This window comes from Eubalaena glacialis, chromosome 14 (genome assembly GCF_028564815.1).
Source record: "Eubalaena glacialis isolate mEubGla1 chromosome 14, mEubGla1.1.hap2.+ XY, whole genome shotgun sequence".
NCBI classification, from domain to species: Eukaryota; Metazoa; Chordata; class Mammalia; order Artiodactyla; family Balaenidae; genus Eubalaena; species Eubalaena glacialis.
In genome coordinates this window covers 36,844,675-36,988,853 of record NC_083729.1, presented here as the reverse complement: position 1 = coordinate 36,988,853, position 144,179 = coordinate 36,844,675, and the positions used below count along the sequence as shown (strand labels likewise).

Genomic DNA, 144,179 nt, shown 5'->3' with positions numbered 1-144,179 from the left:
AAAAGCCAAATAACTCACCCAGAAGCCCCCTGCAGCCAGTGGTGGGCCGGGTCCGGACACAGGAGCTGGACCCCCGAGCCCCCGTTCTGGCCCTGCCTCACCGCACCAGCTCATTGTCACAGGCAGAGGAGCATCTCAGAGCTAAGGCAACAGGTGTTTCTGCCTCCCTCCCACTTCGATTATTTGGGTTAGAGGAAGGAAGGAGCCACTGACATATCTAAGAGTCTGTATTTGCTTCAGACACCTTAATCCCAGAACTGAATTGCACTGCTTGATTTTGCCCGCATAATTACTGTTTTTTAACACGAAGTATATCAAATAACCATTTAAGCACCCATGTAACAGAGAAGTTTGTGTGGGTGTCTATACTCACTTTTATTTCTTCTTGAACATCAGGATTGCGGAAATTTAAATCAGGTTGCTCTTTCATAAACTGATGAAAATAGCATTGGTTTCGTACTTCATCAAAGTGCCAACCGGAGTTTCCATATACACTTAACTAGCAAACAGAAAATAGCAAATCAGTTGCTTAGCACGGTTCCTATGATGGTATCGCCCACAAAGGAATGATCATTGCCATCCCGGCCCCTTGAGGACTGAGTGCACAAATCCCCAGAATTTTTTTTCTAGCGAGAGCACTAGGTAAATTAATTCCCAAAAATGCCATCCCCTGGCCTAATGCCCCACAAGTGTGGTTGTGATGTGTGTGTACAGTAGAAGCTGTTCCCAACAACCACAACATGGAACCAGTGCTCTCAAAGGCAGGACAAAGGCCAACTTAAGGAGCAGACATTTCTAATATATTTTCTTGAATCTTCTATCCAGGCTCTGGAATCCTGTTTGTGAAGAAAAGCAAATGGTGGCCAATTTGGGAGAAAGACATATTGTATTGGTCTTGGAGCTTGAATCCAGATAGAGCAAGTGTTTAAACTGTATCCTCAGAAAAGTATTAGAATCATTCAAATTAAAACTCTACTAGTCCTCGGGAATAAAAGAAATCTAGCAACTTCAAGTGTTGGTTCCCAGCCGCGTTTGACATGGGTGCTGCTTTCCTCCTTCTAGAAATGCTCATGTCCGTGGCACTTTCAGAAGGAGGAACCTGTGTGAGGGTTCCTCAGGGCTCTGTCTTGAGCCATTTGTTCATTTCACACTAAAGAGAACATCTGGACAGCATTTACAAACTGAGGGATTTTGCATAATATTTTCTTTTTAGTTGGAAGACCTAGTCACTCTGGGTCCACATTTCCATGGCAACAACTGGCCCAAGCTAAGTAGTAGCTGATGCCTTTTGAGGAAACATACTCTCGCCAGCTCACCTCATGGCCCACCTGGATACAAACCAGGATAAGATTTTTACAGTATATATCAGTATACAGAAAGATCAGTATACAAAATACAAAAAAAAAAAAACCTCCACAAATCTATTTCAAAGGGACAAGCAATCCAACAAAAAACTGGGGAAAGAAACCATTAAACAGGTGTTCCACAGAAGTGGAAGCTCAAGTGAATAAATGGATGAAAAGGTGTTCAACATCATTAGTATTTAGGCAACTACTACATTAATAACTAGTAATTAGATAAATAATCATCAGCAATTAGAGAAATATAAAATTAAGACCTCAATGTAATTAGATAATAATCATTAGCAATTAGAGAAATGTAAAATTAAGACCAATTTATGTTCACTCGGTAAAAATTAGACTAGATCCAGTCCTTAGCCCTTTCATTTATTAGTTGTGAACCAGGGCAATGTGCTTAACGTTTCTCTGCCTTGGTCTATTCATCTGCAAAACAGGAATTAAAGCCTAACTCATAAGATTATAGGGTGAATTAAATAAATTAATGAATATAAAACACTTAGCACAGAGCCTGGCACACAGTAAGCATCTAGCAAATGTTTGCTAATGTCATCATCACTTTAAAAGGTGGTGGATCAGGGAAAAGAAAAATTAGGGAGGTGAAAGTGCCAGGACTTGCTAAAGGCCTGTTCACCAGGCTGCACATTAGTGCCATTCATGGAACCTGGGATACGGGAGGTTGGAGGAGAAGATCACACAGTCAGCTTTGACACGTGTCCTTTGAGTGCCCTTGGGTCATCTAAAAGTTGATGCCCAGGAGTCAGCCTCTTTAAATGTTTATGGAGGTCAAGAAGGAGGCCCTGGAGTGGGGACAGATGATCCAGAGGAAAAGGCTCCGCAGAAAGCAGGAGAGAAGGCGAACTAGAGTGGGCAGAGGGACTGTCCTGGGACAAGAGTAGAGTTGCCAGATAAAACATAAGACATCCAATTAAATCTGAATTTCAGATAAACAACAAATACTTTTTTAGTGTAAGTATGTCCCATGCAATATTTTACACTAAAAAATTATGCACTGTTTATCTAAATCTCAGATTTCATTGGGCTTCCTGGATTTTCATTTGTAAGTCTGGTAACCCCAGACAGGAGAGACATGGTCTCTGCTGCAAAAGAGGTGACTAGGAAGAGGGTGGGAATGAGGGCAGGTGTGATGGCTTCTGTTCTTTCTTTAAAGTAGAGTTTGCTGCCGAGAGTGATAAGACGGGGAGAAGGCAAGAGGCGGGAGGGTATGTTGATCAGTTGGATTTAGTAAAATTCCCCCAAAAGAGTGGATGGATCAGTTCAGGTGGGGACAGTGAATGTGTCCAGAGGCTTAGATACCGAGGTTCAGGTAAAGAGAAAATGGATGGTTGGGTTTATTTATGGCTAGTGTTTTGTTCGACAGCGGAGTCAAAAAGCCAGAAAGGCAAAGGGGTCTGAAGAGTAGCAAGACAGTTACTGAACAAATAGGACATGGAGTCTAAGCTGGACAGAGTGGGAAGTAAAGGAAGGAGACGTTAATAGAGAGCATAGGTTTTAATTTGCTGAAATACATCAGCTCTACAATAAAATGAAAAATCCAAATCCAAAATCAAATGATTAGGAGGCTTGGGACTTTATTTCTATTTCTTTGGGAAACTTGTTCCCCTTCCCATAAACTATACCCATCATTTTTTTTTTTTTTTTTTAAACAGGGCTTTGTAAATAACCAGTTTAATCACTAAAGAGCTGCCCATTTTCCCTCTGTAAATCAAGCACGTTGGTACTTACCCAGTTGTTGGGCGGTATGGTTTTGCCATTTTCACGGGTACAGTCATGCCAGATATAATAATCAGTATATTTCCCTGTCCGGTTCCGACTCCATTGAAACCAAGCATGTTTATCACTGGTGTGGTTTGGTATGAAATCGATGATTAATTTTAAACCTAATGAATGAAAACATTTCAAATGTTAGGACAAGATTATATTAGAATAATATAACAGTGAAGGAAAAAATGCTTTAAGTTAGCATTTGGAGAAATGCTTTTCTTAACCCATCCCACCCCTCTTCCATTCAATTTACCTTTATCATGTATGGCTGCAACCAGATTCTCAAAATTTTTCATTGTTCCGAAAATGGGATCGATTTCTCGGAAATCTTCAATACCATGTCGGAAATCTTTAAGGGATGATTTATAAAATGAAGTAATCCAAACAGTTTTTATATTTAAAGTTGTGATGTAATCTAGCTTATCTTGAATACCTGAAGGAAAAAGTCAAAGCCATGAAAAATAAATAAATAAAGTTTGGGGTTTTTTTTAGTTGAAGGATTAAAAATAAAAGGAATAGGTCTAAGATGGAAATATTTGTATTGAGACAGAAGTATTTGGAATTTTGCTGAATATGAGTGAAATTCAAATAGCAAGGTCTAGTTCTACAAACAACAGCAAATTAATCTTCTAGCAATAACCTTTGACCTTTAACATCGATGCATAACATATAAAAAAATCTGTCTGTGGCTTGTTCATATTTTATACTTAAAACCAAGACTACACTATTGTTAATTTATTCTACACATGGTTTTTGAGCACCTAATCCAGGCCAGATGCTGGGCTAAGTGCTAAGGTACGAAGAAGAATAATACATGGCCCCTGATGGTCAAGTGGTCTGTGCTGCACTGTCCAGTGTATAGCCACTTGCCATGTGGCTATCAGGCACTTGCAGTGTGACTAGTCTGAATTGAGATATGCTGTAAATGTAAAACACACGCTGGACTTGGAAGACCCAGTATGAAGAGAAAGAATGTAAAATAGCTCATTTATATTTTTATATTGATTATATGTTGAAATGATACAGTGGATATGTTGGAGTATACAAAGTATATTATTAAAATTAATTTCACTCATTTCTCTTTTACTTTTTTAATGTGGCTTCTAGAAAACTGACAATTACCTATGTGATCCACATTCTATTTCCTTCAGATATCGCTGAAGCCAAGAATTTATACAGAAGAGAATTCTAGACTTGGCTGAGAAGAGATATGGGAATGAAACTGTACTTGGGACCTCGTAGGATAATTAGCAGATAGTGGGGTGGGGGGGTGCTTCTAGTTCAGAGTCCTAAGTGCAGAGCCAGAGTTGACATTAGTATTCAGTCTCCAGTAACTTTCTGTGGGACCCTATGTGGCTTCCTACAATCAGCCTGTCCGAGGTCATGGAGACCAAAGCACAAAGTCCCCTGACTCCTGGCCTTGGGGCTCTTCCCCTGTAACAGGCTGCTTATCTTTGTCCTCATTGTACCTCAGTCCCCCTACGTGCGTGGCTGTGAGACCACACAGAGTGTCAAAAGGCAACAAAAGAATTTTAAGGCAGATTTAAGTCAGAATTTTGATTTATATCAAAAACCAGCACAAAGGAACAGGATGATAAAAACAAAGAGGCTGAACAGACACAAAGTAAACAAGGGATCTCCCAGGCCCACATTCCAGGGGACAGAAGGCAGTAAACTGAACTGAAACCTGGAACATTTTCTTCAAGTAATAACAACAAAACCCCCTCAACCTCAAGGAAAAATACCTATTAATTATAGGAAGCAGCCAGTCCTTCAAGGAAAAGTTACCGGAAATGGCAAATGTGAGAGGTGATTAGAAGTTGCCCTTTGCAGGAGAATTTAGAAAGAGATTACAGAGGGAGGGCCAGGAAGTGGGGAGTGTATTTTTGGGTTTAGGGTTTGGGGCTCTATTCCATCAAAACATCACTTTGCAAAGCATTTCCTTTGTAAGAAGCAGGTGCTAGGACCATGCCGGGGGCTGGGGGTTGGAAGGAAACTCACCCAGATATGTTACAAGGCAGTATCAGAGGTGCTGCTCCGTCCAAAGCACCACAAGAGCTCTGGGGAGGGGAGCACACCCGCTGATCGGGAGGTTAAATACAGATTAATGAAGGAAGTGGGTTTGAACTGCATCTTGAAGGACAGAAAATATTTCAATTAGCTAAGATGCAGAATGATTTTAAAAAGAGAAAAATTATATGAGTGTGAAAAAGAAAAGCCTTTTATTAGTTATCAGGAAAGTTGGAGATTTCAAGAGTGCATTTATAACATTTTAAAGTTTGATTAAGCTCATTTCCACTTCCCATACTCTATTAAATCATTCCGTTTTGTCTTCTTCAAGCCAAATATCATTATCAAAAATTACCTTATTAGTTTATTTGTTCCTTATTGTTGCCCTTAACTAGGGTGACCATATCAGCCAATCTGCCTGGGACAGTTCCTGTGTATGGCTTGTGTCCTTGTTTACGCAATAAATAATAAGGACATTCCACACATAACACACTAGGAGATCATTAGCATAACTTTAAATTTTTTTTACTTTTTTTATTAATATGGATATTGTTTTTAAATAATCCTTAATTCAAGTAATGACCAACCCACTCTATGCCTTTTCTTCTTTCCTTCATTTCTCAGAATTTAAGCTTTAGAGACTCAGCCTACACATTTTAAAGACATCACTTAATCTTTTTCTAAAATATTATTTATGCTTTGTCCACTAATCAGAAACTCTCCACCAGATTGCCAAACCAGCCACTGTGCACACTGGAAAAGGAATTCTAAACAGTCACTCTGAGATAACCAACTCTAAAGTGCACAGAAGCAGGACACATTTCAGGAGGAAACTTGCCCTCGTAAGAAGTTAGAATGGATGACCAACTACGCAAAGGTTCCCAGCAGGCAATAAACTAAACAGCTCTTTGGGGCTCAAAGGGCTCCAGCAAGTAACCTTTCATCATATGGGAAGAACCGTTGGGTTCTGCTGAGGGGCTTTTTAAACATCATAAACAAGGAGAAACGTGGCGTGACCAGTCATACTGGATGGAATGTGCTTACCGCACAACCCAGGCATAATGCGCTTCAAGAACTGAAAGAGGCCCCTACAACCTCATCTCGGACACGCCCCCGACTCTCAAGGCACGCACCTTTTAGATCTCCGTTCCCATCCTTGTCGCTGTCTTTGAAAGACCTCGGGTAGATCCGGTACATGGGCCCCGCCTGCCACCAGTCCAGGCACTTCGGAGAGATGGCAATGATGGCTATGGTGGCCGCAATGAGCACGAGCACAGAAGCCACGGTGAGCCAGAAGAGGACCTCCCGGGGCACCCGGTAGCGGGCCTGGCGCGAGAAGCGGAACAGCACCTCCTTGGGCATCCCCGCGTACGGCCGGACATCCTTCCACTCGGGCTCCGCAGGGCCAAAGATGTCCACGGCGTTGTGCTGTGGGCCGTCCTCTGGGCTGCCTGGCTCCGGGTCCGTCTCCAGGATGTCTTCATTTTGTACAAACCCGTTGTTTGTCTGGCCTCCCTTCATACTCATTCCAATGGAATCTCTCTTGCCTTTATCCTCAGCCATGTTTCACAATTTTATCCGTGCGGAGTGCCTTCCTGCAGTAACAAAAGTGGGAAGGGAACTCGCTGAAATGCTTGGTCGTGTTAATGAGCTTTGAGTGGTTTATAAATGAACTTGGCTGGACTTTGTCCAGCCAAGGAAGAAAGGGTAAAGGTAAAGGGAGTTTTAAAAAATTCTCTTTACACCTGTGAGGCTGACGTAGCTATAGTCACTACACTGAGGGATTCAGATCTGGACTGGGACATGGGCATAGAGGAGGGGAAATGGGAAGAGGACACAGGGTTCCATTGCAATTTAAGGTGTTACTTGATTGAGTACACAGATGTTCAAAGCAGCATTATTCACAACAGTCAAAAGGTGGAAACAAGCCAAGTGTCTATCCATGGATGAATGGACAAACAAAATGTGCCATATGCCTTAAAAAGGAATGAAATTCTGACCACATGCTACAACATGGATGAACCTTGAAGACATTATGCTAAGTGAAGGAAGCCAGACACAAAAGGATAGATATTGTCTGAGTCCACTTATATGAAGTACTTAGACAAATTCATAGAGACAGAGAGCAGAACTGTGGTTACCAGGAGTTGGAAGGAGGGGGGTCATGGGGAGTTCTTGTTTAATGAATATAAAGTTTCCATTTCGGCTGATGAAAAGTTCTGGAGGTGGCTGCACACCAATGTAAATGTACTTAATGCCACTGAATTGTACACTTACAGATTCTTAAAGTGGTAAATTTTATATTATGTATATTTTACCACAATAAAAAAATAGCTTACATTTCTTTTTTCTTTTTAGCTAGCTCTGAGAAAAAGAAACAAACACCAAATTTTGCAAGGGGAAACAGGCTTTTCTTTATTTTTTGTTTTGAAGGTCTCTTCTCCTCCTATAAATGCAAGAGGAAGAGGATTTGGAGGCAGGGAACAACAAAACCTTTGTTACTAAAGCTATTTTATTTTATCTCAATTCAAGCCAACCTGATAAATACCTATTTGTATGCTCAGTTTGACCCCAGGTGCCTTCAGTCGTTTTTCCTATTTTCAGAAGAGGAAATGGCTGTCCATTCTTGGAAGCACTTTTCAAAGTGGGAGTGGCAGAATGGGGAATTCCATGTCTAGCAAGTTCAAGTGCCTTATTATAGGTAAACAGTTCTTAATGCAAGCATTAAGAGTTGTTGAATCATTGACAAGTATAAAATACAAATTTGCAACCCTGAGGAAACTGCATTAAAGTTAGGTGTGCTTTCCTAGAAGATTATAAAACCTTAAAAGAATGCAATGATTCATGGCTTCCATTTAATCAGTGGCACATATAATAAACAGCTCTATGACTCATTTGATCAAATAAGAATTTTTTTTCTTTTAAATGAGGAAAGTTATATGAATTCCTAATATTATTGTTATTTTGTAGAGTTACTTAGAAGCAGTAATTGGTACAGAGGAATGAACTATTTGATTTTCACTAAGTTATTTTTAAAAATGAGTAAATCCCAATATCTAGCTCGTTGAATGCATCCAATAACTGGCATCTCTCATCATTATTAATTAGGCATGTTGTATATTTTTTTTAAATTAAAGGAATTTAACTTTTATGTCTTCAAATTGCTTCATCACGCAAACACATAATGGTAATTTTCACAACAGGCGCTAATTGAAATGCAGTTACTATTTGGGGATAAAAAACAATATGCAAAAATACCCCTAGTTTTACAATAATTTTAAATTATAAAAATAACTTAATTATAAGTACTTAAGTTCTAAGTATTCAATCATACAAATGCAAAGAAAACTCTGCATCATAACAATACAATTTCATGACAGAAATGTCCCATTTTGACCTCTCCACATTTTATTTAAAATAACAATAACAGGGGCTTCCCTGATGGCGCAGTAGTTAAGAATCCACCTGCCAATGCAGGGGACATGTGTTCGAGCCCTGGTCCGGGAAGATCCCACATGCCGTGGAGCAACTAAGCCCGTGAGCCACAACTACTGAGCCTGCGCTCTAGAGCCCACGAGCCACAACTACTAAGCCCATGTGCCACAACTACTGAAGCCCGCTCCCCTAGAGCCCGTGCTCCGCAACAAGAGAAGCCACCGCAATGAGGAGCCCGTGCACCGCGACGAAGAGCACCCCCTGCTCACCACAACTAGAGAAAGCCCGTGCATAGCAATGAAGACCCAACGTAACCAAAAATAAATAAATAAATAAATTTATAAATAAAATAAAATAACAATAACAACAATAATACCTCAAACTTCTAGAATATGCAAACTAGAATCTTTTAAAAAACAATCTGGAATAATTATCCGGTCTCTGGTGGGAGGATTATTTAAACAATAAAAGCAATTACAAAAGGAGACTGAATTGACTGAATAAAATTTTTGAATTTTTTATATCACAAAGCATACTAATTGAAGAGCTTCTGACAAACTGGGAAATGCATTGGTAATAAATATGCCAAAGAACTTATGTTTTTAACATTAAAGATATGTATATATTGTTAGACATATTTTTACATGTATGAAATTTCATAATATCAATTTTAAAATATCAGTAGGAAACTTGAAAAAAAGAATGTAAACATATTTAACACAAATCAACTCACTAACGTTACAGAAATAAATAAGCATTTTCAATCACATTGGCAAAGAATTTCTAAAAGATAATAGTACTGACAAGGATCCAGTGTAAATTGACATAATAATTCTGGAAAGTAATCTGGCAATGTGTATCATGAGTTTTAACATTTTCAGAGGCTAAAAATAAATAAATGGGGCTAGCTCTACTGGATTTTAAAATAAAAACTCCAGAAAAATGAAGAGTTGTTACTAAAGAAGGATAAGTCAAAAGATCAATTGAACAGACTGGAGTCATCAAAAATGGACCCCTACTCCCTATACAGAAGTGAATTTAGAATATGAAAAGTGAGGAAGTCAGTGAGGAAAAGAAAGATTATTTAGTAAGTGATGTTGGACAATTGGATAAGGAGAGGAAGTATAATATGATCAGAATCATGTGGGAAAAAATAGCACACACATTTGTGCGTGCATGTTGAATTTCAGCTAGTGGTTGCCTGGAGGCTGAGAATAAGAGAATGAGGATGAGAATCCTTGGACTTAACGCTTTTCTTGTACTTATACTTGGATTTAAACTTTACCCTGAGTTATTTGTCCTTAGCATATATGACTTTCATAATAAAAAGAGGGGAGAAAATGTTCATATCCTTTAACTCAGCAATTCCACTTCTAAAACTCTATCTTAAGGAAATAATTCAGGACAGGGGCAAAAGTTTATGAATAATAGGCTTATTAATTACAGTGTTATTTATTACAACAAATATTGGAAGCAACCAAAATGTTCAATGACACAAGACTAGCTAAATAAATTATTGTACATCCATGTTATAGAATATTAGTCATTGAGCATATTTTCAAAGATTTTTAATGACATGGAAGAAATCCCACATTATTGCATTGAGTGGGGAAAATGCAGGATATAAAGTAGTTGTCCTAATTATGTAAAAAAAATTTTTTTCATGTAGATTTGTAAAGTCCTATTAGAAAAAGTGTTTACAGTGTTTATCTCTGGGTTCTAAGATCATGGGTGATACCCATTTTGTTCTTTAAACTTTTTCCGATTTTTCTAATTTTTCTGTAATGAATATGTATTACTCTTCCATTAGAAAAAAAGTAAGTTAGGAAACCCTGAGTTTGGAGTCTACCTAGAACTTCCAGTCAGGTGCTAGAGTTCAGTTTAAGGTGACTCCTCCTAACATCAGCCATCCAAAATTCATAAACATCCCATACTCAAGATTTAAACTAAAGAGAGAGAAAAAAAAAAAGCAAACTTCAAAAAGCAGAAAGAAAACGTGGATTCAATGAACAAGTATGGAAACACTGGAGAGAAGAGGAAGTTGGCGGGAAGTTGGCGGCAATTTGGAAAAGATAGCCACAAAGTTAAGAATTCCCAGCAAATACAAAGTATCAGTATTACTTACTTTCAAGGTGACTTAGAAGGAAATATTGATTGTAGAAAGCCAAAAACACTGACTGTTAAAACTTCTAAACATGAATAAGGAACAAGAACACTAAGGAAGCTTTAAGAGCTAACTCTGATAATCAAAACAAAGAATCAGAGATAATGAAGATAATCTCTCTCAGTAAATTCAAATCCCAGGTGAGTTACACAATCACAATAATAAAGCAAAGAAGAATGAACTATCTAGAAAACAGATAACAGAACAATGGAGGATATCACAGGACCCAGAAACATCCTGCAATTAAACAGAAACAAACATATAGAAAGCAGTAATCAATGAAAAAAATGTATTTTTATATTATATATATGTATTTTAAAATATATATGTACTAAGATTCATTAAATGAATTTTAAAGCCATTCACTCCTAAAGACTTCCACTCAGCAGCAAACCCACCAAAATAACTTGCAGTATATAACCTGTCAGATTAGTAAACATTTAAAATAGAAAGATTTTCCATATTGCATTTACCTGTTTATAGCCTCTGTGATCTAAGGGTAGGATCTGCTGCATAGTCATCTTTAAGTTCCCAGCATCCAGTTCAGTGCCTGGTAGATTATTAAATGAATAAAAGTAGTTACTTAAAGATAGATAGATCTAACCCTATGCTGAAGAAAAAGGGGGGGATGAAAAAAGGGGGGAGGAGGGGGAGGAGAAGGAAGAGGTGGAGGGGGGAGGGGGTAAAAGAGAAAAGTGGAAAGTACATTCTGCACAAAAATGTAGATTTTTATCACTTAGCCAAATGTTCTTACCTTGATACAGTTTCGTGAGTGAAATTTTAAGTCAGAGGAAGTGAGATTCAAGCTTGCCTCCACTACTTGCTCTCTGTTTGATCTTGGACAAAATTTTCTCTGAGCCTCTGTTACCTCAGCTGTAAAACAGTTTTAAGTAGAAGGAAACACTAAAATAGATTTGTCCCAGCTAGAGAAGGAAGTTCAATTTATATAACCATTGAAATCAAAGGAAAATATCTAAACATGTTTTTGCTGGAAGTTAAACTATTTTAAAACATTTTTATAACAAAGTATAACAAAACAAATAGCAAAAGAAATGTTAACAGAACTTGAAAATGTGACAGATGTCAGGACAAAACCTTACTATTTCTACATATAAAGAATGAATGCAAATATTTAAAATCAATAGCTAAATTACATTCAATAAGAGATTAAAAAGGATTGCAAATTATATATAAGAAATTAACATCACACAAAAGTTCCTGAATAAAAGTACCTTTCTGATGGAATTAAAGAAATCTAAATTAAAACATTAAGGTACATGACAGATTAATTGTATTAGTAGCTAATTAATGGCATCCCTGTATCCCTTAATGGCCTTTTGCCCCATCATTCCTTAGTCCCTTGACACACGGAGTCTGGACTTAGACGTATGGCTTGCTTTGGCCAATGGCACAAAAAGAAACTTGACACAGAAAGAGGCTTTAAAAAGTGCTCCTCTTCTAGACCACTGCCACTACCGGGAGATTAGGCCCAGGCTGGTCTGCTGCAGGATGTGGGAGATATGGGAAGGACTCTGGAACCTTCCCATCGAGGGTCCTCTAGATTAGCCAGTCCCCAGGCAGCCAGCCATTTGACCACAGATGCTTGAGTGAGCCCAGCCGGGATCAGTGTTCAAACTGGCCTATGAACAACTATAGAGTCATGAAAATTAGTAAATGGCTGGGTTACTTTTTGGCTTTGACCTTTAAAAAACAGACTGATTGAGGGATAATTGACATACAATAAACTGCACTCTAAAGTATACGATTTGATGTTCTAACACGTGTATATACCCATGAAACCATCACCACAATCAAAATAATGAACATGTCCATCACCTGCAAAAGTGTCCTCTTGCCCCTTCGTAGTCCCTCCCTCCTACCCCTCCCTGCACCTCACCCTCACCCGCCACAGCCTATGCCTGTCCCTAGGCAACCACTGATCTGCTTTCTATCACTATAGATTAGTTTGCATTTTCTGGATTTTTATATAAACGGAATCATCCATACAGTATGTAATTTTTGTCTGGTTTCTTTTACTCAGCATAATTATTTGGACATTTATCCATCTTGTGTGTATCAATATTTCATTCATTTTTATTAACTAACACTTTAGAGGAAGCTGTGGTTTTACAGAAAAATTGAACAGAAACTACAGAGAGTTTCCATATACCCCCCTCTTCTCTTCTACGTCTGCAGTTTCCCTTATTATTAGCATCTTGCATTAGCGTGGTACATTTGATGTACAACTGATGAACCAATATTGATACATTATTAACTATAGTCCCTGGTTTACATTAAGGTTCACTCTTTGCCTTGTACGGTTCTAAGGGTTTTGACAAATGCACAGTCATGTATCCACCTTTATAGTTTCATAATGGAATTGTTTCACTTTCTCAAAAATACCCTGTGCTTCACATATTCATCCCTCCATCCCCCTGAACCCCTGGCAACCACTGATCTTTTTACTGTCTCTATAGCTTTGCCTTTTCCAGAATGTCATATAGTTGGAATAATACAGTATAAGCCTTTTCAGACTGGCTTCTTTCATTTAGTAATATGCATTTAAGTTTCCCTTATGTCTTTTTGTGGCTTAATAGATCTTTTCAGTGCCAAATAATATTCCATTGTCTGGATGTACCAGAGTTTATCCATTTACCTACTAAAAGACATCTTAGGGATGCGCGCGCAGCACCTTCCGCCCGAGCGGAAGTTTTCGCAGGGCAACTGAGAAGGTGAGTCCCAGTTCCCCTGGAGGGTCCGAGAGTCTGGCTGCAAATATGTGCCTCCCCACTACGCTCACCAAATCTAGAGGACACAGTTAAGATGGAGTTTCCAGCCCAGTGAGTCTGAGGGCCAGACCGTGACCCCATAAAGCATGATCTCCTGTCCAGACTGTGGCAAAGGTGTTGAAGCAACTTTCAAATTCTGCCCCTACTGCGGAAAACCTTTGCCTACAGAGGAGCATGAGGGGTCCCAGACCTTTGTCAAGCCGTCTATGTCATCCTCCCAAGCCCTCCAGCAGATCTCATCAGCTCTCCCTTTAAAAGTCAATACTGAGGACTTCCCTGATGGCACAGTGGTTAAGAATCCACCTGCCAATGCAGGGGACACAGGTTCGATCCCTGGTCCGGGAAGTTCCCACGTGCCGCGGAGCAACTAAGCCCATGCGCCACAACTACTAAGCCTGCGCTCTAGAGCCCACAAGCCACAACTACTGAGCCCATGTGCCACAACTACTGAAGCCTGTGTGCCTAGAGCCCGTGCTCCGCAACAAGAGAAGCCACCGCAATGAGAAGCCCATGCACCACAATGAGGAATAGCCCCCACTCGCCTCAACTAGAGAAAGCCCGCGCGCAGCAAAGAAGACCCAACGCAGCCAAAAATAAATAAATAAATAAATAAATATATTAAAAAAAAAAAAAAAGACATCTTAGTTGCTTCCAAGTTTTGGCAATTATAAGGCTACTGTAAATCATCATGTGCAGGTTTTTGTGTGGACATAAGTATTCAACTCCTTTTGGTAAATACCAAGGAGTGTGATGGCTGGATTTTGTGGTAAGACTCCATTTTGCTTTGCAAGACACTGCCAGACTGTCTTCTATTTTGGAAGGCTGTACCATTTTGCATTCCCACCAGCAATGAATGAGAGTTCCGTGTTGCTCCACATCCTTGCTAATGTTTAGAGTTGTCGGTGTTTTGGATATAAGCCATTCTAATATGAGTATAGTGGTATCCCAGTGTTTAGTTAATTCCTTTCTATCATGGAGTAGTATTCCACTCTATGAATATACACCATTGTTGATAACTGAACATGTATTTTTTTTCCAGTCTTGTACTGTTATAAATAAAACTGCTGTGAACAATCATGTACAAATTTTTGTAATGATATAGTTTTCTTTTCTCTTGGGTAAACACCTAGGAGCAGACGGCTGGATCATATGGAAGGTGTACATTGTGTATGTTTAACCTTGTAAGAAACTGCCAAACTATTTCAGAAAGTGCTTGCACCATCTTACGTTACATTCAGCAGCGTCTGAGGTTCTAGTTCTTTCACATCCTTGCCAGCACTTGCTATGTTCAGTCTGTTTAATTTTCGTGATTCTAGTATGTAAGTAGTGGTATTTCATTGCAGTTTTAATTTGCACATCCCTTTTGAATAATGATGTTGAGTATCTTTTCTGTGCTTTTTTGCCATCCATTATCTTTCTGGTGAAGTTGATGCTGGCTAGGGGGTCAGCTAGGGGGTCTCAGTTCTCTCCCCATGGGTCTCTTCCATGCTGTCTCTCCACATTGGCTACTTTGGGCTTCCTCATAGCATTCTGGCATGGTCCCAAATGTGAGTGTCCCAGATGAAGAGAGAAAGCAAGGCGGAAACTGTATCCTTTTTGTGACCTAGCCTCAGAAGTCACATAGCATCTTTTTGACTGTACTTGATGTACCAAGGCCAGAGTCCATGTGAGAAGTTACAGGGCAAAGGACATACAGGGAAGCCATTAATTGGGCTTTTAATGCAATTAATCTATCATGTACCTTCACAATACTTTTTTTTTAAATAAATTTATTTATTTTATTTTTTTATTTTTGGCTGCATTGGGTCTTCGTTGCTGCGTGCGGGCTTTCTCTAGTTGCGGTGAGCGGGGGCTACTCTTTGTTGCGGTGCAAAGGCTTCTTATTGTGGTGGCTTCTCTTGTTGTGGAACACGGGCTGTAGGCACGCAGGCTTCAGTAGTTGTGGCTTGTGGGCTCTAGAGCGCAGGCTCAGTAGTTGTGGCACACAGGCTTAGTTGCTCCACAGCATGTGGGATCTTCCCGGACGAGGGCTCGAACCCATGTCCCCTGCATTGGCAGGCAGATTCTTAACCACTGCGCCACCAGGGAAGTCCCCACTCATTGTTTTGTTTTGTTTTGGTTTGGTTTTTGAAAGTGGCCATCCTCATGAGTGTGAAGCTGTACATCACTGTGGTTTTGATTTGCATTTCCCTGATGATGAGTGACATTGAGCATCTTTTATGTGCTTGTTAGCCATTTGCATATCATCTTTGGAGAAATGTCTATTCAAGTCCTTTGCTCATTTTAAAAATCAGGTTATTTGATTATTTGCTGTTGAGTTGTAACAGTGTTTCGTTTTGTTTGTTTATTTATGGCTGTGTTGCGTCTTCGTTGCTGCGCGCAGGCTTCCTCTAGTTGTGGCGAGCAGGGGCTATTCTTCATTGTGGTGCACAGGCTTCTCATTGCAGTGGCTTCTCTTGTTGCAGGGCATGGGCTCTAGGCACACGGGCTTCAGTAGTTGCGGCACATGGGCTCAATAGTTGTGGCTCGTGGGCTCTAGAGAGCAGGCTCAGTAGTTGAAGCACACGGGCTTAGTTGCTCCGTGGCATGTGGGATCTTCCCAGACCAGGGATTGAACCCGTGTTCCCTGCATTGGCAGGCGGATTCTTAACCACTGCGCCACCAGGAAAGTCCCTGTAACAGTGTTTTGATTTGTATTTCCAACAGGTACTTACAGCACCAGGTGCAGCCCTGAGCTGGATGCTTCAGCCTGATGAGAGGCAAGTGTTTCTGTGTATCTCAGACCCAAGTTTGTGATAATCACAGCATGGGGATTTCTGTGGCTATTGTCAACCCAGAGCCACTGTTATTAATAGTAACACCTAAACACTGTGCCTTCCTGGTGGCCTGTCCTCCATACATTACAAAAAAAACCAACACACACAAACAAAAAAGCATAATTAGGTCCCTCTGTGACATCATTGGACAACAATGTAATTGAATCCACAGTGTAATAGGCTGATTTATAGAGGGTTTTAACCTTGGGGTGTCTCAATTCTTTACTGCTTAAAGACTTTGTTCTCCAAAACAGTCCAGAATCACAAAAGAAACAGTAACATATAATATCTGGTCTTCAACAAAGTTCTATTGAAAAAGATCACCCAACAGCTAAATGCTAAGTTACGTATCCCGTGACAAATATGTCAAATTCAGATACACTGAGTTGTTCTGGAAAACTTGTAATTATTAGCATTGATAGACATTGTACTGTCACGAATAGTCTCACTGAAAATTCAAAGAGCATGAATCACATGTTATTTTTAAAATGCTACAGTCATCTGAGAACACTGCATGCTAGAACTTCATTGGGACACAAACATTATTCTCTGCAATCTACAGCTGCAGAAATGTGGTTCTTGGCTGTTGAGTGAAGTCCTCAATTCCCAGGCCGACCCAGTATTCCTGGGGGAGGCTTTATGATCCCCTGGCCTTTAATGGACGGTCTCTCAGCAAGGCCTGACTCAAAGCCCGGAAATGTTCAAAATGGTTTGGGTGCTGGGTCAGGGTCTTTGAGAACATACATCAGAGGAACAAGTGTCAATATACGTAGAAAAAACACTAAACATGTCATACTTTTGGGAAATTGCTTTACCCACATTGAGCCATGCACATAAAACCATTGTGAATGCATCTCTAGTTTTTTTTTATTTTTCATAAATTTATTTAGTTAGTTAGTTATTTTTGGCTGTGTTGGGTCTTCATTGCTGCACGCGGGCTTTCTCTAGTTGCGGCAAGTGGGGGCTACTCTTCGTTGCAGTGTGCGGGTTTCTCATTGTGGTGGCTTCTCTTCGTTGCAGAGCACGGGCTCTAGGTGCGCGGACTCAGTAGTTGTGGCTCGCGGGCTCTAGAGCACAGGCTCAGTAGTTGTGGCTCGCGGGCTCTAGAGAGCAGGCTCAGTAGTTGTGGCGCACGAGCTTAGTTGCTCCATGGCATGTGGGATCTTCCCGGACCAGGGCTCGAACCTGTGTCCCCTGCATTGGCAGGCGGATTCTTAACCACTGCGTCACCAGGGAAGTCCATGAATGCATCTCTTTAAAATGAAGCCCACTTACACTGCACAATCTGTCAGACCATTAATCTTCTCTCAACACTCATACTGCAACTTGAAAGCTGTCAGTGGTTTCTCATTATAAAGAGAACAAACTCCAAATATCTTAGCCGAGAAGTCTAAGCTACAATCTACACACATACTACATTTCTAGTCTTATTTCTCTCTTTATTTCTCCAAATCAGGCCTTCTGCTCACTGTCCCCTCACTGGAGACTAGGAAGACCTAGTTCAGGACATTTGTTCCTGCCTCTCTTATAGGCCCTGCTCCATCCGCCTTTCCCCTACCACCAATATCACTCCAGTGGACACTGATCTAGCCTTCCCAAAATTCCTGTCTGTGTTATTCACTTGTATATCCATCCTTATAATGACAGTTACTTTAATATATGACTTTTTTGCATTTTCCCACCCTAAACGACTGAGAGTTTTACTTCTTACCAAAGTGAATAGTCCAAGGTTTGGCCCATGGTCAACATTCAGAATTTTGTTGAGGGAAGGACTTTGGAGATCAACTCCAGCAAAGCTTCTCAAACTTTAATCTGCATACAAATCGCCTAGAGATCTTGTGAAAATGCAGATTCTGATTCAATAGATTTTGGGTGAAGCCTAAGAGTCTGCATTTCTAACCACCTCCCAGGTGATGCCAGTGGTGGGGTGCCTGGATCACACTTGCATGAGGTTGCAATGGTGCATATAAATGAATGAAGCAGGCAGGGTGGGACGCAATGGAAAGTGGTGGGGATGCTACTGTCTAGCACAGAGAACTACATTCAATACCCTATGATTAACCATAATGGAAAAGAATATTTAAAAAAGAATGTGTATATATGTGTGGAACTGAATCACTTTGCTGTACAGCAGTAATTAACACAACACTGTAAATCAACTATACTTCAATTAAAAAAATAACTAAAATAAAGTGGTAGGGATGGGGGATGGTGGCAAATCAGGAGACTAATGCCCCGCCTGAGGGACAGCAGCCACTTAGCTCCAACAACAATGAAGAACTAAGATTGACAGATCTACTTTTCATAGAGAAGCTGGAAATCTGTATTAATATGTAAAATTTCCCAAATTTCATATGTGGGCAATTTCTTCAAATCCATGTCTGAGAAGATCTATACCACACACCCTTAATCTCTTTAAAGTACCCCCTGTGTGACTAAATAATACTTTGTCTTCGCTCTTTCTGAAGTTTTAGCTTTCTCTCTACACCAGGCTTTATCTATAGACCAGAGTAATTTAAACTGAAAAAAAACAATTTTTTAAAAAATAAATTTATTTATTTTTGGCTGCATTGGGTCTTCGTTGTTGGGTCTTCATAGCCATGTGCGGGTTTTCTCTAGTTGTGGCGAGCAGGGGCTTCTTTTCGTTTTGGTGTGCGGGCTTCTCATTGGAGTGGCTTCTCTTGTTTCAGAGCTTGGGCTCTAAGCACGCGGGCTTCAGTAGTTGTGGCACGTGGGCTCAGTAGTTGTGGCTCACGGGCTCTAGAGCTCAGGCTCAGTAGTTGTGGCGCAGGGGCTTAGTTGCTCTGCGGCATGTGGGATCTTCCCAGACCACGGTTCGAACCCGTGTCCCCTGCCTTGGCAGGCGGATTCTTAACCCCTGTGCCACCAGGGAAGTCCTGAAAAAAATAATCTGTGTCCTAAACAATAAATATTCCATCAGCTAGTTTGTGTGTAATTAGAACAATGATGCCCAAACTTTGGGATTTTATAGGCAAGGAAAATTAAAAAAAAAAAAAATTGGAAATCAAAATATGGTACCAGCATTTTATTTTGCTCAATAAAGATATTAACAAATAATCTAGGATTCAGGCCAAGACGGTGGAGTAGGAAGACCCTGAGCTCACCTCCTCCCACGTAAATTTGGCACACCAAAGTCACAACTATTTGCAGAGCAACTATGGCTGAGAACAACACGAAGAATAGCAGAAAAGATCTACAACTAAAGATCTAAAGAAAGAACCAAAATGAGATAGGTAGGAGAGGCAGAGATGCGATGTAGTCAAGACCCATACCCCAGGGTAGGCAACCCATAAACGGGAGGATAATTACAATTGTACAGGTTCTCTCCAAGGAGCAAGGGGTCTGAGTCCCACATTGGGCTCCCCAGCCTGGGGGTCCTGCACCAGGAAGACGAGCCCCCAGAATTTTTGGCTTTGAAGGCCAGCAGGGATTACTTTTGGGAGAGCCAGAGGGCTGTGGGAAATAGAGTCTCCACTCTTAAAGGGCACACACGAAACCTCACATGCTCAAGGACTCAGGGCAGAAGTAGTAATTTGAAAGGAGCCTGGGTTGGACCCACTTGTGGATCTTGGAGAGCCTCCTGGAGAGGCAGGAGACAACTGGGACTCACCCTGGGGACATAGATGCTGGCAGCAGCCATTTCTGGGATCTCATCCCAACATGAGGACACTGTACTGGCAAGTGCCATTTTGGAATCCTCCCTCTAGCTGATTAGCGCTGGGACCTGGTCTCGCCCACCAGCCATTTGGCACTAGTACTGGGACACCCCAGGCCAGGCATCTAGCTGGGTGGCGACACGGCCATACCCACCAGCAAGTTGGCTGCTGAGAGCCCCCTGAATCTGCAGTCTCCCTGAGACCTGGCCTTGCCCTCCAGAGGGCCCAGGACCTGTCCCCACTCACCAGTGGGCCAGCACTAGCTCTGGGACCAGCCTCACCCACCAGCGGGGTGACATGAGCCCTGGGGCCACAGTGGCCCCATAGCCAGCCATGTCAAGACCTGGCCCACCTACCCAGCAGGCCAATACCAGCTCCAGGACACCATGGATCCCACAGCCAGCATTGTCAGGAACCAGCCTCACCCACCAGCAGGCTGACACTAGCTCTAGGACCCCCGACCCTGCAGCCAGCCAACCTGGGACCCAGCTTGCCAACCAGTGAGCCAGCACTAGCCCCAGCACCCCCGTCCCTCCCACGAGCTCTGTAGCCAGCTGCCTTATGACATGGCCCTGCTCCACCAGTGGGCTGGCACCAAGACCAGGACTCCCTTGGCCATGCAGCCAGTCATGCCAGGACCCAATCCTGCCCACCAGAGCCTGGCAGCCTCTGCACTAGGCAGGGCCTGACAACCAAGCAGACCAGAGGCCAACCACACCTACCAGCACACCCACAGTACCCTCTGACACAACAGAAGGACTCAAGCAGCTCACATAGAGGGAACTCCTAGAGCATATAGTTCTGGTGACCACAAGGGAGTGTGCTGAGCCCCACAGGATGTTTCCTACATAAGGCCACTTCTCCAAGACTGGAAAATGTAACCAACCTACCAAATACATAGAAATAAAAACAGTGAATTAGGCAAAATGAGGCAACAGAGGAATATACTACCAAACATTTAGAAAAGAGTTAACACCTATTTTTCTCAAACTATTCCAAAGCAGAGGAAGGAATGCTTCTGAAATCATTCTATGAGGCCAGCATCATCCTGATACCAAAACAAGGTAAAGATATCACACACAAACACAAATTACAGGCTAATATCACTGGTGAATGTAGATGTAAAAATCCTCATCAAAATGAATTCAATAGTGTATTAAAAAGATCATACACCATGATCAAGTGGGATTTATTCCAAGGATGCAAAAATGGTTCAGTATTCACAAATCAAACGATACATCACATTAACAAAATGAAGAATAAAAATCATATGATCATCTCAATAGGTACAGAAAAAGTTTTTGAAAAAACTCAAGATCCATTTATGATAAAAACTCTCAACAAAGTGGGTATAGAGGAAATGTACCTCAACATAATAAAGACCATATATGACAAGCTCATAGTGAACATCATACTCAACAGTGAAAAACTGAAAGCATTTGCTCTAAGATCAGGAACAAGACAAGGATGCCCACTCTTGCCACTTTTTATTCAACATAGTATTGGAAGTCCTAGCCATAGCAATCAGATAAGAAAAAGAAATAAAAGGAATCCAAATTGGAAGGGGAGAAGTAAAATGGTCATTGCACATGACACAGAAAATCCTAAAGATGCCACAAAAAAACTACTAGAACTCATCAATAAATTCAGTAAAGTGCTCTCCTCTCTTCTTGTGGGTGGAGTTACAATTTCATGGTAACTTACCTTCACTAGCATGGTGAAATGGGAAAGTCTGGGGCCATATAGACATGGGTTTGAATCCCAGATCAGCCGGTTCTAAGCTTTGTGGTCTTGGGTAATTCATTCAGCCTCTTTAGATGGATCTCAGCTTTTTCATCGGCTACACTTACTTCATAGTGTTGTTATGAAGATTAAATAAAATACACATAAATTTTAAATTTTAATTAAATTTAAACGATTTAAATTTAATTAAATAGCATATACAAATTACCTACCAGTGGCAATAGGCTCCTCCTGTAAAGGTTGGTTAGATTCCTCCCCAGCAAAGAGCTTTGCAGAGCAAGGCCTATGTCACTGATAAAAGTTGCTACTGTTAACATTATAATTATAATAATAACAATTACTATCAAGTATTAAGTATCAGGACAATGGGGTCTACTCACTACATTTACAGAACTAAAGGGAACCTCTTAAATTATTCTTCACAAAACAAGAATGATCTGTTTAAAGGTAATTCCTCCATCCTCAGTTATCCCAAGAGGCAACTGGAAAGTTCTCTCACTAAATAAGAAATAAGTATTAGTTTTAATAAATATTAGTTCTAAAATATTAGTACTAAAACTAATAAATATTAGTTCTCTTTCATAGTAAAAACTGACAAGAAGCAGCAGATCATAATATCTACCATCATATACTTCTTGCTTCTATTTCCTCTATTTCCACTTTAAAAATATATTTGTTTAATTTGAATAAGACCATGAGGACAAGGACTCAGTTCTTCCAAGTTCTACTTAATGATAGTACTTTTACTCGAATCATAATTGATCATTTGTTAATCCTTAATTAGTAACTCAGCTTTAAATCGGGGGAAATGATCTCAGTATAGGGAGCACCACAAGTTGTATAGGTTCTAGTCACTGATGTTAGTCATGTCCTTATCTACTCCTTATAACCAAGAATGAAAAATTGTGGAACTAAATCTTAAAGAAGTGAATTTGATTTGTTGGACTATTTTAACAAGAGTAGTAGTCATCTGTGGTTACTTGCTAAATACAAAAAAGTATCATCTTATAGAAGGGGAAACAAAATAGAAGTAAAACCTACTCTCTGAAATTTACACTTGTAACTAAGGCAAACTTTACCGAGCAAAGTCATAATCGAATACATGAAATATTTTGTAAGCTATCTTGGACAAATATCTTCATATTTTCTAGGAATGAGAGATTTTTGTACACAGTTAATCACACAGAGTCACAGAATATGCATACCCTGATTTTCTGATATGGAGTCTTCCTAATGAACACTTTATTATTGTAGGGGAGGAAAAATATCTTTCTCCTCTACCCTTTTAAGTTCTCGACTGAGACCCCTATAACAAAAGACATATTAACAAGAAAAAAGCATACAAATTCATATAATGTAAGTTTTATCATGAGAATGAGGGAATGAGAACCCAAAGAAACGGGTTTTTATGCTAAGTTTGCTGAAGAATGGAAAGATATAAAGATATAATAGGACAAAGGGTATGAGGTAAGTGTAGGAAACTGGAGAAACTTAGCAAAGCTAATATTTATTCAGAGTCCTCTCTGTGTCCCTTTGTCTTCAGAGATAAAGATGCTCCTTTCCTCCTGTTATGGGGAGGGCATAAATCTCTCACAAGAGGGTTTTATGACCTGCTTCAGGGACGGTCAGAACATATTTCCTGCATGTGCCATTTCTCAAATTCCTTCAGCTTAAAATGTTCAATATGCCAAGGTGCCATATTTTGGGGTAACATGTCCTGAACCCCATCGTTACCATTATTAGTTCTCTTCATAGAAGTACCTATGTTATTTGAGTCTACGAACCCTTTGTCACAACAAGTAGTGGATTTGCTTTGGGGGGTGTTTATAATTTCCAACCAGGGTCAGCAAACTTTGTCGCAGGTCAAATCCAGTCCAATACATGTTTCTGTAAATGAAGTTTTATTTGAATACATCCACTTGTGCTTGTTTATATCTGTGGCTGCTTGCTACAATAGAAGAGTTGAGAGACAGAGACCATTTGGTCCTCAAAGCCTAAAATATTTACTCTCTGGCCCTTTACAGACAAAGTTTGTCAACCTGGACCTACAGAATAAAGAGCAATAACTAAATATGTTAAGGGATTATTATTTTTAAAAAGTTATCACTCTGGGCTTCCCTGGTGGCACAGTGGTTAAGTATCCGCCTGCCAATGCAGGGGACACAGGTTCAAGCCCTGGTCTGGGAAGATCCCACATGCCACGGAGCAACTAAGCCCGTGAGCCACAACTACTGAGCTCTAGAGACTGCGCCACAACTACTGAGCATGTGTGCCACAACTACTGAAGCCCGCACTCCTAGAGCCTGTGCTCTGCAACGAGAAGCCACCACAATGAGAAGCCCGCGCACTGCAACAAGGAGTAGCCCCTGTTCGCCACAACTAGAGAAAGCCTGCGCGCAGCAACAAAGACCCAACGCAGCCAAAAATAAAAAAATAAAATAAATTAAAAAAGAAAAAGTTATCACTCCAAAAGCCTCTAAGGATGCAACCCTAAGCCTATATACCTTTGTACCAGAAAGGCGATAGTCTTGCTTTAAAAAGTAGAATTCTACTTTCCTAAGCTTGAGGAAACACCAAAATGAAAGTCATAATTAAAATGGAGGCACTCTACTCCTTATACGTAGTAAATGAAATTGTTTTTGGTTTGGGGAATGTTGCATTAGTGAGGATGCCATGCAAAAGAGAGAGTTCTAAAAGGTTACAAAACTGTGGCTCTTGAGGAAATCAACTATGGGCATCTTCTATAGCTGGATTTCAATAAAAATTTTAATTACTTACAAAATTTTAACGTTATGTTTTATTAGTAAGTCTTCCTGATTGTTGGGAGAGGGTAGCAGATGGGATTATATAATAAAGTGGACTTGATCAATTTATATCCATCAACATCATATAATTCAGTCCATTTAAATAGATTACTTAGCAAAGCTACCTGATCATCCAACCCCATCAGCCCAGCAGCTGCTCAAGAAAACCATTAAGTAATTACTCAAATAAAAAATACATTCATATATACAGATTACTAAATAAATACATAAATAGTAAATCCCTGGTGTTACTTACCCTAAGCAGGTTACATAGAGGAGCACATGTGAAAAGTAACTCGGTATAAAATTTGGACTATTCTTCTCTTGTGAATTTTATCTCAAGTTCATATCTTTGGAAATATGTTAAAATGAAAATTATTAAATATAAAACAGATCTGAAAGAATATTATAGCAAATACCCATAAACCCAAATTTACATTAACACATTTTTATTCTTTTTATTATTTTTTTCTTTTAGTCAGATTCATGACATATAAAATACATACTTAACCACTTCTAGGTGTATGATTGGATGAGTTTTGACAAATGTCTAGAGTTATGTAACCACCACCACAATCATGGTATAGAACAGTTCCATAGCCCCCAAAAGTTCCCTCATGTCCCTCCCACCAGCCCCTGGCAACAACTCATCTGCTGTCACTAAATTTTGCCTTTTCTCAAATTGCAGATAAATGAAATCATAGAGTATGATGTTTTTTGTGTCTGCCTTCTTTCACTTAACATAATGCTTCTGAGATTCACCCATGTTGTTGCATGAATTAGTAGTTTGTTCCTTTTATTGCTAATTAGCATTCATTGTATGGATGCGGTTTACCCTTTCACCAATGATGAACTTTTGAGGTGTTTCCAGTTTGGGACTATAATAAAGCTTTTATGAACATTCATGTAGATTTTTGTGTGGACATGTTTTCATTTCTCTTGGGTATATACTGAGGACTGGAATTGCTGGGTCATAAGGTTAGTATAATATTTAAGTTTATAAGAAATTGCCAAACTGTCTTCTGAAGTGGTTGGACTTTTACCTACCCATGAGCAATATGTGAGCGTTCCACTTACTCCACATTCTCGCTGACTTTTGGCAATGCCAGTCTTTGTAACTATAGTCATTCTAGTGAGTTGTAGCGGTATTACAATTTGCACTTCCTTAATGACTAGTAACTTGCAGCATTGGTGCTTATGTGCTATTTGTATGTTTTCCTTGGTAAAATACTCAGTTTTTCAATATTTACGTATTTAAAAAATATATCTATTATAAACACCACTCCTTAATCAGAGATGTTTTGCCTAAGGCTTGCCTTTCCATTTTCTTAACAGTGTCTCTCTCTGGAAGAGTGGAAGTTATTCTTAACTGAGCTTTGCCTAACCCAAGTTCCTCCAATGTTTTCATCTAGAAATTTTAGTTTTAGTTCTTACAGTTAAGTCTGTGATTCAAGTTAATTTTTGTGTGACATAAGGGGATAAAAGTTGATTTAAAAAAATATATAGCTATGTGTTTATTCCAGAACTATTTGTGGAAGAGACTTTCCTTTCTCCAAATTACTGTCAGCTTTGTGAAAAATCAAGTGACCATATAGGTGTTACATACAGTGTCTATTTTTGGACTCTATTGTGTTCCACAGATTATATATATATATACACACATATATATGTATATATGTATATTTATATATATACACTGATTCCAAAAGCACATTATCTTAATTACTGTAGCTTTATAGTAATTCTTGCAATCAGGCATTATAAATCCTCCAATTTAATCCTTTATCAAAGTTGTTTTGACTATTCGAGATCCAATTGCATTTATATATAAATTTTAGAATCAGCTTGTTAAATTCTACCAAAAAAATGGCTAAGCATTTTGATTAGGGTTTCATTTAATCTATAAATCAATTTGGCTTTAATTGACATCTTAACCATATTAAAACTTACATCCAAGAATGTGGTATCTCTCCATTTATTTAGGTCTTCTCTCAAAATGGTTTGTAGTTTTCCACGTTCAGGTCTTGCACATACTTCATGAAATTTATCTCCAAGTATTTCATGGTTTTTGATGCTATGGCATTATTTTTTCATTTCAATTTTCAATTGTTTGTTCCTAGTATATAGAGAAATATATTTTGGAACATTGACATTGTATCCTGTGACCTTGCTAAGCTTGAGTTGTAGTATCTTACTTATAGCTTATCATTTTCTACTTACACAATCATGTCATCTGCAAATACAGTTTTATGTATCTTCCTTTCCAATTTGTATGTTTTGTTTTTGTTTTTGTTTGTTTTTTTTTAGTCTTGTTGCACTGGCTAAAACCTCCAGTCAGTATTGAATACAAGTGGTGAGATCAGACATTCTTGCCTTGTTTGGTGTATTAGAGGGAAAGTATTCATTCAGTCTTTTACCGTTAACTATGGTATTAGGTTTAGGTATTACATAGTTACCCTCTATCAGGCTGAGCAAGTTCCCTTTTATTTGTAGGTTGCTGAGAATTTCTTTTTTTTTTTTTTTGCTGAGAATTTCTACCAGGAATGGGTCTTGAGTTTTGTCAAATGCTTTTTCTGAATGTAATGAGATATGGTTTTTCTTTTTTCACTCCCAGTGTGGAATTACACTGATTAACTTTCAAATGTTTCCTCTACGGTATCAATTTCATGGGCATAAAATATTTCATAATATTCCTTTTTTTTTTAATGTCTGTAGGACCCATGCTGGTATCTCCCCTTTCGTTTCCTTTTTTAAAAAATTGTATTGTAGTTGATTTCCCCTTTCATTTCTGATATTGATAATTTCTGTTTTTGTTTTTTTCCTGATCAGTCTGGTTAGAAGTTTATCAATTTCATCGATATTTTCAAAGAGCCAGCTTCTGATTTTTCTTGTTTCCTATTTCACTGATTTCTGTTCTTATTCTTATTTCTTCTTTTCTTGTACGTGTAGTTACTTAATTTGGAAAGTAAAAGTTAATTAGCTGGAGACGCTACATTCTTTCTAATACGTGTTTCAAGCTATAAATTTCCCTCTAAATACTGTCTTAGCTGTAGCCCACAAATTTTGATATGTTGTGATTTTCATTTTCATTCTAGCCAAGATATTTTCTAATTTCCCTTACAATTTATTCTTAGGCATATTGATTATTTAAGTGTGCTGTTCTTATTTTTCTTTTATTGATGTCTAGGTTAATTACATTGTGGTCAGAAAATATACGTCTTGTATCATTTCAATGCCCCTTAAGTTTAGTGAGGCTTGTAAGAAGCAGGTGTACCTCTTCCTTGCTCACTTTCCTCTTCTGCTGGTTGGATACAGATAGCAAGGCCCTGGGTGATGATATAGCCACAAGATGGAAAAAGTCTTAGACTTGAATCACTACATGGAAGAAAGAAGCCACTTACCTGGAACACTCAACTTGGTCTATACATGAGCAAGAAATAACCTATTTTTTGAACCATTACAGGTTTGGTTCTGTTTGTTATATCAGTTTAGCTTACCCTGATTAAAATGCTGCCTATTTTTTGAAGGCTCCCCTCTACCTCCCACTTCCCTGAGTTTTTCACAAAACACATAATCTATATTTCAGTTCATACTATCTAAAGCATACCCATCATATCTACTCAATATTTTCATGTCTTCCATTAACAAACAAAACCTTCACATAAATAAAATATATAGGAAGTTTACTGCACCAGCCAAGTTTCTTTTTTTAAAATAAATTTTTATTGAAGTATAGCATGTACACAGAACTGTGTGCCAAGAAATATACTACCTATATATACATTATATATAATTCATATATCTGCAGAAATGTATAAAGCTGTCTACAATTGGGGCATTTTCTTCCATTCCAATATCTTCTTTCTTACTTGCTATTTTTGGAGCCCTAGTAATCAAAAAAGTCAAGAAAAACAAGTGAAAAAAAAGGCAGCCAGAGTGTATCACAGAGAGGCTCTTCCAAGAAGTCTGAACTCAAGGCTAGAAAGCCAAAGCTGGTCCTTTACAATCACCTATAAGCTCCTCAGTTCCTCTGCCACACTCCTACAGTGCTACCTTTTCCCATTTTTTTTTAATGGAAAGAGGATATAATATAGGTAGGGAAGAATGTAAAGAGAGAAGCTACATCATCTCCTTTCCTAGAATAAATACCAGGCTCCAGCGCTGTTGCTGGCCCTTGTGGCATCTTTGATAAATTAAAAAAAAAACTCTCTAAAAAGGACTCTTTTCTCAAGTCACCTTACTTCCCACCTGACAGATATTTGTTGTAATATAACTATATTAATTTTATTCGTAAGAACGCCTTCCTGCCACTTGCTAGAAAGTTGTATAGAAGAGCCCCCAATGTCTGTGATGTGAATAGCACCTTCTGGACATGGCACTGTTCTTTTCTGTCCAGTCCACATGCTGCACTTGGCCTCAGGCTGTAGGCCAAGTTGTAGCTTTCTTTTTTTTTTTTTAATGCATCAGGGTTATTTTTTTAAATACTTTTTAAATTGAAGAATCATATACATACAGAATTAAAAGGGAGATGTACCTAAAAGAAGTAAAACAACAACAAAACAAAAACAAGAACCACAAGTTTACACAGGAAGAAATGTAACAAGTTCAGAATCTCAAAAACACATAAATGATACAAGAAACACCATAAGCAAAAATAAACACCTAAATTTGCATGGGCCTACAGGAATAGGGTCAAAGTGAAAATTCCAAATAAGTTGAATTATACACAAGTGATAGGGCCAATAAGAACTCGATTTCCTATTTTATGCTAATGGAAAACAAGGAAAGGATACTGAAAATCTGGAGTATTTCTGGGTGGCCCACTGTAGTTATACAGAAGTGTGGAGTGGGTGTTGGCCACAATATCAGAAAGGGTAAATGTCATTCCAAGTTTTGGAAGAGGTAAAAAATGGCGACAACTTCTAGGGCCAGGAAAGGCCCTAGAATAGATCCTTATTTATAATGATAATGTTTTTTAAGCCTTTTGGAAGAGAACATTGTTCACTACGTATCAACAGGTTTGACTTAACTTCATGAACTTTTGGGGGCAGTTACTTGACTAACATTTGGGAAGTGCAGGACTTCAGCAAGGAATGTAAGATCCTATGATATTCTTATAGACAAACTTGGAGAGAAACGGGCTGATAGATGAATCAGTAAATTGCTGAAATTCTTACCTAATGGGTGCTGATTAATAGATTGGGCAATTTGTATCACATCAAAGAGCAGTTTCTCAGGCCACTGTCCTCAGACTTGTTTCATTCAATACTGTTTACCTATCAAACTTTGGAGTGACCAAAAAGAATAAGACAGCATATATATCTTAGATGAATCCAAAAACATTTCAAAAGGTTAATAAATCTAACACAAGAAAACTTAGAATAAATGAAGGTCCTGCAAAGCAGGTTAAACAAAACACCAACTGCACAAGTGTAGGATGGGGAAAGACTATTAACAGCAGTAAAAATAATTAACCTCAGAGACTGAAACAGTTTCATGTGGGTGTCAGAAAAGCTAGTTCAGTATTTGAGTGTTAAATAGAAGAACAGAAGAGCATTAACTAGAACAAAAGACAACAGTTCTACTACCTATAAATGTTCAGTTCTGGGTTGTATACTTTAAGATACAGAAAACTAGGGCTTCCCTGGTGGTGCAGTGGTTGAGAATCTGCCTGCCAATGCAGGGGACACGGCTTCGCGCCCTGGTCTGGGAAGATCCCACATGCCGCGGAGCAACTAGGCCCGTGAGCCACAGCTACTGAGCCTGCGCGTCTGGAGCCTGTGCTCCGCAACAAGAGAGGTTGCGACAGTGAGAGGCCTGCGCACCGCGATGAAGAGTGGCCCCCACTCGCCGCAACTAGAGAAAGCCCTCGCACAGAAACGAAGACCCAACACAGCCAAAAATAAATTAATTAATTAAAAGTAAAAAAAAAAAAAAAAAAGATACAGAAAACTAGAGCCTTTGCAGAATTGGGGTTTGAATGCTAAAGACAATTGAAGCCACAATGTATCAGTGAAATAACTGGTGACAGAAAAGAGAAGATACTGGGAGTCATCATAATAGCCGTGGTTAAACGCTTGGCCCCAAGGGGTTCTTAAGACAAATGATAGGAAGAAACAGAACCAACCAGCACAGGCAGAGCTGCCCCAAAATGGAGGTAGATTCTGGTCCCCAGAGAATCGGATCAGAGGCCCATCTGGTATTCAGGGATTTTCCAACTTTGAGATTTCATAAATATGTATTTAAAGATCTGTCCAGTTATAAAATTACTCTCTTTGAAGAATACACAAATGACAATTCTTCAGAACTACTATGTTAAAACTTTTGAGGATGTAAAACTACAAAACATTCAGAGTTTGCTTTATGGGCCACAATTTCTCTCTCAAATTGACAAACATTTGTGAGTGTGTTGCTTTCTGATGTGAAATTTTCCCAAGTGTTAAAGCAGCCAGCATTGACGTGTAAACTTTTGATTGTGAAAGACATTTGACTAGCGTACTGTATACGCTGTTACACTATAATAGGGAACATTGTCTTAACTGCCAGATTCACGTGTGTCCCTACCTGAAAAAGCCAAGAGCCCTAAAAAATATTATGTAAATATACAAACATGGGTTCTTAGAAAGGAATTGCTTCCTTTTCAAAGATAATTTTACATAGCCAATCTTCCAGGTGTATTTAACTTATGGCTTCATTTATATAATTTAGGTTACCCATAACTATTTGAAAATATGTGGCATGAACCTAATTCTAACTGATTTCAACTTGTCTTAGTTAAAGGTATGTCTTGGTACACTACACAAAAGCTCTAGGCATAACTACTGCATAGCTGAGATTCCCTTAAGACCATTTCAACATTCATTCTCAGAGATCACATAAAACATGAATAAATCCATGTAATACATGAAAGAAATTTGCTGTTCCACATAACTATATCCTAGAATCATCAGGGATTTAAAAAGGAAACTTTTTCATGATTTGCCTTAAAAGAAATTATTTACTGTTTGTCAACATTTTTTCTATATTACCTCCTAGAATATTTACATCAATTTTCTTCGGAAAAGCAAGAATTAACCTTGGCATACCATTTTGCATAAGGACCAAACCTGTTCTTTTTGTTCTTATACTTTTTCGTACCTTTCAATCTCAGAGTGGAAATAAAATCTCTCAGAAAGGAAATGTACATAGTTACTGTTCAGTCAATTACTACTCCCTGATTATACCAAGAAGGTATGAATTAAAAATATATTGGAAGAAAAATAGTTCATTCATAACACAATAAGAAATATAAAATAAGTAAATTAGCAAATGGAATTGTAATAAAAGGTACAAAAGGGGAGCTTACCTAGATGATGTATTGTTGTCCAAAAGGACTCTCTTTTGGCCACTGGAAAAAGCATCTATGAGAAAATACTTGAGCCAATTCCTTGCCTGATCAAGAAATTCACTACCTTCTATATTCCTAAAGGCAGGTCTTTGAAGTCATCAAAATTAAGCTAAAAAGTGTCTAATTTAGGGGGGTTATTAAGATTTTTATTCATGTAGAATAAGCCACTTACAAACCTATTTCCCTTTACATTAACTATAAACACTGGTACCTCATATTTCAGATGAGATCTGGGCGTCATAAAATCAGAGTCACAAGATGCTCTTACATAAACATTTAGAAATCCAGTAACTTCTGATTTAAATGGTGCTTTTAGAAGGGAAACAATAATGACATTTATTAAAGCCTGCCTTTAACCATGAAAGTCCCTGGAATAAAAGCAAAAGTACTGCCAAGAAGCCACAGGTATTTAACACGTGGACAGAGAAAAATACGATTTTGAAGGGTGCAGTGACCTTCTCTGCCTCCATTAATGAATGGGCTGTAAGATTAAAGGTTAATAGCAGTATAAATACTATAATTACATAATGTTGGGTTCGTTTGTCTTTCATGTTTACAAAAAACCTTTTTGTTCCTGTACTTTTAAGGCCTTGTAAGGTCTGCCAGCCACTGCCTTTCTTGTCACCAGAGTTCTCAGCGGGTTTACAAGTGGATGTGCCCAAGACTGCCATCTGGTGGAAATGATAGAAATCGAAATGGTTTTTGTAAGTGATTAAGTCAGTTGTCTACTAAGAAGGTATGAATTAAAAATATATTGGAAGAACTTTTTTTTTTTTTTTTTAGATTCCATATATATCTGTCAGCATACGGTATTTGTTTCTCTCCTTCTGACTTACTTCACTCTGTATGACAGTGGCATGGACATATATACACTACCAAATGTAAAATAGCTAGCTAGTGGGAAGCAGCTGCTTAGCACAGGGAGATAAGCTTGGTTCTGTGTGTCCACCTAGAGGGGTGGGACAGGTAGGGTGGGAGGGAGATGCAAGAGGGAGGAGATATGGGGATGTATGTATATGTATAGCTGATTCACTTTGTTATACAGCAGAAACTAACACACCATTGTAAAGCAATTCTACTCCAATAAAAATGTTTAAAAATATATATATATATGGGAATAAAAATAGTTCATTCATAACAGAATAAGAAATATAAGATAAGGAATTAACTTAAGAAATGTGTAGAATATATGGAGAAAATGATAAAACTTTACTGGGGGCATTAAGAAACACTTGTATAAATAGAAAGACGTAGCATTTTCCTGGAATGGAACTCATCTCTGCTAAAGACCCCCAAATTAATCTATCCATATAACAACTCAAAATTAACAGGATTTTTATTTGGCAGGGAAATCTTGGCCAAATTATTCAAAAGTTCATCTGGAAGAATAAACATTCAATTTTTGTTTAAGTAGATTAATAAGGGAGCACTATCCCTACCAGATAAAATGTAAAATAAAACTATGATAATTAAGATGACATACTGATACACAGTACAAAATAATGACACAGAATGTCCATAAAAATACAAGTATATACAAGAATATATAGTAAAAGGGCACTTTCAAATAAGTAAAATAAAAAAGACTGGCTTATGGCCATCATCAAAAAATCTTCAAACAATAAATGCTGGAGAGGGTGTGGAGAAAAGGGAACCCTCCAGCACTGTTGGTGGGAATGTAAATTGATACAGCCACTATGGAGAACAGTATGGAGGTTCCTTAAACAACTAAAAATAGAACTACCACACAACCCAGCAATCCCACTACTGGGCATATACCCTGAGAAAACCATAATTCAAAGAGTCATGTACCACAATGTTCACTGCAGCTCTATTTACAATAGCCAGGACATGGAAGCAACCTAAGTGTCCATCGACAGATGAATGGATAAAGATGTGGCACATATATACAATGGAATATTACTCATCCATGAAAAGAAACGAAATTGAGTTATTTGTAGTGAGGTGGATGGACCTAGAGACTGTCATACAGAGTGAAGGAAGTCAGAAACAGAAAAACAAATACCGTACGCTAACACATATATGTGGAATCTAAAAAAAAAAAAAAAAAGGTTCTGAAGAACCTAGGGGAAGGACAGGAATAAAGACACAGACATAGAGAATGGACTTGAGGACATGTGGAGGGGGAAGGGTAAGCTGGGACGAAGTGAGAGAGTGGCATGGACATATATACACTACCAAATGTAAAATAGCTAGTGGTAAGCAGCCACACAGCACAGGGAGATCAGCTCGGAGCTTTGTGTCCACCTAGAGGGATGGGATAGGGAGGGTGGGAGGGAGATGCAAGAGGGAGGAGATATGGGGATATATGTGTATGTATAGCTGATTCACTTTGTTATACAGCAGGAATTAACACACCATTGTAAAGGAATTATACTCCAAAAAAATAAAATACTTCTTTAAAAAAAAAAAAAAGTCATGAGGATGTAATGTACAGGAGGGTGATTATAGTTAATAATACTGTATTGCCTATTTGAAAGTTGCAAAGAGTAAATTTTAAAAGTCCTTATCGTTAGAAAAAATTGTAACTATATATGCAGACATGTTAACTAGAGTTATTTTGGTGATCACTTTGCAATATATACAAATATTGAATCATTATGTTGTACACCTGAAACTAATATAATGTTATATGTCAATCATACCTCAATAAAAAAACTGTAAAAACTAAAAAAAAAAAAAAAAAGAGAGAGAAACAATGGGAAAACAAACAAAAAAGATTGGTTTATGTATTAGCTACTGAGGGAATAATGGAAAATATTACATTAGAGTTTTGCACTATAGTAATACTCCAAGTAAGTTCTATTTGTATTATATATTTATATATATATAAAACTTATATTTATTTATAATAAAAAGGTCAAAATCGTAAAAGAAAATATATGTAAATACTTACTCAGAATGTGAAAAGGCTGTCTAAGTATACAACTGAAGGTTCAAACTGTTAAAGAAAATGATAAAATTCTAAAACTATTGAATGTAAAAATCAAGAGACACTTCTCAAAATTCATCAAATTGAACACCTAAGATCTTTGCAGTTTACTTCATGTAAATTTTCCTTCAATTTTTTTAAAAAAAGTAAAACAAAAAATACATCCCACTCTATTCTTAAAACAGCATATGGAGAATAAAAGATAATTATTTTTGACCAAGGAGAACTATCCAGTACTCTTCAGATGACAGCATCTTAGCTCTCTCTAGTGACTCTCCAATCATAGTGATTAGAAAGCCTTTATTCTGCCTATAGGAAAAGCTGGCATAGAAACAAAAAGTTATTGTGTAAGAAAAAGCACAGACACAGAGTAGCATGATATAAGATTTTCTGGGGAAAAATCCTGTCATTGAACTTGTAGCTTTTCAGCAATTAGGAGGTTTCAGTATCAGTTAGATGTGTTTTGTTTGGTCCCATCCATGCCTTGACATCCTTATTTAAACAAACACACAAACAAACAAACAGTATTGAAAGGTAACTGGTGAACCCAGTAAAATAATTTGTGACATATGTAACAGAATAATGGCTAATTTCCTAAATACATAAAGAGCTCTCACAAATCAATAAAAAAGTGATCAATGTGTTAATAGAAAATAAGCAACTTATGTGAACAAGCTTTGATAAGAGACATACAATTACCAAAATGAGAAAAAAATTCAATCTCACTAGTAATGAAATAATTGAGAATTAAATCAAGAAAATCACAAATAACAATATTTTACCCACAAGATTGGCAATGTGCAATACTGGCAAGAAAGCAGAAAACATGAGCATTATTGTTGTATACTGTTGGGATTATAAATTGGTGCCTGCTTCCTGGAAGGCAACCCAGAACCACTGAATTCGTTTAGTTTCTGTATTTTATTTTTTAATTCAAAATTTTATTAAAAATTCAAACATACAGAAAATTACATAAAAGAATGTAAGACACCCTTACTTACTACTCAGATTTAACAGATGTTAACATTTTTATAACTTTATTTTTGAGGGAGGAGAAAATAAAACTCTCACACTTTCAGTGCTTCTGAAGAAGTAACTACTGTCCTAAATTAATGTGTATTTTTCCCATGCATGTTTTATACATATTATGTGTCTATAAATTATGTATCATACTCCATCAACTTTAAAATTTCATTATTTTACGCAGCAGTCCTTTATGTATAACTAAGAAAAAATGCTGCCAATTAAACCATGAAACAATCCTTTAATAACACTCAGGATTATTTTATACTTATTGTAACAGAGGTTTTTAAGACTTAGACTTTGACAAAACCTAATTATGAAATTAAAATATGAACAGTTATGACAAGTTGGTGCAACTATGCCATGACAGCTGCCTAGCCAATGGCAATTGTAAGATGCCATTGACTTAAGACACTTCTCAATTTCAAAGATACTAAAATATTAAAAAAATAAAGTTCACTTAGAAATATACTTTGGAGATTTAAGCTTTTCCATAAATGACATCCTTTTGGAACTTGATATTTCCCTCAGCATTATGTTTTCAAACTATAAAAAGATGGCTCACCGCCTAAGGAAGCAAAGTCAGTAGCAGCTAGCCGCTTCTAGAGCACAGGATTCTCTTCTTATACCAGCCTTCCCCCCATTTCTCTAAGTGCTGCAGAAAAAAAAAAATTGATCTATGCTAAAGAGGACTAGTAGGGAGAGTTATTCCTCCGTGGTAATGTCTGCCTTTAAACAGGAAAACTGTCTAGAGACAGTCACTTCAAAGGCCCAGGAATTAACATATTTATCAGTTGGGGCTAAGGTGATACAAGTGAGGCACTTGCCTTGGAGACAAAATATAAGGGGTGCCTAAATTCGGTAATCAAGATAAATATTTTAATGCCAACAGTTAAAAGAATCAAAATGAACGCAAAAACCATGACGCATGAAATATCAAAAAATTTAAAGCGACAATTACTACTTAATTTTCCTTTTGCCTTAAGCTCCAACAGAACATGCCAGGGCACTCTTACTGGTCCAATCTTATAGGGGAAGGAAGGAGGTCAGAGTGATGGATGTGATTACCAGGCTACAGTTTAAAATGTAAATATGCGGGACTTCCCTGGTGGTGCAGTGGTTAACAATCCACCTGCCAATGCAGGGTACATGGGTTCGATCCCTGGTCTGGGAAGATCCCGCATGCCGTGGAGCAACTAAGCCCATGTGCCACAACTACTGAGCCCAAGGGCCACAACTACCGAAGCCCGTGTGCCTAGAGCCCGTGCTCCACAAGCGAAGCCACCACAATGAGAAGCCCCCGCTCACCACAACTAGAGAAAGCCCGTGCGCAGCAATGAAGACTCAATGCAGCCAAAAATAAATAAATAAAATGTAAATATGCAACAGGAACACACAAAGTAATTTTCATAGGTAAGGTGAACAGTTTTCAGTATTAGATCTCCAAAACGGATGCAGGCTACTAAGAATTAGAGAATGTAGATTATTGATTGTATTTTTATTAAAAGTAACTAGGTTTATATAAGATGAAGACAATGCATGCCTGCCAGGTATCAGCATTTATGAGGCTACAATAATTAAAATGGTATCATATTTGCATAGGATTAGACAAAAAGACAACAGAACTGAACTTAGAAACTAGAAATGGATCATATACATATGGGAAATTGGTATTGGACAGGGCTGGCATGGTGTTGGCACAACTAACCTGTTTGCAAAAAAAAAATAAAAGGATTCTTTATTTCATACCATATACAACAGTAAGTTCAGGATGAAATAAAAATCTAAATATATGTGCTTGGGAGGTGGGAAGACGACTCTAAAACTCCTGAAAGAAAACAGAGAATACAGAACTTGAGATGACAATGACTTCTTAAGACAATAACACAAACCATAAAGAAAAAGATGGATAAATAACAAAAAACTCCATACACAAAGTAAAAGAATAAAGACTGGGTTTTGCAAAACATGTAACAAAGGACTAGTATCCTCACTACATAAAAAAACCTACAAATAAATGAGAAAAACACAACTCCAAAGAAAAATGGGTAAAAGCCATGTGCATTCAATTCAAAGAGGAAACTCAAGTGGCCAACACATACAGGAAAAGATGTCTCCCTCACATGTAATTGTAAATGCAAATTAGATATTATTTCACATTCAACTGCCTGGCAAATTTAAAGCCTGACAATATTTGCTGAGTGTTACTGAGGATAGGGAGGGACAGAGGAACAGAAATTTTCATACATTTCTAGTGAAAGTATGTTAGTACACCTTTGGTATAATGCATTTGCAATATTAACTTGAAGATATGCACACTCTATATCCCAGTAATTTGATTTCTAGGCAAATACTAGAGAAACACTAGTACACGTGCTCAAGGGACATATGCCAGGATGCCCACTGCATTCGTTTTTTAAATAGTAAAAAGTTGCAAATAATCTAAATCTCTCTCAATGTGGGAATGGATAAATACATTGTGGTGCGGTCACACAAAGGAATACTACACCAGTTTATTTATTTTTTGAACCATTAGCTTGTTTTATGGAAGAGGGGGATGTAGAGGTACTAATGTGAGCAGATAAATTCAAATCTGACGCTGGGAATAACACCCTTTCCTCCCCCACAATACTCCCTGAAAAATCAAAGCTAACCAAACGTGGTATGTGGCTGTGTAGCTCACTCTTGCTCCAACCCAACACCCCCTTCCCCAACTTTATAAATATAGTTGAATAACAATACTTGGGTAGATCACCAAATCAAAGCCTGTAAATATTGTTCACAGCTCAAACACTGTTCTTACCGAGTTTCCTTTCTTGTAAAAGAGTAATGTCTAGTTTCCTCTGCCTAAGTCACGTATACACTCTCTGAGCCTACTGATTTTCAAACTTTTCAAAGAACCTTTATTCAAATGAAATCTTAGATGGAATCCCAACAAATAACAGAAAAAAAGCAGAACCACTCTGGAGAACCGGTACCCTAGAACTTCCTCTAGTAATCATAACATTTTAGGGAGAGTTTAAACTACATGAAAATTCTCAAGACTATTAGCTTATTTTTGACTATACATGATTTAAAAATGTGAACTCTTCATGAAAAGCTTTGTAGATTCCAAAAGAAACTATAACAATTAAATCCACTGACTTTCTATTCAGGAGTATTCTTCAATAGCATCAAAGTGCTACAATAATTATAACCAGTCTTATCTAAGACTAATTTTTTTTAAATAAATAAATAAGGGAGAAGATATCATTGCCAGGAAAGCCAGCAAGAAGCGAGATTCAGTAGTTATGCTGCCTGAAAAGCAACTTACTCTGTATTAGTAGCTACACTGTTTTACTTCCAATTACAACGTAACATACATAAGTCACCAGAACAATGGGCAAAAATAAACACTTGCTTAGCATTTTCATTAAGGTTTATAGAATAATCCCCAAAGTTGAATAGAAAATAAAAATCTCTTACACAGCAATTGAGCATAAAAAAATGACAATGCATGGGAATTTCCTGGCAGTCCAGTGGTTAGGACTTGGTGCTTTCACTGCCGTGGGCCCAGGTTCAATCCCTGGTCAGGGAACTGAGCTCTCCTAAACCACATGGTGTGGCCAAAAAAAAAACAAAAACAAAAAGACAATGCAAATTGTTATAATGTGCACCTAATAATTTATTTGCAAAAGCAAGTAACTCTCAGGATTGCTTTGAAATAACTTAAATTCTAGTCTTAATGATTCCATTAGCTTTTGACTATCTTACAGATTTTACGCACATTGTGCATTGTTTTAATATATGAAAATCGCATGGTATTTTTTCAATAATACTATTTAGCTACCCAAAACAGAATGTGTCCTAAAATCTTTATCAAATGCTTTCCCTTATCAAACCAGACTAATTTCAAAATACAAATAAAGGTAATTCGGAAGAAGAAATATAAATACGAGATGTCATTTAAAAATGCAATCTAAATTCAGGAGAAGGATAAGATTTGGCTAGCAAAAGGAAATCAGTGGACATCTTCAGGTTAACTTCAATGACTGAAGCTGAATAAAAACTCAGTTTAACTCAAGCAACATAAATTGCTTGACAGACCATGAAAAGACAAGACCCGACTGAATCCTACACATCTGAGAATAAACCTGGCTTAGGGAGAAAAGAGAGCTGCAGTCATTCTTGGCTATCCAAACACACTTACAACCAAAAAGTCAAGTAATAAGTATCTTAAGTAAATATTATAATTACCAACTGGGCGAGAAATTTGTAACAGAAATTGAGTGCTTTTTCTTTTTTGGCCACCCTAACCAGGGATCAAACCCATGCCCCCTGAAGTGGAAGTGCAGAGTCCTAACCACTGGACCCCCAGGGAATTCCCAAGAGTGCTTTTAAAAAAAAACATTTCCATGGTAACTTTCCCCAACCTTGTTGAATGTTCAGAAAATTTTAAAATCTAACAACAAAAAAAATTCAGCATAAAACCCTGATCCACTTAATCACCATTAAAAAAGAAAAGTCCTGTCTTTATCTGGCCCACCTGAAATGACATCTCAGTCATGGTAAAATGATTTTATTTAAAATATGAATTTAAAAATTCAATATTGAAGTGAGACCTCAAAGAAATAACATAAATCTACAATAATTGAAGACCTCTTAAAAGATTTAAATAATTCAAATATATGCCATACAAAACTCAAACTCTACTGTTAAACAATCTTAAGTCATGAGTTTTCCAAGTTGAAACCCATCACAGGAATTTTCTGGGAGAAAAAAAAACAACACAATATTAAAGCCTCCACCTTGTTTATCTTGCTAAGTATCAGTGTAACAGTAAACATATAAACACCACCTCTCTCCCCCAAGTAAATTTTATGTCAGATCTGTATGTCTTAAGATTCACTTACTATGACACTAATATTTGGAATAAATGACACTGTCAAGTTGTCCAAAAGGATGAGGCAGCAACTCTGAAAGTCTGGGGGTCCCAGAGAACCTTTCAAGGAGGTCCAAGAAATCAAAACTATTTTCTTAATAATACTAATACTTATTCTTTTTCAAAGTACTGACATTTGCACTGACTGTGCAAAAGAAATGGTGGACAAAACTATAGGCACCCCAGCATGAACCAAAAAAGTAGCATCAAACTAGTCAATTTCAGTTAACAATGTTCTTTAGCAGTAAAAATTTCATTACACCTCTACCCTTTAGTACACATCTTTTTAATATCCTATATGATGAAATGAGAAGTACTGGCTATATAGCATGCTGTAGTGTGATGGCTGCCTCTTATGTGATTATTTGAGATGTGTGCTGAACTAGTAGCCACTTTTCATGAAAAATGTTTTTACTTGAAAGAATGACTCACAGACTATGGTTGTTCAGCAGACATTTTCTCTGAAATGAATGAAGAAAGCCCTGTCACTTAAGGAAAACAACTGACAATATTTGTTGCCAATGATAAAATTTCCCCTTTCAAATGAAAGTTAGAATTTTGAAAAATCTGTATCCATCACTGTGAGCTTGACAGCTTTCTAATACTTAAAAGATTTTTCTGATGAGATCAGTTATATTAACATTATAAACACAGCATAATAAGATGTCAATGTTCTAAAGAACCGCATAATTCAATGAACCAGTATTTTCCAAATGACCAATGCATGATATTATAAAATCATGCAAAAGTCAAAGATCTACTATCCACACTGCAAGATAGATCAAATGGATTTTAATGTAACAGAGAACAAAACTGATGGATAAAGTTTCAGATTTCACACTGCAACTAACCTTCAAGAAACTACCCATTCCGAAGTTTTGATAATGTATCAAAGAGGAATATCCACAATTATCTGAAGCTTTTAAAATACTCTCTTCCAATACATATTTGTGTGAGGCCAGATTTCTTCATATACTTCGAACACAGTGCCACATTGCAACAAATTGAATGCAGAAGCAGATAGGAGAATCTAGTACAACATTAAAGGATTTACAAAAATGAAAACCAGTGCTACTTTTCACACTAAATTGTTTGCAAAATAATTATTTTCATAAAACAATGCTATTTATGTTAACAGGTAATGGTTTTATTTTTAATGAATTAAAATAGTATGTAAAATTTCTTGGTTTTAACTTCTAATACAATAAATATCAACAGATATAACCCGCAAAAGCAAAAGTTCTTTGGGATCTTGAATTTTTAGAAATATAAATGGGTCCTGATACCAAAATGGTTGAGAACAGCTAGACTAGGGAATTCAGATTAATAAGTGTTGAATATGGGTTTTTCTTTTGCTAACTCACACATTATTTATATTTCCAGGACCACCAAACCCCCTAAAAAAGATTTCTTTAAGTAGTATAAAAAATGTTTTTGGAGTGGATAAGGGGTTACTTAGTACTGTCCTTTAGAGTTTGGTTAATTCTTCCTTGGAATTATAATTCACCTACATGGTTTTGTATGAAATTTTTCATAATAGATATTCTAACTATATAAAATGTTTAAAATAACATTCAAAACTGGACTTTTATTTTTAAATATCATATGAAATAGTAATATGTCACACTGTTTTTATCAATTCTTTATTTAGGTAACAAGTTGGTTATGTTCACTGCATTGTATGAAACATCACAATATCATACTGGAAAGGTACTATCAGTACAGGGTTGGATCAGAGTGGACAGTTTGAACAACAAACCATTTTGCATTCTTCATTCCCTAGCTTTTAACAACCCCCCAAACCCAGTCAAGGGACAAACAGCTTTTAACATTATCATGTAAAGCACTTCAACTTACAAGGCTAAAATCTAAAGAATAAATAAAATATGTTGTGGCAATAATTCCTTTTTAGACCCAAAAATCAGGTGCACAATAAATCAAATGATCAAGAAAGCTGTATTCAAATGTGTGGCTCTCCAGAAACAGCTTCAGGAAAATGTTACAGAAAATACCATGAATTCCATTTCACACAGGACCAGATGATGACTCATTTTAACTACACACAAGGGCAATTACATCCTGCTGAAACACAATTTAAACAGATAGAAAACGTTTACAAAGCATCCACAACATGTAAACCATGTACAAATGGATACATTCATTGCTTCTCCTACCCCAATAGCTTCTTTTAGATAAATATTTCACTCTTCATGTTCAGCATTAACTGGATACATGCAAAACTCAAAAGAATTCAAGGATTCAAGGTTATTGTAAAAATAGAATTAAACTAATAATCTTCAAGTACCTTATGTGACAGCCACTCCGTACCGTGCCCAATGTTATAAAATGAAAGGTTACTGAACCCATGAAAATATCTCTGTAATATTTCCTTAGATCTAAAATAGATAATTTTAAATGTATTTATAGTCATTTCAGTGTGATATTCTGAGCTTTTAAAATAACGTAAACAATTAAAAATTATACCAAATTACACAAAACTTGTTGTATCTTAAAAGCTGAAAAATTAAAACTATAGAAACCCACATGTAAAACAAAAATCACAATTTACATTATAAAGGCAAATCTCATTTAAAAAAATTTGCAGCAGTGAGGTGTCAAAGCAAATTATAAATAGCCATAAATTAATCCATTTGGTTTCAAGAGATTTTTCTAGTGAGAGTTGAAGGATGTAGTAGGTACATGCATAAAATTTGTAAAGGTTTATAATATTATTGCCAAATACACTTTATCTTGAAGCAGGCAACATTACAATTTGGACATTATTGGAGAACCCAGTTTGGTAATACAGGTAAAATTGGAAAAAAATTAAATAACAATTAATAATAAATATAAATCCTATAGTAAATTGCTCAAATGAAATTTTAAGTCACAGAGCTGCAAAAGGCTTCCAACTTGGTGAACTGAAAAAAGGAACATCTCATACAATTCTTTACTCTTACATGCTTATATGTTGTGTGTCTTGTTTAAAAAAAAAAAAAAAACACATAATGTATCTTCAGAGTACAGCTAACTATATTCCCATGCACCTCAGGCATATTCGTTATTTGTGGTGAAATAACTCCATTGGTTTCTAGGGTCAAAAGTTCAATATAGATGTAACCAGTATGCCTGAGGTTGGTAAAAAATACTGTAGTACAGGCAATGCGACAAGTGGCAATTACCAGAAAACACAAATATGAACAAATGATGGGAAATGCTAATGATTTTCTGCTCATATCACAAAACGCTGGGAATCCACAAGAATATTTTTTCCCTTGTACTGAAGAAAATTGTGATTAAAAGTTTTTTTCCCCCAATTTTCAGAATCAAAAGCATTTTAGAAGGCTTATAAGGCTACCATGGGTCTTCTAGATCTCCAGCACCCTACAGGAAGAGAAAAGGAAGAATATTATTATTATTTACCTACACCACTTCCAGGTTGGATTGAATTTCAAAAGAAAACAAAATTAGATGAACAAGTTACCTTCCTTTCTTTGTTTGAAAAGGTAATTTTTACATAGAGGTGTGTGTACTGTATATTGTGTGCATACACACATGGATCTATCTAACACAGACAGATAACTGGTTGGGTTTTTTCTCCCCTTTCCACCAAATGCCTTCCTCTTTCTCAAACCACTTAAAAATATTCTGGCATTGGAAAAATAGATCAAAACATCAGCTACATCCGAAGATTCCAAAGTTTCAACTTATGGTACCTTAAGCAACTTTAGACACATGATAAATATAAAACATGAAAAAGATAAGTTAAAATGTTCTACATATACAAAATAATTGTTTTTAAAAATACTTTCCCATGTGACTGAGTCATCTGTATTTTAAAAATTCATTTTAACAGAAGACAAACTCATATGTGCCACTATTTAAAATATCTTATAATTCTTGCATTTATATCTGATGAATACTTATAGCAAAACTCACAGTCTTACAATCTTTAAAAAGCTCATCACAGCAATTTTCTGACATGTCTACATGTGTCCATACTGTCCAAAGATTAATATTTTGTATCACAAAAAGGGGATAAGAACCAGAATAGATTTACTTTGAGTAAGCAAGACTTCTCAAAAATTTTTTCCTTTTAATTAATGAAAACCGCACCAAGCCAAAGTTTTCTAAATTTTATATACATACAAATGAAATTCGAATGAGTATTTTTCCAATATACCAAACCTGGTTGTTTTCAAAAAATTAATTTAAAAATAAGTACAACATGCATAGGTTATTCCACATCACATGCTTTATTTGGACTTAAACACTTATAATTTCATTCTAAACACTTGGTTGACATACATTTTGATGTATGTAGTTAGGCTATACAGAATATACAAACCAAAGCTGTATGAATAATACATAGGTTTTTCAAAAATTATGTTTCATAAAGAATACAGAGAAAGGAAAAATAACCACACATCCAGTACCTCAGAACTACTAAAAAATAAAACTACAGAGATGTAAAATATAAACAAGTCAAAGAACACACAAATTATCATCCTTGAAAAAAGAAATTACAGGCCAGCATCTGCCATTCTTTGAAGAACTAAAATTACTAAAGAAAACATAAATTTATTACAAAGCTAACTATGAGTGTACTAATACGTGAAGCAGTATAATTCTACATTAACAAGTTCTTCCACAACATAAAGTAATCTTGCTAATTGGTAATCTCTAATCCTATCGAGTATGAATTTAACTACTGACTTTAATAACTGGTAGCCTCATTTCTGGCATACAATATGAAATGACATATAATTTTATTAAACTCAAAGTACTCTAAATAGCCAATTTTAAACTATCTGATAAAGATGTATGCAAAGGCCTTCTTAAAAAACAAGGCTATATGACTATAATAAAACTAGTTTACCAAGATTCAAATAACAAAACGGTTATATAAATGCATACATTATACTTCCTAAGTAAAAACCATCAAATCAAAGATCACAAAAATATTACCACAAAGTAAAGTCATAATTTTTCACCACTCATCTTTGTCCCTGCATCTTCAGTACAGCTGTCTAATTCAGCAAGATCACTTTTTGATTCAGTATGGCTTTCCTGCATTGTCACTGGGTTTCCAGCATCACTGTTCGAAGAAGTAGCTGTAGCAGCTTGTTCAGCAGGGTTTTCTTCTCCCTCTACTTTAGCTAGCCTGTAACTAGTCAGCATCTCCTCCAGAAGTTGTCGGTAGTTTCCCCTATGATTAATTCTCATTTGCCTGAGAGCTTCCACCAATTTCCCCTGTGATCCACTTTCCTCTGCTTCATCGGAGGCCTTTTTTTAAGATTCAAGACCCCAGTGTCAGTAGACAAACTAGGATATCACATGTACTTCATAACATATCACAGCAAAACACTCATTTCTTTACCATGAGTAATATAGTCTAAGCACGAGAACATTTCGTTAAATAAGTATCAAGTGTTACTTGTGTCAATTAACAAAATTTCCAATTGAAATATCTCAAGTTATTTTTAACAAATGATCATGAACTAGTTTATGTTTTATTTCACATCCATATTTGAAGCTTAATCTGAAATTTACTTGGCTACTAAAATTCAACAGCAACACAAGCACCTCCTAAAACTGACTTAATTAAAAAAACAATAATTGGCTGTAATTATTTAGTACAAAAGGAAATTAGTGTTTAAAGCAATAGGAAAGGACAGAAAAGCAAGCCATTAGAGTCTTCATTTCTGCTAAATGACAGGAAGGAGAGGAGATACAAAATGTAAAATTATATAAATTTAAACTAGATTTTGCGGGAATTGTAAAGCTTCTGTGGATAAAATTTCTATTTACTTTTTGTCTTTAAATATTTTACTAAAAACATCTCTAGATTAAAAATAGACAATCATTTTATTCATTATAATAAGATATGAATAGTAAACTACTCAATTCTTTTATATTTTATTGAATTTTGTAAAACCTACAGGTTTCTACAATAGTAGCTACTTAATCTTGTTTACAGAACAAGCTCTAATATCCAAGCTGATCATACTGATATGCTGACAGACTAAAAGCAAGTCAGCCTTGTAGCATGTGACTCCTGATGTGATGCGTTAGGGAGTACAAAGTTACGTCCTGCGTTCTTGCCAAAAATGTTTAACATGACTCTAATAAAGCTAATTCCCAACTTACAGGAAAACAGGGAATAAAGAATCACGTGAAAGGGCACCACAAGGAAACAATCATATGATCCAAAATGTAGGACATCCTATAAAAAGCTGGCTTAGACTCTTCATATTCAGTGTTAATGGGAAAAAAAAATTGGGAGCTTCATTAAAGGCTTGCTTAATGTGCTTGATTGGTAACAACTGGACTAGACCATGTAACAATTATAACAGTCATTCTATGGACAACTGGGAAAATTTGGACTCGATATTAGATAATATTAAATTTATTATCAATTTTCTTAGGTATAATAATAATGTTATGGTTATGTATACAGAAAAATGTCCTCATTCTCAAGAGCTGCATGCCAAAATATTTACAGCTAGAATATTATATCTGCAATTTGCTGTCAAAGGTTCAGTCAAAAAAAAAAAAAAAGTCATGTATGTATACATAGAGAGAGAGAAAGCAAGTATGATAAAATGTTAAAACTTGAGTCTAGGTAGAAGGTGTACAGGTATTCACTTTATTATTTCAATTTTTCTTTATGTTTGGAAGTTTTCATCATAAAATGTTGGGAAAATAAAATACAAAAAGGTTACTGATATAGATGATCTGACACAAACTCTTAACCATCTTTGGAGGCTGTTACTCTATAATTCTTCAACAAAGATAATACTACTATAACCACATAATAAATGGCAATGTTTATTAGAAAAATCAGAGCACTTGAATTTTTTTTTTAAATCGCCCCTGTGGCAAAAAGCAAGAGATGATATTGTGTACAACATATGTTTTATATGTAGGTATATGTGTGTTCTGTCCATATTTTTTAGGATATTATTATGTAAAATGTCTGGGAAGAAAGGAAATACATCAATATAAAAATGATAATAATGGGTAGTGAAGTTTCAGAAGCTTTATTTTTCCTTGAATTCTCCAATTTTCTACATCAAGCATATTAACTATCAAAATAACTTTTTTTAATTTGCACAATTTATTGTGCGGAGAGAACATAATAAAGTGTGCTCTCTGTTAAGATTTTTCTCTTTTTTCCCCCCTTACCTTTCCTTCTGTACTAAATAAATGTTATTTCCCTAAATAAAGTTTCTCATTTGAATCCACTCAGGAAAGGTTAAGATGGAACAATGACATAAATGCTTGCTAGTCGTAAACCTTATCAGTCTTTAATAAGGTCTGCCAAAAGGAAATTTTCTATTTGAGGGTATATCACAAAGAACTTTTAATGGAGGGCATAAGACTCCTCTCTGCCCTCCAAATAAAAACCCCTCAAACCAACAACTCCCTTTGACAACTCCCTAGGACACAAACAAAATCTGCTTCAAGTGGACAGTTACACATAGAGAGCTCAACCTTGGTTTCACATCAGAATCACCTGTAGAATTTTAAAAATTATACAGATGCCAAAGCTCCATCCCATGATATTCATATTCAGTGGGTTGGGGTGATTTTCTTAAAGCCTGATAGGTGATTCTGATATACGGCAAAGGTTGAGAACCACTGATAAACTGTCTTACTTCTTTGAGCTTATTGATAAGGTCGGATCAAAGGTTGTTATATTTGGATGTATCTCACTCTCCATCTGACACATTTATTATTACAGTAATGATCTATGTTTCTGTGAATTGCTGTAATAGTGGTAGTTGGGGAGAGAAAAGTAGTGGTTTTATAAAAAACACATTAAAACCCAAACTGTAAATTAAGTAGGGATGGATTTACAATGGCCAATTGAAAAGAATTTGAGTTAATGATCACATTTAAGTCATTTTATATTATAGCAAATTACATTTTCCTATTGTGCTAGATAGACAATGGATGGGTGAAACCTCTTCCCCAGCCATTTCATTTGATTCTTCAAAATACTGTTATACAACTCTCTCATGGATTTTCATTAATATCAGAAAAGGAACCTATTGTTTAGCTGCACCTTCTTTACCTGAACTCACACACAAAGCACATCACGTTTATAGATTTATCACAGCAATTAATTCCACCTTGCAACTGTTCACAAGTCTCTCCAAATCTTTGTAAAATCTTTGAGATAAAGATAATTTCGATTCCTTTCTGTATCCTCCCTACCACCTAGAGAAGGAAAATTAATGCCTGTGGCTAAGAACTTCATATACATAATCTCATTTAATCCTTACAGGTACCCTACGTAATAGATACTGCAACTCTAGTTTTTATAAGTGAAGAAACTAAGGCTCAGAAAGATTTAAGTTATTTGTCAGGGTAACAATGCTAGTAAGTGACAGAACTCAGATTTATGTACAGGTGTAATTAACATCAATGTCCCTCTGAATGTTCTTTTGAATACACTATGGTAACAGTTTTTGCATACTAAGTGCCTCATATAAATAGACACTTACTAAATAAATATTGGTTAAAACTATTGTAGAATTGGACCACAAATTATTTCATATTGAAGTCTATAATGCATTTCCTTGTCACAGAAAAATTAATAAAATTATAGGACAAAAAAATCATATTAGATGGGATGGTTTAAATTATTCTGCAAAATAAGTTTAAGGCAATTACAGAAATGGGAATTTAGGACTTTTCCCTCAGATTTTGTTTTTAAGGTTTTACTGTCATCTAGACTAACACAGCTTGAGAATCAAATTTCTCATTATGAAAACACTGCCTTACACCAAATAAGACACAGGAATATGGATAAATCAAGCAGAGAGCAAAGAGAAGGGGGGGAAAATTTTTTTAAATGGAATTTAACTAGCTAATATTTATTTGCAGCAATTTTTAAAAAACAGTTGCCATTAGTGAAATTCTTCAAATGATTAGCTAAAACAGTGGAGAGAAAGTGAAGAATGCTAGTATATTTACTATGTTTTTTGGAGTCCCATGCCCTGCTTATCAGGTTAAAAATTATTTTTAGAAGAGTCTCAAATATGACTTCATGAGATACAACTAACAGTGACTAATAAAGAATCTAATAAATTATGTTATCTTCAAGGATCATGTAAACTTCAATCAATGTGAAATAATTTTAAAGAGTCACTTAAATGGTCAAGACCACACAGCTACAAGAAGTGGTATGTCAAATGACACCTTAAAAAATAGTGACTAAAATTAGTGCATTTTCAAACAGCGTAGGTAGGTCTTCTCCATAAAAATGCTTTGACAAGAGAAAAAGTAAACAAGAGACAATTTACAAAAAACCTAGTATTCACAAAATCCTAAAACTGCGATATAAAAATATAATTGATCTATTTGAAATAAAATTAAAAAGAAGACTGTATATAAAACTTAATAATGTGAAAACAGAACAGGGAGATTTTGGGGGGCTTTTGTCCTGTCTTCCCTCCCCTTCTCAAAACCAAATGCCTTAAAACGTTTTTTTAGTTAGAATAAAAATGTGTATTTAAATGAAAAATAACTAATAAGACACCGGGCTTGACTACTTAGTCTCAACAAGTTTATAAAATATTCCTCATCAAAAAACAGAGTATTGTAAGACTATTAAACATGAGATTCACTAAAGAACGGGAAATGATTTTTCTTGCACGACAGACAGAGGTGGGGTACAGACACATATGTAATCTCTAAATATCTTCGAAAGGCTGCATAGAAAGGTGTAAAGGGAATAGTTTTTGGAGTCATTCTGAGTTAGATTCAAATTCTGGCTACTCGATTTATCTAGTTTTGCAACCTGGGCAAGCTACTCCGCACCAATTCTTAGTCTTCTCTGTAAGAGAAGGGTGTTGAGGAGATTACCTATAATTAATATTTAGATATAGATATATAGACATGGCTTAGCACAAGTAGGAGCTGGGTAAATACAAGTTCCCCCTTTATCACTGGAAAATCATCAACTTACACAGCTACCTGATCAGTGGTATACTGATTCAAAAGCATCTTAAGTCTCCTTTGAGGGAAGAACTGAACCTTTTGGCATGGAAAATATAAAGCTCAAAAAATAAACTTTCCTTCTAATTAGCAACCTCAAATTATTTTTTAAAATACATGACTTAAAGATAGTCTTAGCCATATATACACTACCAAATGTAAAATAGATAGCTAGTGGGAAGCAGCTGCATAGCACAGGGAGATCAGCTAGGTGCTCTGTGACCACCTAGAGGGGTGGGATAGGGAGAGTGGGAGGTGACCACCTAGAGGGGTGGGATAGGGAGAATGGGAGGGAGGGAGGGAGGGGATATGGGGATATCAAGAGGGAGGGGATATGGGGATATATGGGTACATATAGGTGATTCACTTTGTTATACAGCAGAAGCTAACACAACATTGTAAAGCAATTATACTCCAATAAAGATGTAAAAAAAAAAAAAAGATAGTCTTGCAAACTACAAGAAAGAAATAGAAATATTTCTAACTTAACTAGTATTTATTGAGCTCTCAGTGTATGCCAGGTGAGAGCTCAGCACTGCTGTAGGTGCTGAGATATAGCCATAAACAAATGAGATGAAGTCTCAGATCGCAAAGAATTTAAATTCTAGTAATAAAACCAGACTAGTATTTTTTTAGATAAACAAGGACTTACTGTATAGCATAGGGAACTATATTCAATATCTTATAATAACCTATAACGGAAAAGAATCTGAAAAAGAATATATATATATATATATATATATATGTAAATACATAAACAAAACAGAAAACTGTGTATCACTTTGCTGTACACCTAAAACTAACACAACACTGTAAATCAACTATTCTTCAATTAAAAACAAGCAAACTAGCATTTTAAAAGAAGGGCGGTCAGGGGAGGGGGTGATTCCAGAGCCCTACCTTATATAACGACAACTTAAAGCAAAATGCAGTTTTACTTTTTCTGATCCTCTGGGTGATTATTCTTTTGTGGGTCACAGACTCCTCTGAGGAACTAATGAAAATCACAGACTTACTCTAAATCATTAAATAATGTGTATGCACACACATAAATACATTTGCAAAAACTTTTTGGGGATTCACGAACCCCTTTATTAAGAATTCACACTTGACTCTTTTCCACAGATTTTGATTTTAAAGCTGGGAAAATATCAATAATGCTTATATTAAGAAGACTGAACATATTCCAGAAAGTTGAACTAAAAAACAAAAATTTAGTAAAGCAACTTAAGAAGAGTCCCCTAAATAATGAACTTTCTGAATATATTTTAAATGATTTACTTTGACTTATATCCAACTGAGCTTTTAAAAATACTTTTATTAATCAAAAGATTTTTTTAATATAAGAAAAATGAATGAATCCCTATTTCTAATGGTACTACTTATAGGCATTTACAGCAGAACAATTCTATCTTGGACATAAAGCAGACATTTTAGGAATCTAAATAATCTCTGATTTACTCTGACTAGCATTCATTTTTTAAAAATATCTGAATAAAAAATTATTTTTGTTATTTAAAAAGATTTTTAAAAAATAACACCTCCCAACTGTCTCCTCCTCTGTATTTCTACCATACCTCTGTCTTTCCCATTCTGCAAGTTAACTATATCAGCCCCTGCCACTGTGAACTTCCTGGCAGCATCTTCTGCATGGCACAGATCTAACCAAGCTGAGAAGCATTTATGGAGCACTTCTGTGTCTAACTCACTGCTACAGTGGGTAAAGTTAAGAGCTAAGAATTTAATCAAACCTCTATAAGTTCTTCAGTTTTCTGTTTCTTTTGTATTTTTTAGTACATTTCTTCTACTTGTGATTATGGTTCAACATTTTTCTAAGGTTGTGATTATTCTGAAAGGGTAAAGTAATGTTTCCCAAAATAGGATTCTGGGCTGCAAAAGTGAGTTTTTACAGTAAACAAGGAAGTTTCTCTAATCCACACATCTATCTACTAATGATGAGTTTATACTTATCATCTCTGTGATCATTTCACAACTACATGACTTCCAGCCTCTCTTTAATCTAATATTGCATATGTTTCTAACAGATTAAAATACCAGATACTCCTTTGAGTCTGTCATTCTTATGCTGCAAACACAGGGTGGCTCCACACTCAAAAATACAAAGTTCAAAAGGTGTGTCCAGTCTCTTCACAAATACTTCTGGCATCCTGAACTCTTATTTTTCACCGTAGCAATTCTCTGCTCTAGCCAAAACGATGTCCTCTCTTTCAAAGATACCTTAAACTTTGTTCTTGCCTTGACCATCCATGTGAACTATCATCCTCCTCCTTTACTTTCTGCCATTCAAACCATTCTTCAAATCCAATCTTTTCTCTGAAAATCTGACTTCCCAAGCAATCACTGTACAATTCACATGGCAATTAATCACATTCTATATTTTGTCATTTCTTTTTATCCTTTAGTAAATGATGTGAAACCTTTTTATTAATTAATTTGTATGTTTATATCTACATTGCCAGGTGCATTGAGAGTAGGGATGGGGGACCATGCCTTATGTTTCATAGTCTCCTCCCACATCAATTCATTACACGGTGGATTGTCAGTGTTTAGTCTTAGAAAGCTTATATATAAAGGTGATTAACTATACATCTCCTTAATTTATACTCATATAATAATGGTCTTTAAGGCCAGTTTTATATCCTGAGCATCTCTTCTGAGTTTCATGGTTCTGTTGCCTATTTATTCACTGTTCATATAGCTACTATGTATAATAAGTATTTTATATTTTTAAAAAAAGTTTAAAATTCATCCTTGGTATATGTTAAACAGAAATTCTGGGTTATAAACTCTTTTTTTTTTTTGGAGTAAAAGCTGCCAACTTTCTTGAGAGACCAAGAAATCCAGCAAGTACATTATGAAATAATTTTTTCATATTACACACTGGGGTTGCATTTTCAAACACATGAGGGAACAGGAGTACTTATATGGCTAATAATGAATCAATAACTATTTGAGGACTTATTTCCTCCAAACCTGGTGGTGGATGCTGTGTGGAACCTATAATCTAGCTGAAGAGGTAAGACTCTCTTTACTCTACCTCCCAATTACTACCATCTTTTTAGTTGTATCAACAGCCTATCCTCACTTGTTCGGTTTAGGGTTCTTTAAATGCATCACATGACATATCTTTATTTTTAATTTCCACATCTTTGTATACAATTCTTAATACTTTAAGGGATGTGCCACAAAAGAAAGTCTCAGAATCACTGCTCTAGGCCAAGGTATAAATTCTGTTATTAGCAATATATAGTATCATTTATTCAACTAACTAAAATGCATTAATCATAAAAATTTCCCTTTTTGTCAGTGTAACTTTTATTGTTAAGAAAAAAGAAATTATATGCTATTGCTGTGCAATAATGAACCCTGGAAAACAATGCAATTGAGATGATAACATAATTTCTACCAGTGGCTGATGTCTCTCTCAAGACCCGCCAAGAGGAGCTAGAGACTTGGAGGGTGAGTCTATTTCTTCTCAACAAGTTTCATTACTATGTTTGGCTCCCTTAAATCTTTGAAGCATACATGTTAAAATTAAGTTGTTCATTTTTAGATGTCCAAAAACTTGAAAACTCATAATCTGTCTCTGATTGAAAACTCATAACTTGTCTATGAGGAGACAGTTATTTGAATTACTGACTTTGAAATTTAGGGCAGTTTTTTTTTAAAAAAGGACACTGTTTTGCCTGCTGGTACTAGTATTAAAATAAAACAAAAAGCCTACAGAGGAGCAGCTGATCAGTATTTCTAAGGAAGGTAAAGGGACAAAGAGTTTTGCTCTGATGAAGCACAGCAGGATACAACAAAATGGTTATCCCAGTTCAACATATATACCCACAGCACAACAAGAATGTTAGAAAGAAATTATCCTCAGGTGTTCAACTGGGCACAAAGGGGCACTGAAAGGTCTAGTCTTTAAAATAATAACATCACTATTGCTAACTTCCAGTGATGATAGCAGCCTGCTGGAGGAGAAAGTGACATATTTAAAAGCACATTCTTTGTTTGCCTCAAAATTAAGATTTAAGGGAGAAAGAGAAGGAAAGGCAGACATACAGGGAAGAAGTAAGTACAGCCCACACAAAAAGGTATTTGATGCCCATTAAATGAAAGCAAACCTATCTACAAAACAGAACTTTATCTCTACCTTCCACTTCAATATATTTCCTTTAATTTTAACTGACTCCTTAAAACGAAAAGCAGTCATAATTTCCAGTATTTATATTATAAAATTATTTAAAATACTTAAGAAATAAAATAAAGCTTACCCCATCACTTTCTCTATGTGGATTCAGCCTACTATAAACAGCTTCAATAACATTGCGCCTAAAAAGAAATATGCTTTAGTTTTATTAAATTACATACAGTTGTTAAGCTTCTGAGTATTTTAAATAATACTTCATATCTTAACTACACTCAAAAATTAATTGCCTCATTAAATATCTGCCAAGAACATAGTATCTGCATTTCACTCAGAATTTGATCCTGCACAATCCATTTGTTCTCATTTACCAAGGAAAGAAGGACCTTCATCCTCAAAGAGTATAATAAATAATGCCTTGAAAAGAAAAGCTCTTCTCGATGAAATTTTAGAGTTCTTCTCTAGTATAAGAACTATCAACCCATTTCATCTTTAGATAATTGATGTACTTCTTACCAAAAATTATTTAATTACTAACTATAAATGAAGTCAAAATTAGTTCTTTTTCTTCTACTTACTTGCCGGCAAGACCTCCCCCAGGAGGCAAATTCGGGATATTTTCTGCAGACAAGATGCGCATGACATGGGCAAGATCAGGCATTCCTTCCTCACCAGACTTCTCCATAATTTCTGTAGGTTTTTAAAAAGAGTTCCTAAATTAATCTGATAACTCAGAATTCACACAGTGAAACAAGAGGTACTATTTGGTAGTACCTATTTTAAAATATAAAAAGCAAATATTACCTTACTATCACACAAGGAACAAAAAAAGTAAGATAAAAAGTTATTTGCATATATATACTCATTTTAGCATTATTCATAAAAGCAGAAACTGGAACAAATCAAATGTCCAATAAAAGAACAGTTAAGAAAATTTTGGTATAGCCACTGAGTGAAATGGTTTATAATCACTAAAAATGATCCCTATGAGCACAGCACAGCCACACGGAAAAACACTTTTGATCTATTATTTTATGTAAAAATATAAGTTATTAATGCTATAATTACAGGAAAACAAAAGCAATGGAAAGATAAGGACTATAAGAAGGGTAAAGTTAAAAACTGTTTTATAGGTTTTTTGATACCTAGTTATGTTCCACAATTTATTTAAAACAGAAAAGGAAAATAAATCTCAGAACTTGCTAATACTTAGAACAAAATAAAACATTTCCATGTTTCATTTATATTTACAATTTATGGAAAACAGATTTTTAAAGCATGATCATTTGGCCAGTATCAAGACATAAAATCCTCAAAAATCAGACAACAGCAAACTTACTTTTAAGACAACAAAAAAGCAGAGTCCTAAGCAGCCCTCAAGATGCAAACTCCAAACTGTTTACCATGTGTCCCTCACAGGGACTTCACTGTGACCTTGATTTTCACTGCTCCCGTTTAACTCTGCTCCGACTCCTACCCGTATCTCCAAAGGTGCCATTCAAAGAAACCTTCTAGATTTTCACATATACTTCCTCCCTTGGTTTGGAACACTTTTTACACCAATCCAACCAACCTCTTTGTATGGTTAAAGTGTATTTATACTTCAGGTTTCAACTTTATGTGTCACTTTCTCAAATTCTTCTCTGACCCACGCCTGGAGTAGGTGTATTGCTAGATACTCCAACTGTACACGATATTTACTAGATCACGGACCGCAAGCTTCATGAAGGCAGGACTGTAATTTTTCTACGTTACACTTGTATCTCTACAGTGCAGGGTTTCTCAACCTCAGCACTACTGATGTTTTCTACAATTTTTTGTTGTGAAGGCTGTCCTATGCATTGCAGAATGTTAAGCAATATCCTGGCCTCACTCACTGGACGCTAGTGGCACCCTCTCAGTTATGAGACCAAAAGTGCCTCCAGACATTGCCACATGTCTCGTGAGGGACAAAATCCATCCTCCTCCCCACACCGGCCACTGAGAACCACTGCAGTCTAGCACTTCACCAGCCAATTTCACAACCCACTGGTGCCACTGCAGTCCACTCCTCCACCATCATCTGCCACCTGCTTTAATGCATGATTCCTAATTGGTCTCTTGGCTTCCTCTCTTGTCCGCTCTTTACAATCTCTTCTTCACATGGCAACTGAGAGAGATCCTTCTAAAAGTCAGATCAAGGGACTTCCCTGGTGGCACTGTGGTTACGAATCAGCCTGCCAATGCAGGGGACATGGGTTCGACCCCTGGTCTGGGAAGATCCCACATGCCGGGAAGCACCTAAGCCCATGCGCCACAACTACTGAGCCTGCGCTCTAGAGCCCGTGAGCCACAACTACTGAGCCTGCGTGCCACAACTACTGAAGCCTGCGCACCTAGAGCCCGTGCTCCGCCACAAGAGAAGCCACCGCAATGAGAAGCACACACGCTGCAAAGAAGAGCAGCCCCCGCGTTCCACTAGAGAAAGCCTGCGTACAGCAACGGAGTCCCAACGCAGCCAAAAATAAATAAATAAAATAAATTTATTATAAAAAAAAGTCAGACCAAGTCACTCTCGCACTCTTCCAATGACTTCCCAGCACCATTTGAATGAAGTCCAACGACCTCATTTTAGTCTGCAGAGCCCTACATGATCTGCTTCTTAGCAATCTCTCTTCATCTTTCACTTTTCCACCAGCTCATTCTCATCTAGCCACACACTCTAAGCATATTCCCTCCTCAGTCCTTGTTGCTCCCTTTGCTGGAATGTTCTTCCCCAGATAGCCACTCTCTTCCATATATAGGTATCTGCTCAAATGTTTTTCCTCAGAGACCTGCCTAACCAATATTCCTTGTTACTGTCTGCTTACTGTTGTTTTTCTTCTATTAAAAAAAAAAAAAAAGGTCTCTACTATATTATAAACTCCATGAGATCAAGAATGTTTTTGTTTTGTTTTCTGCTGCACTCCCAGTAACACACATGCTCAGGGACAGCTGAAGAAATGAATACATGTAGAAGGCATTCACCAAATACCTAATCAATTTAGGTTAAAGGCTATTTTATTCCCTGTTTATTTTAACATTATACCTCCCCTCTGCATTCCCAATAAAAACACATACAAAGACTTGCCAATACACCAGAATGCTTTCAACTCAAAATTTTAATGTCAGATTACATGATTTAAAACCCTAATAGAAATATAATGCTCTTGAACAACGCTACCTTATAAAAAAGAAGTTAGGTACCAAGGCATATTGATTTGTAGTGGATGCTTTTTTAAGGATTTTTAAGTGTTTTTTGATTGAATGATTAATAATCAAGTATCTACCATAGCCCCCAAGACCATATCATATTATTACATATCTGTCATCTCTGCCATATAACATATATTTTGGAAACTTTAAAACTATACAAAAAAAATTAATATTAAATGTTAACAACCCACATTGAGCTGAACTGACCACACATTTAAGAAATTAAAACTTAGGGGTCTTCCCTGGTGGCACATTGGTTAAGAATCCGCCTGCCAATGCAGGGGACATGGGTTCGAGCCCTGGTCCGGGAAGATCCCACATGCTGCGGAGCAACTAAGCCTGTGCACCACAACTACTGAGCCTGCGCTCTAGAGCCCACATGCCACAACTATTGAAGCCTGAGCACCTAGAGCCCATGCTCTGCAACAAAAGAAGCCACTGCAATGAGAAGCTTGTGTGCTGCAACGAAGACCCAACACAGCCATAAATGAATGAATGAATGAATGAATAAATAAACAGAAGAAATTAAAATTTAGCTGTTACAGAAGAGTTTATAAAAGCTACAGTTTGCTGAGGACGTAGGCACCATACCAGGTACTTTATCTCATTTATTATTAAAACTGTATGGTTGGTGTTTTTACCTTTAGTTCACAATAAAGAAATTGGAGCCTTAAGAGATCAGGCAAGTTGGTTGAGATCATGTAACAAGTAATTGACCAAATTTTAGAGTTCTTCCCAAAATGAAAACTATCTAGTTTCTTCTTTGTGAATGAAGAAATAGGACAATAAGAAAATTCAATAGATAGCTAGTGGGAAGCAGCCGCATAGCACAGGGAGATCAGCTCGGTGCTCTGTGACCACCTAGAGGGGTGGGATAGGGAGGCTGGGAGGGAGGGAGTCGCAAGAGGGAAGAGATATGGGAACATATTTATATGTATAACTGATTCACTTTGTTATAAAGCAGAAACTAACACACCATTGTAAAGCAATTATACTCCAATAAAGATGTTTAAAAAAAAATAAAAAAGAAAATCCTTCTTGCCTTCTGATAAATTTGAGCCAGCAATCCCCCACCCAAATACACTAGACCTTTTAGAAAACATGTATTATTAAAAACTCCTATAAACAGCTCCTCTTAATAATTATGATATTATCAACAGGAATAAGAGTGCCTCTGACATTGTCTTCAAAGTGTTCCCACATGTTTCTTATCTTTCCATTACCCTGAAAACAGAACTCACTGACAATTCAGAGCTGAAGAAATTGCAGACCAACAAAAACAAAACCTTTATGCACCTTTGTTTATGGTGTGTGGCTAGATAGCTGTAAAGCTAGAAAAGATAAATCTGCCCCCGCTCTCCAAATCTGCAAGAGAAGGTAGTTTTCCTTTGGTAATTACACATTTGAAATTGCAAATTTTTGTATTTCAAAACTATTACCAATTACTATAGCTACTGTTCATCTAAAACATGACTTGTAATAGGCCAAATCTGACAAGCCGACCACAACATAATCATTAATTATATCATTCAAGTGTACTATTAAAAAATAATAATAATCAAGCCATAAAGGTGTTAGGAAAAAATATAGGTCAATATGTAACACTGAACTCTGCTCAATATTATGTAACAACCTAAATGGGAAAAGAATTTGAAAAAGAATAGATACATGCACATGTGTAACTGAATCACTTTGCTGTACACCTGAAACTATCACAACATTGTTAATCAACTATACTCCAATATAAAATAAAAAGTTTAAAATACATAAAACAAAATTTTACATTTTGTTCAAAAAAAAAAATGTAACCCTGAATTGAGGAAAGAACTTTGTTAAGAATGACATCAAGGCAAAATAAATAAATAAATAAGACTGACATAATATAACTTCATAAAAAGTAACTTTATATCTAAAAAGCAGCACATATAAAATCAAAATGAAGTATTAAGTTGGAGATCCTGTCATAGACTCTAACATGTATTCTCTATCAGGGTAACCACTAAATGAATATTTAAAAGAATGTATAACTGATAAGCAAATGCAGGGATGAAATGGAATAAAAAATACCTAATAACCCAAAAGAGAAGGAAGGAGAAAAAAGGGAAAAGAACAGATGGAACATATGTAAACAAGTAAGATAACAGATTTAAACCCAAACAAATTAGCAAATTATGTTGAAGATAAAGAGACTAGGTTTTCCTCTCCCTCATTCTTGAATAATAATGGATTTTTAGTCCAAAAGCTGCAGGAAATTTTAAAAGAACTATTTGATAAACAAGGAATAATAATTTTCCTTTCCTTCTAAATAAAAAAATGAAAAGCATCTTTCTTACCTTCCACCCGTGATTCCAAGTACTTATCCAACTCTGAGTCTTTTCTCATTGCTTCATCTGAGACCTTGGGGGCATTTGAAAAGCAAACTAGTACAATACTCATGTTATCTCGACTTCCCTGTACATTAAAAAAAGAAAAAGAAAAATTATACTTCAATAGTCTACCAACTTTCTATTATTTACTTCAAAACAGATTTAATTACATTAAGCAATTACTTATTTAATCATCTAGAATGTACACCTTCAACGCATTCATTTTCATTCCAAAGAACTATTTGAAGCACACCCTGAAGAAACAAGGACTCCAGGTATGCATAGATCGTAATTATTTTATGACTTTTGATTCCATGTACCTTTTCTTATCCACCACCATTCCACAACCTGAGAAATGAAGATATCTTCACATATATTAAATCTTCTAAAAACTTTGTTTCCCACTCAAGATTGCATATTCCCAAAGTGACTTAAGCCCAAAATGCATCCTCCCAAAGAAATATACATTTTTTTCCTAGCTAATTAACCTGCATCAGAGCAGTGCTACTGAAACTCTATTGAACTGACGTGGCTGAAAATTGTTGATCATTAGGATACCCAAGACACTAAAATGAACAAGCAGAGAAGAAAAGTTAAACTGGAAACTCTTCTGAGGGTACAGTATCAAACAATCAAACTGAGATACACTGTAGTCAGATGTAATAACTTTGGAAGAAATGACATCAGACTGTTACACAGAATTAGTGTCAGGATTTGTAGAGAGCAGCTAAAACTGCTAATTTAAGAACAAATTTTACTGCTGCCTTTTTAATCACACCATCACAAAAGGAAAAGGAAACAGAATATATACTACTCTATTACCATGAGACTACAAGCAATAAATTTAAAACATTTTCTCACTACTTTTCTTATCGGTATATTACTTTTATTGAATTATTTTAGAAAAGAATGAAACTGTTCTTGGAATAGTGATTTTTTTAACTCCCTTTTTAAAATTTTATTCACCACTCTAAAAAACTAAGTCAATGGCGGTGGGATTTGCCAACCCAAGTGAAAAGAGCCAAGGCCACACCCATGCTAGTCTAGTCTTTTCAGTCATCATGGCCAGAATCTAGGCAGGCATTGTTTGGTTAAGACTCGCCACCTTTTTGGGACCCACATGACATAGCCAAAGATAGGCAGGTCTTGAAAAACTTCTGCCACAATCTCCTAAAACTCAGTGGAGCAAAGTTTGAAGGCACTAAAGGCTGGGTCTTAAGAAGGCTTCAAAAAGAGTAACTCTCTGCACAGAATTCTTATGCTTTAGTAGAAAGAATCATGATGAGTATATAACCCAGTTCTCAATATCTGGAAAAAGAATTAGGATTTCCAAATTGGCCCAAAAGAATTTTACTCCTTAATGAAACCCACCAAAACTTGCATAATGACTTAATATTAGAAATACTACATTGGCTACATGAAAAAAAAAATATATATATATGAAGATATACACACACATATCCCACATATACACCCTATGGTTCCAAACAGCAATACATTCCGCAGGAATCAGGATTTACCATATAAATCCAGGTCAGGCAAAATCTTTATACCACAGATATTCAAGAATCAAGCATCACTTGAATACCAATGATTTTTTTTAAAGCAATTTTATGAATAAACAGAAGTCACACCTTACATTTTTAGAAATCCAGTTTCTTCTAACCATTCTCTATTTTGATAACAACAGCATGAGCATTGTTCAGCCATTCCTAATCAATCTATCTATCTATCTATATAATTTCCATTAGATTTTTATGTTATAAAACATACATCTTATCATTTGGAAAATTAACTAAAAGATAGTTTCAAGAAGTTTAAGTACCCAAAGATATTTAAAGGAAATAATTTAGATTAACACCTTGGCACGTGTGATTTCAATGATGGTGTTTCTATTTCTACATAAAGATGATTTTCCCCTAAACACAAAGTATGAGTGTGTTTCAGTAATTTTTATACAGCAATTGAAAAAGATCCTTCCCTTTATGCCTCTTCAGTTTTCTAGAGATAAATCATCCTTGCATATTCAGTATAAATTTTCTGTAAATTCCAGAAATGAAATATGATTCAAAAAAAACAAATCAAGTTGAACTAAGGCAATTAGCCAGATGTTTAAAACTGATTATTTCAGCCCCTTTTCATTTTTTAATTTTGACAATAGCACAGCAGTAGTACTCTAAGGAATCAGAGCTTTAATAGACAGTTATAGATCAAAGTAGCCAGTGCCCCTGCTATAAGCAAGGGTATCTAAAATTAATCATTAAATAATTTGATGCTGTTAGCTTTAAAGTTGAATGCTGCATGGTTACAAAGAAGTGTTCTGGATCAAGTCTTAACACAGCACATGAAATAGGTTGTGAACAGAATCTCTAACACTACCAAAGTTAGTAAATGAGTATCTGATAAGTGAACCATAAATATTCCTCATTTTTTAACCTGTAGCTCACTGTAGTTATCTCATTTACATAGAGCTCAAAAACCAACCAAACTTAAGGAATAGCCCAAATTTTCAGCCATCCATGAAAGATGAAGCCTATCATTACTTCCTTTCAAGAATACTCAATTCTCCCACCATTTCTTTATTGCTTGAACCTATATTTCCCTTCATACAAATCTACCTCTGTTTTATAACCATCATCAATAGAACTAAAATTTATTGAGGACTGTAAACCAGATACTGTTCATGCACTTGCCAAAAGCTTTACTCTCAGCAACTCCATGAAGAAGATATTATTACCTCTATTTTATAAGATGAACAAACCCAGGCTTTGCATTAAGTGGCAGAGCATAATTCAAAACCCAGCTGTCTGGTTCCAAAGCCTATGTTCTAATACCAAACCCATGGTTCTAAACAGTGTGCCAAGAAGCCCCAGGATGCCACAGTGCACTTAGAGATATTTTAAATGGAGGGGGGAGGGGGACGACACAGTGATACTCAACATCTGTGGACACCCCACAAACTAGCTCAAGGTAGTTCACACTTTTAACACTAGACAGCACTATACTCCTCTCAATGACATCCTATTTTTCCAAAGCTGGGGTTCTGGGAGTTACTGTGATTAAAAAGCAAGTCCTCATAAAAATCAATGTGATATAGGAAACAAGTGTGACAGTGCCTAATGATTCCAAGGTTTGAGAAGTTGTGCAGTGTCCAACAGGTGCACACATCTCATCAGTATGTAACTGTAGTTTTTAAAAGAATGAAATAAAACGTTTTTTCAATGTATGTGTATTATTTAATTATTTTGTATACTCATTAAGTTTGGCTCTAACTACTTAATACTCGTAACTATTAGGTATTAATATGGCTAAGTAGCACTGTAAAAAAACTTACTGAGATACTCAAGACACCATCAACAAAGAAAGTTGGGGGGGGGCTTCCCTGGTGGTGCAGTGGTTGAGAGTCTGCCTGCCAATGCAGGGGACACGGGTTCGAGCCCTGGTCTGGGAGGATCCCACATGCCGCGGAGCAACTGGGCCCGTGAGCCACAACTACCGAGCCTGTGCGTCTGGAGCCTGTGCTCCGCAGCAAGAGAGGCTGCGATGGTGAGAGGCCTGCGCACCGCGATGAGGAGTGGCCCCCGCTTGCTGCAACTGGAGAGAGCCCTTGCACGGAAACGAGGACCCAACACAGCTAAAAGTGAATAATAAATAAATAAATAATAAAAATAAAGGAATTCCTTTTAAAAAAAAAAAAGTTGGGGGATTTCTACACTACATATACTGTATTTTTACATCCTTCTCTTCCATACTTCAAAAAACCCAGCCACACCCCACTCTAATATTATCTATGTCTACTTTTAAAGTAGCATTATTTATGATCATATTTTCTGAAAACTATAGTGGAAAAACTCCTGAATTCAGGGCTAAACAATTATTTTGGGGGGTATACAATTTAAGTACATTTTCCATGTTTTATCAATAATTTGGATTGATATTGCCTTTGGAAAATGTTATTAACTTCCCCTAACTTAATCCAACTATCAGGTATTATATCTCATGTTTTAAAATAAATAAGCTTCTAATAGGTGATATATAAATTGAATTAAGGGAAATCAAATTGTATTTTTAAAAAACAACTTAAAGGAATATTGACTTTTATGATTTAAGAAGAACAAAGCAGGTGGCAAAGTAACATGCATAGCATGATCCATTTCTGTAAAAAGCAAAAAACAAAAAAAGGAAAGAAGAGGCCCTGAACCAAGATGGCGGAGTAGAAGGACGTGCTCTCACTCCCTTTTGCGAGAACACCAGAATCACAACTAGCTACTGGACAATCATCAACAGGAAGACACTGGAATTCACCAAAAAAGATACCCCACATCCAAAGACAAAGGAGAAGCCACAATGAGATGGTAGGAGGGGCGCAATCACAGCAAAATCAAATCCCATAACCGCTGGGTGGGTGACTCACAGACTGGAGAACACTTATACCACAGAAGTCCACTCACTGGAGTGAAGGTTCTGAGCTCCAAGTCAGGCTTCCCAACCTGGGGGTCTGGCAACGGGAGGAGGAATTCCTAGAGAATCAGACTTTGAAGGCTAGAGGGATTTGATTGCAGGACTTCGACGGGACTGGGGGAAACAGAGACTCCACTCTTGGAGGGCACACACAAAGTAGTTTGTGCATGGGGACCCAGGCGAAGGAGCAGGGACCCCATGGGAGACTGAACCAGACCTACCTGCTAGTGTTGGCGGGTCTCCTGCAAAGGCGGGGGTGGCTGTGCCTCACCGTGGGGACAAGGACATTGGCAGCAGAAGTTCTGGGAAGTACTCCTTGGTGTGAGCCCTCCCAGAGTCTGCCATTAGCCCCACCAAAGAGCCCAGGTAGGCTCCAGTGTTTGGTTGCCTCTAGCCAAACAACCAACAGGGAGGCAACCCAGCCCCACCCATCAGCAGTCAAACAGATGAAAGTTTTACTGAGCTCTGCCCACCAGACAACAGTCAGCTCTACCCACCACCAGTCCCGCCCATCAGGAAACTTGCACAAGCCTCTTAGATAGCCTCATCCACCAGAAGCAAGAAGAACTACAATCCTGCAGCTTGTGGAACAAAAACCACATTCACAGAAAGATAGACAAGATGAAAAGGCAGAGGGCTATGTACCAGATGAAAATAAACCCCCAGAAAAACAACTAAATGAAGTGGAGATAGGCATCCTTCTAGAAAAAGAATTCAGAATAATGATAGTGAAGATGATCCAGGACCTCAGAAAAAGAATGGAGGCAAAGATCGAGAAGATGCAAGAAATGTTTAACAAAGACCTAGAAGAATTAAAGAACAAACAAACAGAGATGAACAATACAATAACTGAAATGAAAACTACACTAGAAGGAATCAATAGCAGAATAACTGAGGCAGAAGAATGGATAAGTGACCTGGAAGACAGAATGGTGGAATTCACTGCTGTGGAACAGACTAAAGAAAAAAGAATGAAAAGAAATGAAGACAGCCTAAGAGAACTCTGGGACAACATTAAATGCAACAACATTTGCATCATGGGGGTCCCAGAAGGAGAAGAGAGAGAGAAAGGACCAGAGAAAATATTTGAAGAGATTATAATCGAAAACTTCCCTAACTTGGGAAAGGAAATAGCCACCCAAGTCCACGAAGCGCAGAGTTCCGTACAGGATAAATCCAAGGAGAAACATGCCGAGACACATAGTAATCAAACTGGAAAAAATTAAAGACAAAGAAAAATCATGGAAAGCAACAAGGGAAAAACGACAAATAACATACAAGGGAACTCCCATAAGGTTAACAGCTGATTTCTCAGCAGAAACTCTACAAGCCAGAAGGGAGTGGCATGGTATACTTAAAGTGATGAAAGGAAAGAACCTACAACCAAGATTACTCTACCCGGCAAGGATCTCATTCAGATTCGATGGAGAAATCAAAAGCTTTACAGACTAGCAAAAGCTAAGAGAATTCAGCACCACCAAACCAGCTCTACAACAAATGCTAAAGGAACTTCTCTAAGTGGGAAACACAAGAGAAGAAAAGGACCTACAAAAACAAACCCAAAACAATTCAGAAAATGGTCACAGGAACATACATATCGATAATTACCTTAAACGTGAATGGATTAAATGCTCCAACCAAAAGACACAGGCTTCCTGAATGGATACAAAAACAAGACCCATATATATGCTGTCTACAAGAGACCCACTTCAGACTGAGGGGATGGAAAAAGATATTCCATGCAAATGGAAATCAAAAGAAAGCTGGAGTAGCAATACTCATATCTGATAAAATAGACTTTAAAATAAAGAACGTTACAAGAGACAAGGAAGGACACTACATAATGATCAAGGGATCAATCCAAGAAGAAGATATAACAATTATAAATATATATGCACCCAACATAGGAGCACCTCAATACATAAGGCAACTGCTAAGAGCTCTAAAAGAGGAAATCGACAGTAACACAATAATAGTGGGGGACTTTAACACCTCATTTACACCAATGGACAGATCAACCAACATGAAAATAAATAAGGAAACAGAAGCTTTAAATGACACAACAGACCAGATAGATTTAATTGATATTTATAGGACATTCCATCCAAAAACAGCAGATTACACTTTCTTCTCAAGTGTGCACAGAACATTCTACAGGATAGATCACATCCTGGGTCACAAATCAAGCCTCAGTAAATTTAAGAAAATTGAAATCATTATCAAGCATCTTTTCCGGCCACAACGCTATGAGATTAGAAATGAATTGCAGGGAAAAAAACGTAAAAAACACAAACACATGGAGGCTAAACAATACTTTACTAAATAACCAAGAGGTCACTGAAGAAATCAAAGAGGAAATCAAAAAAACCTAGAGACAAATGACAATAAAAACAAGACGATCCAAAACCTATGGGATGCAGCAAAACCAGTTCTAAGAGGGAAGTTTATAGCTATACAAGCCTACATTAAGAAACAAGAATAATCTCAAATAAACCATCTAACTTTACACCTAAAGGAACTAGAGAAAGAAGAACAAACAAAACCCAAAGTTAGTGGAAAAAATCATAAGATCAGAGCAGAAATAAATGAAATAGAAACAAAGAAAACAATAGCAAAGATCAATAAAACTAAAAGCTGGTTCTTTGAGAAGATAAACAAAATGGATAAATCATTAGCCAGATTCATCAAGAAAAAGAGGGAGAGGACTCAAATCAATAAAATTAGAAATGAAAAAGGAGAAGTTACAACAGACACCACAAAAATACAAAGCATCCTAAGAGACTACTACAAGCAACTCTATGACAATAAAATAGACAACCTGGAAGAAATGGACAAATTCTTAGAAAGGTATAACCTTCCAAGACTGAACCAGGAAGAAACAGAAAATATGAACAGACCAATCACAAGTAATGAAATTGAAACTGTGATTAAAAATATTCCAACAGGGGCTTCCCTGGTGGCGCAGTGGTTGAGAATCTGCCCGCTAATGCAGGGGACACGGGTTTGCGTCCTGGTCTGGGAGGATCCCACATGCCGCGGAGCAACTAAGCCCGTGAGCCACAACTACTGAGCCTGCGCGTCTGGAGCCTGTGCTCTGCAAAAAGAGAGGCCACAATAGTGAGAGGCCTGCACACCGCGATGAAGAGTGGCCCCCGCTTGCCGCAACTACAGAAAGCCCTAGCACAGAAACGAAGACCCAACATAGCAATCAATCAATAAATAAATCTTTAAAAAAAAAAAAAAAAAAAATCTTCCAACAAACAAAAGTCCAGGACCAGATGGCTTCACAGGTGAATTCTATCAAACATTTAGAGAAGAGCTAACACCCATCCTTCTCAAACTCTTCCAAAAAATTGCAGAGGAAGGAATACTCGCAAACTCATTCTATGAGGACACCATCACCCTGACACCAAAACCAGACAGAGATACTACAAAAAAAGAAAATTACAGACCAATATCACTGATGAACATAGATGCAAAAATCCTCAACACAATACTAGCAAACAGAATCCAACAACACATTAAAAGGATCACACACCATGATCAAGTGGGATTTATCCCAGGGATGCAAGGATTCTTCAATATACACAAATCAATCAATGTGATACACCATATTAACAAACTGAAGAAGAAAAACCATATGATCATCCAATAGATGGAGAAAAAGCTTTTGACAAAATTCAACACCGGTTTATGATAAAAACTCTCCAAAAAGTGGGCATAGAGGGAACCTACCTCAACAAAATAAAGGCCATATATGACAAACCCACAGCAAACATCATTCTCAATGGTGAAAAACTGAAAGCATTTCCTCTAAGATCAGGAACAAAACAAGGATGTCCACTCTCACCACTATTATTCAACATAGTTTTGGAAGTCCTGGCCACGGCAATCAGAGAAGAAAAAGAAATAAAAGGAATACAAATTGGAAAAGAAGAAGTAAAACTGTCACTGTTTGCAGATGACATGATACTATACATAGAGAATCCTAAAGATGCCACCAGAAAACTACTAGAGCTAATCAACAAATTTGGCAACGTTGCAGGACACAAAATTAATGCACAGAAATCTCTTGCATTCCTATACACTAATGATGAAAAATCTGAAAGAGAAATTAAGGAAACACTCCCATTTACCATTGCAACAAAAAGAATAAAATACCTAGGAATAAACCTAGCTAGGGAGACAAAAGACCTGTATGCAGAAAACTATAAGACACTGATGAAAGAAATTAAAGATGATACCAACAGATGGAGAGATATACCATGTTCTTGGATTGGAAGAATCAATATTGTGAAAATGACTATACTACCCAAAGCAATCTACAGATTCAATGCGATCCCTATCAAATTACCAATGGCACTTTTTACGGAACTAGAACAAAAAATCTTAAAATTTGTATGGAGACACAAAAGACCGTGAAGAGCCAAAGCAGTCTTGAGGGAAAAAAAAGGAGCTGGAGGAATCAGACTCCCTGACTTCAGACTATACTACAAAGCTACAGCAAACAAGACAATATGGTATTGGCACAAAAACAGAAACACAGATCAATGGAACAAGATAGAAAGCCCAGAGATAAACCCACGCACATATGGTCAACTAATCTATGACAAAGGAGGCAAGGATATACAATGGAAAAAAGACAGTCTCTTCAATAAGTGGTGCTGGGTAAACTGGACAGCTACATGTAAAAGATTGAAATTAGAACACTCCCTAACACCATACACAAAAATAAACTCAAAATGGATTCGAGACCTAAATGTAAGACCGGACACTATAAAACTCTTAGAGGAAAACATAGGAAGAACACTCTTTGACATAAATCACAGCAAGGTCTTTTTTGATCCACCTCCTAGAGTAATGGAAATAAAAACAAAAATAAACAAATGGGACCTAATGAAACTTCAAAGCTTTTGCACAGCAAAGGAAACCATAAACAAGACGAAAAGACAATGCTCAGAATGGGAGAAAATATTTGCAAATGAAGCAACGGACAAAGGATTAACCTCCAAAATATATAAACAGCTCATGCAGCTCAATATTAAAAAAACAAACAACCCAATCCAAAAATGGGCAGAAGACCTAAATAGACATTTCTCCAAAGAAGACATACAGATGGCCAAGAAGCACATGAAAATCTGCTCAACATCACTAATTATTAGAGAAATGCAAATCAAAACTACAGTGAGGTGTCACCTCACGCTAGTTAGAATGGGCATCATCAGAAAATCTACAAACAACAAATGCTGGAGAGGGTGTGGAGAAAAGGGAACCCTCCAGCACTGTTGGTGGGAATGTAAATTGATACAGCCACTATGGAGAACAGTATGGAGGTTCCTTAAAAAACTAAAAATAGAACTACCATACGACCCAGCAGTCCCACTACTGGGCATATACCCTGAGAAAACCATAATTCAGAAAGAGTCATGTACCAAAATATTCATTGCAGCTCTGTTTACAATAGCCAGGACATGGAAGCAACCTAGGTGTCCATCATCGGATGAATGGATAAAGAAGATGTGGCACATATATACAATGGAATATTACTCAGCCATAAAAAGAAATGAAATGGAGGTGTTTGTAATGAGGTGGATGGAGTTAGAGTCTGTCATACAGAGTGAAGTAAGTCAGAAAGAGAAAAACAAATACAGTATGCTAACACATATATATGGAATCTAAGGGAAAAAAAAAAAAAAAGGTCATGAAGAACCTAGTGGCAAGACGGGAATAAAGACACAGACCTACTAGAGAATGGACTTGAGGATATGGGGAGGGGGAGGGGTGAGATGTGACAGGGTGAGAGAGTGTCATGGACATATATACACTACCAAATGTAAAATAGATAGCTAGTGGGAAGCAGCCGCATAGCACAGGGAGATCAGCTCGGTGCTTTGTGACCACCTAGAGGGGTGGGATAGGGAGGGTGGGACGGAGGGAGATGCAAGAGGGAAGAGATATGGGAACATATGTATATGTATAACTAATTCACTTTGTTATAAAGCAGAAAGTAACACACCATTGTAAAGCAATTATACTTCAATAAAGATGTTTAAAAAAAAAAAAAAAAGACACATGTACCCCAGTGTTCATTGCAGCTCTATGTACAATAGCCAGGTCATGGAAGCAACCTAAATGCCCATCGACAGACCAATGGATAAAGCAGATGTGGTACATATACACAATGGAATATTACTCAGCCATAAAATGGAACGAAATTGGGTCATTTGTTGAGACGTGGATGGATCTAGAGACTGTCATACAGAGTGAAGTACATCAGAAAGAGAAAAACAAATATCGTATATTAACGCATATATGTGGAACCTAGAAAAATGGTACAGATGAGCCGGTTTGCAGGGCAGAAATTGAGACACAGATGTAGAGAACAAACGTATGGACACCAAGGGGGGAAAGCAGCGGGGGGTGGGGTGGGGGGGTGGGGGTGGGGGGGTGATGAATTGGGCGATTGGGATTGACAGGTATACACTGATGTGTATAAAACTGATGACTAATAAGGGCCTGCTGTATAAAAAAATAAATAAAAATTGAAAAATTTAAAAAAAAAAGGAAAGAAAACCGTGTTTTTACACTTCTATTTGTATGAATAAACACAGAGAATTATTTGGAAGGATATATAGCAAACTGTAAACAGTGGTTACCTAAGGGGAATGAGACTGACAAGGAGGGACATAAAGATTAATAACTTTACTTCAAACATCATTGCATTTGTTTAAAAAATTTTAATCTTATAATTATTGAAAAAAGAAAAGGAAGTCTTAAGGTTTCCCTTAGGAAAAAATTTTTCATCAAATCCTCTGGGACAGGGCTTCCCTGGTGGCGCAGTGGTTGAGAATCTGCCTGCCAATGCAGGGGACACGGGTTCGAGCCCTGGTCTGGGAAGATCCCACATGCCGCAGAGCAACTAGGCCTGTGAGCCACAACTACTGAGCCTGCGTGTCTGGAGCCTGTGCTCCGCAACAAGAGAGGCTGCGATAGTGAGAGGCCCGCGCACCGTGATGAAGAGTGGCCCCCACTTGCCACAACTAGAGAAAGCCCTTGCAAAAAAAAAAAAAAAAAAAAAATCCTCTGGGACAGTTTGGCAACATATATACAAAACTTAAGTCAGAAAACTTGGATTCTAGACTCTGCTTCAAAACTCACCAAATACCTGACTTACAGCTTTTCTTTCTTCCTTTCTTTTTTTTCCTTAAAGTCTTTTAATGACAAACCTCCATTTCCTTACTTGCAAACTGGAAATTAAAATTTTTATTTTGTTCACCTGAGAAGGTTACTATGAGGATAAATAAAATGAGTGTGATCTATAAGTTATGAAAGGCTATGCAAACAGCTGTCACATATTCTATGTGACCTGAAATTAGTTAGCATAAACACCACGAATGCTAGCAGCACTGGCAGTAAAATGGGAAAGCTGCTTTCTTAGGGACCATTCTTCCCTAGAGTTAATCATCTAAATAGGGTAATACCTGACCAGAGTCATGCAACACTTGTAGCTTCATACTGTTAAATAGCAACTCTGAAAAATGACTATCTTTAACAATAATAATGCTAACTACCTTTTACGGTTGTTGTGAAAATTAAAATATGTGTAAATTGCTTAGAGCATACTGCATTTGGCTCATAAAAAGCAATTTTTTGATACTATTGTGATTTTGATGGTTATCATAATTTCCCAAGAGTTCATGAGTTAACATATAAAAGTCTCTGTAAACTATTAGGGAATGACAAATGTTAGAAGTGCTAGAAAATTTTAACACTTAATTAATTTATTTATTTTTTATTTTATTTTATTTATTTATTTTTTGGTTGCGCCATGCAGCTTGCGGGATCTTAGTTTCCTGACCAGGGATCGAACCCGGGGCCTGGCAGTTAAAGTGCCAAGTCATAACCACTGGACCGCCAGGGAATTCCCAACACTTAATTTAAATCTATTATCAGGAAAATATCTTAAAAACACCTACTTAAAACATCTACTTAAAAACCGGATCTACTCTATCTTTTCTCTTAAAGCAGCTAACACCTGGACCTAGAGATTGTCATACTAAGTGAAGTGAGTCAGACAGAGAAAGACAGCTATCATATGATAGCACTTATATGTGGAATCTTAATAAATGGTACAAATGAACCTATTTACAAAACAGAAATTGAGGCACAGATGTAGAAAACAAACTTACAGTTACCAAGGGGGAAAGGTGGAGAGGAGGGATAAATTGGGAGATTGGGACTGACATATACACACTACTATATATAAAATAGATAACTAATAAGGACCTACTGTATAGCACAGGGAACTCTTCTTAACACTCTATAATGATCTATATGGGAAAAGAATCTAAAAAAGAGTGGAGATATATATATATATGTGTATAACTGATTCACTCTGCTGTACAGCAGAAACTAACAACACTGTAAATCAACTATACTGCAATAAAAAAATTAAAAATTTTTTTTAAAATATAAATTTATTCCACCATTAAAGAAAAAAAAAAGCAGCTAACACCTACTGAGCAATTGCTAAGGGCTAGCACTGGTCTACCTGCTTTCCATGGATTTCAAAATTTAAATTCAATCTTTCAGACTAAATTCAAAGCAATCATATGTTCTATTTTAATCCTATTGTTTTATAATATTGCTAACCCTTGGTTTTACAATACAAACAAGTGGAATGACAAAATTATGGAGTCAGATAAACAGGAATGGATAAGAAGCTTATCTAATTCCATAAGTAGCATGTGGCAGTTCAAAAAATTCATGTCTGTTGTGTTTCAACACAAAACAGCTAACTAAGCTTCTCAAAACTGATTTCAATTTACATGCAACTTCATTCAAAGGAACTATGATGGTCAACTTCATTCAACTAAATTAAATGAAGAGGTTGGTGTTCCAACCCCTTGCCCCTCTATGACTATCATTTATCATTTCTGAGATTCTGGGATTCTGCCTAGAATCTTTTAACACCATCAACAAAAAAATTTAATCAATTTAAACTGATGAAACCTATCAAATGAAGATATACCACCAGAATCATTCAAACCCCATTCAGAAGGGTTGGGTCAAAATTCCTGAAAACTAACATCCTTTCAATGGAAGGGAGAGTGCAGTTTATCCACAATATAAACTTCTTTCTTTACTCCAAATTACAGATCTAATAGATTTCTGGCTATTCTCTCAAAACTACATGACACTCTGCTATGCAACCATGAAAAATGATTTTGATAGATACATACAGACATGGAGATCTTTCTACAATATATTCTTGAATGAAAAAGCAGACTACAGAATAACAAATATAATGATCTCATTTTTATAAAAATATACACATTCAGAGGCAGGCAAAAAAGACTGAAAAAATAAATACCGCAATTACGAAGATAGCCCACTTAGGTGGGTGGCAAAATTTTTGAGTGTTTCTTTACATATTCTGTATTATGTAAGTTTAAACAATATATATATATTCTGTATTATCTGGCTTGCTTTTCAATAACTTTTTTTTTTTTAATAATCGGGAAAATGCTGTTTTCACTTCCTAGTTAGGCAAAAACATATGCTTGCTTTTGTCTCAAAAAGCTGCAGGTCAGACTCTCTCCATATAGAGTCCGAGGAGATAGACATCTTTAGAACCACTTACTATTCCAGCACTGACAACCATCAATATTTCTGTACTTAATTCATCTAGAGAAGCAAAAAGGATACAATACAAAAACAAACAAACAAAAAACAGAAGAGCTAGAGATACCATCATTAAAATCCTTTCAGAAAAAAGCTGGAAACACCAGCCCTTATACTTTCTCTTTTTGAAGTTGTCTCTTCCCATTCTATGGAAAAGAAGTAGATACTGCAACAAAACCTGGGCATTTCCACAGACTCAGAGATCCTTTGAAAAACTTTTTGGCTATGCCTGTATCTTCCACAGCATCTTACATGGTGAGGAAATAGAGTGGCTCTAATCTAGACAGAGTAAGTAAGGCAAAACCTTTGTATCACATAACCAAAGGTTGGTTTTGTCTTGATAGCTTTTCAGAGTCATAGAATACTTACATATTTTAGGCACTGGCCAGATAACTCAAATTTTAATTGACTGCTATGTAGACGCTGTCAAAAACCCACTTGAAACTACTGAACATTTTAAAGACATCCAAGGAAACTGCTAATTATCTGTTAGTCTGGATTTTCCTCCCTATTATTGTATCAAGTTGAGATTCATAAAATATTGCAAATGTAAATTAAACTTTTGTGTTCCAAAGGAATTCTTAACAAGACTGCACTTTATATTAGTCTTCGGTTTTTTAATCAGTAATGACAAAAACATCTATATGAAAAGAATTTTGATTATCTCCTCTAAAAATATTATCTACCATGTCATATATTATTTATATAGAGTCACATGTAAACTCCTTTTAGATTTTATGCTAGGAAAAAGCTTCTTTTACTACAGAATAAGAAATATACAACTCTTACTTCAGTTTTTGTCTTAGCTGCTAGTGGGCTCAGAACTAAATTACAAAACTTTACTTAGTCTAGGTTTCTGATGTATCTTCCAATACTATGTGGCTCTTGATCTTTTGTATATCTAATATAGAATCATACCCTTTCTACATGTTTTTTTATGAAACTGCTGCATAGTCAGGCATTAGACAGCTATTGCCAGGAGTTCCCTGGTAGCTATTGCCAGGAGTTCCCTGGTGGCCTAGTGGTTAGGATTCTGGGCTTTCACTACCGGGGCCTGGGTTCAATTCCTGGTCGGGGAACTGAGATCCCACAAGCCGCACGGCACAGCCAAAAAAAAAAAAAAAAAAAAGACGGCTACTGCCAATGTTGAGAATTTTAATCAAAAGTCACAATTGTGTATAGATGCCTCTGCCACAACAAAAAATCATAAATTATTTAAATGACAACAAATGCCACAAATTTATTAAACTTAATTTGCATATTAGAAGATTAAGACAAATGAGGATGGCAACCAAAAAAAAAAAAAAAAAGGTTTCATTTCTGGTGAAGAAAATAATTTTTAAATATATAGGTCTCCCCTAATGAAAATATTAAAAGCTTTAAAACTAAGTTTGCTTAATTTTACTTACCGTGTCTTTTCAAAATTAATAGGGCATTTTAATTATAACAAAAAAGACTTACATACCTTATGCAAACAAGTGTCCACTACCCAATTGCACACATTTTCCAGGTCATCAGATACCTCAAGCCTAGATTTAACAAATTCACAGAGCTCCTCATTACTCATAACATCCCAGATCCCATCACAAGCCAAGATGATAAATTCATCCTCTTCTGCTCTTAAAATTTCATAAACCTCAGGCTCTGGAGAAACAAGTTGTTCTGTTGGGCCCTTGCCATCAACACACTTGTAATCATAGTCCCCCAGAGCACGAGACACTGCTAATGAACCATTAACACGCTGTATCATTACGCTGCCTCCTGCATTTTGGATTCGCTCTTTCTCCCTTGGGTTGCAAGGTTTGTGATCTTGGGTAGAAAAGCAGACTTGTCCATTCCTATACAGAACAGCCCGTGAATCACCACAGTTGATGAAGTAGATATGCTTAGGTGAAATCATAACTCCCACTGCAGTTGAACCGCTCCTGTCCATGCCATTTCTGAGATCTGAAAAGTTACGCATGTATTCATCAATTTTCAAAAAGCCAGTTCTGATACCATTCTTGACGTTTTCCACTGAAGGCTCAAGAGTAGATCCTGATTTTCCAGCTGCCCTAAAGTCTTCATTATTAGTGATGTGTTCTAATAAGTGTGTTGAGCAGTAATTTGCTACTCGGGATCCAGCGTGACCATCATAAACTGCAAAAAACGACCAGTCTTCCAAGCCGTGAGGAATACCTACAACAGCTGTGTGTGCATCTTCCATTTCCACTCTCCATCCTTGCATGCTACTCAGGCCGTAACGTAAACCATTCCCAGCACCATGAGCATTATGTTTCTCAGTTTTGGGTTTATCCAAAAATGCACCCATGTTTAGTAATGAATCTGAAAGGAAAAAAAAAATTGTAGGTGTTACATGTTTAAATTTGATAGAGCATTTATCTACAATATTTCATCTATTTTCTAGTAACTCCTGATCAAGTGTATTTTTCAGTATTATCAAAATTTACTGGAACAACAACAAAAAAGAAACCAAGAAAATTTCCCCGTATACCCTTCTTCTAGAATAGTAGTTTCTCAATCCTAGCGCATTAGAGTCTCTGGGGATGGGACCCAGATATCAATATCTTTTTAAAAATGCCTCTCTGGTGATCTGTCCGTGCAGCAAGTTGAGAACCACCATTCTAGGAGAAAGGAAACCAAGAAACAAAACCTGGTTAAGTTTTGTTTTTTTTTTTTAAATTCAATTTATAAGGTAACTCTAGGGTTCAATATATAAGACGCAGGAGTGAGAATATTCAGAACGATGCAACATCTTGTTCAATCTACTAAGGTAGAAACGTATGCTAACATATTTTAGAAAAACTTCCAAAAGCAAGTGTTGTAATCAAGTATTTTCCCCCCAGTAATCCTGAAGACAACCCCCCAAATAAATTAAAACATAAAATCTCAGTTTTACAAACATGTGATTTTACTTAGGTTTTACTGCATATCAAATAAAAAACTTTACTTCGATTGACTGAAGCCCATTAACCCATAAAAACAAATATAACTTTAATGATGTGCTAAAGAACATACTACTTAATATTGCCGTGTTTCACAATCCATGAAGTAGCATTAGGACAGCTTTTACTCAGTGCTGGCTGACAAAGACTTAAAGCCCATAGAGAGAACTGTAAAGTACCACTATGCATCACCCTCCCTCTCAGCTTTACTATTACTTTAGAATAAAGCTTTTCCAATTTCAAATGACTTGGACTGGAACAGTGGGGATGAGAATGCCTGGTACGTTTTCCACATACAATCCTGGCCCTAACACTTGCCAGCTGTGTGACCTTGAGTTTCCTAGTCACTGGTACCTCAAATTCCTTCTCTGTCAAATGGGAATAATAACAATAGTACCTACACCTGACAGGGTTGCAGTGAAGAATGAGTTAACATATAGTGCTTAGAATAGTTCCTGAGACACAGTAAACACCATAAAATGTTTGCTGTTATTATTTGCTCAAAATGCAAATTCCATGGCCCTATCTCCACACCCCCAATTTTTTTTTTTTTCCAGTAGATCTTGGATGGGATCTTCAAAAAAGCATGCTGGTGACTAAAGAATCACATTTTGAGACACACTAGTCTAGATCAACTGACTTTCATTTGGATCTAGGTATCTTTGTGAGATATCTTTTTCAGCTGTAACCATTACCTAACTTTACAATAAAACTAAATATTCCTATTCCTAAAAACCCAATGAACCACCATATATAATATTTATAAATTACAGCAATTTTATAACTTTTCATGAGTTATATATAATACTGTACTAATAAATTACAAACACAAATATTTATAAAAAGGAATTTTGGAAGGACAAGATTTTACTCAGACCTAAAAATTAATTTCATTCAAGTACGATAAAAAATTATATTTTGTATTGAGAACAATGTAACAGAATATGCTTATTTGTTAGCACATTGGTTTGATATTTTGATACAATGATTTGAAAGCCTAGTTCTAAGCACATTTTAATTTAATTGTTTTTAATGCTTACTTCACCTGAAAAAAAAAAACCCTTATAAAGATACCTAAACGCAAATGAAACTGAATTGTTGACTGTATTTATCACCCACTCTTCAATCCCAACTACCAATTATAAAAAAAATTTGTCATTTCCCTTATCTTGATGTTTTTCGAATTAAGGTTCTGCTGTTTCACATTTCAAGAAATGGGCTCAAAATTCACAAGAGTTCCTCATTTAGAAGAGTTTTAAAAATAGTTTGGAAATTCCTATTTCCAAATTTGTTTTTAATTTAGGGATAAAGAGAGAAGGAAGGAGGGGTCTTCAATAGAAAGCTATAGGAGACCCTAAGAATCAAAGGGAGCCTGGAACGCCAGCTTGGAAAACCATCAGGAAACAGAGGAGCCCTGAGGCTGGGCAGCCAAACACTGTGAAAGTTACACGAAGAACAGCCTTGCCTGCTGCTGCAGTGATCTCTACCTTCCGTCTAATTCCTTTCTGAAAGTCACTTGCTCAAGATTCAAAGTTTGGGAAACAGGTATCTAAGTGTCTAATTGACTGAGCTTCGGTCACCAGCACACCTATTGGCTGTAACTAGGATTGCATTCTTTCACAAATTAGTAAAAATTTTTTTACGTTCAATATTGATCTCATTTTAAAGTTAGGGTCGTCCCATAATGATTTAATTCTTTAAACATCATGAAATATCATACATATTTTATATAATGTATACACACAGCTAAAGAGTACTAAAACTACCATACAGTTTAAGAAATAGAACATTATCAAGACCACTGAAGCCTCCTATTATCCTGAATTTTATAATTAGTATTTCTTCTAGTTTAACCATATTCATGTGTGGTTGTTTACTTTTATATGTTTGACACCTTACACTGATGTAAAATACAGTATGTTTTACTCTAGTACTTTTTTTTTCCAGCTCAACACTGTATTTCATTTACATTGATGCACAGAGATGTAGTTCATTCACTATATGCCACTGTATGTTTGTACCACAATTTTTATCCATTCCACTATCAATGAGTTATTTCTCATTTTTTTAAAGTATAAAACAGTGCTGTTTTGAACAATCGTGGTACACATATGTGAGTTTTCCTAAAACATATACCTAAATTCCCAAGTGCTTAAAGTTTATATAGATGATCTTTTTTCCCCCAACAAAAATCACAAAACAAACCATCTCCAAACATTTGTTTCTCAACTGTTCTTTTGCTAACACTACTTTCTTTAAAACAATTACTTTCTTAGTAAGTAAGCTTCATCTTGAATGGCATGATTAAGAGTGTATTTTCTTTTATCCAAAAATATCTGCATAGGAATTAGCAATTACTATTTTAAGTTCTCTAACTCTTCAAAAGCAAAAAACTTTGCTATGAGATATTCATCAAAACTCTATGTGGCAGACTGTACCTTCTTGGTCATTTCTCATTTCATTCACAGTAAGCCCTCAGTATCAGCTGGTTCCACATACTCAGATTCAACCAACCACAAGTCGAAAATACCCAGGGGAAAAAAAAATCCAGAAAGTTCCAAAAAGCAAAACTTGAATTTGCCTTGCACCAGCAACTTGTACATGGGATTTATATTGTATTAGGTAATCTAGAGATGATTTAAAGTATATGGGGAGGTTGTGCATAGGTTATATGCAAATACTACACCATTTTATATAGGGGACTTGAGCGTCTGCATATTTTGGCATCACCACTGTAAATAGCTCACTGAATTTTAAAGTTAAAGGTCTTGTTTTTATAAAATTAACTACACTGATGACACCCTAATAGCTCTGAACTCCTGGTTCAATTTCTTTGCTGCAGTAATCTTCCTATGAATGTTGCAGTGAACGATTTTCACCTTAAGTGACTATGATTTTTCTTCCAAAAAAGGTTATCTTTATTAAAGAAGCATTTACTGTTGAGATATACATTTGTCTAGCATCTCTTTGCTTTTACTCTTCACTCCCCCCCCAAAAACAGACTTTACTACTGAAACAAAACTTAGCAAATACTGAGAGGCAAGTATGTTACAGACACCTATATTTTAGTCAATCTTAAATCTCCCATGTGTAATTGTTCTCATACTGGTTTCTTCAACTTGGCAATGATTACTACGTGTTTCAAAGGCATGTGATGACAAAGGAATGTATTTTAATTTTTGGCCATATATTCTACGTATTATTTCAGTCATTTTGACCAAGGCAGGAAAAACTAGTGTTTCCCCAGTGGTATGCTTTGTCTTTTACTACTCAACAAGAAACCTCAAAGGGCCCTGTAAACATTTATAATTAAATTTAGTGAAATTTTGTAGTTACTGTATTGAATATTGTATGGCTCTATCAAACACCTCTGGGGGGGGGAACTCATAAAGGTTAGTTTTTACCCTCAGAATGCAATTTTTTAAATGTCTTGCTAATTTGCTATGATTTTATGCTATGGTTTAGCCATATGTCAAGCACACTATACACTTAGGCAAGCTATGGTTTCAACAACAGTAAATAGAGATGCACATTTCAAATAATCTTTGACAATCTCAAATTTTGAGAGGTTGATATTTGAGATCTGATTATATTATAGGTTTTACCCCATAATAAGAGTCCATACTGGGATTAGGAGTTCTAACATTTTTTATGCTGTGTGCTTGTATGTGCTCTATTATAATTAAAATCAATCTAATGTTTTGATAGGCATCTTTTACAGTCACTTGCTCATTTTTTGAAGACTGTTTAGTTAAAACTAGATCACATGGAGGGACTTTCCTGGTGGCTCAGTGGTTGGGAGTCCACCTGCCAACGCAGGGGACACAGGTTCGAGCCCTGGTCCGGGAAGATCCCACATGCCGCGGAGCTGCTAAGCCTGTGCGTCACAACTACTGAGCCTGCGCTCTAGAGCCCGCGAGCCACAACTACTGAGCCCGGGTGCTGCAACTACTGAAGCCTGCGCCCCTGGAGCCTGTGCTCCACAACAAGAGAAGCCATCACAATGAGAAGCCCGCGCACCGCAACAAAGAGTAGCCCCAGCTTGCCGCAACTAGAGAAAGCCCGTGCGCAGCAACAAAGACCCAATGCAGCCAAAAGACAAATTAAAAAAACAAAAACAAAAAACTAGATCACATGGAAATCAATGTAATCACATGTAAACTTCAATGTGATACAGCAATGAATACAAGTGAGGAAGTAAAAATTCTACCGTTCCTTAGAATCTCTCACCAGCCCATTTGACATACTAACAGTGTGGGGAAGCCAGTGTCAATCACTATATTAAATGTAATTTGCCTTTTTCAAGATGGAAGACAATAAACAAAGGTTCTAATCTTTAAAAAATTAATACTGATGGATGGTCCTGCATACTCCCTGTAGAGACCACTTGGTCTACACAACTCTGTGGGCCTAAGAGGTTTTACAAGACTGAGAGAGAATATATGCATAGCAAGCATTGTCTAAAGACTGAATGAGCAATATTCTCTGCACATCTGTCTTTTTCCATTGCTTTCTTTGAGATAAATACATTACTGAACTCAGAGCAGCATAATGTTATTATTTACTTGCTTAATCAATGGAACACAGTAATTGTACTATAAAGTAAGCACCTGAGAAATGGTATTTTTAAAGGAGTTATACACGGAAGACTGGGGACTACTGGCTGTCTTTTTTATTTAAGTAATTTGCTATAATCACTTTAAGTAATCACATTTTTAATAATCACTTAAAAGGTTTCACATGTGTGTATATATTATATAGCATTCAATTCTGGGCTGATTCTAAAATTTTGCATTCATAATCAGTGCATAAAATACAACAATAAATCATACATACTTGTATTTGCCACAGGAATACCATAAACGTACTTTAACCACAGTACATTAGACACTCACTCAAGCATCTTCTGACTGCCTGCTACCTGCCAGGCACTGTATTAAGTACTAGGAATAAGATGCCCCCATCCCTAAAGGAATGTATAGCCTGGTGGAAGATAAAGACCAGTGCACAGGTTTTGAAGGCACACTGTGATACAGGGGCTATAATGGGATAAATATAGGTATGCCAAGAAGAGGTATCAAAAAAGTCTTATGTAGTTAAAATTTTTCCAAAGGAAGAAGCCTAAGCTGGGACCTAAAAGGTGGAAGTGGGAGAAGGAAATAGCCAGCATATACAAAGACCAGAAGAAGAGTAAGAGGCACAATTAATTTGGTATGGGGTGTGTGTGTGTGTGTGTGTGTGTGTGTGTGTGAGAGTGTGTGTGTGTGTGTGTGCGTGTGTGTGTGCGTGCGTGTGTGTGTGTGTGTACATGAGCATTTCAAGGAGCAAAGCAGAAGCACTGAAATTCTAAGAATAACATTATTTCCTACTGAGATGTCCACTGTCTACTTATCTTAGAATCACAGATTTGGGAACTCAAAGATGTGTCATGCCCTTCTTGCCTAAGCAAGTAGCAAACCAAACTGATAATAACTGCTTTTCATTGAGAAGAACAAATCTGGAAAAAAGTTCTAGAGGCCTTAAAATTTAGATGGGTAGATTTAGAGTTGACATTTTTTTCTGGAATAAGCCTCCACATTAAAAACCTGATACCTTTGAGTTTGCTTACAAACCAACTCTGAAAGGGGGTGAGGGAAGAGGGTGGGCAATCTTTACACATAACAAGCCAAAATTTGGTTAAACGAAACTTAAAGGGCTGTTTAAATACTCAAATTGAAATATTACTATAATGTTCAAAATAAGGTCAAATACATGCAAAAGCACTACTAAGATACTAACACTACTCATCACCAGATAAAACACTTTCAAAACTGAGTATTAGGTTCCCGTTTTCTAAACCCCTCTTTAGCTTACTCAAAGTCATCTCTACTCCTTAAGTCAAATGATCCATATAACAGAGGCTTTTTTCTCCCCTTCCCCCTAAACATATCTAGGGAATAGAACTTCATCTAAAGAAGTGGATTCATAGTTGCCGGAGAAGAACAAAAGCTAATCTCAACTTAGAAAACACCCGATTTCCTGGATAAAGCTCTCCACTATGCCTAAAAACATTAAATATAGTGCACTTGGCTAATAATTTATTTTGATGATAAACTCTGACAAAAAACAAGAAAAATTATCTGAAGCACTGTGTTTTAAAAATTCTTTTGAATTTAAAGTTCTCGTTCCCTTGCCTTTGCTGGCAGATTGGCTGACTTGTTCTCATCAATCAAGTAAGAGGGACCAACTTACTTCAAAGCTGTCCTCAGTTTACAATCTAGCCACCTATATTACATATTTATAAACAAAATTGACAGCACAGTAGGAAACAATAATAGGTCCTCAAAGAATATATAGCTTCATTTTTTCAAATAACAAGTAACTTAGAAATATAAAGGTGAAGGAAAAAACACTTATTGTACTGAACATTTGTACTAACTGATTCTAATATAGTCTAAAATCAAAAGCAGGGCTGTTTTGTCTACCATAATTTAGACAATAAATTATTTTTAAAATTGTGCCCTCCTTCCTTAACTTCCTCCCATCCTTGCACAGTTACACCCTTCCTGAAATGTCAGATTTGGGTCCTATCTTTCCCAGAAATCCTTTCCTCCATGGTGCTTTACTAAACTTAACACTTAGTTCTTTACCATCCACTTAGCACTTAGCACACGCTACTCTGCATAATTAATGGTCCTTCTGTGTATACCTATTTCCCAAAATAGTAATTTGTTTCTTTATTTTCCTGCCAAAACAAATACTAAATAAGTGTTGGAAGATTTTTTTTTTAAATTAGTTTGACAGAAGTGGTTTAACAAAGCAACATTTCCATCCTCAATAAATGTGATAAATTTCTTATGTGGCCTTTACCCTAAGTCCATACACCCCCTAGAAATGGAGTAGATTCCATAAAGAAAATAGACATTCCTTACATTACCGAAAAGAGAAAGGACTCAAGCCAAAAAAAAAAAAAAAAATCCCTGAACTCATCACTCCTGTGTTATAGAAGACTCTCATTCTCTCAAAGGAAGACTTCCAGGGAGGACAGCATCCAGGAGTGGAATCTGGAATAACGGATGCTTAAATGGTGTCCACCACATGAAGGCAATCCAAGAATTATACCATACGAATGAAGCTGTACACAGGCTAGGCATAGACTAGATTATGTATTTGCCTATTGTGCTCTATGTTTATTTCCCCTTGGATTTCCTCTACCTTTAATAAAGTTTAAAAGTTCTTATCTCAATTATCTCATGTCAAATTAAGTAGGAAAAGTCTCATGTCCATGTTCTAGAGAGGGCACTGAAGGTAAATTGAATGCTCTCTGCCTCAGTCAATACTGAGGGGCAATAGTAAAAAGGGACAGAGTTTCCCAAAGGGGAGAAAAATTTTGGCTCAAGAAAAAGAGCTGGGAATGAGAGGACTGACCACTATCTGCTTGGACCTGGATTTTTTTTTTTTTTTTTAAGAAGTAATAGTTTACTCTCACATACTCATAAAGTCATTTTAACTATTAACAGTTTCGCTTCATAGAATCACCTATAAGGTTTGGCCATGAAAACTTTCTCATATGAATTACAAAAGTATCTATTAGAAGAGATTATTAGGACCAAGTGCCATATTTTACTGAAATGATCCGGGAAACCTTCATGCAACAGAAACCCTAGAAAACTATGCGTTTGAGTACACACATTGATCTAGACTTCAAAAGAACCAAGAAACCTATAGCACCTAAAAAATTAAATATTTTCTGATAATAAATAAGAGTACCAACTTGTACCCAAAATACATACACATACAATAAACATATAATCTTAAGACAGTGAACTGTAGGAAACAAGAAAAAGAATGCCTAAACATTGGGTTTGATTCCTTGCTCTACCAAGTATCTGTTTTCTTAGAAAAAAAGCTATACACAACAATATTGAACATCTACTGTTCTGAAATTCTATGTTTTGGGAGTCTGATTAGTAAGTGAATTAACAGCTACCAACAGGTAAAAGATTATATATGACACTGTAAGACCAAAATACAACTCATAATAGATAGAACAGTACCACTGGCCAAGTTCATATCTCATATGCAATACCTGATTAATGTAAAAAAAGAATAAAAAAGGATTTAAGAACTTGAACCAGATTTCTCAATTTCTAAATGAAAGTTAAAAGTTATGTGGGCTTGTTCCCCAAAGCTTCCAAAATGATAGCAACCATATCCTCTACTCCAACTTAAAAAAAAAAATAAAACAAAACCTCCAAGTCAAGCACATCCTCTTATATGAAATTTTGTAAAACACTCCAATCAAAAGTATTTATCATCCTGAACTCTTGGAAGTAGCGTCTCTCACACACAAGGCAATTAACTATATACTGTTTTATGATAAGCCTTATATTAAATATTAACATTTACACCACTCTAAATGTGCTCATGTCATGCAGAACCAAGTTTCAATATCAACATTTTATTCAAACCAAAAGCAGTCTTCTTGCTGAAATTTACCTTTTCACAGAATTATACTTGCTTGTTATTATATTTTTCTTATTTACCCAATTTGGATTTTCTTTTTTTTTTTTAAAGGAGTCACTAATTTGGCACGGCTATCTTTGGGGGAATTTTAGTTTTACATTCTACATAAAGGAAGTCAATGCTTCTCCATGTTGCTGGGCACTGTTTGACAAAAGAAGGGACTAACATTTCAGTACAGAATACCCCTAACTGATAGAATGTAAATTCTAAAAAATAAAATGTATACAAAATACTGTGTATTTATTTTAAATATTTTTTCTCAGAGGAAGTTTGAAACATTCGTCAGATTCTCAAAGAACTTTCTGATAGCACAAACAGATGAAAAACAACAGCCACAAAAAGGCTGAGACATTTAGTTTTACCTGATCCAAGCTTATCTCTGAATGAGCTAAAATATTTAATGACTCACGTAAAGGACTTCCAGTTAAAGATGAAGGACTGAACATAAACATTTGTTTCTCTTCTGTTCTAAAATTCTGCTACACTTCATAAGGGACCTTTTATATCCATAAAGATAAAGTTAATGGGAGTGGAGACAGCAACAAGTACACCGTGAAGCCTGGGAAGCAGAAGAACCAAGACCCTTAGTGGAATGCTAAGTTACAAACTAAGCCAGCTGCGAGGAAAGAAAAAAGCAAACTAGCTTAAACTCCTCTGGAAGTGGAAGTGAAGCTGGGGCTACAAACTGGAGCACTGACTGAAAGTGTACTGAAGAAGCAGTTGGACTCCCCAGAATTCTCCTCTCCCGTTCAGTGTAGCAGAATGAATGAATACAACGCTCACTCCCCAAAGAGAAGGCTTATTTCTGAAGAAGGTAAAACAGGACTTTGGGAACTGAAGAATACCAGGCAGAGATGAGGGCTGGAAGCTACACTTAAAAAACATAAGTGAAAGTTTATACTTATTATTTGACATACTAACCTTTTTCAGACACTTGATTTTCAAAATGATGGCAATCAAATGTATACCCTCTAAAAAAGATAAGAGTTTTTCTACTCTTTAGAATCTCACTAGCCCAAAAGATCAAAAGGTGCTAACATTGGAGGTTACTCAAATAGTTCAGCCAAATCACCCTACAGTGAAACCCACAGCCAACAAATCCCACGGACAAGCACAGAGCTTCCAATCAGCTATTCAATGCCCACTTTAAAATATAAGCAGACAGGGCTTCCCTGGTGGCGCAGTGGTTAGGAATCTGCCTGCCAATGCAGGGGACACGGGTTCGAGCCCTGGTCTGGGAAGATCCCACATGCCGCAGAGCGGCTAGGCCCGTGAGCCACGACTACTGAGCCTGCGCCTGGAGCCCGTGCTCCGCAACAAGAGAGGCCGCGACAGTGAGAGGCCCGCGCACCGCGATGAAGAGTGGCCCCCACTCGCCACAACTGGAGAAAGCCCTCGCACAGAAACGAAGACCCAACACAGCCAAAAATAAATAAATAAATAAATTTATAAAAAAAAAAAAAAAAGAAAGAAAAAACTAGATTTAAAAAAAAAAAAATATATAAGCAGACAGTCCATGGTCAAACATAGAAGAAGTTCCCTAGAAGAAGAGAGGGGGGCCAAAACAAGCAGAAAAGGGCAATTTGGAAGAGAAAGGGATGAGGTTAGGAAAAGAAAATTTAAGGAAAGAAGGGAGGAAAGAAGCAAGTGAGCAAACTCCTTTCAGAAAGATAAGATTTTGAATACAGGATGTTATTAAAAGGAAAAACAGAACATTCAGAGGAACAAAAGAGCTCCTGTAAAGTAAAAACATAATCATAGAAGAGAAAGCTGGGAAGATAAAAATTGAAGGAAACTCCCAGAAATTAGAGCACAAGGCAGACATGGTAAAACAGTAGAGGATCGGTCCAGGAGGTTCAAGAGCCAAATAACAGGAGTAAGAGAACACAGAAAATTGGAGAAGAAATAATTTTTTAAAATAATCTAAAAAAATTTCCAAACTGAAGGGCATCAATTTCAAGACTGAGACTCTGTGCCAAGCACAATGGATGAAAACAGATACTTACAAAGGCACATTATCAAAAATTTCAGAACACTGGAGGTAGGTAGAGCCTATATGCTTTCAGAGAGAAAGAAAAAGGTTTCATACAAAAGCTCAAGAATCAGAATGACACTGATCTCAACTGGGGGAAAACTGGGGGTTAAATTAATGATTAGTACACCAAACAAAACTTATTAACTCCAAGGAAAACAAGAAATTGTGCAGGAAATAAAAAGTAATCCTATATGGAAAACATGAGGAAGAACGGGGGGGTCGGGGGGGGCGAGAGGGGTATGTGCAGTATATGTGTATGTGTGTGTGTTTGGGGTAATGGAGTGATTAAATCTCACCTTCCATAATGGGATAGATAATTCCTAGAACTAAAAAAAATCAAGAAGCACAGTTGTTTAGAAATTTGAAGATAAATTCCAAAGGAATCAGCTGCAAGAGTTCGAAATGGTTCTGGGGAATCTTCTCCAAGAAGAGGAGTATATAGGACTATTTGGTTCTTTAAACTGTGTAAATGTTTACTTTAATTAAAAAAGAAAACACACTAAATTAAGGAAGCATAAAGTAAAACAAAAGCACACTACGTGGATAAGAAATAAAACACTGTATTGCATATCATGAGCTCATTTCCCTAATATACAAAAGGTCCCATAAATCAGTAAGAAAATGACCAACATGATAGAAAAATGGACCAAAAAAACCCACAAATGGATCTTAAACTACGCCCAACTTCACACTCAAAAAAGAAATGAAAATTAAGAGTACACTAAGGTAACATTTTTCATGTGTCAGATTATCAAAGGTTTGGTAATCATTCTCTTGACGAGATGATGCAGAAACATACACTGCTAGCACCAACAGACTGGAACAATCTCAGTGGAAGTCAATTTAATAAAGTGTACCAGAAATTACAGTTGCACATAGTCTTCAGCCAAATTCTAAAAATTTACCTACAGGTTTACTCCTACACGTACAAAATGATATGTAGGCAGAAGTAAAACACACAAAAAAAATCTTAGTATCACTCATTTGGGAACTGATAATTTTATTTAATAAGGATGAATTATGATACATACTTAATGATAAAACATAAATCATAATACCCTACAGTTTTTAAAAAAAGAATATATACACACGTGTGTGCATGTGTGCACATGCATAGCTGTATATATTCATGCATAAATGTATATATTCATTTTCTGGAAGCATACACAGAACTGATACCTTTGGGAAAGAAAAATCAAGAGGCTGGAAGATAGGAATGAAAGATATACTCTCCATTATACACCATGTTGTACCTTTTCCATTTTAAACCATGTAAATGTAATAAAAATTAAATAACAAATTTAATGCCATTTAATGAATGTTATTTCAACTAGGAAAATTCCTTTATAGTGACTCCTTCTTTAGCAATCAAAAGCTATAATCTATAAAAATGTAAACCATTGTAAGTATCAATATATTGATACCCGAAGGTTTTTTTTTTCCCTGCAAACAAATCATAGAAACAATCACTCATACTGACATGGTGAGTGAGTCATTAACACCTAGCAGATACATCCTGCTCATTTTAATATACTGTCATTTCCTTGAAGTAGTAAACCCACTGGTGAATCCTGCTATTAAAAAGAATAAATAAAAAGCATGAATTCTACACTCAATGCAAGATAAAAACTGAGATGTAATTAATGGTCTCTATAAGTTGGCATCAAACTAGGGCAAAGCATATCATAAATTCATAAAGGATGGATATACCACTAACAGACAGAAAAGCCCCTTTCTGAAAAGAATTTAGAACAAGACTAAATATTTAGTACTGCTATGATATAAATAAAAGTATCAAATTCTACTTAAATGAACTGCACTTCTGTAAGAGACAAGGTGAAAACAAAATTCTCATGGTGTATTTTATAATTTTATAGAAATAGGATTAACAGATACTTTTCTAAACAGGAATATAAAATCTGTATTACGAGGCATGTTAGCAAAACCCCAATATTTCTGGTACCTCTTGCAAGACATTTCTTCAGTGTAAGATACTGTAGTATAAGCACACTCTGAAAGAGGCCTGATACAAATGCAGTATTAAGCAGATTTTAGCTAGCAACACAGAGCTACAGGAAAACAAAAAATAATTTTTTCATATTTTCACAATGGCAGTAAACAAAAAATTACAGATGTCCCTGAGGAAAAACAAAAAATACGAAGCTCCAATTAAAGAGAACTGTATCTTACATAGGGATTGGTGTATAAAGTCAGCATATGGCTAACATTATGTAGACTCAAAATTACCCTTGCAAAAACCTTTAAAATAATAAAAGTTAACATTTACATAGGCTCTTTAATATTAGCAGCCACTGAAGCCTACTACACCTATATCAATCAACTCATTTAATCTTTGCAACAACCTTATAAGGTAGATATTATTATTGTCCTCATTTTAGAGATGAGGGCGCTGAGCCAAAGAATGGCTGAGTAACTTGTCCAAGGTAGGCAGCAGAGCTATTGTAACCAAGCTGTCTGGCTCCAGAGTCCATTCTCTTAACCATCAACAACACACACCACAGTAAATATTTAAAATATGCCAGGTTTTTTCCTCCAGAGTTGAAACAAATCTGTTTCCTCACATGAACAAAAATATCTGTATGTCAGAACATTGACTCTGCATTCTCTCAAACACACCATTTATTTCATTAGCAAATCCTATCAGTTATATCTCCAAATATATCCCGAATCAGAATCAATCCACATCTCTCATCTGTAGCTGCACCATCCCAGTCAAAGTGATCATCGTCTCTTGCCTAGAATACTACTGTAACTAGTGGTCCTGCTTCCACTTCTGCCTCTCTGTAATTCATTCACCAGAGTGATCTTTCTTCAATGTAATGAAATCATGTCACTCTTGACTTCCCATTGAATTTAAAAGAAAACCCAAACTTACTTACAGCCCTCTATGATCTGACCCCTGTTTAGTTCTTCAACCTTACTTCCTATAACTCTTCCATCATCACTTACACTCTCTAGCCACTGTGGACTTTTCTATTCACTCAACATGTCAAGCTTGTTCCCTTCCCTCTGGACTTCTGTTTTTACTGTTTTCTCTTCTTGGAATCGCCCTTACCTCTCCACCCCCGTACTTGCATGGCTGGCTCCTTCTTGACATTTAGATCTCAGCCCAGCTGTCAACTCGAAGAGACCTTTCCTGACTACCCAATCTAAAGTATTCTCCTAATAACTTCACAGCTCATTTTCCAGTTTTCTTTTACTCATAGCTTGCTGAAACAGTTTCTCATTAAATTCTTTACTTTTCTGATACCAACCAGAATGTGAGCTCCAAGAGAAGAGAAATATCTGTCTTGCTCATTGACAAAATGATTAAAACTACACGTGGCACATGGTAAGCACTCCATAAATACTTATGGAATGATTGAATGAGCAAGTGAGCACCAAATGAAGTAGCTGGCTTACTAGAAATAATCTGCATTTGACAATGCTCACATTATGGGAGGCTGAACCATGGTTCCCAAGTCAAGCTCATTAAAGCTATAAGGTTCAGTACTCTGACTTACCAAACATATAAAACAACACATTCTGTTATAAAGTACCACATTTTAAGAGGAACATTGACAAAACTAAAATATATCCCAAGCAGAAGAATGAGAACAGCAGGCAGCTCAAAAAACACATCATATAACAAACATCTGAAGAACCTGGGACTGCTTAGACTAGAGAGGAGGTAATAAGTCCCCGTGTCCTTGTAAAAGAAGAAATGGCATATTCATTTATTCCAGAGGGCAGATCTAGTACGTGTCTGGTTAACATTAAGACATGTCTTAAAAGACTGCTATTTATTAGGGATGCTGAAAGGATGCAATTAAGTTAAAAACTGGAGTACAGTTGTCCTTCAATCATTTAACTTCTAAAAATTTACATGCACTCCTCACCTACCCCCACCAAAGATTAAAGAGAAAAAGACACCTCTATATTAGAAGATGTCTATTGTTTATAAATACATAGAAACCAAGATGCATCATCTTGGCATCTACTGCAACATAAAAATATGAGTGCCCTTTCTAAGCTAAAGTCAAAATAGAATATGGAAAGAGGAGCTAATAAAGAAGGGGGAGTTGAGGGGCATAAAATAAAAATTGTGATCCCCACTAAAATGATTATTGCTAATACTACTTAGAAACATAAATAATACAAAAATTGTACTCATGTAATAATGTAAAATTTGTACATATAAAAATATACAAAAAATGAATATGATTGCTGTTAGACTGATGATGTTATGAGAGTTCACAGCAATTTAAAAATACTATCTTTAATTGGCTCTATGTTAATAATTGTTGAAGTAGGGTGATAGGTACATGGGGGCTCAATTTACATTGTTATTTCAACCTTTATGTATGTCTGAAATTTTCCATAACCAAAATGTTTTAAAACTAAGTTAATGCTGTCTCTCTAGGTTCTACCAAAATTAAGACCACTTATTCCTGAGCAACCACACTTAGATACTTTTAATTGTAATACTATTTAAATTGCAGGACATGTAGAGAAAAAAAATGCCTGAACCACTTCATTCTGCCTTTATTCCCTCATAATTACAAATGCCAGATACTTCTCACACTTTTATCAGGCTCTTGGCCAAAGGTAAGAATCTTTTGCAGTCTCAACAGCATGAGGGGGCGGACTGCAGAGAGCTTTGGTCAGAAACCAAACCCTTTCAAGGACAACCAGGTGACTAACCTGAGAGGGTTAATGGTCCTCTCACCTCTTATTTCAGTTAATTTTTGCTCCAGAGGCTCTTTATAACAAGTAATCATAATATGCTTTTATCTTATTTGAGGCACTGAAGAATAAGTAAATACTTCCACAACACTCATTCTGTGGCAGGCACTGTTTTAAATGCTTCACAAACATTAACTCATTTAAATTCTACCCTTTAAAAAAACAAATATCAAAAAAGCAAACAATTCTCAAAGAGACCTTTAACCAAAAATCTTTAAACAAAGCAAATCATAAAATTTCAACAAAGGACATTCAGATACTGCAAAATTCCCCCTCTCCTTTCTACATTTGGCACACTATTTCTTAGAGGGGGCACATGGACATTGGCAAGCCCTGCACAAGAATAACACAATCTGTCAATCCCATCTGCTTCCTATCAAACAGAAGAGGTAGTGTCAGGGATGCCTCAGGCCCGTGGACAAGATTTTCCCCAAGGGTTTCAATGGCACTTAATCTCTATGGTCTTCTTCCCCAAACCCCATTACTCCAGTCTAATCATGAGAAAGCATTAGACAAATCCCAGTAGAGACATTCTACAAAATACCTGACCAGTACTCCTCAAAATTGTCAAGGTCATAAAAAACAAGAAAAGTCTGAGCAACCCACATAGCCAAGAGGGGCCTAAGGAGATATGATGATTAAATGTAATGTGGTATATCTTAAATGGGACCCTGAATAAGTATGAGCTTTATTCTTATAACCAATATTGGCTCATTAATTGTAAGGGCTCAACTGGGCAGTTCTCACTTGGGGTTTCTCATATTATTGCACACAGATAATGGCTGGGGAGACACAGGCAGTCCCCCATGTCCACAGGTTCTGGATCTGTGGATTCAACCAACTGCAGATTGAAAATAATTGGGGAAAAAAATTCCAGAAGGTTCCAAAAAGCAAAACTTGAATTTGCCATGCTCTGGCAGCTATTTACATAGTATTTACATTGTAGTGGGTATTATAAGTAATCTAGAGATGATTTAAAATATACGGGAGGATGTGCATAGGTTATATGCCAATACTTCACCATTTTATAGAAGGGGCTTGAGCATCTGCGGATTTTGGTTAACTGTCAGCGGTCCTGGAAACAATTCCGACACCTCCCCCCCCCCCAACACCAAGGGATGACAGTAGTCACCTGAAATCTCATTTAATGATTAGCAGCTGCTAGAAGCTGTTGGCTAGGAATTCAGGTGGGACTTGTCCCCAGGAGTGCTTGTAAGTGGTCTCTCCAGTTTGACTAGCTCAGGGTAGTCAGACTTCTTACATGGCACCTGGCTTTCCCCAGAGGGAATGTCCCAAGAGAACCAAGCAGAAGCTGCATGGCCTCTTCTGAGTGTCAACAGAGCTACATGCTGTAGGTTACAAGCAAGTTACTAAGGCCAGTGCAGAGGGACACGGACACACCTCTTACATAGGAGGATTAAAAAACAATTTGCAGACATGTATTAAGACTACTACACATGGGGGACTTCCCTGGTGGTCCAGTGGCTAAGACCCCATGCTCCCAATGCAGGGGACCAGGTTTGATCCCTGGTCAGGGAACTAGACCCTGCATGCTGCAACTAAAGATCGCACATGCCGCAACTAAGAGCTGGCATGGCCAAATAAATAAATAAATAAATATTAAAAAAAAAAAAAAAACTACTACACACGGGAAAAGACTGGAGGTTTACTTTGAAAAGGCTGAACTACAAAGGCTCTGGATTCAGAGACAGATTGAGTTGAGAGTCAGAGTAAAAAAGTCTTAGTGAAACCCTCAGCCTTCTTTCTCAACTCGACTTCCAGAAATCTTCTAAACCTCAGGCAGGCAACAGTTCTACTGCTCTCTGAGGAAAATTCAGTAATCCCTTACAGATTACTTATAGGAACACTATACAAAATCGTCAGGTCACCCTACGGGGAGGCCTACCAACTGACAGTCCCCATCCATTCACACAAGGCTTCCAAACTTAAATATGAATAGGCATCCAAAGATTACCAGACATAGAAGGAAAACATACAACATGAAAAACACAATCAAAGAAAGAAACAAAAAGGAATCAGAGAGAAAAGAGAGTAGAAAAAAAAATCATCAAGAGAAATAAGAGTATTGTATTCATGAAACAAGAATGAGATGTTATAAAAATTTTTTTTCAGAGAAAAATAAAGTACTCTTAGGAACTAAAATGAGGACAGACATTTTTCAATAAAAGGTCACAAAATCAAGTTGGAAAAACAACCCCAAAAAGATTCTCTGCACCTTACCCCCACACCCAGCCAAAAACAACAACAGAGAGACTTAAAACAGGAGAGAATAAAACTAAGAAAATTTTCAGATCAGTCCAACTAATAGAAAGAACAAGAAAAACAAAGAGAAGAACTTTATCAAAGAAATGATTCAGAAAAGTTTCCCAGCACTAAAAAGTATAAATGTCAAGACTGAAAGTGCCTAGTAACTGATGAAAGTACAACCACAAGAACAACAAAAAAGGTAACTGAGATTTCAAAACACTGGTGAGATAAAAACCCTGAAAATTCCCAGAGGGAAAAGAACAGGTCACACATAGAGAATCAGGAACCAGACAGCATCAGAAATCTCAGAGTAATATCTGGTAAAGTTAAGATGCACATAACTTCCCATGGAATTGTTGGTGTACAGACTATTCACCCTAGAGAAATTCTCATCTCTACGCAAGGAGAAGCAGCCAGTGATGCTGATGCAATGTAACATGTACAGAAATTAAAAGTATGGGTTACATGCACATGTATCACCATGAATAAATCTCAAAAACAAAGCTAGCTGAAAAAAAATACATACAGTGTGATGCTGTTTATGTAAAATTATAAAACTTACAAACCAATAAATAGATTAGTTTAGATGCGTGAATAAACAGCAAAGGTATTAAAAAAACATGCTTAAGCAGTATAAAAACTAAAACTACTATCAAGACCAACTTGATAAGAGTTAACTTCTAGGAAAGAGGAGATGGGGTGAGATAATACTCAGATAAAGCTGGTAACATTTTCATTCTTTATGAGAGCAGTTTGATGCAAACAGCAAAATTTAATGTCCATTAAATCTTGATGATGGGCACATAAAACCTTATGTCAAGAATCAATTTAAATTTTCATGCTGCAAGAAAATTTTCATGCTGTTCAAAAAGCTGCACGCCGCTGTAAAATTTCAACAGAATAATTCTGCAACAATTTCTCTTATTAAATGGTCATCAATACCCATTTCCTTGACAAATGTTACAGTCAAATTTAGTCAACCCACTTGCTCTGTTCAATTTATGGAGTGTGAAAATGCTATGTAAACACATATGTAGAACAGAAACTGTTTAGCCAAAATAAATGTCACTTCTGTTTTAACAGACGCCTAGTCTAACACTTATAAATAAGAGATTAACTCATTTAACTTCATCAGCCTACTAAATTTTGAGAGTTCTTTAAAATTATTTAAAAGAAAAGAAAAAATCTTTTAAAAAATGGGAACAAGTAAATGGGAGAAAAGCTTCAAAAGTGCTATAGGAAAGAAGACATGAGACTTAAAAGTTTCAATATTTTCTCAAAATCCAGTATTTTCAAATTTCTCTATACTACTATTATCAAATAATGATCTGTGCACAAACAAATGCCCTATGGTAGCTTAATCTTCAGTGAAATATTTTTGTAACGAAAATAAGGATTCATACTGATATATTAACCCAAGTGATAAACGATTTTCTAGTTCAAGACATGGAACACAGCCATTTTCTCTAATCCCTCCCAATACACCATCAAAATGATAGTAAAAGAATTTTTCGAAGTAGAAAATAAACAACGACAACTTAGGAGGGAGAAGACGGAAGTAAGAGGTGCACCATCCATGGGTAGAGATAATAAAAATCTTTGGAAGGTATAAAGCAGATGGAAGCATGGTGATTAACAAAACAGAATGGAAGGATTGGCAGTTAGAATATGCAAGTAACAAATTAGAAGTGGGGAGAGACTCCTGGACAGAACTCAGACACAGGCTGCACGTGGACACAGTAAAATGGGAGACTGTACATGAATGAAAACAGGGGGAGCTAGTGAAAGTTATAGAGAACCATTAACCTCACCCTCTGTTCACACCTAGTCCATATCCAGAAAAGCTTCTGGCAGACTTTTACCCCCAAACAAAAATCAGAAATTTAAGATGAATTTTCTACTCATATTTAAGAGTAAGAATGAACAGACAGCCAAGGATAATTAGACATATAAGGAAACCCAGCAGCATGAAATGCAAAGACCATGATAAACAGTGGGGGAGGGGACAAAGACACCATTGTAAAGGGAATTTCAACAACAAAAGGGGATTTTTAAAAAATCAGAAATCAGAATCCTTAGAAACTGAAAAAGACACTGGTTCTTGCTTCCATAAAGCAAGAACAGGATGGTATGAAAATGGAACACAGGATGAGAAATAGATCTTCAGATTTAAATACATGATTACCTCTACCACTCCCCCACTCCCACCCCCACACTAAAAAAACCTTCACTGGAGAGTGTTTGGGAGTTTAAATAAGTCAAAGCAACCGCCCAGATTGTATAACAAATACAAAAAGAAAAAGAAGTGAACATCATAGTGGTTCAATCTAGGAAGTACAACAACGGACGAAATAAGTATTCCAGAAACAGAACAAGAGAATAAATTAACAAAGAAGGAATACAAGAAAAACAATTTCTCAAAGCTGAGGGAAGATACAAATACTCAAAGCTTATTGCTTAGAGAAGTCACAGAGGTGGGAGTCTGCGCGGGCTGAACCCAGGGCACGCAGATCCAATAGTGCCTGGTTCAGGTTCTTCTCCCTAAGAATGGCGGCTTCCATAGCGTCCTGGGTTTTACCCGACTCATCTTGAGAAGGCTTCCGCACATCCTAGAAAAGGGTGCGGCCACAGCACTGGTTTTGCATTTTCAAGAGACGCTGGGCGCCCTCATACTTCTCCTCGGCCAATTGGTGAAAAAACTGGTCCACATCGTCCAGAGTCACGTTGTTGCTGTCAAAATAGAAGCCCAGAGAGAGCTGTGTGGCTGACAGGGTCTTGGTGCTGCGGCCAGGTGTCAGGCCTGTGCCTCTGAGGTGGGAGAGCCGAGTTCAGGACATTGGTCCACCAGAGACCTCCCGGCTCCATATAATATCAAACAGCAAAAGCTCTTCCAGAGATCTCCATCTCAACGCTAAGACGCAGCTCCACTCAACGACCAGCAAGCTACAGGGCTGGACACCCTATGCCAAACAACTAGCAAGACAGGAACACAACCCCACCCATTAGCAGAGAGGCTGCCTAAAATCATAATAAGGTCACAGACATCCCAAAACACACCACCGGATGCGGTCCTGCCCACCAGAAAGACAAGACCCAGCCTCATCCACCAGAACACAGGCACTAGTCCCCTCCACCAGGAAGCCTCCACAACCCACTGAAACAACCTTAGCCACTGGGGGCAGACACCAAAAACAACGGGAACTACGAACCTGCAGGCTGTGAAAAGGAGACCCCAAACACAGTAAGTTAAGCAAAATGAGAAGACAGAGAAACACAAAGCAGATGAAGGAGCAAGGTAAAAACCCACCAGACCAAACAAATGAAGAGGAAGTAGGCAGTCTACCTGAAAAAGAATTCAGAGTAATGATAGTAAAGATGATCCAAAATCTTGGAAATAGAATGCAGAAAATACAAGAAACGTTTAACAAGGACCTAGAAGAACTAAAGAGCAAACAAACAATGATGAACAACACAATAAATGAAATTAAAAATTCTCTAGAAGGAATCAATAGCAGAATAACAGGCAAAAGAACGGAAAAGTGACCTGAAAGATAAAATAGTGGAAATAACTACTGCAGAGCAGAATAAAGAAAAAAGAATGAAAAGAATTGAGGACAGTCTCAGAGACTTCTGGGACAGCATTAAACACACCAACATTCGACTTATAGAGGTCCCAGAAGAAGAAGAGAAAAAGAAAGGGACTGAGAAAATATTTGAAGAAATTATAGTTGTAAACTTCCCTAATATGGGAAAAGAAATAGTTAATCAAGTCCAAGAAGCACAGAGAGTCCCATACAGGATAAACCCAAGAAGAAACACACCAAGACACATATTAATCAAACTACCAAAAATTAAATACAAAGAAAAAAATATTAAAAGGAACAAGGGTAAAACAACAAATAACATACAAGAGAATCCCCACAAGGTTAACAGCTGATCTTTCAGCAGAAACTCTGCAAGCCAGAAGGGACTGGCAGGACATATTTAAAGTGATGAAAGGGAAAAACCTACAACCAAGATTATTCTACCTGGCAAGAATCTCATTCAGATTCGACGGAGAAATTAAAACCTTCACAGACAAGCAAAAGCTAAGAGAATTCAGCACCACCAAACCAGCTTTGGAACAAATGCTAAAGGAACTTCTCTAGGCAGGAAACACAAGAGAAGGAAAAGACCTACAATAACAAACCCAAAACAATTAAGAAAATGGTAATAGGAACATACATATCGATAATTACCTTAAATATAAATGGATTAAATGCTCCCACCGAAAGACAAAGACTGGCTGAATGGATACAAAAACAAGACCCATGTATCTATGTTGTCTACAAGAGAGCCACTACAGACCTAGGTACACATACAGACTGAAAGTGAGGGGATGGAAAAAGATATTCCATGCAAATGGAATCAAAAGAAAGCTGGAGTAGCAATTCTCAGATCAGACAAAACAGACTTTAAAATAAAGACTATTACAAGAGACAAAGAAGGACACTACATAATGATCAAGGGATCAATCCAAGAAGAAGATATAACAATTGTAAATATTTATACACCCAACAAAGGAGCACCTCAATATATAAGGCAAATGCTAACAGCCATAAAAGGGGAAATCGACAATAACACAATCATAGTAGGGGACTTTAACACCCCACTTTCACTAATGGACAGATCATCCAAAATGAAAATAAATAAGGAAACACAAGCTTTAAATGACACATTAAACAAGATGGACTTAATTGATATTTATAGGACATTCCATCCAAAAACAACAGAATACACTTTCTTCTCAAGTGCTCATGGAACATTCTCCAGGACAGACCATATCTTGGGTCACAAATCAAACTTTGGTAAATTTAAGAAAATTGAAATCGTATCAAGTATCTTTTCCGACCACAATGCTATGAGACTAGATATCAATTACAGGAAAAAAAATAAAAACACATGGAAGCTAAACAATACACTACTTAATAACCAAGAGATCACTGAAGAAATCAAAGAGGAAATTTAAAAAACCTAGAAACAAATGACAATGGAAACACGACGACCCAAAACCTACGGGATGCAGCAAAAGTAGTTCCAAGAGGGAAGTTTATAGCAATACATTCCTACCTCAAGAAACAAGAAACATCTCAAAACATCAACCTAAACTTACACCTAAAGCAATTAGAGAAAGAAGAACAAAAAAACCCCAAAGTTAGCAGAAGGAAAGAAATCATAAAGATCAGATCAGAAATAAATGAAAAAGAAATGAAGGAAACGGTAGCAAAGCTCAATAAAAGTAAAAGCTGGTTCTTTAAGAAGATAAACAAAATTGATAAACCATTAGCCCAACTCATCAAGGAAAAAAGGGAGAAGACTCAAATCAGTAATTAGAAATGAAAAAGGAGAAGTAACAACTAACACTGCAGAAATACAAAGGATCACGAGAGATTATTACAAGCAACTATATGCCAATAAAATGGACAACCTGGAAGAAATGGACAAATTCTTAGAAAAGCACAACCTTCAGAGACTGAACCAGGAAGAAATAGAAAATATAAACAATCACAAGCACTGAAATTGAAACTGTGATTAAAAATCTTCCAACACACAAAAGCCCAGGACCAGATGGCTTCACAGGCGAATTCTATCAAACATTTAAAGAAGAGCTAACACCTATCCTTCTCAACCTCTTCCAAAATATAGCAGAGGGAGGAACACTCCCAAACTAATTCTACAATGCCACCATCACCCTGATACCAAAACCAGACAAAGATGTCACAAAGAAAGAAAACTACAGGCCAATATCACTGATGAACACAGATGCAAAACTCCTCAACAAAATACTAGCAAACAGAAACTAACAACACATTAAAAGGATCATACACCATGATCAAGTGGGATTTATCCCAGGGATGCAAGGATTCTTCAATATACGCAAATCAATCAATGTGATACATCATATTAACAAATTGAAGAAGAAAAACCATATGATCATCTCAATAGATGGAGAAAAAGCTTTTGACAAAATTCAACACCCGTTTATGATAAAAACTCTCCAGAAAGTGGGCATAGAGGGAACTTAGCTCAACATAATAAAGGCCATATATGACAAACCCACAGCCAACATCCTTCTCAATGGTGAAAAACTGAAAGCATTTCCTTTAAGATCAGGAACAAGACAAGGTTGCCCACTCTCACCACTATTATTCAACATAGTTTTGGAAGTTTTAGCCACAGCAATCAGAGAAGAAAAAGAAATAAAAGGAATCCAAATCAGAAAAGAAGAAGTAAAGCTGTCACTGTTTGCAGATGACATGATACTATACATAGAGAATCCTAAAGATGCTACCAGAAAACTACTAGAGCTAATCAACAAATTTGGTAAAGTAGCAGAATACAAAATTAATGCACAGAAATCTCTTGCATTCCTATATACTGATGATGAAAAATCTGAAAGAGCAATTAAGGAAACAGTCCCATTTCCCACTGCAACAAAAGGAATAAAATACCTAGGAATAAACCTACCTAAGGAGACAAAAGACGTGTATGCAGAAAACTATAAGACACTGATGAAAGAAATTAAAGATGATACAAACAGATGGAGAGATATACCATGTTCTTGGATTGGAAGAATCAATATTGTGAAAATGACTATACTACCCAAAGTAATCTACAGATTCAATGCAATCCCTATCAAACTACCAATGGCATTATTCACAGAACTAGAACAAACAATGGCACAATTTGTATTGAAACACAAAAGACCCCGAATAGCCAAAGCAATCTTGAGAAAGAAAAACGGAGCGGAGGAATCAGGCTCCCGGACTTCAGACTATACTACAAAGATACCGTAATCAAGACAGTATGGTACTGGCACAAAAACAGAAATATAGATCAATGGAACACGATAGAAAGCCCAGAGATAAACCCACGCACATATGGTCACCTTATTTTTGATAAAGGAGGCAAGAATATACAACGGAGAAAAGACAGTCTCTTCAGTAAGTGGTGCTGGGAAAACTAGACAGCTACACGTAAAAGAATGAAATTAGAACACTCCCTAACACCATACACAAAAATAAACTCAAAATGGATTAAAGACCTAAATGTAAGGCCAGACACTATAAAACTCTTAGAGGAAAACACAGGCAGAACACTCTATGACATAAATCACAGCAAGATCCTTTTTGACCCACCTCCTAGAGAAATGGAAATAAAAACAGAAATAAACAGATGGGACCTAATGAAACTTAAAAGCTTTTGCACAGCAAAGGAAACCATAAACAAGACCAAAAGACAACGCTCAGAAAGGGAGAAAATATTTGCAAATGAAGCAACTGAAAAAGAACTAATTTCCAAACTTTACAAGGAGCTCATGCAGCTCAATATCAAAAAAACAAACAACCCAATCCAAAAACGATCAGAAGACCTAAACAGACATTTCTCCAAAGAAGATATACAGATTGTCAACAAACACATGAAAGAATGCTCAACATCACTAATTATTAGAGAAATGCAAATCAAAACTACAATGAGGTATCACCTCACACCAGTCAGAATAGACATCATCAAAAAATCTACAAACAATAAATGCTGGAGAGGGTGTGGAGAAAAGGGAACCCTTTTGCACTGTTGGTGGGAATGTAAATTGATACAGCCACTATGGAGAACAGTATGGAGGTGCCTTAAAAAAATAAAAATAGAACTACCATACGACCCAGCAACCCCACTACTGGGCATATACCCTGAGAAAACTGTAATTCAAAAAGAGTCATGTACCGCAATGTTCACTGCAGCTCTATTTACAACAGCCAGGATATGGAAGCAACCTAAGCGTCCATCAACAGACGAATGGATAAAGAAGATGTGGCACATATATACAATGGAATATTACTCAGCCATAAAAGAAAAGAAACGAAATTGAGTTATTTGTAGTGAGGTGGATGGACCTAGAGTCTGTCATACAGAGTGAAGTAAGTCAGAAAGAGAAAAACAAATACCGTATGCTAACACACATATATCGAATCTAAAAAAAAAAAAAGGTTATGAAGAACCTAGGGGCAGGACAGGAATAAAGATGCAGATGTAGAGAATGGACTTGAGGAGACAGGGAGGGGGAAGGGTAAGCTGAGATGTAGTGAGAGAGTGGCATGGACTTACATATACTACCAAATGTAAAATAGATAGCTAGTGGGAAGCAGCTGCATAGCACAGGGAGATCAGCTCGGTGCTTTGTGACCACCTAGAGGGGTGGGGTAGGGAGGGTGGGAGGGAGACACAAGAGGGAGTGGATAATGGGATATATGTATATGTATAGCTGATTCACTTTGTTATAAAGCAGAAACTAACACACCATTGTAAAGCAATTATACTCCAATAAAGATGTTAAAAAAATAAAAATAAAAAAACCCACAAAGCTTATTGCCTGGGACTTGTGAGTCACACAGTATTAATACCAATCCAGAGCCTTAAAAAACATATTCTTTCACAAATATCTGCATCAAATCCTAAACACTAGTCTCTGAATAAGAAGCAAAGGAAGAATACTCTTCCCCCCTCACTAAACGCAACATTTGGCTCTCATCCTTCCTTCCAATTCTTAATGCTTTCAGAATTAAATCAAAAGTTCTCTCTGCCTCCAAATCAACTCTGGTGAATTGTTATATGAGTGGCATTTGTTTAAGATTTTTGAAATAATAGTAGATATGGAAAGTTCAAAAGGGTCTGAATAATTGTTAAATTGATAGTTTTAACAGTTTTCATTATAGTTGGGTAATTAGGCATTGACTACACCCAGCTCCAGTAATAAAGAGATGTTACTGATGAGGATATGCTGCGTAGTTTTAAGAATCTCCCCAAATTTGGAAACTATAGCTCTAGATTAGATTATGAAAACAATTCAGTAAGTCAAATTTTGTGAAATTAATTTATGATAAGTGAAGTTCACCATATAAGAGAATAACTTAGACTTCTTGTTCTAACTCAAAAACATAGCTAGAAATTTCTCAAAAGCATAGCTAGAAATTTCAAATTTGGGGCAACAGTACCAGTTCTTAATCCCTCCCATAGTCCTTCAGTAAGGAAAAAGTAGGTCATAAAATGGAAACAGCTTTGGTGACAGTGGCATTTCGTTTTAGCTGCCAATTTAATGAGAAAACAAAAACCTATCACTTTCGAAATGTATAGTGTACTCTAAAAATTAGACTACATGCATATCTGAACTGTGAAGAATATGCATTCAGGCTTTGTCAGATTTTCATCAAAGTGACAGCAATGCTCTATGCCAGAAAACAATGATACTTTAAGATATGCAAAGAAATGTTTCTCACAGATTTTACATACAGAAAAACTGATTTTCAAGTACTAGAGTATAAACAAACTCTTATGAACATGCAAGAACTCAGGAAATATTGTTCCCGTGAGGCCTTCCAGGGGAACCTGATTTGAGACAGTGACATAAGCACGTGAGGATGAGGAAGAGAAAGAGGAGAAAGGGTCTCCTGAAGGCACAGAGCCAGACTGTTGCATGAAAGACCTTAGGAATGACAGAAACCTCATTCCCAACGGCCATCGTGACCAGATCCATGAAGCACTGCCTGCCATCATGAGCTATCAAAAGCTAGAAATGCCAGATTCTTTGGTATCAAAGGTACACTTATTATGAGTCACAGGATCTGCAGAAACCCCAAGTCATGCCCTCTCTTTTAAATTACCACTCCCCCCTCAAGACTTCTTTTCTTACATTAAAAAAAAAAAAAAACAAAAAGGTATGGGCATTAAAACGAAGTAAACTTGAATTCAAATGCCAGCTCAACCACTTACTGTGTCACCCTGACCTAATTATTTAATTTCCTCAAAGCCATGATGTATTCATCTAAGAGATAGGAGTAATAAAAGCATCTATATCACAGAGCAGTTGTAGTAACTGAACAAGACAGTGCAGGTTTACTGCATAGGTCAGTGTCCGGCATAAAGTAAGTGCTTTAAAAGTATTACCTATTATTATCATTATAATCCACAAATCATACCTTAGTCTATCATAAGCAACATAATACATAAAAATCAGATATATTCAAATAGCAAAAAAAAAGTACACTTTATGTCCCAGATCAACTATTCATATATAAACTGACATTAGAAAATATCTGATATTTAAGAGGATGATTGTCCTATGGATAATGTATTGAACTCTCAAGTTTTTCCAACTAGGCAAAACTATACTATTTAAATATTCTTTAAAAGCTTTTTTCATTTCTGAAATCCTTTCAATGACTTCTGAAACCAGCAAACCAGAAAAAAGTTTTTAATAAACTAGATATTATCAGACCACTTTAGTTGATTTTATATATATACATGTTTACTTATATTCCCAATATAGTAAAACCACTGCATCTGTCTGAATTACCTTCTCATATGTATAACTCCCTATTAGGACACATGAAGAGGTAACACCAGTGTTAGACAGCTTTACTGTCAAAAAACAGGTCACTTCACTACGAAAATCTCAGATTAGAGTCCAATACATAAAGTTCCATTCTGCTGCCCAACTTGTCCTTGTTGCTGAAGACCCCGGCTGCTGTTGTTTTACGTATGATAAAATGTACCCATTTTACATATACAGTTTGATGAGCTATGACAAACGGATACACTTGTGTAACCACCACCACCACAATATACAGAACATTTCTATCACTCCAAAAAGTTCCTCTGTGCCCCTTTGAGGATAATCTCCCCATCACCTCTAGACTTAGGCAAACACTCATCTGCTGTCAGAGTAGTTTTGCCTTTTCTAAAATTTCATGTACATAGAAGCATACAGTATGTACTCCTTTGTGTCTGGCTTTTTTCACTTAGCATAATGTTTCAGAGATCCATCCATGTTGTGTTTATCATTAGCTTGTTCCTTTTTATTGCTTCCATGGCTTTTGAAAATTTCCGGCCCTCACAGATTTGGAAGAAGGCTGAGGCAAAGCCCAAAGAAAGTAGTTTAGGCTGGTGTAAAGAACACATCACCAGCTACCTGCATGTGTCCATTAAAAGCTTGATATTATAAGGTAAAAGCATTTTCCCCCTTGACCCTAACACTGTATTTTTCAGCTCAAGCTGCTGAAATCAGAGGGAGTTCATGTCCTTCCTGTATTTGACTACCTGGATGATGAAACAAGGGCTAAAGGTAGCTTGGACTTTGTCACGATTTTATGCTTGTTCATTTTACTACAAGACTGACTTCATACATATTGACAGAAATGACCTTTCTTAACTTCAGCAAAGCAGCTCAGGAATAAAATAACTGCTCTTCCTAATCCCAAGAGTTTTTCAATTAGCAATGACAAAAAATAAGTTCAGGGCTACGTGATTTTACTTCTGGTTGTTCTTTGTCCTCTTCTCCATCCTAAATAAATGACTCCAGATTATAAAAAGCAAGTAAAAAAAAAAAAAAAATCAGAGAGCAAAGGTTTCATGAAGCTTTTGGAAAAAATTTTATTTGCAGGTTTGATTATCTAATCATTTTAGTGCTATGTTTATAAGAAGTTAGTGAAGTGGAACAGAACATGACTCTAAAGTACAGTCATAATCCTAATATTCACCAAAGTGAATTTACTTTACCCTGGAACATGGTCATAGTATGAACAACTTACCTAGAATGTTTCATATAGAGAATATTTTCTCAAGATATAATATATAACCATTATCAGGGCTTCCCTGGTGACGCAGTGGTTAAGAATCCGCCTGCCAATGCAGGGGACACAGGTTCGAGCTCTGGTCCAGGAAGATCCCACATGCTGCAGACCAACTAAGCCCATGTGCCACAATTACTGAGCCTGAGCTCTAGAGCCTGCATGCCACAACTACTGAGCCCGCGTGCCTAGAGCCTGTGCTCCGCAACAAGAGAAGCCACTGCAATGAGAAGCCTGCGCACCGCAACGAAGAGTAGCCTCCGCTCACCACTAGAGAAAGCCCACACGCAGCAACGAAGACCCAACGCAGTCAAAAATCACAAACAAATTTATAAGAAAAAGATATAATATATAACCATATCAGTACAAAAATCCCCAATATTCCTGGCAAAACAACTCAAACACTGATGTTTTGCTTGGTAGAATCGGCTCCTGCTTAAAAAAATTAGCTCATATATCAGTCTGGTCCTAAAAAGGAGGCTTCTCAAGACAAGATACTTTGTGGCACTTCACACTACTGATAATTCCTCCCTTCCTGAAACTCTTGACACTTCTGCTGACTTTCAAAACACTGGAATTCAAAACACTTACAATCATTCATGTTCATACTTTTTCCTTCAGCCTCCTAAATTCAAGAGGGAAGTGGGCCCCCCAAAACAGTAATTAGCCTTCAACCCAAAACATAGTATCTGCCCTCTGATCCAATCTCATTGCGTCAACCATCACTTCTAGACTGACTTCTCAGATGACTTTTAGTCTAGATTTTAATCATTAAGCTTGGCTGCTGTACATAGCTCTTCAAACATAACATAACCAAAATCTTCACCTCTGCCCTCAAACCACCTTCATATCCTAATCTAACTACTATTTGTATTAACTACCTGTTAATCTACCTATTTGTAATCTCTCTTTTAGTAACTTGGGCTGGAAACCATAAATCTTTTATATAAATCCAACCACTACACACCATGTCCCAACACATCTTCCATTTAAGTATCTCACTTATCCTCCATCATAATCTTGAGCCTTATGACCTGTTCTCTGGATTATCTAACAGCCTCCTAATTGGTCTCCCTGACTTCAATCTCCCCTTCCTTCAATCCACCTTACAGATTACCACCAACTTGATTTCCCTAAAACATACCTGTCTCCAAAAGATAAAGTTGCTTCCCACTCCCCAACTAAAATTGAGTACAAAATATCCAGTCTGGAACCTTCTTCTCTAAACTGCCCAGCCGAGGACTTACACAGGCCAAGTACATCATGCTCACTCCCACCTCACAATCTGCCCTATCTCTTTAATTAAGCTAACCAAATCATTCAACATGCCTATGAAATAACATCTCCTCCTTGATGCCTTCTCCAACCTTTCACCCCATCCTCTCACCACTCCTATACAATCATTCTTATTCCTTTTAACGTTTTCACCTTCCTTATCCCCTCACATCCTAACTTGTGACCTTGGCACCTAGCAAGTATTGAGTAAAATACACATTAAGTTAAAAAATACTTCTTCAAGAAAAGATATCCTGTCAGCCATTCCAACATTCACAAAAATATTATATTATATTGGCCAGGCAGTTCTGGATTTCCAGGAATTTTACTTTTTGCGTTTCACATTTAAAGCACCCAGACAATTATACCCACTTAACTGCAGACAGAGGACACACTAATGAATTTGTCACCTGGTTTGTTTCCAGATGCAGCATAAAGCATCCCCAACTGCCTACCTCAGTGGAGCCCTACAGCCCTTTTTGAAAACATCTTTGGCTCTAGGCCGGAATCCACTTCGCCTAGCTCTTCCTACGGGTCCTTGAAATTAGAGTTAAGGAAAGAAGAAGCAAGACTAAGCCCCGAGCAAAGGGAAGGAAAACAAATATACACAAAGGATTGTTTAAGTATAAAGCAATCACTGTGTCCCCCTTCTCTCCCTCATATAACCATTCAAGCATTATTCTTCCAAGCATTCACTTCAATCCAAATACTTTTGGAGTCATTTTAAAACTGGCTTTAGGTTAAAATGTTTACTGTGTCATTTTATAGAGACACTGTCTAATTAATCCTTAAAAACTCTTACACACGATTAACAAAAACACCAGCATTCTAATGGCAAAGTAAATCCATATCTATGCCTATAAGATTTGGTCATTAAGAAAAAAACAGGGACTTCCCTGGTGGTCCACTGGTAAAGAATCCGCCTTACAATGCAGGGGACACCGGTTCTATCGCTGGTCAGCAAACTAAGATCCCACATGCCGCGAGGCAACTAAGCCCACGCGGTGCCTCAACTCCAGAGCCCACACGCCCTGGAGCCTGCGCACCACCACTAGAGAAGAGAAAACCCGCATGCCCGAAACGAACGATCCCACCTGCCTCAACGAAGAACCCGCGTGCCCCGACACAGCCAAAAATAAATAAATAAAATTTTTAAAAAAAGAAAAAAACAAACAGGAAAATAGAAAATAGGGGAAATGATAATAGCAAATGCAGAAAAGGGGAAATTTAAATGGCCAATAAACATATGAGAATGTTCATCCTCACTAGTAATAGGAAAATGCAAAATTAAGGTCACAATAAAACATCATTTCTCTCTCATTACACTGAGGGGGGAAAAAGATTCTCAGTACCAAATGGAGACAAGGATACAGAGCTGTGCTGTCTGATACAGTAGCTACTAGCCACTTGTGACTAGTAAGAATGTGAAATGTGGCTAATGCAAACTGAGACTTGCTGTTAAATATAAAATACATGCCATATTTTGAAGATTTAATAGAAAAAAGAGAATGCAAAAATCTCACTGCTATTGTTTACATACCAAAATGACATTTTTGATATACTAAATACATCACTAAAATTAACTTCACCTTTTTTGTTAATGTAACTACAAGAAAATTTTAAGTTACATGTATGACCAACATTATATTTATATAGGACAGCACTGATATTGATATAGAGCAACAGGCACTTTTATATACCACTGGCCAGAGTATAAATTGGTACAGCCACTTTGGAGAGAATTTCAAAATATTTAGGTAGGTTGTAGGATAAGAATAACCTACAATTCAGCAGTTATACTCCTAACTTTGTGCTCTAGAGAAACTCTCACACATATATACAAAAAGATGTAAATGTTTCAGCACAATTGTATATAAATACAAAAATAATCCAAATGTTCATCCAAAGACACTAGACAAAATGTGTTATAATCACACAATGGGATACTATACAATACTATTTAAAAAGAGGAATAGATCAACAAGGAAAAAGTTTGCAGAAATGTTAAGTAAAAAAAGCTAATTGTATAAAAAAAACTCCATATATAATCATGCTCAGAAACTATAAACTATCTTAAAACAGTCCTATACGCTATTTACACACAGATACATACATGGAGATTGTATATGTGAGGGTAGGCACAAAATTCAAGACAGTGGGAAAGAAACGATGGTATCCAGGAAGATTACAGAAGGGCTTCAACTATACCGATAGTGTTCTATACCCTAAAATAAGCTGGGTAGTGGGTACTTCATGTTCTTTATTCTTTTTATGCCTGAAATATTTGTTTTTAACATATAATTTTATATACCATGTATAGCACTATAACTGGGTATACTTTATGGTTTGGGGGACATAAGCAAAAACTTCACAATTTTCATCATGTGAAGAGCAACCTTTATACCTTGAATAACATCAGGATGCAGGAGAGGCAACATTGAAACACCAATTATATAAACACCAATTTTATACCACTACTATCAACATAATGAGAAAAAGGGAAGAATACAAATCAGGGGTCAGCAAACTTATTCTTTAAAGAACCAAATAGTAAATATTCAGGGCTTTGCAGGGCCATATGGTTTCTGTCACAGCTACTCAACTCTGCCATAGTAGTGGGAAAGCAGCCAGACAGTATGCAAACAAATGAGCATGGCTGTGTTCCAATAAAACTTTATTTACAAAAACAGGCAGCAGACCAAATTTGGCCAGTGAGCTATGGTTTGGTAACCCCTGTCAAGATCCGTCTTTAAAAAAGAAATCAAGGGCTTCCCTGGTGGCGCAGTGGTTTAGAATCCGCCTGCCAATGCAGGGGACACGGGTTCAAGCCCTGGTCCGGGAAGATCCCACATGCCGCAGAGCAACTAAGCCTGTGCACCACAACTACTGAGCCCGCGTGCCACAACTGCCGAAGCCTGCGCGCCTGGAGCCTGTGCTCCGCAACAAGAGAAGCCATCGCAATGAGAAGCCCGCACACCGCAACGAAGAGTAGCCCCCACTCACCACAACTAGAGAAAGCCCGCGCGCAGCAACAAGACCCAACACAGCCAAAAAAATAAAATAAAATAAAAATAAAATAAATAAAATTCAAAAAGAAATCAATAAATCCATTAAATCAAAGTCTGAAGGAGAAATGGACTTCTATAGTAACAAAGTATGCCATGAATTAACCAGTAATCACAAAAGAGAAAATGTTTCTTGTCCATGGAGACATCTAGCAATCACCACCTTAACCCAGCGATCAAACTTAGTACCACGAATAGTGTGACGCAATCATTTTGTACCTCCTGATGTGATGTAATATGAAGCAGCATCACCTATGAAGTATCCTGGCCAAATGTTTAACCTGAATTCAACGCAGTCTTTAGTTAAGTTTTAAACAAGTTTCAAGAAACAATCAGACAAATTCTGAATACAGGACATTTTACAAAATAATTGGTCTCTCGAGAAAGTCATTTTTTAAAACTGGTGTTTAAATTTAAAAGAGAATTGAGACACAACAGCAAATGCAATGTAATGCAAGATCCTCACTGGACCTTGGTATGGAGGGGAAAAACTATATAAGACATCTGGATTGGGGATTACATGACTTCTGGGGATTAGATAATTGTGCTACATATGATAATATTTTAAGTATTGAGGAAAATGTCATTTTTTGGAGATTCATACTTAAGTATTTAGGGGTGAAGTGACATGATGTCTATATTTTATTTTTAAATGGTTCGGCAAGATTATGGATGAAGCAAATAGGGCAAAAATATAAAATACCATCGAATTTAGGTGGTGGCATATATGAACTCAATGTACTGTTACAATATTCCGTAGGATTAAAAATTTTCATAATAAAAATGCCAGAATGCAATGAGATTATATACTTATTAAATTTTTTTCATCAATCTCCTCCACAACTATTAGTCTTAAGTTTCCCTAAAAGCTCTCAAGGTCCTAAACTTTCCTAAAGTTCACAACCCTGATGTTTTTCCTTTTAAGCATCTGATTTATAAAAGTGAGAACAAGGCAATTACAAGGTAAAACAATCTAATTATACTGCCATTTGACTTTTATATATCTTATAAAGATTCTTAATATATAAAACATACTTATAATTCCTTTATAGCATTTTTACTTTTCACCTTGTATAATAATTCATATACACGTTTACTCCTTTGCTCATACCACACATGGCAGACTCAGATAATCTTTGTTCCCCAAAGTATCTAACACTAGCAGACAATATTTACTTACTAAATAAAAATTGAATAGCAGGAAATTTGTGTTCATACCTTTAACATGTTAAGCATCAAGTCCTTGAGAAGGAATGCAAACCTCCCTCCCCTCTTCTTACTCTCTATTCTCCTCCCCCTAAAAATACTGTTTTTATGGGAAAATTTATTCAGCAACTATTTATAGACTATAATACAGATACATGGATAAATCTGCACACAAAACTAACACAGTTGTTGTCCTTATGTTGCTTACACTTTGGTAGAAAATGACAATCTTAAAACAGAACTCTTAATTTAAGAGTCAAAAGGGCCTCAAGACATCAGATGGTCCAGCCCTCTGCCTTAACGCAAAAATATTACATTACAGATTAAAGCCACTAAATTGGAGAAAGAATAAGTGACTCACAAAGTCACAGGATCATTAAAAGGCTCAGTGGGAACCTCAAACAGGGTCTTCTGCCTCCTGGTTTACTATATATCATTTAGTATAGCTATAAGAGAAAGCACTCAAACGTTCCAAGGCTCTATGGTAATGACTTTACCTGGAATACCCCAACCCAACAATTTTATGAAATATCCTCACTTAACAAACAAGAACACTGAGGCTTAGAAACATTAAGTAACTTGCTTTAAATTACCCATCTACAGAGTGGTGGAAGAGGGATTCAAATCCAGGTAGTCTGACTTTAGAGTCTATGCTTCCAATCACCTTCCTCCTTTTGGAACTTTTTCCAGAAACATAACCCACTCCTAGTACAAAGGTTTCTTACACTTAATACACACATACAAACATACGCAACAAAACAGTGCCAAGCATCCTACAGCATTACCTAAAAGCATAGACTAGCAAAGATTCAGAAATACGTATCTAAATCTTTGGAAAAGACGCCTCATGCACATTTGTGAAACAGTAATTCTCACCTAGGTTTGTGGATATAGACCAGTTTTCATTCTTAGGTGACTAAGAAGAATTACAAATAACAGAGTTAAGGCCTAAAAACATACTCTTTTAATGTCGTCACTGTTTGGCCAGCACCTCTGACCATCGTTCAAGTATAATCCTGAAGCTACTGCTATCTAGCATCTCCCAAACTTTGTTAGACAAAATATCACACAACCAGTTAACCATCACACTTATTTTTACCTTGTTAGATCGTTTTCAGTCCTCTTAAAACCCAGGGTCAGTGTTATTCCAGCCAGCTCTCTATAATTAACTATGCATCTCTACTCCTTTATATTCAAAATACACCTTATGCCTGACTCCATAACTTGGCCATGTAATATATATCCGAACCAAAACAAAAGACCCACCTACATGAATTCCACTTTGTAGGATTGTCATAAAGTCTGAAAACATAGATATTATTTTAACATATTCTATAACATCAATAAACCATTTATTGTGTATGCATCTGTGTTTCCAGACCTGGTAGCCACCCTGTACTTAAATAAAAATCAAGGAAGCAAAGACAGAGGCAGAAAAAGCAACACAAATCAAAAGTACAACAGCAAATAACCTGAACTAAAATACAAACCTATCTCTGAGAAAAAGACTCAAGATGTAAGATAAGAGCAATAACATCCTAAATCATCACTTAATCCTTATAAGCCTCTACTTCCCTTATGAACTAGAGTTAGATTTTATAAAACAAAAACAAAATGAAAGTATAACTGAACTCTATTATGTATTGAGCTAAAAGTTACCATTTCACTTTCACATTTTGATTCAAAACACTCCAGAACAGCTCAACATAAAGAAGTTAAACTCAGTTTCCTTACATTTAGGACCTAGAACCACCAAAGCTTTAATTAAATTCTGAATCATATAAACAAACCCAATTATAAGAGATAATTTAAGAAATCAAGTAAGGTTGTTTTTGTTTTGTTTTTCCATCTAAAATACAGGCACTCAAAGATGCCCAAATGTTGAACAGCTTAATGAACCTGGTCTGAATTACAGTACTAAATTTAATATATTCAAAAGTTCAAGTTCTTTTGCACATCAGAGTTTTGATAAAAGTGATAAATACATTAAAAGTGAAACTAGAAATTTGAAGGCTTATTTGAGTGCTATAAAGGAGGTCTCTTAGGTCATGAATGGAACTAGTGTTCATTTTTATATTGGGGCACTGAAATAAACACAAGTTGATTTGCTTTAAAATAAAAAAATCGATCTCAATTCACTGCAGCAAGATCACATGAAACTCTGACTCAATGACTCACTAATGAAAGCAAAAGACCATTATGCATTAAAACAAAAACAAACATCAAAGATCTCTCATGCTTATCTTAAAAGTGTGCAATGTTTGTGTAAACTCAAGAAGAGCCATCTTTACCAAACTGGATCATCACTAGTAAAGCTAAAGAACAGAAAGTAGAAAACTAAGCACCTACTTCATCTCTAAGTGCAAGAGGACATCCTCATGCAGAAACTTACAATGCAGGAAGACAAAGACACAACTTCAAGTAATATACCACAACTACGGAATTAAGGGAAGCAGTGGCTATATACAGATCACTATGAGCACAATAAACCTAAGAGACAGATTGACTCCATCAGCTATCTTCAAGAGAATCGTCTTAAAACTAGAGACAAAATAGCAGTCACAAATCAGTGACAGTATTTCAGACACTACTGGCCAACCATTAATCTTTCAGCTATATTCGCAAAAGAAGAGAAACAACAGGGTCTTTTCCAAACACAAATAATAACATATATTTTATAGGTACATCCCAAGTTATTTAAACCAGACTTGTTAAAAGTCCTGTTTACCCTCCTCCCATTATCCCATCTTTTCTCCCATTCTCCTGTCCAAGAACTCCTCTATCCAAGGTTGGACAGTACATGGTGTTTCCCCCAGCTTCCCTCATGCCTAATGTAGGGATTTCTTTTTTTACCTTTGGCTCACATTTTAATCTTAGGTACAACAATATTTCCCCCTTCCTACTTCCTCTTTTCATATTCCAGTTTTTGTCCAGTTACAGAAAAACTCTTCTTCCCTCTCTCTTGTCAAAAATAGTATAGCTCTAATCATAGCTTCTCAGCAAAGTGTAGAAAACACCATACATGCCAAAACCCACTCATAATTAAGTCATCCACAAAGGGAGCAGAGTTGTAATGTAAATTAAGGAAGAGTTTGTTATCAGAACAGAAGATCTCCGAGGGCAGGGATTTTGTCTATTTTGTTGGGCCTCCTGCCTGGAATGGAACCTTGCATATTAGAAGGCACTCAGTGAATACAAGAATAATTGGGGGGTAAAAGGAGGGTAGCCCACAGACTAAATACTATTAAGCTCTACTGAATTTTTTACTTCTCAGTGGGTTGGTAGCCTAGAGAAGTAAAAGTAACAAGAAGCCTCTCATATCTAAACTTGATCTCCCACACATTCTATCATTTAGAGTTGCTTTGAGTTTAATTATTTCCTCTTTGTAAGAGACTAGGAAGGGCCACTTGTGTTCAATAGATAGCACCAGTTCCTTAACTCAGAGTTGACTGCTTTAATCAGAAGAGGGAAAAAGAAAAACTCTTTGCCAAAATAGCTTAAGCACCCATGAGTAATATGGACACTCCTAGATTCTCCTATTCATAAGAACATCTATTAACCATCCCTTTTCAAGGTTAGGAGTGCACTTATACATACCTACACCAAGAAAATGCAATTATACTTAAGAATCAGTGACATTACCCTCAAGCTTTTAAAAGTTCTTTGAAATCCTTCAGAACTTCACAAATCTACCAAACCTACTTCTTCTCAGGTATGTACTATCTATCAAACAAAATCTATACACTTGGCTTTTTTCTTATATAACAAACTTGATTATACCTAATAACATAACCACATCTGACAACAGTTTTCCATGAAATAAAAGGTTTTTCATGTTTCTTTCATACAAATGCATTTTCATTCACAGCCTATTTTGAAGTGGAGATCATTCTACATAGACAAAAAGCACGAGCAATACCAGACACAGGTCTTACCCTCCCTATATCACTACCAGTAATTGGCCCCATCTCTAAAAGTAAAACAAGTTCCTTAATATTAAATACAAGTCTTGCAATGTTTCTCTCTCATCTAAACTTCAGACCATGTTTTAGTAGATCTTCTTTTATTCAAAAGGATGCAAAACAAGTTTTCCAACTAGCATTATGTTTCTAAACTTTAAGATCTTTAATTTTCAAGAAATAAATCAATTTAAAGCCAATAAATATAATCTTGATATTTTAACATACTCCAAAAGAAAACTATGAATCCACTTTTAGCAAGTTACTATTAAACTACTTACTAAGTCATAAAAGCATTAAATTGGCAAACTATGCTTTAAATGTTACAAATCATGTTAAATGTCTAAATATATGAACAAGTTAAAATACTACAATTGATTGTTAAACTACTGGGTTCTTCAATAAGTTATTACAAAGGGTATCATATGTTAAGATATTGTAGATGTGGTCAGAAGTTAGCTGTAGTAAAAGAAAAAAAAATTTACTTGAGAAATTCTGTGTCATGGCTTACCATAATTCAGAGCAAAATGTTTACATCTGTCATTAACATTAAACTTAAGAGGAGAAATAAAACACTTAAAAACTTAAAAAAAAAAAAAAAGGTATGAACTACCACATGGTATTTGTTTCCTAGGTTGCTAGATGATACTAAAAACTAAATCTCAAAATCTTCGTAACATCTGAGAAATGAAACTACAGTAGATAGACTACACTTTTGGAAAGCTTTATATACCTTTATCAAGAATTCAGTGAAGACTTATTTTTATAACACTGATTCAACTACCTAATCAAATCACTCAAGTTAGTCTAAATGGTGGTGGTCTGGTCTGGGGACAAACCAGAGAGACAGAATGCTGAAAAGTGTAACTCAAGTCAAATCTAAACAAGGAGGTTAAATCACCTTAGAAATGTTTCATTTGAAAAAAAGATTCCAAAATGGCTAATCAGAGATATATGCATACTTAAATTAGTTTGAAAGATCAAAAGTTATTTTCTTTTAAATCTATGTTTTGATGTAAAGTATACCAACAAAGACAAGAATAAAAAACAGATTATGAACCCCATGTATCTTTTTCTTCACCTATACTTGTTAGATCAGCTGCTAGAAGCTGATGACAAGCTCTGTTATTTTATAAATTTTATGACAATCAAGCAAAAACTATAAAAATCAATATTCCCCAAATCGACACTATTTTACCTTCACTGTTTAGTTTGAGTACAGGATAGTGAGATGGGTAGTAATCCAGATTACACTTTTGGAGTTTTCTCAATTTCTAGGAATCTTACTCTTATCCCCAATTAGTCAATCATCCTAATCCACACAGAGTGTGAAAAAATCATCAAAAATCCATATTCCCCAGAATTCTCTTACCACTCATTGTAATTTTAACCTAAGTATTACTTAAATAAATTTTCCTATTAGAATTTTGGAACTTAAAAAAATTTTAACTCTTAGGACTCTGATACTTCAGTTGTTTCCCTACTAATTTTTGCTTAAAATCAGTGAACTGTGAAAGGCATATTTCACAAAAAAGTAAAACGCCATGTATATTTTAATAAGTTAATTTTATTCACCTTATTAATATCTTATGAAGGACTACTGTAGAGTTCTATTTTAGTTACTTTCTATGCTAGATAATGTCAAAAAATACTTTTAAATAATTACATATAATATACAAATATTCATATAATGTAGATAATATGTGTAACTACCAACACTGAGTATGGGGGGGAACATTCACTCCCAGTAGCACGTGCAATAAAAGAAATGTTTACCAATCCATCTACAAGGACATATTTGCAATCTTTCCACCACTGGCTCAGCCAGTTTTCAATGAAACTCCACAATCGCTAAACAATACTATGGCAAATTCTACTCTTCCAGGAATGCCAAGAGATAGTGTATCAGCGTCACATCAAGAGATAGTGTATCAGCATCACATTTTAATTCAAAAAACTCCATAATAAAATATACGTTATAAGAAAATAAACTTTCAACGACAGCCACTTTTTCTGACCTCGTCAACCTGTGAATGAGGCGTTCTTAGAAGCACAGATATTTTAGACACTATACCATTCCTTCAAATGATGTAATCTTAAGGGATTTGGTAATTACCTGTGAATTACTAACATAAGCTGACCTATCAGACAAACTGAAAAGGCTTTCACCTGTTCCTGGAGTCTTTATAGAAATCACACCCAGTATACGAAAACAGGTGTTGAAAGCTCTGATGGTCACGTCTCAGAGAATAATCACAACATGAACAAATCCAAAGGGTAATGTCCAAGAAACTGGGGAAATCTTAAGTAACAGGTATGAAAGATGAAATAAAAATACTATTCCATGCTGACAGTGCAACATAAACACTGCAGAAACTGTAGTAAGACTTTTTATGAGAGCAAAAATAAATGAAGAGGAGAAAACACAAACAACCATTTAAAAAAAAAAAAAGATAAAGAAGACACTGAGAGAAGGTAAGAAGCACAGTAAAAATCAGGATTATCCCTGAAAGAAAATCTGTTGACTAACAAGATCTGTTCTAAATACTAAATAAAAGTTCTATTGAAACAACCCATTGTCCATTCAAGAAGCCTACAAAATTATTCCTTTAAGAAATTACCATTTCAGGGCTTCCCTGGTGGCACAGTGGTTAAGAATCCACCTGCCAATGCAGGGGACACGGGTTCGAGCCCTGGTCTGGGAGGATCCCACATGCCGCGGAGCAACTAAGCCCGTGTGCCACAACTACTAAGCCTGAGCTCTAGAGCCCGCGAGCCACAACTACTGAGCCCACGTGCCACAACTTCTGAAGCCCACGTGCCTAGAGCCCCTGCTTCGCAACAAGAGAAGCCACCGCAATGAGAAGCCTGCGCACCGCAACGAAGAGTAGCCCCCGCTCGCCGCAACTAGAGAAAGCCCGTGGGCAGCAACAAAGACCCAACGCAGCCAAAAATAAATAAATAAATTTAAAAAAAAAGAAATTACCATTTTAATAGTAAAACTGCAACTATATCTTTTTAAAAGGCTATACACTTGGAAAAGACTACTATAATAATTAGAATAACTTGCCTCACCATTTATTTAGAAATGCTCTATTTAAAAGTAGGCCAACAATAGGAACTTTGCTATTGCACAACAGAGAAAGTAAATGAAATAATGTCTATTAACATTCAGTGTTGATAGCATGTTTCTCCATCTCCTAGAACATACTGATTTACGCTAACCTGAACAATTTACCACTTCTACATCCATGCAGTAGCTCAAATAAAATGAGTTCCTGTGTTAATCCCACAGTAAACCTCGGTAATTCTCACATCACAGGAGTTGTAAACGTTTGTTAACAGAAAAGGAATGTTTTTCCCCAAATAGCTACGTAACTCTTAAGACTACTCAAATTCCTAAATAATCCTTTTTACAAGACTCCCGCCAACTTTATTTTGATACGTTAAACGTGGAGCCTATTTTAAAAGGTATTTAACAGTGACTTCATCAAAACAGCTTCCTAGTTGTTCTCATAATGTCTTTTTTCTAAAGTTTTCAAGTTGTTTTTAAGCCAACTTGTATAGTGATGAATGTGAGCCGCTATCAAAACGCTTAAGAAGCATTCTGCCAAACAAGATGGGCAAATGTTCTAGATCTGCTCAATCTGACATTAGAGGTCATGCAACTTGAAAAATGAAATAACTATTTCCAACACTCATTGAGCCCTTCATTTTAAAAATAACTTCAGGGCTATTTCCACACTCTACACTTAATAATACAATTTCTTAAAAAGGATGTTAGGCTCGCTGAAATCAAAAACTGATCTGCCACTTAAAGCTGGTTAGTCTATTCTTAATGGGCCTCTGGTAGATTTGGGATACTGACGATAGCAGTTTCATTTAAGAACTTCACTAGTAAAAAGAATGACATCCGAAAAGGACTGCTGGGGAAGGCAGGGAAGAGAAGACCGGAGTCTCCTAAGAGAAAGAGAAACGATTTAAATAAAGTCGCTAAGGAGGAAGGAGGTGGTGAGACGCGTAGACAGAAGAGCGAGAAAGAAGATTTAACGAGGAAGTGAAATGGAGCGCAGAGGAGGGCAGAAGCTAATGAGGAAACAAATGGGAAAAGGTAGTGTTTTCAAACAGGCATGCACCAGGAAGGGACGAGTTACGGCCTGGAGTAGCCCCAGTGCTTTCAGGTGAAAGATGCTCGCAGAGAACAGGGACAAGCAGTTTACTTCCAGGCTTTGGAGCAAACTAAAATTCCCTGCCCCGAGCCTCTCCCAGCCTCGGCCGAGCGCGGAGGCGGCGGCTGGGGAAGGGGCCTAGCCAGGAGCCAGGCCCGGCGTTCCGCTCCTCTGGGCTTCGCGGCCGAGGGAAAGAGGCGAGGATTAGGCGGGGAGAGGTCCCGGCCGCAGCTCGGCGGCACCCCGAAAACGGTCCGGGGCCTCGGCGGTGTCCGCGAGCCGTTTCCCCTGCGGCGGGGCGCCCAGCGGCCTTACCTGGGGCGAGGGAGGGAGGCGAGGTCTAGGGCGTCCGCTCGCGCCCGCCGCAGAATCCCCCTGCTGCACTCAGCCCAGGCTTCCAACGGAGGCGCGACCCTGGCTCAGCCGCCGCTTCCCCCTCGGGGTCTTGGCCACCGCCTCCGCCGCCTCCGGGGCTGTTTACACCGTTGGGCCCCGCACGCCGCCGCCGCCGCCGCTGCCGCCTTCTCTCCACCCTAGCGCCGTTGCCGATTCGGCCGCCGCCACCTCCTCCGCCGCAGCCTCGTCTCTCTGGAGCATCTTCCAGCCACCGAACCCTGAGAAACAGAGACTCCAGCCGCGCCGGCAGGAAACTCCCCCGCAACTGCTAGGGGGACGAAGCGGTCAGAGCACCGGCGGCTTTTCCGCCATTGAGCAGCAGCCGCTCGGCTCCTTCTGCAACCCCCCTCCCGCACCCTGTCCTTCCCCGCCCCTCGGCGAGCCCCGCCCCCAGCTCCCACCCATTGGGACGCCGCGCGGTATCTCGCTGTACCCGGTTTGCTGGACGGCCCGTCAATCACCGCCTTCCCTCCCAGTCCCGCAGCCCCTGTGCCGCCGTCCTTAGTTTTCCCCGCCCACAATGCCCCGCCTCTGGGTTCCTAATTTCCCATTGGGCATCAGTGACCACCTTCAATTGGCAAGGTCAACTATCCATCAAACACCGCCCACTGAGTGAGACCCAACCCTTCATTACCCTTTACTTCATTCAGCCCCGCCTCTGCTATACCTCCGGACGTCAGGGACCAACCCACCCTAACAGCCATACGTAGAGACCGTCGTCAATCAAATAACGCCCACCTGCGCTCCGCCTCTCAAAGCCCGAGTCCTAGCGATAGTCTTTTCTTATTGGTATAAAGGGTGGCCCGAACTCTCAATCATTGGCTTTCTCTACATGTCCGTCACGGAACCAATTTCCAAGTCCGTCACACCGGCTTTTTTTTAAATGAACGCGCAAAAGGCGGGGAAGTAATCGAAAAGCGATTGGCTAGTCTTCGGAAACGGTCAAACCCAGAGTCTATGCGGAGCCTTCTCGTTCTGTGAGGACCGTGTCCCTTTATTTTTGACCTCTAAGCCTCGCGTAAAACAAACGCCATAAAGGAGCCAGCGGGCTGTCCAATTATAGGTGTGGAGGCCTAGTCCCACCCGGAATTGCAGGGGGTTGGCTGCTGATTGGCAAACAAAGTCCTACTAGGCCCTCATTGGAGGATATAAACGCCTCTCTTAGACTTCGAGACGGGAAGGGAAGGCGCAGGCGAGGACAAGAAGCGATCTAGGGAGAGGCGGTTGTTTTGCTTTAGCCAGCGGGTGGGGCGCACGCGGGAGAGGGAACCTCGGGAGGCAGGGCTCTGGGGGAGGTGTTGCGGGGAGGGGAAAGGCCCGGATGCTCCCTAACAATGAAATCATCGCCGACCAATCAGAGCAGCTGAACTGGGATACCTGCCTAACCTGTCCCCAGAAGAGAAGAAAATGAGTTAGAGAGCGGGAAATTGGGGTGTCAGGAGAGGACAAAAAGCGACGTGAGAAAATGAGACAGGCGATCCCTTCAGGAGGATTCTGTGCTGTTAGGGGTTATTTTTATTCCTTCTCGGCCCGCACTGTCTGGCATTCAGCCCTTGACATTTCCGTGTTTTGTTTCTTAGTCAACGTTGATTTTAGAAACTCTTGGCCTAGTCTTTGACATTCGTTCGCTCCAGTTATTGAACGCCTGCTATTTGCCAGGCACTGTACGGAGAGCTGAAGTACAAAAATAAATTAGGTATAAGATGATGGGTGCTATAACTGAAACGTGGTGACGATGAAGTAAAGGATCTCCTGTGAGTAAGTTTACGGAGGAAGGCTTCACAAAGATACAGGATTAGCCTAGAATGAATGACTCAATAGGAGGATGAGGGAAGTGGACTTAATTCTTCCAGCAACTGAATTAGACTAAAAGGTACTGCCAGGTTAATCTGCCCCTCCTCCACCCCCAACAAAAGAATGATAACTAGAGTGTAATGAAGGCATTCTAGTACCTTAAGATACATTTTTTTTTAATGAAAATTCCCTGAAAGAGAATTTAAACCTTATTCATACTTTGGTGTAAGTTGGTTTGGGTAGACAATTTAAGCTAAGATCCAACAGAGTGCTGTTCAGCTTAAGGGCTGTCAGTGTTTGGGGGAGAAGGGCAAATTTAAGAATAGGGCAGTTGTCCTAGCCATGGTGAGGATGGCAGAAAAAAAGACTTGACTGCAATTCAGATTTCTTGATCTACTCAAGTTTGTGTAAGGATAGTGTTTCTTACAGCCTGGTGGCTAGACCACCAGCATCAGAATCATCTGGGGTGCAGATTCCTGGGTCCACTCACATCTATAATATCAGGGACTCTGGGGACAAGACTTAGTTGAATTTTTAAACAATTCCCCAAGGTGGTTTTTATGAACACCAAAGATTGAGACCTTCTAGCATAGGTAATGAAGACACCATAAACTAATATTCAGTTTCCCTACTTCTGCACCTTGGGAAGACAAATAATAAGAAAAAGAAGTAGGCCCATTTAGATTTTGCCTCTCCCTTGTCCCCTTTATTATCAGCATGGGATCATACAGTTCTAAGGAAATATTTCTTCAATGACTTAGAATCTGTTTCTTTAAATCATACTCCTTTGCCTGACACACCTTATATAGGGGTAAGGGAATCTAGGATCCCACCTTCCAAAACAGGAATCAAGATAAAGATCATACAAATGGAGACATCTAGGGACCCTTGTCTTGAGAATCCAAGCAACCGCAAAGGGCATCAGAGAATTGTCGTGGTCTGCTTGATGTCCTTCTCACTTTCCCTTGGTTGACCTCAAAATTAATACAAAGCACAGTCATTTAGGTGGGCTCATCATGCATTCTTTCAATCACTAAAAATAAGTGATTGAATACTGTTCTAGGTGCTGAGAATATAACAGGGATCAAAAAGATTTTAGGTTAACTTTGTTATATACTTTATCTAATTAAAACACTAAACCAATAGAGAAGGTCCAAGAAGATTCACAAAATTGATGTGTACCATTATAACACACAATGTGTCAGAAACATTGAGTACCATCATGGTGGGTTCTGCTACAAACTAGCTATGTGGCTTCAGCTAGTAACTAAGCTATCTTCAGCTAGTCAACAAGCCTTGGTTTGCTCTTCTGTAAAATAGGAATCATAACATCTTCCAAAGTCAGATGAAGAGCTTTTGACACTCTCAGTAATAATACAAAGCACTCCCCAATACATAATTTAAAATGGAAATAATACTAAACGTAATGTAGAAAAGGTTCTAATTTTTCCAATGTTGACTATAGTATTCTCAAGTTCTTTTTTAAATAAGACATCAGATATCAATTTTTTCCAAATTTGGGTGCCCCAGTTTTGCTGGGGCACTAAGCCCACACTTGGTAATCCAGTGCTGCCTACTTCACGTGAATATTTTAAAGATTAAATGGGATATGGTATATAATAGCACCAAATACAGTGCCTGTCACAGTTGAATCAGAATCTTTATATGTCATAGAGAAGAAATTTCATTTATTCATTCAGCATATTTATGTGCCTGTTATATGCAGATGACTATATTCTCTGACAAGGAGCTTCAGAATCAAACTTCAAGTAGTCTGATTTGAGCAGATTGATCCTCTCCCTTCTTAACCACTGGAAATATTCCACTAATAAACCTGTTTTCTTCACGTAAAAAAAATTTCACCAGCTCCACTCTACAAATGTTTATTAAGCGTTCACTGTGAATCAGCTACTATGGTAGGTGATAGGCATTGCTGCCTGTGGAATTAATTAACTGATATTGTGGTATAATAAGAAATATATATTTGGTCTTCATCCAAACATAGTTTTGCAGCTATGTTTCTGTTTTATCTATGCACAGATGAAAATAAAATCAAGCAGAGGCAAAACCAAGAAATCTTTGCAGATACCAGTAGGTCCTCAACGCACCTAGCTCTCTCTTTCCCAAGCCATTAAAGACCTTAGGCTCTGAGACACCAGGGCTTCACAGCTTTCTAACTTCCATTAAGATCAAGTGGATCTGGTGCCATGGATGATACTTTAACTGAAGTTTATCCCTAAGGTCATGTAACTCTCAAAGGTTGCATTAATCAGAGTCTGGCAAGAAACAGACGGTGCAACCAAATTAGGAATTTTGAGGAGAGTGTAATAATGGGACTATTTTCAAAGATGCAGGCAGGGTAGAGATAAATCATAAAGTCTAATCCCCTCAGGCTAGTAATAGGGAAGCATGGTATCACCTCTGTTCCTGAAGGGATGAGAGTAGGAAGGGCTTCCAGAAACCTGTACCTGGAGAGCATTGTATGCAGAGGGTTCCGTGACAAGAACTCTGACTTGTGGTGAAGGACAAAGTAAGCCCTCTTCAAGTAGGGGATAAATACCCCAGCCTCACTCTCCTCCCTCCCTTTGATCTCCCACAGGTGCTACCCATTGGCCAAACCCAACTGGAGCCTGTTGATGCTATCCATATAGGTCACAGAACAAGATGGAGAAATGGAGGGACAGCCGGATGTCTAGAGGGACACCAAGAGATATCCAACACACATATATTTGAAGACAACAAGCACACACATATCATTTATTTCTAGTTATAGAATTCGTCTTTTTCCGTAGTTGAAGAAAATTCAAATCATAAAACAAAGAAAAAAAATGTTAGAAGAAATCCCTAAATCAAAGATCTCAAAGTATGGTGTGAGGACCCCTGAGGGTCTACAAGGTCAAAACTATTTTCACAATATTAAGACATTATTTGCCTGTTTCACTCCTGTTCTTTCACAAGAATACAGTGGAGTTTTCCAGGGGCTATATAACATTTGCTATTGCAACATACTGAATGCAAAAGCAAATACAGATTCCAACTGTCTTTTTTTTTTTTTTAACTAGGATTTTTTTTTTTTTGGCTGTGTTGGGTCTTTGTTGCTGCATGTGGGCTTTCTCTAGTTGCAGCGAGCGGCGGCTACTCTTCGTTGTGGTGCACGAGCTTCTCATTGCAGTGGCTTCTCTTGTTGCGGAGCACGGGCTCTAGGCAGGCGGACTTTAGTAGTTGTGGCTAACGGGCTCTAGAGTGCAGGCTCAGTAGTTGCGGCGCATGGGCTGAGTTGCTCCGCGGCATGTGGGATTTTCCCGGACCAGGGATCGAACCTGTGTCCCCTGCATTGGCAGGCGGATTCTTATCCACGGTGCCACCAAGGAAGCCCCTCCAACTGTCTTTTATTAAGCCAGAGTTTAAAGAGATTTGCAAAAATATAAGACAATGTCTCCTTCCTCACTAATATTTTTGTTATTATTATAGAAAATAGTGATGTGTCACCAAAAAATGCTATTTCTGTAACATATACTATAAATTGATATTTTTAAATTTCTCAATTTTAATTTCTAGTATAATAAATATTTATAGATATAACCCACACAGACAAAAGCTCTTTGGGTACTCAATAGTTTATAAGAGTGCAAAGGGATACTGACATCGGACTGTTTGAGAACTGCTCTAAATCATACCCCACCTAGGGCTAGCTCCAACAGTAAGCCAGTGTTAGTCAGTTTAATGAGCTGAGGAGTAGGAGGATGGGAAGAAAAGGATGACCCAGAAGCTAATATGCCTGCCTCCCTTCTCTCCACTCTCTTTTCTTCCCCTTTACCTATTTTTAAGCCTTTTCAGATTTCCTCTCCCTATTGAATCCCTGTAGCACTTTGCTGCTGCAATCCTACAGCACTTATCCTATTCTACCTCACATTTTAATTATTTAGGTAATTTATTATTCCAACATGCTACCCTGTCTGAAGGACACGTGTATGAGCACATGGGTGCACACACACACATACACACACACCCCCAATGAGAAGTTCTTAACCTGAGGTCCACAGAGTCCAAGGGGATTGAATTCACAAGTTTATGAATTTGGAGGGGAAAAAAGTTACACATTTATTTCTATTAACCTCTAACTGAAATTTAGCCTTTCTTTCTTATGAATGTAGACAACAAACCACAGTAGCAGTAACCGTACTGTGACTTTATCATCATCATAGATTGCTGATCTCTTTATATCACATTAGAGTTGTTACAGAGCTCTCGAAATATTTACAATCAACACTATTTTGAAATTACAGGAATTATTAGACTCACCACTAGATCTTGTTATTTATTTATAAAGAAACATATATTACTGTATCACAAATTTGCTTCTTTAATAGTTTGATGACTATTTCAATATAATTGGTTTCCTTTGAAATCTTATGAACTTTGTTTTATGTATTTTAAGACATTATCCTGGGAAGGGATCCACAGGATTCACCAAAGGAACCCTTTGCAAAAAAAAAAAAAAAAAAAAGAAAGAAAAGATAAACTCTGAGGAGTAATAACCCCTACTGAGACAGTAATCTCCAGTTCAGCAAAGACGTTATTTCTTTTGTTGTACATTGTACACAGTGGCTGCTCAATAATCACTTATTGAATTGAATTCGGGGGATCTCGAGTGGTTCACTGGATGATTTCCCCTTCCTCAGTGCCACTCTGCCAAGGCTGGGCCGGCCCTACCCTGCTTCCTCTGAAGAGAGGAAGTTGATCAAGCTCTCGCCATCCTGCATGCAATCCCCACAGCCTTGGAGGCCAAAGCTGGCTGCCTCAGAGCTAGCTGCGCCTCTGTGTATTAAAGTGAGTGTCATGCATAAGAGATCATTGAGATTATGGTTACAACACAGGGGGTGTTATCAGAAACACTTTTCACTTGGAGCCCAGCGATATAAATTCTGCAAAACTACAAAATGTTTAAACATGCTTGGCTGTAGAAAGCTACTATCAGGCATTTATGTTGAGCATTTATGCCCAAACTCATTTACATTATTCATTTGCTTTGTTATATTTTGTTTTCTTTTTTACAGTAAATTGTACATTTCTGCCAACTTTTCATCTTTTGCTTCTTGGTAGCACTTCCATTTGCTTATGCAATCTGGTAGTTTGCTCATGTTTCAGAAACCTAAAGGGAAACATTGGGCTACTTTTCCCTTATTTTTCTTCCACACCTGCAAGTACTCCTTTCCTGTTTACCTTGTCTGAAAGCTCTTTATCTCCTGCTATTAAAGCTGGATATGAGTGCTGATCTTGAGAATCTAAGCAGACTTTGAGGATGAAGCAGTCATCAAGGTGATGAGCACAGGAGTAAAGTCACAGGTTGGTGACATTAGCGACAAGTATGGAGGGATATAGTTGTAAGAAAACTCTCAAATGAAAAATTCATGATGAAAGGGACATGCCGGACTTGAATGCTATTAGTTTAAAATGTTTCATAATAAGGCCCACATTTAATGTCCTTTAGATAAAGGCCTTATGTTTCTGGAAAACAGCAGAGACCCCAGCAGTTAGATAACTGGTCCAGAGGCAGGTATCTTATCAGGACCTGGCCACAGAAAGATTGAAGATCAGGGTTGAGAAATTCAGGCTCTGAGGCCAAGTAGAAATGGTGACAGGAGAGGAAGCCAGAGAATCCGAGAATAGCCAGAGGAGATCAGCAGCAGAAATGAATGGAAACCGAACCAGTGAGAGGCCAAACTAGGGCTTCTTATATTTTCCCTGCCTGGGACCAGAACTTGTCTCAAAGTCCCAGAGTGGGTTCAAACCTTAGACAAGGGTTAAGGAAGGTACAAGGCCACAGAGGGGCTGGGGAAGCAAGGACAGGAAGTCCCTTCCGAGTGAGAGTTTCCAGAGTCTCCATGGTTGGTTTTTGTTTTGCTTTGTCTCTCAAAAATTTTCATTAGGGAAATTTTCAGACACACACAAAAATAGACAGTGATATTATATAACGAACCCCATGTACCTACCACATAGCTTAAACAGTTCTCAACATTTGGACTATATTGCTTCAACCATCCTTCCCCTCAAGTTTCAGTTTTTAGCCCTCTGATTTCTATACCATCTTCCTCAGAAATTTGTCCCATTCTTGTGACTCCGGCTACTGCCTCAGTGAATCTGAGCCCCAAATGTGGAACACAAGCCCTTTCCTTTGATGAACCTCACTTAGTTGATGTATAGGGGGAGGTTTAGTTACCCTCCAGCCCCAGAGATTAATCTTGGTTAGTCTAAACTATCTATGATAATTTCATTCCCCTTAGGGTGATTTGGTTTAAGAATGTGCATGTGATGCAAATCAGGCTAGCTAGTGACACTTGAGGGGCAAGAGGCAGGAAACGGGGGTGGGGGGGGGTACTCTTATAAGGGAACGTGAAAAAGGCATGCTCTTCTTTTGTTGGAGCCAAACTGCCTGCAGTTGTATCTCAGTGATGCCACTCACTAGCTAGGTAACTCTGAACAAGTTACATAACTTCCACACCTCAATTTTCTTATCTGTAAAATAGGATGATAGAACCAATTCACGGGGTTGTTGTAAGGAACAAAGGAATTAATATACGTAAAGTGTTTAGAACAGTATCTGGCCTATCAAAAGTGTGAAGTAGGGACTTCCCTGGTGGCACAGTGGTTAAGAATCTGCCTGCCAATGCAGGGGACATGGGTTCGAGCCCTGGTCCAGGATGATCCCACATGCCGTGGAGCAACTAAGCCCGTGCACCACAACTACTGAGCCTGCGCTCTAGAGCCCGCGAGCCACAACTACTGAAGCCTGTGAGCCTACAGCCCATGCTCCACAACAAGAGAAGCCAACGCAATGAGAAGCCCGTACACAGCAACCCAAGAGTAGCCCCTGCTCACCGCAATTAGAGAAAGCCGGCGCGCAGCAACGAAGACCCAATGCAACCAAATAAATAAATAAATAAAAGTGTGAAGTAAATTTTAGCTATTGTTATTATTTTGTAAGGATGTGATGCTTGGAGCTGTGGCAGCCATTTGTGACTATGGAGGGGCAAGCTTGAGGAGAAAGACCAGCTCACTGCGCATGAGAGGAAATGTAGAAAGGACCCTAATCACTGATGTTAAGCTACTGAGTTAAACAACCTTGGAATCATTCTATCCCTGAATTTCTCAATAAAGGAAAGAATAATTTTGCTTATTATATGTGTCTCTTTGGTTGAATTTTCTATTATTCATAGCTCAAAGCATCCTAATTGATACATATGCCCCAAATAAGATTTCTTTTCCCCAAAGCTTGCTCAAGTTTATTGCCTCTTTCAAGGCACTGCGATTTCCCCATTCAGTCTTCTATATAATTCCCCATATCTAGCCAGTTTTGTCAATGTTTTTATAGTATGTGTTTTTTTGTTTTTTTATAAATTTATTTATTTATTTATTTATTTTTGGCTGTGTTGGGTCTTTGGTGCTGTGCGCAGGCTTTCTCTAGTTGTGGCGAGCAGGGGCTACTCTTGCGTTGCTGTGTGCAGGCTTCTCATTGCGTTGGCTTCTCTTGTTGCAGAGCACGGGCTCTAGGTGCGCAGGCTTCAGTAGTTGTGGCACGTGGGCTCAGTGGTTGTGGCTTGCGGGCTCTAGAGCACAGGCTCAATAGTTGTGGTGCACAGGCTTAGTTGCTCTGCGGCATGTGGGATCTTCCCAGGCCAGGGCTTGAACCCGTGTCCCTTGCATTGGCAGGCAGATTCTTAACCACTGCGCCACCAAGGAAGCCCTTATCAATGTTTCTTTCCAACTTTTTCTTTCTCTCCATTAACAAAGTTACTGTTACTGGCAAAACAAAAAATAGTGCAGTTAATGCCTGAAATAGCCCTTATGAGAAGTGAGGGGCTCATATAATGTAAAAATATTGGTCATGGCCATCTCTGTCTTATTCACAGAGTCTAGCACATAGTGGGTATTCAATATCTATTTGTTGAATGAATGAATGGAGGGATGGATGAGGCATTTTCCAAGTGAAGATTTTTCAGTGAATAATTTTTCAGAGAAAGAAATCTTCCTCTGCCAAATAAGTTTGTTTATTTGATTAACCATTAAATAAAGTTGCTCCAGGACTTCTCAGAGCCTTCTATACGCTTCTTTGCATTAAGAATCAAGAGGAGACACTACTGTTCAGTGCTTCCCTAACTTAATTGACTAGAGAGGCATTTGTTTTCCAGTCACCATTTTCTGGAGTTCCACAGAACATAACTGGAAAAATGTTTAAGGCAGTGTTTTTTTAAATGAACACGATAACATTAGCTAACAAATGAAATTATACTTGAATAGAAATCAACTGTAGTTGGATTTTTCTTAAAAATATAGGGGCAGCATTCTGAAATTGGTACCCCCCTCCCACTTTTATATGGGACTGAGCCTACATGATAATACAGTAGGTGAAATTCCATAAATATCCCAAGGTCTCTGTAAGTTAACTCAGATATCCTACACTCAAATGCCTACAGAGGCCAAGAAGTAAATGAGTGAAGCACGTGAGTATAAAAAAACATACAGCACTAGCATGATAGTAAATGGCAGTTGGTCCTCAGTATCAGTGTCAGGGAATAACAGGTACCCAGCTAATGGGCCAGCTAATTCACCACTCTGCCTAAGTAGTGAATAAAGGCCCAGTGGCAAAAGCATTCCTCTTTTTTATTTTTTTCCCAAGAGAAACCTCACATCTGGACTTTTAGGTAAATTTCCCAGTTTTTCAATATTAAGAATTAATTCAATTCCTTTTTAAAAATTGCATGGGCCAAACACACCTCTGCCACTTTTAGACCAATCAGCCTATCAACGGCATCTTTTAAGGTCCATCCTCATAACTGAAAAAACACCTGTAAACTCAGATTACACAGAACAGTGAGCAATCACTCATGCTAAATTTCTGTGGCTTAATCTTTAAAAGAGCAAAGAATTTTCTGGAGTTTAGGTATCCTAAAGTGCATGATGAAAGAAAAAAAAAGACATTTTACCATTTTATCTATTATAAGCTTAATATTCATATACATTTTATATATTCATGTAAGATATGTACAGATATAAAATTTCAATTTAACACTTTGAAACAGTAGTTACTCAGAAAAATTAAGCCATCATTTATATCCTAAGTAGATCATGCTGTCACTTCTAACTACTACTACAGCAAATAATTCTTACATCACTTCATCGGGTTGATTTTTTTTTAATGGTTGACCATTAAAACAATCCTTTTAGAAAAGTTCTGTTGTCTGAATGCCATCAGTGTCTTGCTTCTCAGATTAGCAATTTTATACTCCAGAGAAGAAATGTAAACAGATGGATATTTTAATATTAATAGATCATAGTATTTGTCAAATTTACCCTGTATAATTTAGATTGCTGTTTTGTTCAAAAAAAGAGAAAGCTCTGGCATTTATTAATAGCAGGTAATAGGAACAGAACTGTTGGTCTCAAACAGTTTTTGCCAATGACAGCTTTAGGCAGTAGAGAAAACTCTAGAACAATCTACACCCTATACTTGCTTTCCTATATACTCATTCTCATTTCCCAATGGAAAAAGAGTTGGGGATAACAATGAAGTGCCACTCAATGGGAAAGTTGGGGGAGATTATGTATGCATCTATTTTTGCAATTCTAGTATGACTTATTTATTATTTGAACAATGTGTACATATTCTGAAGTCTAAATATTGTAAAATTCCATGCTAAAACACTATTGGTGCAAACATATAATACTGCATGTTGTTAGTTAATCAAAACCCCCATTGAAGCTTAATTGAGCATGGAATGGAAGAACAGCAACTTTGGAAAACCATAACCAACCTAAAAGAATACTGATGAAGCAATGAGAACAAAAGTGTCCTTCCTGAAAATTGTGGGAATTTCTGCCAACCATTTATGCGCATATGCTATAGCTTTGCATGCATCCTATCTTCCTAGAAGAACACTGCATTAGTCCTCACTAAATTCTAACAAATCACTAATTTTAGCTTATGAATATCAGAACCTCATAACCCTCAATAACTCAGTAGGTTTCAAGTAGGCCTTAGTTTTATGTGAAAATGAATGTCATTAAAATTGGCTAAGATAATGCTTATAAGAACCAGGGACCATACTTCTGAGAATGACTTCATGGCCTGCCTAACTCCGTACAATGTGCAGAGAGATCATCTGTTCATCTCCCTTATATGTTGGAGCCCCTCGTGGAGGGGCCCAGATTAGCTTTTACATGGGGCCTATTTTACCAGCTGCCACTAGTTACTGCCTACCATATTAGCCCAGACCAACATCTCCTCACAACCTAAAGAACCTAATAGCTACTGGCAATGAAAGTTACCAGCCCCTACATTAGTAGCTAGCACCTCTAATGGTGTGCAAAATTAATCAAAGGAACCTAAGAGCTCACAGTTCAGGCATACAAAAATGCGTTGGGCAGCCATTCAGGATCTAGTCTTAGACCCATCTCTGCACCATCTCTGAGGCCTTGAACTTTCTTTGAATTGTACCAGACCCAAGGACACCACCTGCCATATTCAGAATAGCACCTGCCAACTGCAACCTCATGGGTCTCAAAGTTTCCCCTTGTAACTCTGCAACCATTTTGGACCCCAACTAATCTTTATTTAACAAGCACTTTTACTTCTTGCCAGCTCCAATTATAATTCTTGATAAACAATTCATGTAATTAATGTACTGTTGCTGTTTTCGCCTTTAAAAACCTCCTCCGCTTTGTATAATAGTTCAAGTGCTTTTTGAATCTGTGTCTCCCGGGCTACAGTCCTAACAAACCCCAAATACAAAGTGGGGGAGGCTTATAAAGGCCCCAAATAAGCACCTTTTAATTTCAATTAGGTCTCCATTTCTGAAATTTTGGTTAACATAGCTATTTTCAATATATCAAAAAACCTAAAGGAAATCATGCATTTACTTGTAATATTGTTGCATTGACCACATTTCTTACTTTTAGTCTGGAATTATGCCAACTCAATGAAGAAGTACCAGTATTCTCCAAGAGATCTGAAGTTTAGAATGACAGTTTTATATCTTTGATTTATAAAACATGTAAACTCATCCTCATTTCCATGTCTTTGCTCATTTTGATTCACTCAACTGCAATCTTTTAATTCTTCCTTTTCAAATCCTCCCCATTTTTAAAGGATAGGCTCAAGATCCCACTAGTGCAGTCCTCAGAGATCTCCCATTACTCTTAAACTCTCCAACACTCATTGATTATTTTATTATCCTAATTTCTTAACATGTGCTAATCTTAATCCCAAACGCTGTATTCTTGTCTTCTCCATCACTTTTGAATCAGCATTGCATGAATGCAATGTTCTCAACTGAGTAGATACTCAACAAATGAATAAAACTCACTTTTCGAATGAAACTGATTTGAATTTGTAGGACAGTTGACTGACGTTCATCTATTTAATTTACATAATTTGTGGTGTCCTTAAAAAAACAACTGAGGTTAAACAGAAGCTTACACACTTGATTTTTATCTCTCCAACCTGTTTATTATGAACTTATTCATACATGGAGACAAATTTAAGAAAATTACAATGAACGTCTGTATACTCTCCACCCAGATCCAACAATTTTTATGATTTTACCATATTTATTTCATCAGTCACCAATGAACTATCTATACATATTTTATACTGTTGCTGAATCATTTAAAAATAAGTTGCAGGACAAGAGAGGCCGCGATAGTGAGAGGCCCGCGCACCGCGATGAAGAGTGGCCCCCACTCGCCGCAACTAGAGAAAGCCCTCACACAGAAACAAAGACACAACACAGCCAAAAATAAATAAATAAATAAAAATTAAAAAAAAAAAAAATAATAAGTTGCAGGTATCATAACACTTACCTCTTAAATATTGGGTTGGCCAAAAAGTTCATTCGGGTTTTTCCGTAAGATGTTACCCAACGTAAATTAATAATTAATTCACTTATGTCATTCAATATCCAGTTCTTATCCAATTGTCCCCAAAATATCTCTTCTTTCTGTTTTTTTCCTAAACGGGATCCAATAAAGTTTTATGCATTGCATTTGTTTGTTATATCTTGTAGAGGAGGAAATAGTTTTCCATGTTTTGGGGTAGCATGCCCTGGATCCCGTCAATCTCTTTACATGCTTTTAATCTAAAAGAGTCCTCCCTCTTTCTTTCTTTTTTTTTTTTTTTTAACACCTTTATTGGAGTATAATTGCTTTACAATGTTGTGTTAGTCTCTGTTATATAACAAAGTGAATCAGCTATATGCCGTACGTATACCCCCATATCCCCACCCTCTTGAGTCTCCCTCCTACCCTCCTTATCCCACCCCTCTAGGTGGTCACAAAGCACCAAGCTGATTTCCCTGTGCTATGCAGCTGCTTCCCACTAGCTACTTATTTTACATTTGGTAGTGTATATACGTCAGTGTTACTCTCTCACTTCGTCCCAGCTTACCCTTCCCCCTCCCCGTGTCCTCAAGTCCATTCTCTACGTCTGTGTCTTTATTCCTGTCCTGCCGCTAGGTTCATCAGAACCTTTTTTTTTTTTTTTAGATTCCATATATATGTGTTAGCACACAGTATTTTCTTTGTCTTTCTGACTTACTTCACTCTGTATGACAGTCTCTAGGTCCATACATCTGACTACAAAAAACTAAATTTCGTTTCTTTTTATGGCTAATATTCCATTGTATATATGTGCCATATCTTCTTTATCCATTCATCTGTTGATGGACACTTAGGTTGCTTCCATGCTCTGGCTATTGTAAATAGAGCTGCAATGAATATTGTGCTACATGGGTATATGCCCTATGGTGGGATTGCTGGGTCGTATGGTAGTTCTATTTTTAGTTTTTTGAGGAACCTCTGTACTGTTCTCCATAGTGGCTGTATCAATTCACATTCCCACCAACAGTGCAAGAGGGTTCCCTTTTCTCCACACCCTCTCCAGCATTTATTGTAGATTTTTTTGATGACGGACATTCTGACTGGTGTGAGGTGATACCTCATTGTAGTTTTGATTTGCATTTCTCTAATGATTAGTGATGCTGAGCACCCTTTCATGTGTTTGTGGGCAATCTGTATATCTTCTTTGGAGAAATCTCTATTTAGGTCTTCTGCCCGTTTTTGGATTGGGTTGTTTTCTTGATATTGACCGGCATGAGCTGCTTGTATATTTTGGAGATTAATCCTTTGTCAGTTGCTTCGTTAGCAAATATTTTCTCCCATTCTGAGGGTTGTCTTTTTGTCTTGTTTATGGTTTCCTTTGTTGTGCAAAATCTTTTAAGTTTCATTAGGTTCCATTTGTTTATTTTTGTTTTTATTTCCATTACTCTAGGACGAGGGTCAAAAAGGATCTTGCTACGATTTATGTCAGAGTGTTCTGCCTATGTTGTCCTCTAAGAGTTTTATAGTGTCTGGCCTTACATGTAGGTGTTTAATCCATTCTGAGATTATTTTCGTGTACGGTGTTAGGGAGTGTTCTAATTTCATTCTTTTACATGTAGCTGTCCAGTTTTCCCAGCACCACTTATTGAAGAGGCTGTCTTTTCTCCATTGTATATCCTTGCCTCCCTTGTCATAGATTAGTTGACCATATGTGCGTGGGTTTATCTCTGGGCTTTCTCTTCTGTTCCATTGATCTATATTTCTTTTTGTGCCAGTACCATACTGTCTTGATTACTGTAGCTTTGTAGTATAGTCTGAAGTCAGGGAGCCTGATTCCTCCAGCTCTGTTTTTCTTTCTCAAGATTCCTTTGGCTATTCAGGATCTTTTCTGTTTCCATACAAATTATGCAATTTTTTGTTCTAGTTCTGTGAAAAATGCCATTGGTAGTTTGATAGGGATTGCATTGAATCTGTAGATTGCTTTGGGTAGTATACTCATTTTTACAATATTGATTCTTCCAATCCAAGAACATGGTATATCTCTCCATCTGTTTGTATCATCTTTAATTTCTTTCATCAGTGTCTTATAGTTTTCTGCATACAGGTCTTTTGTCTCCTTAGGTAGGTTTTTCCCTAGGTTTTTTAGTCTTTTTGTTGGAAGGGTAAATGGGAGTGTTCCCTTAATTTCTCTTTCAGATTTTTCATCATTAGTGTATAGGAATGCAAGAGATTTCTGTGCATTAACTTTGTATCCTGCTACTCTACCAGATTCATTGATTAGCTCTAGTAGTTTTCTGGTGGCATCTTTATGATTCTCTATGTATAGTATCATGTCATCTGCAAACAGTGACCGTTTTACTTCTTCTTTTCCAATTTGTATTCCTTTTATTTCTTTTTCTTCTCTGATTGCTGTGGCTAGGACTTCAAAAACTACGTTAAGGGCTTCCCTGGTGGTGCAGTGGTTGAGAATCCGCCTGCCAATGCAGGGGACACGGGTTCGAGCCCTGGTCTGGGAAGATCCCACATGCCGCGGAGCAACTGGGCCCGTGAGCCACAACTACCGAGCCTGCGCGTCTGGAGCCTGTGCTCCGCAACAAGAGAGGCCACGATAGTGAGAGGCCCGCGCACCGTGATGAACAGTGGCCCCCGCTTGCCGCAACTAGAGAAAGCCCTCGCACAGAAACAAAGACCCAACACAGCCAAAAATAAATAAATTAATTAATTAAAAAAAAAAACTACGTTAAATAATAGTGGTGAGAGTGGACATCCTTGTCTTGTTCCTGATTTTACAGGAAATGCTTTCAGTTTTTCACCATTGAGAATGACGTTTGCTGTGGGTTTGTCGTATATGGCCTTTATTATGTTGAGGTAGGTTCCCTCTATGCCCACTTTCTGGAGAGTTTTTTTCATAAACGGGTGTTGAATTTTGTCAAAAGCTTTTTCTGCATCTATTGAGATGATCATATGGTTTTTATTCTTCAATTTGTTAATATGGTGTATCACATTGATTGATTTGCATATTAAAGAATCCTTGCGTCCCTGGGATAAATCCCACTTGATCATGGTGTATGATACTTTTAATGTGTTGTTGGATTCTGTTTGCTAGTATTTTGTTGAGGATTTTTGCATCTATATTCATCAGTGATATTGGTCTGTAATTTTCTTTTTTGTAGTATCTTTGTCTGGGTATCAGGGTGATTTTGGCCTCGTAGAATGAGTTTGGGAGTGTTCCTTCCTCTGTAATTTTTTGGAAGAGTTTGAGAAGGATGGGTGTTAGCTCTTCTCTAAATGTTTGATAGAATTCACCTGTGCAGCCATCTGGTCCTGGACTTTTGTTTGTTGGAAGATTTTTCAGTTTCAATTTCATTACTTGTGATTGGTCTGTTCATACTTTCTATTTCTTCCTGGTTCAGCCTTGGAAGGTTATACCGTTCTAAGAATTTGTCCATTTCTTTCAGGTTGTCCATTTTATTGGCATAGAGTTGCTTGTAGTAGTCTCCTAGGATGCTTTTTTTGTGTGCAGTGTCTGTTGTAACTTCTTTTTCATTTCTAATTTTATTGATTTGAGTCCTCTCCCTCTTTTTCTTGATGAGTCTGGCTAATGGTTTATCAATTTTGTTTATCTTCTCAAAGAAACAGCTTTTAGTTTTATTGATCTTTGCTGTTGTTTTCTTTGTTTCTATTTCATTTATTTCTGCTCTGGTCTTTATGATTTCTTTCCTTCTGCTAACTTTGGGTTTTGTTTGTTCTTCTTTCTCTAGTTCCTTTAGGTGTAAGGTTAGATTGTTATTTGAGATGTTTCTTGTTTCTTGAGGTAGGCTTGTATAGCTATAAACTTCCCTCTTAGAACTGCTTTTGCTGCATCCCATAAGTTTTGGGTTGTCGTGTTTTCATTGTCATTTGTCTCTAGGTATTTTTTGATTTCCTCTTTGATTTGTTCAGTGATCTCTTGGTTATTTAGTAGCATATTGTTTAGCCTCCATGTGTTTGTATTTTTTACAGTTTTTTCCCTATAATTGATACCTAGTCTCATAGTATCATGGTCAGAAAAGATACTTGGTATGATTTCAATTTTCTTAAATTCACCAAGGCTTGATTTGTGACCCAAGATATGATCAATCCTGGAGAATGTTCCATGTGCACTTGAGAAGAAAGTGTATTCTGTTGTTTTTGGATGGAATGTCCTATAAATATCAATTAAGTCCATCTTGTTTAATGGGTCTTTTTTTAAAAATTTATTAATTAATTTATTTTTTATTTTTGGCTGTGTTGGGTCTTCGTTTCTGTGCGAGGGCTTTCTCTAGTTGTGGCAAGCGGGGGCCACTCTTCATCGCGGTGCGCGGGCCTCTCACTATCACGGCCTCTCTTGTTGCGGAGCACAGGCTCCAGACACACAGGCTCAGTAGTTGTGGCTCATGGGCCTAGTTGCTCCACGGCATGTGGGATCTTCCCAGACCAGGGCTTGAACCCGTGTCCCCTGCATTGGCAGGCAGATTCTCAACCACTGCGCCACTGGGGAAGCCCCTAATGGGTCATTAAAGCTTGTGTTTCCTTATTTATTTTCATTTTGGATGATCTGTCCATTGGTGAAAGTGGGATGTTAAAGTCCCCTACTATGATTGTGTTATTGTCGATTTCCCCTTTTATGGCTGTTAGCATTTGCCTTATGTATTGAGGTGCTCCTCTTTTGGGTGCATAAATATTTACAATTGTTATATCTTCTTCTTGGATTGATACCTTGATCATTATGTAGTGTCCTTCTTTGTCTCTTGTAATAGTCTTTATTTTAAAGTCTCCTTTGTCTGATATGAGGATTGCTACTCCAGCTTTCTTTTGATTTTCATTTGCATGGTGTATCTTTTTCCATCCGCTCACTTTCAGTCTGTATGTGTCCATAGGTGTGAAGTGGGTCTCTTGTAGACAGCATATGTACGGGTCTTGTTTTTGTATCCATTCAATTAGTCTATGTCTTTTGGTGGGAGCATTTAATCCATTTACATTTAAGGTAATTATCGATATGTATGTTCCTATTACCATTTTCTGAATTGTTTTGGGTTTGTTATTGTAGGTCTTTTCCTTCTCTTGTGTTTCCTGCCTAGAAAAGTTCCTTTAGCATTTGTTGTAAAGCTGGTTTGGTGGTGCTTAATTCTCTTAACTTTTGCTTACCTGTAAAGGTTTTAATTTCTCCATTGAATCTGAATGAGATCCTTGCTGGGTAGAGTAATCTTGGTTGTAGGTTTTTCCCTTTCATCACTTGAAATATGTCCTGCCACTCCCTTCTGGCTTGCAGAGTTTCTGCTGAAAAATCAGCTGTTAACCTTATGGGGATTCCCTTGTATGTTATTTGTTGCTTTTCCCTTGCTGCTTTTAATATTTTTTCTTTGTATTTAATTTTTGATAGTTGGAATAATATGTGTCTCACGTGTTTCTCTTTGGGTTTTTCCTGTATGGTACTTTCTGTGCTTCCTGGACTTGACTGACTATTTCCTTTCCCATGTTAGGGAAGTTTTTGACTATAATCTCTTCAAATATTTTCTCAGACCCTTTCTTTTTCTCTTGTTCTTCTGGGACCCCTATAATTTGAATGTTGGTGTGTTTAATGTTGTCCCAGAGGTCTCTGAGACTGTCCTCAATTCTTTTCATTCTTTTTTCTTTATTCTGCTCCTTGGCAGTTATTTCCACCATTTTATCTTCCAGCTCACTTATCTGTTCTTCTGCCTCAGTTATTCTGCTATTGATTCCTTCTAGAGTATTTTTAGTTTCAGTAATTGTGTTGTTCGTCACTGTTTGTTTACTCTTTAGTTCTTCTAGATCCTTATTAAATGTTTCTTGTATTTTCTCCATACTGTGTCCAAGATTTTGGATCATCTTTACTATCATTACTCTGAATTCTTTTTCAGGTAGGTTGCCTATTTCATCTTCATTTATTTGGTCTTATAGGTTTTTACCTTGCTCCTTCATCTGTAACATATTTTTTTGTTGTTTCTTTTTTTTTTTTTTTTTTTCTTTTTGATGGGTGGTACTGTATTCTTGTCTTAACAGTTGTTTGGCCTAAGACCTCTAGCCCTGGAGTTTGTAGGCAGTTGGATAGAGCTGAGTCTTGGTGCTGAGATGAGGACCCCCGGGAGGCCTCACTCCAGTTAATATTCCCTGGGGTCTAAAGTTCTCTGTTAGTCCAGCACTTTGGACTTGGAGCTCCCACCACAGGAGCTCGGGCCCGGCCTCCAGCCTGGGAACCAAGATCTCGCAAGCTTTGTGGCGTGGTAAAAAAAAAAAAAAGAAAGAAAGAAAAAAGGAATAGTAAAATATCAAAGAATAAAAAAGGAAATAATATGAGAAAGATAAAAAATATATTAGTAAGAATAAAACTATAATTGAAACAACCAGTTGCTGGGGGTTCCTCCCACCCCCTTAGGTGTTTGCGGTCCCCCACCAGTGCCTGGTAGGTGCCCTAGTTGTCAGGAGATGCGAATTCTGCGTCTTCCTAGTATGCCATCTTGACTCCCTCCCTCTTTCTTTATTTCATCGACTTTTAAAAGAGATAGGGAGTTGTAGAAACAGTTTTAATAATGTTAAATAATTCTATAAGAGAGACATTTTTCAGTTTCATCTGATTACAGAAAAAGAAATTCCTGTTCTGAGATTCTGAGATTTTGAAATTTAACCTGATCATTCGTTGACACAGTTTCAAATAAAATAGCTACTGAAGAGAAAAGAGAAAACTGTGAATTTACAAGATAATAATTGGGTTCCAGCAATCACTAGTCAGGACTCCTTGAGGAAGTTATTTAGCTGCTATGAGGTTCATTTTCTGCTACATAAGAGGGAGATCATATCTACTTTGTAAAGTAAGGATTACTATGAGATAATTATGCAAATGCCTAGCATAGCATAGAAGCTTAATAAATGCCGGTTTCTTTCCCCTAAGTCCCTATTTTTTGTCTAAGAATGGGGTATTTCCAGATTGGTAAACTTCTTATGTATGATTCTTTCTTTGAATATTTTGTTGCCAAGTCAATTGCAAAAGAAAAGTCCAGACTGGAGTTTTACACTACATTTTACCTTGCTTTGCTTCTGAGTTATGTTTTGAAAGTAATATCTGTACACCCTCATTTTGAGTTTCTTAGGTAAAATGATTTCTAAAAAGTACTTCTAAAAACAATTTAAGACAAAAACATTACTATTCTAAATTAACATTTTAATCTAAATATGTTTTAAATTTTCTTTAGATAGTATTTATGCCTGCATTATAAATTTAAAATACGACATTTTAAAAATAACAAATTATGGGACTTCCTTGGCTGCACAGTGGTTAAGAATCCGCCTGCCAATGCAGGGAACACGGATTCGAGCCCTGGTCCAGGAAGATCCCACATGCCGCAGAGCAACTAAGCCCGTGTGCCCCAGCTACTGAGCCTGTGCTCTAGAGCCTGCAAGCCACAACTACTGAGTCCATGTGCCACAACTACTGAAACCTGCGCACCTAGAGCCCGTGCTCTGCAACAAGAGAAGCCACCGCAATGAGAAGCCCACGCACTGCAATGAAGAGTGGCCCCCATCTCCGCAACTAGAGAAAGCCCGCCCAGCAACGAAGACCCAACACAGCCAAAAATAAATACATAAATAAATTAATTAAAAAAAAATAACAAATTACAATTTCAAATTACTTGCATAAACATATGGACATCGTTCTAATAAAACTACTTTTAAAATTAAAGAGATATATTTTAGAAAAGCTTCACCATCTTGCTGGTTCTCTTATTAATGAATCAGTAAGTCTTTGATAAGTGTTGATTCTAAGTAAAATTAAAGAGATACATAGTCCACGAAATTATAATTTTCTAAAAAATAATTAAAATAAATGCTAATTAATTATCTTTGAAGTATAAAGATCAAGTAAGTCACTAAAGATTAAATGAAAATTATCGTGGGACTTCCCTGGTGCTCCAGTGGTTAAGACTCTGCGCTCCCAATGCAGGCAGCCCGATAGATCCCTGATCAGGGAACCAGATCCTGCATGCCGCAACTAAAAGATCCTGCATGCTGCAATTAAAAAAGATCCCACGTGCCGCTACGGAGATCCCGCATGCCGCAACTAAGAACTGGCACAGACAAATAAACAAATAAATAAAACAACTATTTTTTTAAAAAGAAAATTATCCTATTCAGAAAACCATTTTAAACAAAGATATAGGGGCTTCCCTGGTGGCGCAGTGGTTGGGAGCCTGCCCGCCAATGCAGGGGACACGGGTTCGAGCCCTGGTCTGGGAAGATCCCACATGCCGCGGAGCAACTAAGCCCGTGAGCCACAACTACTGAGCCTGCACATCTGGAGCCTGTGCTCCGGAACGGGAGAGGCTGCGACAGTGAGAGTCCCGCGCACCACGATGAAGAGTGGCCCCCGCTTGCCGCAACTGGAGAAAGCCCTCGCACAGAAACGAAGACCCAACACAGCCAAAAATAAATAAATAATTTAAAAAACAAAAAAAACAAAAAAAACACAAAGATATAGAAAGGACAGAATGGATTGTGGAAATTCTCTATTCAGAATTCTTTTGTGTTCATCACTATACTTTAAGGTTAAATTTGACACTGTAAATAGCTATAGAGAGAAAAAAAAATGAGCCATCTTTTAAAACATTGTTTTCATCATATTGTTTTGGAACATGATTGATCATCAACAATAAATTAGATATAATTTTCAAACTATATCACAGTAGTCATTTACCCACATAGGACAACTATTTTGGTGGTTTTATTAACAGAGTTCATGCAATCTATGGCAAGGTTAACAACAAATAAAGGTCATTGTTCATTAATTATACAGGTCAATTCTGGAATTCTAATAATAGTTTCATAATAATGTCATAAAAGAATGTACATATATTTTTGTTTCATTCTCCAGGCTATATTTTTTGTGTGTCTTAGAAGATTATATATAATGACTGTAACAATTTTCTTTTATTATAACTTCCTAGTGTTATTTCTATATACTTACTGTAGGGTGATTATTTTATAAAGTAAAACATTTTGTGAATTTCAATTGCTACATGAATATTCACGTGTTTGTTCATATTTAGATGACTGTATTTGGTTTATTTGCGATTAATCATTATCATACAGGACAACATACAATAAAGAAAGTGAGATTTTTAGACACAATTGTTAATGTTTTTTACAAAATACTTCATTGAGTAGGACAAACAGCTGATTGGCCTCAGGAAATTTAATCTCCTTATATTAAGCTGAAGTGAGTGAAAGCAGACTGAGCATTGAAAATGCTATGAGATTACAGAGAAGAACAACATCAATTAAAGCAATGTGCTTTCATAATTTCCCAACATTACAAGAGAACTCTCCACCAACTAGAAGCCAGTAATCAGAAATAAGAGAACTATTCTTAAGCAAATTTCCTACCAATTAGCCACGTGAACCCTCTTCTCCAGTCCTGCTGGTTTGCTCACTGTGGAACCCCTCCCCCTCCTCTCTCAGCTCTGCCCAT

At 37.2% G+C, this 144,179-nt stretch overlaps 2 protein-coding genes across 4 annotated transcripts in view; both read right to left on the bottom strand.

Annotated features, from left to right (window-relative positions):
- SLC3A1 (solute carrier family 3 member 1) overlaps positions 1-6,947 on the bottom strand; it is a 35,379-nt gene extending 28,432 nt beyond the window's left edge. The window contains exons 1-4 of the mRNA XM_061211437.1: positions 6,287-6,947; positions 3,397-3,576; positions 3,105-3,259; positions 374-499 (exon numbers count right to left, since the gene is read on the bottom strand). Coding sequence (XP_061067420.1) covers positions 374-499; positions 3,105-3,259; positions 3,397-3,576; positions 6,287-6,716 — 891 coding nt within the window. The 5' untranslated portion in view covers positions 6,717-6,947. The remainder of the gene's footprint in view (positions 1-373; positions 500-3,104; positions 3,260-3,396; positions 3,577-6,286) is intronic.
- Positions 6,948-42,489: 35,542 nt separating this feature from the next.
- PPM1B (protein phosphatase, Mg2+/Mn2+ dependent 1B) lies at positions 42,490-121,354 on the bottom strand. Of its 3 annotated transcripts, none has more exons than XM_061211302.1 (6): positions 120,929-121,354; positions 76,246-77,105; positions 60,603-60,720; positions 55,614-55,725; positions 55,163-55,220; positions 42,490-44,249 (listed from the first exon to the last, which is right to left on the bottom strand). In XM_061211302.1, exons 2-6 carry the CDS (start codon positions 77,089-77,091, stop codon positions 44,220-44,222), a joined length of 1,164 nt encoding a protein of 387 aa, XP_061067285.1. In that variant the 5' UTR covers positions 77,092-77,105; positions 120,929-121,354; the 3' UTR covers positions 42,490-44,219. The 3 variants fall into 3 exon arrangements, with proteins under 3 accessions (XP_061067285.1, XP_061067284.1, XP_061067286.1); XM_061211301.1 differs by lacking the exon at positions 42,490-44,249 and adding an exon at positions 45,130-46,151; XM_061211303.1 differs by lacking the exon at positions 42,490-44,249 and adding an exon at positions 45,130-46,151 and having other exon boundaries at positions 76,963-77,105.
- Between the last annotated feature and the right edge of the window lie 22,825 nt (positions 121,355-144,179).

What these genes read in the sequence shown, in the direction of transcription:
- PPM1B (XM_061211301.1), bottom strand. Translation starts at nt 77,091, where the DNA reads ATGGGTGCATTTTTGGATAAACCCAAAACTGAGAAACATAATGCTCAT. An exon ending in GGGGGAGGTCTTGCCGGCAA is followed by an intron (nt 55,221 to 55,613) that starts GTAAGTAGAAGA and finishes ATTTCTTTTTAG; the next exon opens with GCGCAATGTTATTGAAGCTG. An exon ending in CACATAGAGAAAGTGATGGG is followed by an intron (nt 46,152 to 55,162) that starts GTAAGCTTTATT and finishes TCTTAAAAAAAG; the next exon opens with GCCTCCGATGAAGCAGAGGA.